Here is a 115,323-nt window from a genome sequence, read left to right as displayed (position 1 = left end):
GATTCCGTGCTTGTGTGAGTGAGTCAGGTGTGGATTCGCTTTGCATTGATCTAGTCAATTAGTGGCTGTTCGTTCGTTCGATTGTAAATAACATGATATGCAAATCGCAGTCTAAATTAAAATGTATAACAGAATATTATTAAATGTCTATATAAATTCCGCTCGACTTGTCAGACTGTCTGTTCTGTGTGGGTGGGGTCTAAGTCTTACCTAAGCCCCTCCCTTACCTTAGATATGAATATTGGCGGATCAATTAATATACATACTACCATTTGCTTGTTACAAGTACGATTCACCCGGAGAACTTTATCTACATATCGAATGAGAATCCACTGAAGTATACATACAGAATTTTCGAGACCCAATTGCGCATTCGCCATTTATTTACCACCCACTGCTGCTCCTTGGGGGTGTGGCGGAATTATTCAAACGCATAATTGACTTCTTAATTTCCCGACTACAAAATTCTCCCGCTGAAAAGTTTCCTTTGCTAATGCGGTGTCAATGAGTAGAATCTACAACTTTGTTTTGCTGCACCACCCAATCTGAATTTAACTTTGCATAGTATTGCATGCTTTCAGAGCACACTAAAGCAGAGCAGCGACTTAAACTGGTTTCATCTCTCATATTTTCACCAATTAGTGATCTTAATTAAATAAAGCAGCAAGAGACATCAGTCCAGGCTGAGACCTGAGACTCCATTTAATTGGCCCCGCTGTCCAATCTGAATGGGACTCGCTATCGATTTGTGAATTATAATTAAGCCGTGAGTTCACTAGATGTGTTGTGTTCGATTCAATTTTAATTAATTTGTTGGTTTTTTTCGTAGATCGGTGAAGATGTCGGGATTAGACTAAAGGGGAAGTACATTTTCCATTGAATTATTATTTTGCCAAGCACAGCGTGCGAGTCTCAGGCTGATGCTGAGGCAGCGGCAGACTGATGACGATGATCGTTGCTGTTGATGAACAATTATTTTATTGATGAACTTAAAAATGCCAAAAAAGTGACAAAACGACAGATAGAAACGTAACATTGACGTCTCTAGACATTCTCATCGGAGTAGGACATGTACAGGAAGTAGTCCTTGTCGCGGTGCTCCTGGTAGAGCGATCCCATGGTGGCCGATGTCGGGGGAATCACGTTGTTCACAAAGAAGAAGAGAGCAGCGTCGGGGCTCAGCTTGATACGTTTGCGAATGAGAAAGTAGAACTGTCCCACAGTCAGGTCAGCAGGCACCAGGTACTTCTTCTTGTCCAGATCTGGGTGGCGCGTCTTGGGGGCCTTCTCCACGATGACGGGAACACGGTCAGGATAGCGGCGACGGACCTTGTCACCCTCGTTGCGGCGCTTCTCGAAGGTGTGATCCTTCTGGTACTGAAAGTTCATGTCCATTTTGCAAGAATGTATTCGAAACGACGACGGATTGCGTTCAAAATGGAGATTAAAATTTTTGTTTAGGATTTGGCTGGGCTATTTTAGAGGCTTGTTGGTGAATGACTAGATTCTTACAAATACATATGTACACGGCTAGTTATCTGGGTAGCACTTCTATGTCAAGGCCTACTTCTATTTCTACATTTACTTCAGCCTTGACAGGAGGCAGTGACCGCAGGGCAACAAGTGGGGTGGGGCCATAAAAGCGAAAGCTTTCACCCACAAATCCAACACACACAAACGCACAGATATGCACAGACACGAACATAACATACACGCACCGTACCCGAAGCTAAAACAAACACCTTTGGGGTTCCGTTACGTTACGGCTCTTATGAAGCTCTCATTTTGCGATTGCTGCTGAAGCAGTTCGGTTCGTGTCGTTTCGTGTCGTTTCGTTTCGTTTCATTTCGTCTCATTTCGTCTGTGCTTAACCTGGCTTCCGGTTTGGAAGCAACGCTAATATTCCATTGGTGTAGCTCGGCTCGGGGCTTCAACAGGTGCACAAGAGTCGCGTTCTGCCAGCGGGATAGGAAAGCTAGTGAAATTGCGGTCCTTTAAATCTACGAGCATCTCCATGATTACCCGCTTAATTTGAAAGTAATTTAATTGCTGAGCATCTGAGGAATTCTTTGTGCAATGAATTGTTTACACCCAGCAAAATAAACGAAGCTGCGAGTGGATTCAGGGGAAAGTGTGTGTTAAACATTACCAAGCAACCGCCTGACCAGATTAACTGAAAAAAAGTGTTTTCAATACCATTACGACGGAAAGGCATCATAATTCTATATTTAATCGCCCATGTGATGGTGCGCGTCATATCAGTGGAATAATTTATTACAGAATCCAGCGCCGCCTTTCATTCATAGGGCAGAGCGGAAATTGTGAGGTGAGTGCGTGTGTGCATCGCATCGTATCCATATTATAATCAAACATTATTTTTGCTCTCTATATAGTTCATACCATACTCCCCGTACTCGTACTGCTAATATTGGTATTAATCTCATGGGTGTGAAATTCAGCACACATTGTGTTTCGTAATCTCGAAAGTGTAATCGGTGCTGTCATTCAGTAATGATGCTTAATGCACTAACAAATTGTTAGCACATGACTCTGAAGTTTGATTTGTGTTCATACATTTACATATACTTGTATATCAGATATATCAGAGAGGAGAGAAGAATTTATCTTAGTTATTGCACTATCACTTGGGTACACATGATATCCATATGACTACTTTCATAATAATCGGATAATAACTAGTGTCATTATGTTGAGCAATCAATGAACCATATGTAAGAGCTGGCAATCCGATTAAGTTAAAGGAACAACCTCTCTAGGGACACAAATAAAGTTTACAGCCACTGTGGGGGCACTCAAGTGTTGGACTTTTAATTTGATTTATGAAGAATATTCTAGTGAGAGCTCCACTCTGGCTGTACTCCAGCTTTGATCAACGCTCCGCTCCACAAATTGTTACTAACTTGTTTTATAATGCTATCATTGCCGCAATTAACAATAATTTGTCAAAAATGACACCAGAAAGACTGCAGAGGCGGCGAAACAAAGCGACCCGACCTTCCAGTCTGGTCTGCTGCTGCGGACATCAGAACTGTGCTCATTTATGCATGAATGTTATGGGAAACAGTTGCTGCCACCTAATTGGATGAGCTTTGATGGGTCCATTCGTTGTGCCCCATTAAAGGATGCAGGCAACCAATTAAACAAATTGCTTCCATCGAATATCAAAGAGAAATCGTCGAAGGATTGGCTGCATTCGTTTCAGATAGATTCGATTGATACTTCGTACTCATACTCGAACTGCTAACTATTCATTCGCGCGTTGATTTTGAAGCAAACAATCAAGAGCAGAGCTGCCAATCAAATGAAATATTGTGTAAATAATTTACTTAGCTCATTTTCTATCTCTTGAACAAACTTTTGCATACTCGAATAATTTTATTATCGGTCTGTAAACTGATTGCGTCATTGGCACAAAAACTAAACTTGGAAGCGGAGCAGCCGCAGCAGCAGCAGCACGTGCAAGAGTTTTGGCAGTTGCCATTCTGATCTCCCTGTATCTACGGTCTACGTATCCGAGAATCGAACTTGGTTCATGGTGGTTTGCACATTCCGCTGGAAGGTCGCCGGTCTAAAGGTGCTAATTAATTTCTTAATTATTCCCTTTATTGATTGCATGCTCAGTTCCATGGGGAATGGGGACTGGGGAATGGGTCCCTATTCGGTAGCTAGCATTGTGCATTTTTTACCCACCAAATAAGACAATAAAGGTAAAGCTGGAGCTGGAGCTGTAGCTGGAGCACATGCGAGAACAAATATTTGTTAATTAAAAGGTAGATTCATGGCGCACACACCTGTCGGCAGGCCTTTGAGCTGCAGATAAGCGTATAGAATTATAGAAATAGTTTGGTATAACCAGAGAATAGCGTACGAGATTGTACTCTCGGCCAATCTCTGTTTATTGACCACTAATTACGCGCAACTGAAACTGAATGTTTCAATTAGTGGGGCCTTTCGGAATAAATATATGTACATACATACATGCATATGTGCATACATATGTACATATCTATGTACATATACTCGGTGTAACCGCGAAACGTGATGGAGCAGAGCAGAGCAGAGCGGAACGATCCGATTGTACCTACATTGTGTCTAAAAATGAAATGCAATGGGTTAAATATGAATTTTATGTCGGTGATAACATATGTTAATTAAAAGTGCCCACTCGGTCTCCTTCGGTGTTTGCTTTGTTTCTGTTGGCCTCTTCTCTTTGGCTCAGTGCCAGTGTCCTCTCGAGGCTTCACTGTACGAGTACGAGAATAGTCTCTCCCAATGGATTGCTTAAGAAATTTGCTGCGAACATTTTTCAGCTGAGTGGCTGATTTCGGTTTTGTTTGTCATCTCTCCGCCTTTGAAAATCAATCGAACACGCGTCCGCGCCGCACAACGTGAGCGACCAATTCACATGTTGGCAAAATATCTGCGGATCTGCGGTTCCGTCGATCGAATCGGACTGGATGGTATTTATCTTTATCATTCGCCTATTCTTCTCTTCGCGCAGCTTGATGACTTTATTATGCACTCCGTGACGTAGAACTGACTCTCTTATCCACACTCCTCCCTCACAGCTTACCACAAGATGAGCAAACGGAATCATTCCAATTAGAGAGGAGTACGAGTCAATGACAGATTGAGACAGCGAGGAAGCCATGCGGCTCCCATTACGCTCTTAGGATCTGACGGAAGCGACTACTTACAAAAACATGCCGAGGACGTGCCCGTCAATTGAACTACTCTTCCTGCTGCTGCTCCTGCTGCTGGCATTGCTCTGTGGCCAACATCACCCATACGCCCTGGAGGTGGAGGGGCCCCAAGAGAGCAACTGCCACGACAGCCACAACGGTTTCGATATCTATCCCAATCCCAACGCCAACGCCAACGCCAATCCAAATATCAATCCCAATCCAACTTTGATGCCAGCGACCCTGACACTGACACTTTCGCCCTCGCCCTGGAAGTGTTGCTGCTGGAATGCATCTAATCAAGTAAGTGTTTGATGTACGCAATGTAGACAAGAGTGCCCTATATTTGTTTACACAATAAACGTGGACAAACGTGGCTCCTGACGACACGCCACTCGACTCTAAGCTCTGAAAAGCTCAACAACTTTCGCATCATCGGAACTTAAGTGGCCAAGTGCCTGCGAATATTGAATTAATCAACTCTCTCCTTTTCCACAGAGCGAAGAGGTTGAATGTCGCTGCGAGGGAGAGGACCTCACTCGTGTTCCCCAGACGCTGAAGCTCCCCATCCAGCGGCTAACTATTGCGTCTACGGGCCTGCCGCGCCTCCGTTCCACGGGACTGAAGGTTTATGCCCCCACACTACTTGATGTGTGAGTATCTATCCAGGAAGGGACATCTGTGTATCCATCTAACTGCCTAACCAATTTCTACTATATACTGTGTGTCCTTTGTCTCCGGAACAGAGCCTTCACCGACTGTCTGCAGCTGGAATTGATACAGAACAGCGCTTTCGCTAACTTAACGCTACTGCGAACAATGTAAGGCTTGATTGTAATTGTCATGAGTGGGAGCATCAATCAACTGGGGCCAGAGGAAGGCCATTCATTATACAGATACAATATATTATGCTATACTTACAGCTACATTTCGAATGCACCCAAACTGTCCTTCCTGTCTAGGGACGTATTTGCTGGCATTTCGGACACAGTTGAAATAATGTAAGCCATCTGAAATTATCAAATATCTCATTGGGAATCATCCAACACGCACATGATAGATATGTACATACATGCTCGTAAATAGAATCAAGTCTGAGTCATTGGGGTGTGAGGTGTGAGCAGAAAGAAGAGAGTGTTTAGGATATTTCTGGTATGCCTTGAATGTAATTAGAGCCAAAACAATTGTTCTACTTGTTGCTCCTTCATCCAAGGAAATGGTTTAATGTTGGGGAATTCCTGTAGGAGGAGGAGGGGGAGTGCTAAAACAACTACGTATACAAAAAGAAAATAAAAAAAGGGGAAACTGTTCAAGTGCATATCTTTGTTATCCGCTATCTATAACTGCGTGTCTTTATATACATACATACACAATACTCGTACACACACACACACACACACTCAAAGCTAATGCCTGGAGCAGAGTGCTATATACAATATACAATGCAGATGCGATGCGATGTCAATAAATAAGCACGCTGAGAGGTGAAAGTTGTTGTACGCGAGGGGTGGGAGGGAGCTTAAAGTTTACCTGGAAAATGGCAAATCGTGGGCGAATGGCAAACTTGCATTAGGGGTCGCAAGTGAAACATTATTACAAATTTCATTCCTCTCTTCCCCACCGCAGACGCATCATAAACAGCGGGCTAACCAGCGTTCCGGACTTGAGTCACCTGCCGCCGTATAACATTTTGCAAATGATGTGAGTAGCCGCAGCCCTCGGTGGGTAATTAACTCTAAAGCTTATGCTTTTCGCTCGTATCTTTCTCGCAGAGATCTCGATAATAATCAAATCACTCGAATAGATACTAAATCCATAAAAGTAAAGACTGCCCAATTGTATGTATTGCCCCATTACCACGAATTATCCAAGTGATCTCTTTAGGAATGTAATCTTTATAGCATTTTGGCAAACAATGACATACGCTACGTTGATGATTCGGCTTTCTTTGGCTCAAAGATAGCCAAGCTGTGAGTATAACTAGAAGCCCACTTGATGGGATACTGAATAATGGATCGGGTGTGATTTTTATAGCTCTCTGCAGGATAACCGAAAGCTCAGCGAACTGCATCCGAATGCATTCCATGGCATTATAGACATAACAGAACTGTAAGCAGAGTCTTTTTACAGGCATTTACGGATATATGTATGTACATACCTATAATCAATATAATCCTTTCTTAGCGATCTCTCTAGTACTGCGCTTGTGGGCCTGCCATCAGCTGGACTCCAGACCATCGAAGCATTGTACATCCAGAACACGCACACTCTGAAGACGATACCCTCCATATACAACTTTCGGGTATGCCAAGGGCTTTCATTCCCCATTGCTAATCCGTAGCATTACATTTTTACTGTTTTCTATTTCAGAATCTGCAGCGGGCATACCTCACCCACTCGTTCCACTGCTGCGCCTTCCAGTTCCCTTCGCGGCACGATCCAGAGCGACACGCCCAGCGTTTGCGGGAGATTGAGAAGAGGCGGGAGCTGTGCAACAGCGAGCGCATAGCTGACTCAGACAAAACCGAAAAGGCGGTGACGGATGCGGCCCCTAGCCTCTACGCTTCCTTCGACTACATGGCGGATACGACCATCAACCTGGGCCAATTCCACGAGCAGATCACCATTAATCCGGACGATGGACAGTCGGCCGAGTACTGTGGAAATTTCACATTCAGGTGAGTTATTGCTGATCTTTGTGGTCCAATAGCTAACTACATTCGCAGGAAACCTAATGTGGAGTGCTATCCCATGCCCAACGCTCTGAATCCTTGCGAGGATGTGATGGGCTATCAGTGGCTGAGGATCTCTGTTTGGATAGTGGTCGCCCTAGCGGTCGTGGGCAACGTGGCGGTGCTGACAGTAATACTATCGATTAGGTAAGAGTTACGTTACACAATTTGCAGCAGCAGAAGAATGGTGTGCTAATCTCGAACCCCATTGCTATCGCCTATTGCTATTCAGGCCCGAGTCGGCGTCGGTTCCGCGCTTTCTCATGTGCCACCTGGCCTTTGCTGACCTCTGCTTGGGCCTCTACCTGCTGCTGGTTGCTTCCATCGATGCCCATTCCATGGGGGAGTTCTTTAACTATGCCTACGACTGGCAATACGGTAGGTTGGTTGGTTTGAGGCCACGGATTTGTTTTCGACTCTGTTCTCTAATTCTAATTTGCATTCCTCTCTCTCTCTCTCTCTCTCTTCTACCAGGGGTGGGCTGCAAAGTAGCCGGATTCCTCACGGTATTCGCAAGCCATTTGTCGGTATTCACACTGACCGTGATTACTATCGAGCGCTGGCTGGCGATTACACAGGCCATGCACCTGAACCACCGCATCAAGTTGCGCCCGGCGGCGATAATCATGCTGGCCGGCTGGATTTACTCCGTGCTAATGTCCTCGCTGCCTTTGTTTGGCATCAGCAATTATTCATCGACCAGGTGAGCGCGCAGCAGGGAGGTTCATTCTATCAGCATCAACTGAATCCTCTTGCGTTTGCAGCATCTGTTTGCCGATGGAAAACCGCGACGGATACGACACTGCCTACCTTATTGCCATTCTTGGGTGCAACGGCGTGGCCTTCTCCATCATAGCCGTGTGCTACGCTCAGATCTATCTCTCGCTAGGCCGCGAGACGCGTCACGCCCGCCAGAAGAACCCCGGAGAGATGAGCGTCGCTAAGAAGATGGCACTGCTAGTGAGTGAATGGGGATAATAATAGATGGCGAAGCTCTACTTTATCGCATTCTAGGTCTTTACCAACTTTGCCTGCTGGTCCCCCATTGCTTTCTTTGGCCTCACCGCCCTGGGTGGCTATCCGCTGATAAATGTAACAAAATCCAAGATATTACTGGTATTCTTCTATCCCCTGAACTCGTGTGCGGATCCCTATCTGTATGCCATACTAACGTCGCAGTATCGCCAGGATCTGTTCACACTGTTGTCGAAGTGAGTAATGGGGATGGCTTGCTCATTCCTGTAGGTATCTATCATTCATCGGGAATTCCCATTGCAGATTAGGTTTCTGCCGGCAGAGCGCTTTAAAGTACAAGCACAGCTCCTCCACCCACGCCACCTCGCGCTTCACCATCCACGGATCCATCCAGCGGCACGGATCACTCACCTGCAAGATGCAGCCGGTGCTGGGCGTGGAGACACAGAGCATGCTGAAGAGCAGCGAGGATTACGTTTAAACTGAAGCTTATGTATTCTGAATACAATTCTCTTCTACCTGTTGTGATATATGTATACATTTAATTGTAATTTTTTATTTACGCTCTCTCCATACTAATTACATATGCTACATTAAGTTTTTGTTATCTGTGCCAGTGCATCACATTATTGCAATTGTTCTACCCACTAGGATTGTTCTTTAAGGTTCCTTCTACAGTTACGCCTAAGACGACGAGTATTTCAAAAGATTTCAATGAATTAAACTTTAAATATACACAACAAGAATCGTATGACGGCTCCTGCCACAGAGCCACTGAGTTTCCTTTCATTATAGTATAGTAAATTCCTTTTTATACTAGCGCGCCAACAAATATATATTTCAACAGGTCCCAGTATTTATCTATATATGTAGCTACAAACCGTCAATCAAAGCTTGGGAGAGACAAAATTAAATCGACTCTTGGGATCGTTTTAAAAAAAATCTCCAAACTGGGCCTGGCCAAAAATCGAATGGCCATTGTGTCCGACCACAATAAATCGAATTTGGATGCCCTAAGGTCGGCTACACAGGAGTACCCAGTTATTTGGGATATCTTCCACCAGCGTAATGTTGCAGCATTACACCTGAACACCGACGCAACGGTACAGAAACTGTACGAGCAACATTGGGCGGAAGTATTTTTAAATACGCCGACCGACTCGGGAAATAGGAACGAAGTGAAGGCCATCCGGAAGATGGTGGTCTCAACGCCAAACAGTTTCCCGAAAAGGCACATGAACGAAATTATGTTGTACACAACTACGCTGGCTGACCAAATGGCAGAGCTTAAAAGTGATCAATTATACTACGTCACCCGCATTGTTGCTATTTTCTTCATCCGGCCAGGCTTGTCGGTCGCACAGGGCCCACAGCTTGTTCCTGGTACTGGGCTGACGTACCTCCAGACATGCCTGCAGGAGCAATTTTAGCAAAATTTGCAGGAGTGTTTATGCTGGAAGACGTTAGGTAGTACCTCATACAAATAAATGAATGCAAAAATAGATAGATAAGTTTTTTTTATTGGTTATTGAATGGTTACTCCTCGTCCTCAGCGCGGGCCACCTGCAAAGCCCAACGCTCATAAGCCACAACTGGCTTATCATCGGCAGGTACAGCAGGAGCAGCAGGGACGGCAGGCTAGCTAACAGCGGGCTGTTCCTAGCCAAGAGAAATAACATGTGTAGCGTCATAACAGGAGGCAACAAATGATTTCACCGCAATCTTTCACCACAATCATGCACCACGCTATGGCAAATAGGTGGGTGTGTGTCTGGTAGGCAGGTTGGTAAGAAAATGCATATTCTGCAAATGATGCTCAAATTATAAAGCAACAACATGCTGACAATATAGCATACCAGCTGGTGGCGCTTGTAGAGATTCGCCTCATATATGGTCTTTTCACTCGTCTGTTTCCAGTTGCCGGCATATCGTGGCGTTCCTAATTTTGTGGCGCGCCATATTAAAATCATTCCATTTGGTTTGCACTTGTGCCCTTAGCTCACCTGGCAGAAATAAAGAAATATAATAAATATAAACAGTAAAGCGTCGCGTCGGTAGTGCAGTTTTTGCAGCCCTATCTATGCTATCGATACGAACACAATACTATCGATTGTTGTACGTTTACGTCCAGTTTAGGTCCTTACCAATCCTTATCAGAAGCTATAGTTATAGATATAGTCTAGCTATAACTATCTCATCTCATGAGATCCATCTCAATTGCAATTTATATAAATTTAAATTATAAATTTATATCGATACTATCGTTTCGGCAACGATCCAGCCCTAGTGAAAGATCCGTTATAATATGTGGTGGCAGCCCGCCGCCACTGGTTACGACCATGTTGAGCGTGACCATGATTACACTCCGGTGCCAGTCACCGTATTCAAGAATGTAAGTAGCGACGACGACTTCGATGTGACGTCGAGCAGTGGAGATTCGGATGAGGCCGACCACAGTCCACAGTCCACAGCCCGTCCACAGTGACGACGGTTATAACCGTGTACTGCAACCTCCTAAACAGTGGAAATGCGGGCCATGTGCTGCTAAAAAAGAAGCGCAAAAACGTAAAGCTCAAAGCGACCCAACAGAGGAAGCTCATAACGCTTGTGGGATAGTACATTTTAAATAATAACATTCACATGACGGTGGGAGACGCCAGATATTTAGAAGGCAACATGCGAAGGGTTTTTCCCCTGGAGCAAGAGGAAAAGTGGTGTGATAACTAGTTCACCAACAGGAAAACAAGAGAGAAAATGGGAGAGAACAAGAAGGACAAGGCCGCCGATATCTTAAACACCAAAAGCTGGGAAAGCTGCGTCGCGCCTGCCACGAGAACGATACTCGCTTCGTCGAGTACCGCCCAGAGACGGACAGTTGGGTGTTTTGTGTGAAGCACTTTCCAAGTACGGCCTGGACGAGGACGAGCGGCACAAGATGACGTTGCGGCTTAGCGTGTATCCGAGGATATCCGTCACAAGGTTCCGCGGCCGGTTCCTCGGCCAGTGACGCATCCGCGCGCGCACGCTCTTCTTCTTCGCCAATTCGTCCTTTTTCGGTATTTTTATGCGGCCCTGGTTTGGTATTTGCTGATTATCTGGTCATACTTCTTGAGAAGATACCGAAAAATGCTAGTAGTTCCAGTTCCAGGTCAATCAGTAGTTCCAGTTCATCAGTAGTTTTCAGTTCCAGTTCCGGTATTTTCAAGAGTGCCTGGGCACACTCTGCCCTTAAAAGATACAAAAAACAAAATTACCCTAAGGCTACCTGTGCCGCGTCGAACGTACTTTTTTGTCGTCGCTATCGCAACTAAAATGCAACGTCCTGCGATTATCTGTGCTGTTTTCTATATTTTACTGAAATGTACGCTCTGTTACAAGGAAATACCCGGATTGAGTGGCAAGATGTTCCCGAAGACTGCCACTTTCCACTTTCCAGAGTACGCCTACAAGGAAACTAGTAAGAATGTAAGTACCGTCAGTTCACAAGGTTATTGATTTTTCCCGGGGCTGAATCGTTCACGTATTTCTTAAACAGGAAATAACCTACCACGAACAGGAGGTGGCCTGCGAGCAGCACACGCAGTGCGTAAATCTCAACGTGGACGTGTCCAAGATAAACTGCATAAGGCGCTGCATATCGCCATCCTGCTACCAGGATATATATGCCTTCAACGAGGTGAGTGGAATAACCAGAGGACTCGTTTTCGGAACTCTAATCCCCATTGTGTTTTTGCTTTAGCTGGAGGAGGGTGAAATCGATGTGAGACTGAACTCCTTCAAAGGGTGTGTCATCCAGAGAATGTAGCAAAAGTCCCCGCTCCTGCACCATCTATATCTCACGGATTACCTGCAGGAGATGCAATGGAAGATCACCGAATACCTTCGCCAGTGGATTCGCCTTGCCTAACCCTCTAGCCATTGCCTTAAGTACTCAGAACGAGTAGTCAAAGGAATAACAGATAACGGACTGCCATATGAATACCATTAATATGAATTAATAAACTATTTTGTCATGTCAATATGAAGTAATTCAAAGGGTTCCTTAACTTCGCTTGAATGCGGAACGTAGTTCCAATTCAATTACACAATTGTTGTGCGGAAACAACACACAGAACAGCTACAAAAGAAAGAAATTTAGTTTACGACCCTCTCTCGTCCGCCTATGACAGCAATTGGAATTGGCTTCTTTCCTTCCCGTTGCCTGCTCCTCCCTCTTCCCTCTTCCTTTCAGATCAATCAAGCGAAATCAAGCGTGTTGTATAAATATCTACGTAACACACACCGATACTACACCCACCCATACGCTTACGCATATTTGTGCTAGTGCGGCGCTTAAATTTAGTTCGGTAATTAAAAGCCAAATGCTCATAAAACGAAAATTTATTAGCATTGTCGGGGAGTAGAGTAAAGTAAGTATGTCCTAGTGAGTGAGGGAGTAGTGAGTGTTTGTTCGGCACACAAGCTATGTCAGCTTGGATGTGGATAGGGGATTGGATAGCGGATATGCCCGATGTGCGTGTGTGCCACAATTGCATATGGGAGGAGCAGTTGGCGGAGTCATAGTCGGAGTGGGTGTTGAAATCCCTATGGATTTTTAATGTACTTAATGTGAGTGACAGCTCGGGAATGGGCACGATCGATTTTCGCGTACACTCGTCACGTCCCTCTCCCTTCCCCTCTGAAACACCGACACCCCATCAAATGAATGTCAACTGAAATCCCCATACACTCCCACGCACTCAGCCGTTATCAATTACAGTAAACCCATTTATTTCCATCTGCATATGCAAGCCTATGCCACCATCAACCCACTCCACTCCATAACACTACACACCACATCTCTCCTTCTCCTACGTATTCCAAGCTCATTCTTAATTCCATCGAGCGTCGCATCCTTTAGAATCCGCCGGCAAACACAAAGTAGATTCATAATTAATACATTGGCAAAGAGTGATAAAGAAAGAGAAACGAAATTAACGTGGCTTCTATTCGTACAGTGATCCCTCTTCTGTTTACACAGCACCAAGAACTTGAACCATGAACCATGACCCAAAGCACGGAACGCACACGAACGGCAGACAGTGGGCAGAGAGGTAGAGGGACAGAGTGCGAGTGGCAAGCGTTTGGAAAATTAGCCAAATGCGTTATTTGGCCGACAAGCAGCTCGTTCAGTCGCTCACGGGACGTCCTGGCGTTTGGCCGCAGAAAGAAATCAGCTCAGCCCCAGAACGGCACGGAATAGACCTCCGAGAACTGCGTGGGAAGTGTTATGTTACCCAAAAATTTGAATTTAAAAAGGATTTTCAAGAAAAATAACCATAACCATGTTCCATTAGAGCTGATTTAATGGTTAGTTCTGAACTGAACGATGTTCTTATTGCCTTCCGAAACAACATCTGGACATAATCAACTGATAAATTTATCAATTAACTTGTCTGCTATCAGTCGCGGCCAAGAGCTAATGAGATTGTGTGTGTCTGTGCGCGTATTTTGGTGCAACAAGTCTGTGTGTCTAATCAAATAAATATGCCAGTTAATTGGGAAATGGAATGCATATTAATAAGTGCCCTGGGACTTGGACCTCCGCCTTCGCTTCATAAACTTCTGTGGGTGCTTCGCCAGCTGTTGTCCCTCCACTCCAGTCCACCTTTACCTCCCGTCTTAATAGGGCATAACCCTGCTTGATGCCGAATTTTGATGAATCATAGCGAGAACCCGTGTGTCTAATAGTTTCGTTTATGTTTGTACTTAATCCCCGGGCACCGGCACTTTGATTATTCAGTTTTACTCATCTTTACCATACCTTACCGCGTGTTCTATCCAATATTATCCTATCTTTTTTTCCCTCTCAGCCCACTCTCGTAATCATTTTATATCAGAATTTTCCAAATATTTTCCAAACAAAACCTGGCAATGTGCGCGCCTAAATAAAACAGCAGCATCAAAAATAATAAAAAAAAAACACAAAAAATGTTAAATTCGAAAAGTAAAGAATGAAAAGTAGCTAAGGAATTTTTTCGATGCCGCCCTGTGTCGGTGGTTTTGTTGCTATTTGTGTACTTTAATCGACAACACAAATGAAAAACAATAAAAAAAACTAAGAAACAGCGAAACCGAATCTTGGGATGCCCTTGGGGATGCATCGATCCATTGCAGACTCAGATGACTTTAAGGCTGAAAGACTGATGAAAGCCGACGGATGACTTGTAATCCTGATCCAGAACATATATACATATGTATGTACTTCCTTCAGTGCAATTAAAACTTTCCTCGAACTTGATAGTACCCTCGGCAAGGGTATACAAATATTGCGCATACGCTACATTGACTATTCCGCTCAGCAGAGGGAGAATCATCTCAGGTTGGACACCCCAACAGCCGACAGCCGACAGCCGACAGCCGACAGCCAACTGTCAGTTTGCAATCAACGCGTGCCAGTGGCAGCTGTGCGTGTGCATAAGATACTTGTACATTTCGGGCGGCATAGGCCCATAACACCAATCGCCCAGTTCCGATACGATCCGTGACATATAAGCATCGATATCGATGGAAACATTAGTTGGCAGCATTACCAATAGTTTCCCTACTGGGTGTGTGTGATTTGCAGGTTTGAAGAAATCAATTGTGCAGTGGCCCAGAGATTAATTACTTAACTATGTATTTAAAAGCATCCATACGATACATGGCTGCCTCTACGACTCAATGTGAGAGATATTTGAGTGAAATATATCTGAGAAGTGTTTGGGAGACATTCGAGAGCAATGCAGCGCAACCAGTTTGTGTTTATCTACGGGGTGTGGAAGACCATAACTCATATGTATGTATGTCGGATCTGTTATACCCATGTACATACATTATACCCATAGTGTCATCCGATCGAAGATTTTTCTCGGGGTAGTCTGCCGCCAAATGCACAATAAAACAACCAATTCGTAGGAATTCCTCTGGATATGGCTCCATTTGTTTAATTTATTTATTGCCAAACGCTCTCTCGGGTACATTTTGAATAAACAAAAGAATAGAAACAGATTTTCGGCCGAATTCACAATTGCAATCGGAATCCGAATCGAAATGTAATGGGAATATTAATTGGGGATCATTTAAATATTTTTTCGGGCCGTGCATGTTCCGCTGCATAATTTATGGACGCTAATTACTTTGTTTCGTGTGCTGTCCAAGGCCAATTACGCTTACTTATTGCAATTTATGTGGCCACAGTCCGGCCGTAATTGGAAATTGTGTAAGGCAGTCGTCGCCGGTTCCACACTGAGAAACAGAAGTGTTCTAAGTTGACAGCCAGCAAAGCGTCTTTAAAATGATCGGATAATCAGAAATTTCCGATACCATCTTGAACATATATTCCAAGCTCATATTGAATCGAATCGAGATGATGTTGGATGCTCTATCATCTGGCCGATTTTCCGAATAATTCTGCAACTTTTACTAGCTGGAGTTTTTTCCTCAGTGTACTGTTTGAATGCATTTCTGGTGCGGTCTCTCACTAGTCTGGCGTTTTTCTAACGACGCCACGGAGTCGGACCCAGCCCAGTTTGTGTTGGCAGTTCATTAAGTGAACCTTTCCCCACGCAGAATCAAATGGTAGATGTCCAATACGTACACCTTGGCCACAAAGCAGCGACAGACAGAGGGACAGTACAGTCTAGTCCTCCAGCCAGCCAGTCAGCCAGTCGGCAGGCAGAACCATGACCATGCCACTGAACAGTAGCACCGCAAGCTACTTGCCAAGTGAAACTGCCGACCCGCATCAGCCTCATCATCATCAGCAGACCATGCTACTCTATTCCGGATTCCTGTCCTCGGCGCTGTCCGGCGTCACAGAGGACTCCACTGTCAGCATGAGTACGAGTAATAGTCTGCTGCTCATTCAGACGACAACCAGTGCAACATCAGAAGCAGCAGGATTGGGATCAGCAGCCACATCCACGCTCAGGGCTACAGCAGCGGCAGCGGTGCTGGGAGTGCCTTCGGTGAATTCGTATTTGGTGAGCATGGCCTGGCCCAAGTCCCTGGCTGTGGCCCTGTTCCTAGTGCTTATCCTCGTCACAGTGGTGGGCAACACGCTCGTCATACTCGCCGTGATGACAACCCGCCGGCTGCGCACGGTCACCAACTGCTTCGTGATGAACCTTGCCATAACGGACTGGCTGGTGGGCACCTGTGTGATGCCTCCATCGGTCATACTCTACATAACAGGTGGGTGAGCCTAATTAGCACTTTCCCTTTGACAGTCAGGATTTAAGGCACTTCTTAAGCAAATCGCTTGCTGACAAAGAATCTAGTTCAACAAATATTTACTCCGCAGGCACCTGGCGCTTCGGATGGATACTGTGCGATGTATGGATCTCCCTGGACATTCTCCTCTGCACCGGCTCCATTCTTAGCCTGTGCGCAATCAGCCTGGACAGGTGAGTGTTTGGGGGTGTTCAGAGAGCTAATTTCTTAATTTGTCGTTGATGTCATAGTCCTAGCCATAGTTGAAAATATATCCAAAGACAAAGACAGAGCCAAAGCCAAAGCCAAATCCAAAGCCATGGCCCAAAGCTATCGCTGTGGGATGGTAGACAAGGTGCAAAAACAGTGCAAAATAATTTATTTGTTGACGTTTTTATTGCCCCATGACTGTTGCCAGTGCCACGCCAGCAGCATACCCTTTGAATGTCCTCCGACACCACAATGGATGAGCAGCAAGGATTGGGTGGGGCTGTTCACAGTACACTGTCCACAGTCCACAATCCGTAGTCCATCGTCCGTTGCTTTTGTTGGAAGTTTCAATTACATTTTAATGGCATTTCCAAGTTTTGTGTGGTGCTCTCTCTGTTCTCCGCCCTGCTCCTCTGACTTGGGCCAGGAGATGGTGGCGATGGCTCACGACCTGAGCGTTGGTCCTTGCCTGAGCTGTGGCTTTATGAACAATATGTCTGTTTGGCTTTTGTTTTTTGTTTATTGTATTTTTCTCCATTTCCTCCATTTGCCGTGCGTTTATTGCCGGGCTCTCTTTCAGGTATCTGGCCGTCACACAACCCTTGACGTACTCGAAGAAGCGACGCTCCAAGCGCCTGGCCCTGCTCATGATACTGGTCGTGTGGATAACGGCCCTGTCAATCACATGTCCCCCGTATTTGGGCTGGTAAGTAATGCCCCAACGATCCCCAATGCTCTTTTTTATGGCCTGCCTCCTCCGTCGATGATGCCTCCACTGATACCTCCACTGGCTAATGGTATGGATAGATAATGGCCAACAAAGGGCCCGTTCCAGTGCCCTCCGAAATATGTACATGCGCTTATTTATACACAGACAATTTTCCAGCTGCGCCTAAAACATTACGTAATTGCTTCAGCTGTTGTATTGGTTTGTTGTTCTGTTGGTCTTCTTGCACCCATTACATTGAAGTTTTAATGAGTTGTTAATGACTTTGACTACCGCACGCCGCACTTGCCGTAGCATTTACTGGTGCACATGTACACATATGTACACTCGTATGCTGCATACCCTGAGGCGTCCAAAATTAACCAAAACACATACATACATATATATATGTACATACATACATATATGTACATACGGGTATGTTCTTTCCGTTCCTTATTCCACTGCAGTTACACATTAAAGCCAGCGGATTAGAAAAATTCTTCAAATTTAACTGGGGAAAAAGTGCAATTATAATCAGCGACAGCAGGATGCCACAGCATCACTTGGAGAAATAGTTTCGGACAGAAGTACTGTACATATGTATATGAAATGAAAGCAGAATGGGTACAAGTATATTCTTAATCTGCATCAAAATGCAACAGAAACATAATCAAAGATGAGATTAAAGCTGCTTTTTGCATATGATATAAGTAGCAATAGTTCTGCTTGTCCTATAATCAATTTACAATCAAATACGAGTATGTGGTGTCCTTTCCTCTTTGCTTTGTACACCCTTCCCAACATCCCAACACTACTGCCTTTTGGTTGATCTAATTTATCAGGGTATCCACAGGGTATCCACTTTCGTCAGCTGTTCATTTGCTTTCTATGGTTGGCTTTCTTGGGAATTGATTCAAAAGTTAGTTCAGATTTGTGTGGGCTCAATGACCATCACGAGGAGATGTTCGTGCATAAATAAAAGGGGTTCCGAAAGGGAATCCGAGCGAGAGCGAAAAATCCACGACTGGCCTTGGCCTTAAATTCAAATTTCAAAGTCCCCGGACCCTCAGGGACCTCAACCACATCCCCATACACCATACGCATCTACATTTAAATCCAAACTACAGCTACTGACTACTGAATACAGCCAAATATCCAATTCAAACTGGAATTCAATTTTCCATTCGCAGGTACGAGGCGGGCAGGCACCAGGAGGATTATGTGGACTGTCGCTACAACCAGAACAAGGGATACGTGGTCTTCTCGGCCATGGGATCGTTCTTCATCCCCCTGACAGTGATGCTATATGTCTACGTCAAGATTGGTTATGTGCTCACCTCGCGCCGACAGCGCATTGTGCGCGATGCGGTAAGCTGTCTCCAATCTCTTCCGAAATGTGTCATGAAATTTATCAAGCCCCACCATCAGACCATCTAACCGCCTGACAAACTTTCACCACTTTTCCACACAAACACAGAACTCGGAGCGCACAGCGGACTGTGACGTGGATGGCGACAACTTCATCTCCGAGTCGGAGCACTATCACTGCACGCCCACCAAATGGCTGCCGCACCGGAAGTCCCGCTGGAGGTTCAACTCGTTGCACGAACAGACAGGCTCCACCGCCACCAGCGCCGGAAAACAGTCACTCAAGTGCTCAAAGTGCCAGGAGAAGACTGGACAAGTGCCGGACAAAACGCTGACCTTCAAGCACCAGCCCACGTTCTACGAACTAGTGGAGGTCTCTCGGCTATCCTCACTCATCCACTGCTCGGCAATTAGCTGCAAGTACGGCGGCCCCTGCATTCACTCCACGCCCTCGGGGCTGCACTACACGGGCAGCCAGGCCTCCTTCTCGGAAACCTGCATGGGTGCCGCATCCAATCTGGCCGCCGAGTCGCCATCCGACTCCAAGTCACAGCAGCAGCAGTTTGACGGGGACTCTAAGGTCGGCTCTCAGGCGGCTCTGCAGAAGAGAGTCTTCGACATGCAGCACCATAACCACGGCCAGCACAACCCCCACCGGATGCCGATGCGAGTGTCGACCACGAAACGTGATAGTACAAAGACCGCCAAGACCCTGACGATTGTAATGGGCGGTCTAATTGCTTGCTGGCTGCCCTTCTTTGTCTATTACCTGCTGATACCCTTCCTGCCCCGCCCGGCGGTGCTCGAGGACCTCATGTTCGGCTTCACCTGGGTGGGCTGGGTAAATTGTGCCATCAACCCCTTCATCTACGCCTTCTACAATCCCGACTTTCGCACTGCCTTCTGGCGCCTCACCTGCCGACCCATCTGCAAGCCGAAGCGTCCTCCCAATCATCTTGCCATGTTCCGTGGCTAAGTTTATCTGCATCCCAGGATACCTTTAGAGCAGTATCCTGATAATTGTGCCATAATCTGAGACACCCTCCCAACACCAAGCGTGGTTCAGGTTCAGAGAGAAGGAAAGAGTTGAGCTGGATGTCGCCATGTGCCATAGCTTTCAGTGTGCACTAGGCTTTAATTCCTTCAACGTTATTGTTCTAGTCGGGAGGATACTTACTCTAAGGAGGTTCCCAGAAAGTCTCTCTAAACTACTTTTGGAGAGTATCGTAGCATAATTAATTAAAGGCAGTATGCATAGTGTATCAGCTATCTTCTTTTAGTCTTAGCTGATTCATTTTCTGAGCCACTCGAGCAGATGCAATTTGATCCCAGTTAAGATTTTCTACTAAGTCAGATTCCATCATACATGAGAGTGAGTATGTCATAAATATATAAATGTGTGTGCAGTGTGAGTGGAAAAACAAACCGAACCAAATGACAAATTATAGTATTTGCAGGGTCTTTGTTGCCTGACATCAACTGTTGACTGTCTGTATATCTGGCAGCTGATGATGGTGCCGTATCCTTTGTTGTGTGTCCAGTGTGTGAGTGTGTGGTCTTGTCCAGCTATGTGACTGGGTTCAGTAGCTGCCAACGACATATGTGGCGTATCCTTTGTAGGCCCGTCCGTCCCTGCACGGCCCTTCGGGCACTGACAGAGTCTGGCCAACCCATTTAATGTTTGAGCAATTGTCCAGAGGAGCACTGAAAGTGAAACTGAAACAGGATTTGAAGCTGCAATTGTGCTCGAAGAGATTTTGAAGTGGGCACACATAAAAAAAGAATAAAAGAAAAACTTTTTTCCTCACTCTAGAATTAGGAAGCACGTTTTAGGCCCCACTAAAGTCACTAGACACTTTGTGTACATATTTGTATTATGTATAAGTCGGGTTTATATTTTCATTGTCGCGTCATTCACCGCTTGCTTCGGCCATTTTGTTCGAGCTCAGCGCTAATAGCGAATCACTCTGCGACAATACTCGTAGTTGTGTGGGCAAACGCAACTGTTCTCTCTCTCCCCCACTCAATAGACAAACAACAAAAACCACTGTAAATTGACCAAGAAGATGATAATACAAGAAGGAGAGAAGTACAATGGCAACAGTGATAATACACTGAGAACAATCCCATGGGCGATGCGAAATACACTGGGAATAATATCATAATCCGCCATACATATACATACATACATATAGATATATCGTACAAAGCTGTATTATATTACACTTCTTATATTTATAAATTTTCACTTGGAATGGATCTCTTTAAGACAGGAAGTTCTTGCAATAAAAGTTAAGTTCAACTCAAAGGAAAGTCAAAGTCTTCTTCAGCCAAAAGAATATTGTAATGTGTTCTATACTGCATTGAGATGTTTTCGTGGAATGGCTATCTGTGGGGACCAGGGCCTGCCCTCCCAATATCTTCTTGCAATAAAAGTTGAGTTCAACTCGAGGAAAAGTCCTGTTCTGCAGAGAGTGCCATGGAGCCGTGGAGCCGTGGAGCAGTGCAGTTTCCTCGCAGCCTTGGCATATTTTTTTTGTGATTTATGATTGGAAGTGGTAACCCACCCAGTGGCCGCCACTAAGTTGTTTACCGCAACGAGGACGGAAGCAAAAGAAACGCTGAATCAGACGGCACCCACAACGGTCGCGACTAGGACTGGGATTACATTACGGCTCGGCAGCACAGAGGCTCTCCGGCGGTTTTGACTTCATCTCCGTCTCCGGCTCCGGTTCCAGCTGGGGGCTGCGTGGCGATACATTAATTTAGCTGGAAATAAGGCGTGAAAAAAGATGCGGTCATCATAATTACGAGCCCACAAACAACGGTGGGGGAGGAGCTGCCACACACAAAGGCGCAGAAAGGGGAGCTGCTGCCAAACACACATGCGATTCACACAGAGTGGCATGCATATAGGAGTAAGTACAAGTACATATGTAAGTATGTATGTAAGTGTGACAGTGTGGCAGTTTGTGGCAGTTTGTGGCAGGTGGAGCATGGGGGCTCTTTCTCTCTAATGAATTGCAACACATTTCGCTGTCACATTTCACTTTCGAGTCGAGCTCAGCGGAAACAGAAACAGGGGCAGCCACAGAAGCGGCCTCGTCTCCCTAATGCCCCATGTCAACAAGTCAGCGGCCTCTGAGAACCCATTGGAATCCCTCAACTGTCCTGAAATTTGGGGTTTTTTCGAGGGCGGTTGATATCGCATAATGTGTTAAATTAAATGGCTGCGCAAGAATGGAAGCGGGCCTGGGTTTCTCCTATTTTTAGCCAGGTGCCGACAGGCACGTTGGCCAAATATTTTCGGTTATGTCATCGCAACAGTTGAAAAGAGGCTCTACTGCACTGCCAACAAGCAACAAAAACAACATCGATATTTTCAAGCATTTAACAAGTGCTCGGGACAGGAAAAGTTTCCCAATGACAAATGCTTCTTGAATGTTTTTCGAATGAACTTTTGTTTTACCCGTATTTTCCGCTCCCTTTGTTTTTGTCCTCGCCTTGGTGAATGATAGGGGAGGGGGGGGGGGGGGCCCCACTTGAGTGCTCGATTCCTCATTCTCTCTCGCTCGCTGTGTGGGGCACTCCCCCAAATCTCTTTGGCTGCAGAGGGGATTCGATCAATTAATGTAATCCAAGTTGGGCTTGGGCTCAATTAGAGTCTTAAAACTCCATTTAGAGGATACTCTGTTGAAATTTGTTCTCGTTTTGTTTCTCCCGGGATGTGGGAAGCAGCTCCAATGAAATATTCATACGGCGACAGGACAGCAGAAGGAGAGAGCAAGCTGAAAGCGGTCCATATTTATGGTTATTTTTCGCAACAAACACAACTTTGCTTTCCAACCGTTCGCTGGGTTTCCTTTTCTTTTTTGTGGGTGCTCCCTTGGATTTTCCGCTGGTTAAATATAAATACACAAGAGTACATGTACATATGTATATGTATGTATATGTACATATATCCTGCAGTTGGCTGTGAATTCAATTTTGAAGCTGATCAATAATTCACGCCCAACAAACGCACTAACCATTGTTCATGGTCCTCCGACTGCGACTAAAATCCTTAAATAACAAAGATCTCTATCCGGGGAGAGTTGTCTTTTCGATTTGTCTATTTATTTGGTTGTTTCGTTTCACAAAAAAATGATGTTGTGTACACATATGTAACTATTAATATATATGCAGATTATGCGGATTATGTATATGATATTACTCGTACTCGTACACCCAGCAGATGAGAGATTGCATATGGCGAATGGCGAATAGCGAATGGCGGATGGTGTTGCTCCTGTGTTTGCTTTAGTCAAAAGTTTAAAAATTCTTTCATACGGAGTCTCTCATCCTCTCACGGTTAGGCCTGACATGGAAGCTGAAATTTGGGATTCAGAATTTTGATTGAGGATTGAGGCGGGGGCGATGATGGTATTGACAAGGGAAGAGTTGAGAAATGATATGCTGCTACGTGTATATGCTTATGAGGCTTCTTTCTGACTTAATCTCTACGTCGTAGCATTGCCTGATTACGTTTATGAGTTCACACCAAGCGAGTGAGTGAGGGACGATGGAGATGGGAATGGGAATGGGAATGTAAATGAAAATGGAAGTGAGGAGGACGGTGTTAAAGGTAGATTGCTTGGTAAAACACTTTAAATTGTGCTACTTGTGCTTGGCTCTACGGTTGGCTAAGCTGTGGGTTGATGGCCTGAATAAATTATGCCTAAATTATATAGTATTCTCTCATACATACACACACTCACACACATCCCTCATACATGCATGAACACACACAAACACACTCACTTTAAGGCTAAGGAAAAACTCTTGAAGTTCTAACTGACTCCAACTATAAACTAAATCACAGTAACTCTCTTTTAACTGGCTGATTAAAGCTAATTCTCGACTGGAATGCCCACTGAATGCGGCCCGGACTCTGCTCCACTGCTCCACTGCTCTCTCTACTGTAAATCAGGACGGGTACTTTCTACTATCTCTTGGATTTATGGTGCACCGATATCAGCTATGACAGAGATACAGAGAGAGGTCGTCTCTCTGATATATTCTGGCACTAAATTCGAGTCTGATAGGGTGGAGCTGCCTCATAAATACATCACGCACTTGTCTTGGCAAAGAGAATGCACAATTCGTCCGGACAGGTGTCGGGGTCACCAAAAGGTGACCCACCCCAGGGCACGTTCCACGCACGCACGCAGCCCTCAGAGCAAGTCTGACTGAAAAGCTGAATATTAGAGTGGGAATGTTACGTATAGTAGAGATGTGTGCGCAATTTCGGTGAACCATGTAACCAAGTTTCCTCATCCATCTAAACTGTCTATGCCGTTGGCTCCAGACACTGCCACTGCCACGTTGTTGCATGTTTGAGGGAGCGTGGAGCGGAAAAGTCATGCGGAAATTACTAAATCGATACGTGCTTCCACGTATCAGATTTTCATCCGGGTCTCCGACCGTCCTCTCGTAGGGAAAGCGACTGCAAAAATGCCTTTAAATCATGTGCAACAGTGGAACCATATTTAAACGTGTATGTACAGACAACTGGCCGTAGAAACGTACAAAGGCCAACATATATATTTCCTGCCTCGGGACCTTGGAACCTAGACACCAAGACCTCCCTTCGAGTCCGAGCCAAATCCAGTGGCATCCACGCTTTGCAGTCGAATGATCTAGAATGAAAACGAACCCTGACGGCGAGGGGAAATGCAAATAAATTATACAACAAACTGAAGAACAATTACACATCCGGGGGGGTAAAGATGATGAGGGTTTGCTCAAGGTGCAATTAGGGACCACACCTAAAAGTTGATGAATAAGTTAATCATATGTTGTGCAGTGGCAATTTGTTCAGGGCATGAGTATGGGTTGTCAAGGGACAAGGTATATGGGACTGGGGACTCTCTAGCGCCTGATGGACATCGTGTTGGTGGGGAACTGCGGCTTCTGGCCGGAGCTGAAGAAGCGCTTGCAGGTGAGGCGCCAGAAGGCAGCGCGGAAATCGACGCTGTAGAAGGCGTAGATGAACGGATTGATGGCACTGTTGAACCATCCCAGCCAGGTGAGGGCCTTGGCCAGCATTTGGCTGGCCTGGTGCTCCGCCAGAAACGGAGTGATTAGATAGTTGATGAAGAACGGCAGCCAGCAGGCTATGAATCCACCCACCACGATGCTTAGGGTCTGCGTCGTCTTGGTCTCCTTCTTCAGCGACGTAATGCGATTCGACAGGGATTTGCTGTTGGTGATGGTGCTGCTGCTGCTGGGATTCGGGTTGGCTGGGATTGTTGTGGTCACACCCGGGCCCTGGTGATGTTGATGCTGGTGTAGCTGGTGGTGATGGTGGTGATGGTGGCCACGCAGTCGATCTCGCTCCCTCTCCTGTGTGCCCAAGCCCAGGTGCGAGTGACGAAAGCTGTGGGCTCTAGCCTGCGGCTGGGATTGGGATGGAGCCTGCGCCTGCCATTGTGTGTCCAGGAGGCCGCTGCCCGGCCCGATGCCACTTGTCATTGTGGTGATGGTTGTCGATGCGGTCGATGTGCGCTTCAGGGACGAGGGCCGTGTCAGCTCGTAGCATCCATTCTTCACCCCACTGGATGCAGCACCTCCACCACCGGAGGGCAGTGCGAGCAACGACTGGCAGTGAATACCTCCAGCCACAGATCCTGCTGCTACGCCAGTTCCTGCTCCTACTCCTGCTCCTGCTGGGGCCACGCCAGGCTGCTCGCTGTCGCCTAGCATCATCTCGTGCAGCTCCTTGGCAATTGTCTGGTTGGAGAAGGTGCGGGACGTCGCCTGCCGCTGCCGATGGCCCGCCGAGCTGTGCTCCTGCTCTGACAGCTCGTTCTCCACATCCGCTGCCGTGTAGCGCTTGAATTTCTAGACACGCAAAGTGCACGGAGGGAAGAAGTCAGTGGATAATAAATAACTAAAATGGTGCCAAGTGCAGTTAAAGTTTGTCTTTTGGAAAAAAGGGAACAGCAAACCGCAGGTTGGCTACAAATCCAGCTCTAACATTTCCTGAGAGAAAAACTACATGAAATACGAGTACGAGTACTTCTCTTTAAAGGCACACACGTATCGACAGAGGACGGACAGATGTACATGGCTTCTGCATGGGAGAGTCGGCAAAAAAATGGACTACGGGTGAGGACTGTTGGCGGACGATTAGCACCCGTATGGCGAAAGCTTAAATACCCTTGCGTAGCTCGTTTTCAGCGGATATACTTGCCTAAGCGCCTCACTTGACAGTTTGCCAAAAAACCTTTAAAGGTAAACGAATATAAAGTTCACTTTAAGCCGGATGTACGGACAGAAGTGCATGGCTCGTCTGCATGGCAGAGACGCATTATGTTGGCCCCTGAATGGGAATGGAAAATGGCAGAACAGAAATCCTGTATAAATCTGTTTAACCGATTGATATGTACTTGTATGCAGAATCTAATCCAAGCGTGTTCAAGGCTAATAAATTTCAGCTCGTTGGTTTTCGAACTTAGAGAATGCCCCACGCTTAAAGCCCCACCACACACCACAGCCCATATACACATAGGGATATGACTCGGATCGACAGAAAGGGGGAAAGGACAGCGCTGCATGCTGCATGCCCGGTGCTGGGTCTGGCATGGTATTTAAATCTGTGTAAGCTCCTAGCGTATAGGAATTATGAAACAAACGTGCCGCAGTTTGCCCTGTACGTGGAGTGAGGCTCCAGGATGCGGCGGGACTTAATAGTAGGAGAACAGATGACTTTCGAGCAGCAGTTGCAGTTACAGCAGCTACAGCTGCTGCTGCAGTATTTTGTTGGTTTTGTGTTTGTGTGGGTGTGTGTGTGTAGGTTTGTGTTTGGTAGAGGGACTCACCTTGTTGTGAACACTTATGTCGGTCATATTGTCGTGCCTCGATGCAATGACACAGGAAATTCTTGCATACACATAAATCATAACTGCCATCGGTATGAAGAAGGATCCCATCGCCGAGAAGATGACGTAGCCCTCGTTTTGGTTGTAGCGGCACTCCCGGAGGTCTCGCCGCCCCGGCTCGTACCTGGAGGGAAACGAAACAGAAGGAGCAGAAGGGTGGTGAAATTTGCAGAATACAATTAATTACAAGAAAGTCAGCTAATGCGAGTTGCAGGAAGTTCTCAATTATTAGCCTGCCCGACTGCCTCCCCGACAGACACAGTTTCCGACCAATTATACCCGTTTGTTCAGTCTGGAGTAGAGTCTCAGCTCTCAGGAGAGAGCGAGAGAGAGAGAGAGAGAGAGAGAGAGGTCAGGGTGAATTTGCATACTCACCATCCAAGGATGGGGGGACAGGTGATAGCCAGGGCCAGCAGCCAGACGATTAGGATCATTATGAGGGCCAATCGTTTCGAGCGCCGTTTCCGCGAATACGTGAGCGGCCTGGTGACGGCCAAATATCTGACGAATAGATTTACAGGTTCAGGGAAATATGATTATTGGGGCTATTATTATTTTGCACACCTACAATGCTTGACACGTACCTGTCCACGCTGATGGCGCACAGACTGAGGATGGAGGCAGTGCAGAGAAGCACGTCCAGGGAAATCCAAATGTCGCACAGCACCCACCCGAGTTGCCATGAGCCTGCAATCGAAATTCAAAATTAAAAAACTTCACCAGCAACTTAAAACTCCAAAGTCCGGTCCGAAGTCCGGTCCAATTTTATTAGCAGCACTCAACGCAACGCAAAAGCTTTCTCGGTGGACCATGGCAAATGCCCCACCTAAGGCCAATTAAACAAGCAAAGCCCTCAAAATATTTGGCAACGCTTTGTGGGCTCCACTCCACTGGACCCGGACTGGAGCCCAGATGTCCCTCGGACGGAGCTTGGCATAGAATTTGTGGGCACTTTCAGTAGTTCCTTGGCTCTAGCCTGTTAACCGATTAATTTTTTAATCAAGGACCCCGCACTGGTCTCCCGGCACAAAATGTAAACTTGTTTTTCTGCCAATCAAGGAACTCTGCGGTGGAGCTAAGGGAGGAGCTACCTCATTAGGCGTCCAGTACGGAAATTGCTTGGGGCACTGCTCTCTAAAATGACAGAGGTGAATGCTCCTACTACTCGAATAATTTTGAGATGCAGTTTGCAAGTTCAATTTGTTGTTTGCTGAAGCCGGACCGGAACTTGAGTGCACTTTCAGGGAAAGTAATCAGAGTAGCAACGAAAAGAAGGAAATAAATATAATGGAACCTTAAGAGAGTCTGAGAAATGTTCAACCGAAAAGTTTGAATACTGCCTGTGCTTTTAGAGCAAGAGAATATGCTGTAGGAACTATGGCCAGATGAAACTGATACCAAATATAATATTCGAGCATACATATTCATAGGAATGCTTATGGATCACTTGTGTACATAATTATCCAATCGTATTAAATAAACAACCAGGAAAGGTGGGGTATCCACAAATCGAGACAGAAATTCGATGAGGTTTGACCGTATCCCCCTCCCCACGCTAAACTATATAGAGCACAGATGATTATGAGAAACTTTCGGCATGCCGCAGCCTTTAAAGCATGCCATGCCCCAAACATCGGCTGAGGAATGTCTCCCCTTTTATGTTATTGTTGTTGTTCTTTTTGTTCGTTTTTTTGTTCGTTGGTTGGGTATTTTATTTGCGGCTAAGGAAATTGCAGGAAAGCGAAGGCAAAAAAATGAAAGAAATTCTTTCGGTTCAAAGAATACAAATCCATAAGGCAAGAGAGATACATATACTCGTATTCCAGCTTGGAGCATTTACATAAATATGCGGTGAGATAGAGATGGGTCCTGCGGCCACTCCTACTCCCAGTCCCAGTCCCAGTCCTGTTCCTTTTCTTATTCCCGTTCGTGTTCTTTTGTTAAATTAGCGTGGAAAGGTGAAAGGGGGGTGGGCAGGTGGATGAGGGGCATGTGCACGGGGGTCTATCCGAAAAGCTTTTGTTGGAAATTTTTTTGGAAGATTTGTCGGAATGGCATTTTCGTCTTCTAATCACGCGAAAAGCCGTCAAAATGTTGCCTACTTTCCAGCAAGGACTTTAAGAAAATGGGTGGTTGGGTTGGTGGGGGGGGGGGCCAGAAGGAAGACTTACCGGTGAGATGGACTGCCACGGCGGGTGGCATCACGAAGATGCCCACAAGGAGGTCGGCCACGGCCAGACTCATCACGAAGCAATTGGTGATGGTGCGCAGGCGACGAGTTGTCAATATGGCCAATATGACCAGAGTGTTGCCGATGACGGTTACCACGATGAATGTTGCAAAGACTGCAATCAGGCAGATGCCCTGCCAGGACAGGACGAGATCATAGAAGTGCGCCCACTCGGCGGCCGCCGCTGACTCGTTGTAGTAATTGAATGTGGTCACGGCTGCGGTGGGGCCCGACTCGGTAAATGCCACCACCCCATCGCCCTCATTAGAGGTCTCATTTGCGGCACTCTGCGGCAGGACGACATTCAATCCCGGGACAGTTCCTGTTCCAGCTCCCGCTCCTGTGCCCGCTGCCATGCCTGCGGTGCCATTCCCTTTCGCTGTGCTAAGCAGGTCCTCGTAAACGATGGAAATGTTCTCTTGAAGGCCCAGCCCCATGCCCAGTCCTAGGGAAGAGGCAGCCACATACATGAGCGACGGATAAATGGCGCTTAAATTATTCAGCTGCAAGTTGACAGCCATAGATCTGCTTCTGCTTATACTGCTGCTGCTGCTCCTGGAGTTGTTACTCTCGTAGCTCGTAGCTCTTGTGGACATCCCCTAAGCCTCTAGACGGGGGACGGGACACACGCTCTGTCGAAGCCTAAATGGAACTGCCCAACTGGTGTCATTGTATCGAATTGCTCTTTGATGGCTTGTCCAGGGGCCCGTCCGTCCGTCGCTCCGTCGCTCCGTCGCTCCGTCGGTCTTCGTGGCCAGCTGCAATCAAACGAAAGTGCGGAATCGGTTGCGGATTATTTACACTTAATACTGGCACGTATCTTGTGGCATACACTATCCGACGGAGAGTAGATTCATTCAACACAAAACTGCCGCCCATTCATCGCTGGAAACTTTTCCACTATCCACACGTGCTCTCACTCTCACTCTCACTCTCCCACACCCTGCCGATAAGATTGATAATCGCTCCTAAAACTTTATTAGATAGATTTCCCCCACAAATTATGATGAGGAAGAGCGCTGGCTGTGTGAGTGAGTGTGTCGACTGCCGCGAATGAGTGTTGACTGAATGAACAAAGTGGGTGCCAGACCTAGACCGCCCGGCAAGGGTTCGACGGTTCTTGGCACTTCTGTTGACAATAAGCATTAAATTAAGCATTATTTATTCAGCGCCCGATAGTGTGCGTTCTGGTGCTGATTGCAGAATGTATATTATACATACATACATACATACATACATACATACACGCATATCTGGATGGGATGGGTGTGAGGGTGCGATAACCAAATTAAAATTCGCTACATACATACATACATGCATATATACATATATACATAAAATATCGCTACAGACAAAGTGGCGGTGGTGCAAGAACAAGAATCCAGCTCCAGCATAAAGGAAATTATGGTGTTTTCGAGCAGAATTTTCATAGGGGAATTTTTTAGAGTTAACCGTGAAAGGGTATCCCCGAGTTTGTTTGCGGCTCTAAACGGAATACGCCCCGCCCCGTAAAAGAGCTTATCGCTCACATGATATCAATCTAGACAATAGGGCCTCCATGGAAGGCGAGGGAACTTTTACTCTTTTATGCTGCAGTTTATGTATAAATATTTAGACAGCCTCATGACGTCGTACTCAAAGTGGAAGCGATAAATTGGACAGATATGGGGACAGGGCCTACGGCAGTTCGTCCGTCAGCAGTAAGTCAATGCCAAGGTCCGAATATCGATCAGCCGAAAGAAATGTGTCATCCCATCTGATAACGCGCTCTTTCCTCAATCCTAATTGAGGTATATGTATAATTATAAATATATCCGAGTATGGGAATGGGTATGGGTATAGGTATAGCAAATGGAATTTCGAGTGTGCAGTTGGATGGAACCCGCTGCAAAATCGAATGATACCAAAAATAGATTTATGAACACATTCCCCCACATTTGAAAGGGGTATTGGCCGCCTGGCGAATCTGACCGCGATAAGTTCTGGCGTTTTTATGGCCACTTTGATTGATAATCCGATTCGCAACTCAATTGTAAAGTTCACATATAAATTGGGGTGGGATGGGAGGCTCTGGCTCTAATACCGAGCCAAGTTCCCTAACAATAGAGGCAATCAGGCCGAAAGGGAGCCAAACATTACTTCTTTCTTGGGGTTAAGAACTGTTGAGGATAGTGTCAGGAACTAACTTATTTTTTCAAAGCATGCAAATTGAGTTGGGTTGGCAGGTCCATCACTTGTTTGCTTTACACTTTGCATTTCTTATTTGTATTATTCCCCTACTTCTACTTTTACGTTCCGATCGGGGCTGTTGAAGAATGGAATTATATTATTAGGTTTCCTTTGCTGAGCTAAAATCTCTATTAGCTGGAACAGATCGGGGATTTATTTAAACACATGTTTCTGTGTCATCAATCAAGTTCCTTGGCCCAGCACAGCACTCATCTCTGAGCATATCGGAACCTACATAAATTCATGGTACATATATACATTAATATCTACCATACAGCATTGATTTATTCACACTCCAAGTTCAGCCCAGCAAATAAACAATGGTGAGTGATCTGAACATACTCGCACATACATACATACATATGTATGGATGCTGTATACGCCGCTCTTCAGGGCATTTCTGTTAGAGATTTTCCAGCGTTTTAGCCTCTTTGACAGCTGGCGGCCTTCACCTTATTCCGCTTTAATTGACCAAGCCCCATTTCATTTGCAATATTAAGAGATTTCCGACTGTCCCAGCCACCAAATGGCATTCAGAGTGATATAATTGCCAGGGCAGGGCCAGACTTCAGAAAGCCATACAAAAATATATATATTTTTGGCTTTTCCGAATGTTTGGATTCTATTTTTTACACTTCCATCTACACCTCTAAAAAGAAGTAGGGGAAAACTGCTGAATTCTATCAAAATGCAGTACCCGCCTTCCGTCCCGTCCCCCACTCTTCTGGCAGCCTTAATTGTTTGGCCGAGCATTTGTTGCAATTTTCGTTGGCGTATATGTACGATATGCAATTCTCAAATATTATTTCTCTGGCAGTCATGTATTTTTAGCTCCTCCCCTGCCCGTCCCCTTGGTCCTTTGGTCATGCTCTGATCTCTCCACCCAACTGCAAAGGAGACAGTGCCACACACTGGTGTCCCTGACGTCAATGTCGCAGGGCCAGCCACAGTTTTATTCCTACTTATAACTTGCTATTTATTGTGCTGCCAGACACTTATTCTTCCCTCTTTATTTGGCAGTCCAATCGCGGTGTTTTGCGTGAAAGCATTTTGCCATTACTCCCACCTGATCTATGTAAATGTCCCTCCCAGCCAGTCCTCTGCCCTCTGCAGACCCATATAACCACTTGAATTGAGGCCAACTGTCAGGAAAGATAGGGTCCTAAAGAGGGTCCTGAAGAGACTTCCCTCTGTTTACTTACTTAATGCAATCGCTGTGTGCTGTGTGCTGTCTGCTGTCTGCTGTCGGGGTGTGCTGTTCTCCGCTCCTCTTCGCGCTTACATCCCAACACTCGGCATTGTTTTATTGACACAAAGTTATATATTATAATTATTATTACTGTTTTTCCCCCTTCACACAGCACTGTCTCCGCAGCACTTCACTCAACCCACTGAAGTGGCCAGAACGTTGTTTAATTTCAAACTTGGTCGAGTGCCCTACAAGTGGATGAGGAGACGGGGCGGGTACCCAGCAGCTGATTCACTTTCAAAATATATTCATAGTATTTAAGCGACCCATACGAATGCTCTTCCCGCACAAATTCAAATTAACGTTATCGTACGGACAGCGGTAAGCCCGCTGGCTGATCAATCGCTCACGGACGACTGTGATAATGGTGAGGAAAAGCACGTTGTTGGGCTCCTGGGACTGGGTTCGACTACGACGTGACCGCCTCGGTTCAGCGCTTCATGGAAACTGAATCGAATCGGCAAACTCGGCCAAGTGCCGCGCCGTACTGTGCCGCTGTGAATGCTCGGATGTTCGTGTCGTGCAGTCCGTCCCCATCTATCAGTGGGGTTGGTTCCAGTGAACTGTGGATCCCAATCCTGTTGGCATTTGTGTCCGAAGCAAATGGAGGACGGAGCACACAATATTTAAACAATTGTGCAAACATTCGAAATTTGAATATTCAAAGCGTACTTAATTCCCAAGAAAATGTTTAATTAGGCCTAAAATGGTGTGATATCCCGTACAAAGGAGACAGTGAACTCCTCTCCTCTACATTGATAAGAAAATTGCGGAGAACAGACTTTACGAAAATTTCCAAATGAATACATACTCGTAAATGTATTCGCGAGTACTCAGGAAATCTAATTTAAGACTTTTATGGGAGCCTTATAGACATAGTAATAGCTGCCGCGTGCACATGCTTATCCATATCTACTGTATATGTATGTCTGTATATCTGTGTATATTTGACCCACTGTTTGTACATTTTATACATTGCCATGCAGATGCGTCTTCTCTTTCCTATGGCTCTCATAATGAGTAGTGTCAACAGCTGCCTGCCCCAGCACTCGCTTCTGGCTCGCTGTTTCTGCTGTTGCTGCTGTTACTTCTGGATGTTGTTGTATTTGATTGCGTTCCACAGGTTCATTTTGAATTCAAGGTAAATGCTTCACAAGCTCCACCGACCAGCCGACCCGACCGCCGGCTCCCGCTCCCGCCCCCGCTATGGAAGGTAAACAAAGGCATGCGCCCTGACGTCAAGCCGAGGCAACCGGAACAAGCCGCAACGTCACAGCCAAGCGAAACGAAGTTAAACCAGAGCTTGGAACATGCCTAGCAAGAGCGCCTATATCTGATTATAAATGAGAAAGGCTTTAAATCGATCTATCTGAAATTGAAAATACAAAAAAAATCGGTTTTACCCGTTTGCAGTTACATTTTCCCCATCATTTGACACTTTTCTGACTGCGCTACTTTGCGGCTGCGGCTGTTGAAAAATAAAGCAAACTTCTGGGCTGCACTGGAAATTCCGCCACTTAAGTAATATCTCTCCCTTAATCGCTCCATCTAGCCACATTTAACCTCCTTAACTGCTCCTAACAGATTGACTTTGCGACTTGGCTGGCTGTGGTGCACAGTTGGACATCACTTAGATTGATTAAATGCGAGAAATCAGTGCGGTTCCGGCTACGTGACGTCTGTGGGATGATGGCTCAGCATAATTGGTGTCTATGCAAAAGAATTTATCCTGAAAGGGTAAAGGGTAAGGAGCAAAGGTAAAGGGATCACAGCGTGGGCGAAGTATCAGGGGCCGGGGGAAAAAAAACCATTTCTAGTTTTGGGGAAAAGTTTTGCAACATCATTTAATTATCAAATGCACGTACATAAGTGAGTTCTGCAGTGACAGGAAGGTCGTCACCCAGTTTCCCTTCGCATTTCCTATGCCCTGCACCCATCCGGGCAGGACAACTTCAAGGCAGCGTGCAAAAGTTTCTTCCGTCTCAAGTTCTGGGGAAAAATGAAAGAAAAAAACATTTCCATTTCTATGCAGCCCCGGCCACACTACACAGCTACAGCTAAATTGAGTTTAACAATTTGTCTTAGTGGCACTTGCAATGGATTCAGTAATTGCCTGACAAATCGCTTCCCTACTTGTTGTGGTGCATGCCACACGCACACACGCACACACACACACACACACACACACACACACATCCGCACGCACTCCAATAAACAGCATCCTGCACTCCGTATTCCGTATCGAGGGGAAGTCACAGGACACGACAATTTGTCGCCAAATGTCCTGGCCCCATGTGTTCTCTCCAGCGTCATAAACTTTTAATTTCGCCCGCATAATTATTCTGGGGAAATGGAAGCCCTATCCCTATGCCAACCAGTAGCCCCATCTCGACTTGGTTTTAATTGATAGGTGAATGAACCCGCTGCGTCCCTAATGCACCGCCTGGAAAGGGACTCAAGCTATTAATAATTTTAATCAATAAGTGTAATTTTATTCGAGTGAACTGAAGGCAGCGTGAATAGAGCTGCGGAGTGCGGACTACATGCGGTTGCCAGGCATACTAACAGACATATTTTATACTCGACTTTAGCTATTTTCGCTTCACGTTTTTGTCCTCTAAAGCATCCTGCGCCTGCCATTGTCCGCTTAGCAGATTAATAGGGCATTAATTGGTTAAACAAGTTAACAACTGGCCAAAATGCATTGCTCTCGTCGAATGGTAAAAATGGCAATTTAGACGCTGACCATAAATGTGCGGAAGCCCCCAAACAAATGGTTCTAGTTCCCCAGCCTCAGTCCCTCACCTCGTCCATCTGATGTGTCCCACGCACAGCGACCGCAAAAGCCACACAAATACTAAATGCGTGGACCACGGAAAAGCACAAAACTGAAAAACATTATTGGATATTATGCGGAAACCCGGAAACAGGGCAGGGAACAAGGGCAATAAATGGATACAACCATACACACAGGGATTTATAAGCGAACTCGTATGAACACGGATGGATAACACGACACGATTTTTCCTCGAGGAACCAAGGCGACTATTTCTGATAGATTTGGGGCTTTGAAATTGTTTGAATTTTTAAAAATTCTTTAAAGTTCTGCCGTAGGAAAAAAAAACCATAATTCAATCAAAAAATTTAAATCCACAACTCTATCAGAAAAAAACGGTTTGGTTCCTTTAGGAAAAACAAATTTCGACTTTGTCGAGTAGTGTAATATATTTGTAAATTAAAAAAAAAACGAGTGCTGCAACGGTACTCAGTAAACGTGGGCTTTAAAATAAAAACGAATCTACTGACCATCCTTTAGAGGTATCAGGGGGCAGGTGGTAGGTTGCAGGTGGCATTTGGTAAGCACTTCTGATTAAAGACATGATACTCGTACTCATTGCACGAGCAACATGATCTGGGAATTGTTCGACCTGCAACAACCCATCTACTAGTATGTGTGCTACTTGAGCACTGTGCCTGCTGGTAAAATACCACGGGTGGCAGCCATAAATAATGCCACATGAAGTTTAAAATGCAATAATGAAATTTATTAAGAACTTATGCGGAGTTAAAACACCAAAGACCAGCACCGACCTTCGGTCCAGACAGATTGCGGAGGACAGGTCGGTAACGGTGGAGCAGGGAGAGGTGCAGGGGCAGGGCAGCACCTCGCAGTGCAAGGGAATCGCAATCATGGGGAGAGCAGAAATCCAGATACTCTAGCGAATCAGTAAGTCCTTAAGTTGGCTAAAAGTTTCAGCGAAAGTTGGCAACTTTTGCTGGGTGGAGCTCTTCCCCGCGGGTGCTGACTGCCTCCGTATTGGACGTGGCAAGGCGTAACATTCCGAGCATATGGAAGGGTATTATGCCGGCGCGTGCAATGTAATTTACGCAGCATGTTGCCACACACATGTGGCCAAGCGTATCGGGACGGGAAAGGACATGGCAGAGCAGGCTGAACTTGGTACAGGCATAAAGGCTCGGCTCTTCTATCTGACCAGCCTGCCTTCGGCCTCCGGCTGACTCCTGCTCCGTTTGCAGCTTCTCGGCCTTCCCCTGCTTCAACTTCATGGACCAGCCAGCACTTGCGTAAATGCCTTATGACAAAAGTTTTTCCACTTTGTTGTTATTTGCCTGTTTTAAAAGTCCAAAATAATTGAGTTTTTCGCATAATTTGCTTGATTTTATTTTACTTACAGAGGGACAGACGCCGCAAAGGTAAACAAACAATCAATAGTCTAGTGTAGGCCCCCCTCACTCCACACAGCCTCCCTATTTCTCTGCAGGATTATCGTAATCCAAATCGGATGGTCAGGGGTTTGCTCGGTTTTGACAAACACTAATTAAAATGAATTATTCAATGTTCGTGGGAGGATACGAAAGGCACGGCACGAGCACTGCAGCGAAATTGCAGAGATTTGGGTAAATCAATTAAAATGCACAGAATGGATATGGAGAATAGGTGGGCGCCCTGTTAGACAAATGCAGAGTCGCAACAGCATAAATCCATTTATAATTAATTTTTACAAATGAATGCAATAATTAAATATGCGCGCATCTGCATCAATATACAGACCCACAAAAAGACAACCATATGGGCGGCAGAGCAATTAAATGATTAATTATATATAAGCCTGAATCTATGGGATTTTCAATTGGATCTAACAAAAATGAGCAGAATACTAAACCAGCAACTAAATGCTTAGTTTATTCTCTCGCTTTAACAAAGTTAGCAACCGTTTTAAGGAATCCACAGAAGGCATTAAGGCTTACTTTTTAGGACCTCCGTTTTGAGTATGCAAAATCCCGTCAGAGAATCCTCATACGCAACACTTCCGCTTGCGGCACTAGTTCCGTTCCGCTTGTCACGAGGAAGCAAAATCAAGAGAGAGAGAGAGAGAGATTTGGGCTTAAAGAGTTCAGTTTATTACAGGTGATACAAACATATAATACATGTCTATGAATTTCATAAGTTTATGTATGTATAGTATGTATATATATTTTATTCTTTAACACATTTACAAGATAATTTATTGAACCTTACAATGCAGCTTGGCAAAGGGGGAATTATTGTTTTACATTCTATTATTACAGCTCATTGTGGGGGAGTTTCTTTCACTCATCTGATGCTTCTTTCTGTTCCTTTGCTTTTGCATCTTCTCCTGATTCTGATCCTTCTTTCGACAAGCAACATCTTGAGTATATGTAATATGTATACACGTTATATGCATATATGTATATATATATATGTATATATCTTTAACACCTTGGTATTTATAGAGGTAGGATAACAATTGTCAGATGTTCATTGATTATGATGGAAGGCATTTAATGCACTTCCATAGGATGCGGTTTCTTTTCCACTCAAATAACAGATGAAACCGTTCTCGGTGGTGGTGGTTCGGTGTGGCTTAGTGTGGTTTCTAGTGTGGTTTTTTTGTGGTCTGTGGTTGTGGTTGTGGTTGTAGTATAGAAATTGCTTAGCATACACTTGAAATACTGCACTGAACAATGATTTATGCTATAATAACCAACCAGATCTAACATAGCAATATATTCATACTTAAATTAATACAATTTGCCACCTTAGGCCATTGAGCGATGCGACCCTTATACACTGATGGGTGCTTTGGGGTTTCGCATGGATTTCTTGGGGGTTTACTTACGAATAGTATTCAATTATTGAGAAAAATATACAAGTATGCATAAATATGTATGTATGTGTATATCGGTGTGTTTCTGTATATTTGTGTGTGCGCGTAGCGTGTAATGATTTGTACATGCCCAAAAAACTCTACGAGTAGCAAAAACTATTGAATATCACTCGTATGTATGTTAAAATTTGCAATTTTCAGATTCAAAATTCAATTCAATTCACTTGCATGAAATATACATATGTAGGTTTTACAATAAACTTTATAAACGCCATTTAATTATATCATTTGTCAATACATATATTAATATTTAAATATTATATGTATATGTATGTATATGTATATCTGTAAAATAGGGAGCTACGATTTTTACAAGCCTATCCGCGGGGTACATGCTCATGGCACATTCCCGTGAGTGTTCTCTAAGTAGATTATAAATTCGATTAATGCGCTTGGATTCGGGGCAGGGCAGGGATGATCGAAACTCTCGTACACTCTACATTCAGGTAAATTATTATTGCATTAAATATATAAGGTATATTTGTTTATCTTTACACATTACGTTAGACCTGTATTCAATTCAAACAAACTTAGAACGAACGCTTAAATCTTGAATAGGATATACAGATACGAGTACTCGTACATATTAGCCATACAAAAATATCTATCGTACTTTGCTGTGGAGCTGTGTCGTGTCTCCTTCTTGATCTGTGATGCTTGCCCCTGCTCTGTGCGATCTGTATGTACATTGAAAGTGGCATGAGACGTCTATAGTTTTGGCACTAGTCCTGTGGCTAGTCACGGGAATTGGGTTTATAGTTTATACATTATACATAATCTCTGTTTTGATTAGAGGCTGAACGTATTTAGTCATTCAGTATTGAGTTTCAAATATACACAGTTCGAGCATCAATCAGTCCCCTAATTTTCCCTACTAATTTTCAGCTTAGCAGCTGCTGTAGATCGATCTCTCTCTGTAAATCTCATCGTCATAAAAACCGCTGCAGTATGTACTCTACTCTACGCGCCAGGAACTGATTTCTGATCCTTGATCTCAGTTATTGTTTTTCCAGCGCGAAAGCAAAAGCCTCCAGCGATTTTTACGCCTTCTGCTTCAAATTTGCCATATCAATAAATGGTTGGTGCTGTCCTCGCGTCCGGCGATCTCACTGAGGGAGTTGGCGCCCGAGTTGCGGAAATCCTCGTAGCCATCGCCACCGGAAATGATCAATGTGTTGTTGTTCTCTGACTTGGATTTGGAGTGCTTTATGGAGCTGCAAGGGAGAAAGAGCTGATCAAATTTCTCTATTACAGTTCAGTCATTGTTTCCACTCACCCCTGCTTGGAGTACTCATCGCTGGTGGAACCGCTTGCCTCACGGGATCCTGTCGTCCCCTCCAGACCGGTCGTCTCCACAAATGTGAGGAACCGCACATGGCCGGTGTGGCCGTGGGGAATGCCTGTTGGCGCAATATTGACAGCGCCCTTCTCGTAGCCCAGGGCCGGGATGGTCAGGAGGACGCCCGCACTAGTGCCAATCCAGATGAGATCCTTGCAGCACAACAGCGAAGTCACACGCAAGCAGGCGGCTTTGTGTTGCCTGATGATCTCGTCGCAGTTGGAAAGCATCTTGTTCACGGCGGGCGCGAGGTTCACTTCGGTGACTAGCTGGTGGCTGTTCAGGAGAGTGGTTTGATTTAGTAGCGATACTGATGCATGATGCATTTGAGCTCCACTTACGTATTGGAATGGAAACATTTAATGTGTGCTGAGTTCTGGATGGATATCCAGACAAAGTTGCTTGCGACTGTCATGTTTGTAATCGGCTTCGAATCCGATGATATTTGTATCTGATGGATAACCTGCAGAGGAGGGAGAAAATCTTAGTACGATCCAGCTATATTTTGGGAAACTTTAATACCGTTAGAGTCTCCACATCTAAGACCTTGATGATGCCCTGAATGGAGCACCAAAGCCTGCCGTTGACATTCAGTAACTTGGTCACAGGACTGGTGACGGTGCCAATGGACAGGCAATGCGATGAGCACGTATTCCATGAGGTGGCTGAAGAGAACGCCAAATGAAAATATATGTAGCTGGCGATCTGAATCTCTCCACTTACCTCCATCTCTCAGGTAAACACAAATATCGCCATTTGCCAACGACACAAACACACGATTGTCAAGGTACCTGTCGGGGCATTCAAGGAGAAGGGAGATTTAGTATCCCTCACGGATTTTCGATGCTGATTCAATGCATGACTTACAATATGGAATAGACGGCCGAATGGTGCTCGATCTTGATGCGGTTCTTCTTAATTCGAATATTGTCAGTGCTATTGTAGACATGGATGCAGCCGTCCTCGGTACCGATCCACATGGTTGATTGATTGCTCTCGCCCTCCTCAGGATTCGAGTCCTGCAAAAGGAACTCAGAATAAGGTACAAGGATCCCAGGGTGAAAATGAGAGAGGTCTCACCTGATGGCCATGATATCCGGCATGCAGTGAAGGGGCGGGACTAGGCACACGCTCCACCATAGCCGCAGATCCAGCTCCTGTGCTGCCGCTGGCAACGTTGAGCGAGGCGGAGGCGGAGGCAGCGGCGGCTTCCGTCTCATCGTCGCTGGAGCTCAGATTCAGCTCCAGCTGAGTATCACTGCTGTTGGCAGCCACCGGGACACCGTCGCCAGCCACTGGCGTGGGCGTTGGTGTCTTTTTCTTCTCGGGCGTGGCCGTTGCCGAGGAGCCAGTCTGAAAGCTGGGGGAGATGCTCTTGCGGTAGTCGCGCAGCTGCTGTGTGTAACTCTGACTGGGTTGCGGCTGCTGGGAGCTGTTCCGCGGCTTATCCTTATCCTCCTGGCTACCGGGAACGGCTCCGCCGGGCTGCTCCCCACTGCTGTTGCGACTCGAGGAAGAGGAGCTGTATGCCGGCACAGAGGCCACGCACAAGATGCGTGCATTGCAGACGCCATTGCAGCTGGTAACATTCGGCTCTGGATGCAGCGACATGATGCACACCTGGCCCACATAGCCGTCGCTGTTGCACACCCACACATCCCGGTTCTCGCTCAGTGTGGCCGCCGCACAGGTGAACTGTAGGCCGGCGCGGGTCTTCCGTATTGGTATGGAGGTAAGGAACTCGGGTATGGGATGTCGCTCCAAAGTGGCAGCTGGAATGAGAGACTTGGGATTAGCTAATCAGTGTTCCCTTAGATGATGATGGAGTGCTTACCCAGCTTCTGCTTGGCCTCGTTGAAGGTCTCCTCCCAAGCCGTGCGTTTCTCCGTCTTGGTGAAGACCACCGTCAACTTCTGGTTGCCATTTCTACGGAGAATCAAACACACAATTAAAGACCCGCACAGGTGCTGGGGGCGATAACCCAGATATGACACCTTGACACTTACGGTGAACTGACTGTCAGTTCCAGCATGTTGAGCTGGGTGTCGTTCGTCTGGCGCTCGGAGAGCTGCCGCTGGACATCGCGATGGAGCTCTCGGATGACGTCCTCCAGATACTGGTGTGGGTACCTCAAGGAGGCGGTAATGTCGCTGATCTGCTGTAGCTTGCCGCAGTCGTCGGCCAGGCTCTCAATTTCACTGACGATGCGCTTGATGTTCTCGTCCTTGGCTGTGGGAAAAGAAGAAGGATCAGCGTGGTCAGTGTTTCGCGCATGGAGTGTACTCACGCTTAACAATCTCCAGACAGTCCAGCGAGATTTTGGTGAGACACTTGTACTTGTTGGTCTCCAGCGTGGTAGCAACGGTGCCCGGGCAGATGCTGCTGCTGGGCTTGCGGATGGTGCCGCTTCGTTTCTTGATGCTTGTAAGGACGAGCAGGTCGTTAAACAGAAAAAAGCCCCGATCCTTGCGTGCCCCCGCACCCGAGGGCATCGACACGAGATCGAACAGAAGGAACTGCCGCTCAGGCGCTGTCAGATCGGTAATGCCCTCGATCACGCCCTCCAGCTCGCGCAGAGTCGCCTCTCGCTGCCCGTTCTCCATGATCTCTCGCTCCTTGCAGTTGATGTGCACTAGAATGTCGTGTACCAGCTTTAGAACGTCCTGCAGGTGCTTCTGATCGGGATGATCGTGATCCGTGTGCTTGATCAGCCGCTGGAACAGAAGCTCGTAACTGGAACAGTATTAGAGAGAGATCTCTTCCGTTTGCCTTAGGGGAAATCTTACTTGGGAAACTTTTGTACTGGTTTGATCAGCAGGTTGTCGAGGGTGAGTTTTCCCTTGTGCTCCCGAGAGGTGGACTCCAGGAACTTAGCAAACGATGGTCGCTGGTGTTTCATCGAACGTATGGCATTCTTGGCACGATTGCAGTTGTTCACAAAGGATGTGTAGACCTCAAGAACCTCCAGCTTTGAGAACTGTAACGAAAGAAAGAACGAAATAATTGCAGGGAGTTAGAGTTATCTTTGAGCTGGTTGTACCGTATCCATGAAGGCATCGCCCACTTTCTGCTGAACATCCCAGTCATCCAAGCGGTGCTTTAGATCTCCCAAGAACTTTTCGTGTATCTCGAGGATGTCCGGGACCATAAAAAATATCTCGTCCACGGTGCGGGTGTCAATCATGCCCGCGTGTTCGGGTGCCTTGAGCACTTTTAGATATTTAAGAACAACAGTCTGCAGGGACTCCACATAGGACTGCTCGTTCCGGTAGATCTCTTGGACAACATACGTGCGTGTGTCCTGCAAAGAAATGAAAAGAGAGTGGGTTCTTAGGGTTTCTTCTTTCGGGGAATGTGGGGATTCAGTGAGTTGGGTTGGTTAATCTCGACCAGACTTACACCTTCATAGCCGCCCAGATTCCATTTACTACTCATATCGAACTGTGCCCGCCGCTCGGAGTCGTCCTCCGAGTCGGAACAGGTAATCGAAGTCATTTTCTTGAGCCTGTCGCATTTGTCGCTATGATAGCCTGCTCCTGCACCTGAGGCAGCTCCTCCACTCCCACCAGCAGCAGTTCCGAATCCCGCCTTGCTGAGGCGAGCCACCGTTGTGGTGGCCATGGAGACCGCTTGGGAGACGCTGCTGCTGTTGCTGAGGCTGATGTTGAGGCTGCTGTTGCTGTTGCTGTGGGAGTTGCCTTGGGAGCCGCCGGTCTGGGCTAGCTGCGACTGGCTTTGAGGCAGCAGGGCGGCGGCGGCCACAGAGTTCGAGGGAGCGGTCAGGGTAGCTTGGAGATCCAACAGACTGAGACGAAGATTCTCGCGGTTGTGCGACATTCTCGGAATGCTTGTTTAATTGAATGTTCTGAGTGGTTCACCGAACTGTTTCTGTTTCACTGTACCGAAGCACTCTGCATTCTGTTTTTTTTTTTGGGGAAAGGAAGGAGGTGACACAAGCAACCGGTGACACGTCTGCTCTAGCTGCGCTGTTTCATTTCACTGCTGCAACGAGTGCAACAAGCCAAATGCAACATGCAACATTCCCACGCAGGAAACAGTCTTCCTCCTTGGCTGCGTAGCCGTCGTGTGGGAGAACGAGAGAACCCACTTGCCCACGTCCCAGCCTGCCAGACTGCCAGACGAATTGGTGGAAAGAGTCACGAGGCCCCGGCCCCCCCGTTCACTCAGCCTTGAGCCCAGCCCTCCTTCGTGCTGGATACTGCGCCTGTCCATGCCTCATGGCCCATGGTCTGTGTGTGTCTGCTTTTGTGTGGTTTGATAATGACACTGACCGTGTTTTTGTTAGTGTGGTTGTTGTCGTTGTGCATGTGCGCCACATGTACGAGTAGGTCTGAGTGAAGGCCAATAATGACACAACAACAAGACCATCTGGGAAAAGGGAAGGCGTGGGCCAGGTGCACTTGGTGCCAGTCACAGCTTAGGAGTTTGTTAAGTGCTATTTTCAGCACTGTTCTGTTCTTTTCTGTTCTGTACGGGTTTGGCTTTGTGAATCACAGTTACTGATGGAATAGGCATCGAACTGATTGATTACACATATGTAAATATACATATGCATATATGTATATAAAGAGAGCTACCACTGCTGTACTATGAACTGGGAGGAGGCAGTTGAACAGCATACATTTGTGCGCAGTTAGGAAACAGTTGCGTTGCAGTGACTGCCCTACTCCCACATAGTACATAGTACATGTATGTACATATGTTCCACAGATTCCATTTTACAGTTCACACCCACATACACACACATACAGAGGGGGGGGGGGGACAGGTAATTGATTCGCTCTTTCCTTTCCTTAATCTCCACATCCATACACTCCACCTCACATTCCCTCCTGCTGAGAGTGCGGTTCCATTACAGTGGGATAAGTTTTGAGAGTTTATATTTGCACTGACAGATACACACCTACACATAGGTATGGATTGCCGTAATGCGGCGCAACAAGAGGTTGGCCTTGTGCAGTCAGGTACACAGATACACACACGCACACAAGCACAGACAGATTCTCGGATATACAGCAAAAAGAGAAGAAAATTTGATTCGTATGAAAATGAAAAGTGAATTTTCTTTTGATTTTGCTTATGCTTTTCCGTTTCCTTTTTGTTTTCTTTTAGCTGCACAGCACGGATTTTTTTCAAAGGTTTGATGGATGTCTCCAGACTAGACATTTAATATCCCACGCACTACCTATGTTTGCAAAAACGAATTTTCTCTATATTTTGTACTCTCTTTAAATTGAATTTCGTGTGATTTGATTATTTTTGGTGCGCCATTGGATTTGTTGCTGCCACAAAATAAACTAACAAACGAAACATGAACAATTCCGCCACACAATGGTCGTAGAAAAGCAAATAAGAATTAAAACGCGCACAGTGGACGAACGCTTCGGTGGTCGGCTGATTGTGCTTATGCTGCTACTGCGCGGGAGAGAGAAGAGCACAATGGGTGTATGGTCTGTATGGACAGCGAACAGGAGTGCGCGCCGCCACTCGACTCGCTGAAAACATTCCATTGTGCCATATACACACTTAATTTCCATTTTTCATATTCCAAGCAACACTGAAAACCCAGCAGCAGCAGCAGCAGCCGCCCTGCCACCCACTGTACACACACACACACACATTTGTGTGTGGTTGGGAAAAAAGAGTTTCGTAGTAAAATTTGGATTTGTGTAGCCAAACATTAATTATCCATGTGAATGGTGCAGCGCGGCAGCAGGAAACTAGCCCATAAACATAGTTCCCCCCCCAAACCCGCGCCATACTCAGCTGTTGGGGTGGTACACCGTTGGAATGCCCACAGCAAGGTAGATTAAACAGAAGGAGCGGAGGTCTCAGAGCGACAGTCCGACTGTGACTGCAAATGTGAGAGAGGGAATATATGCCAGCCTTACCTTCCATCTGTCATACCTTACTCGTGCCTCTCAGAGAGTGGCCAGGTGCAGGAGAGAGGAAGAGAGCGATTCCCCGAGAGTTATGTTATATTTGCATGCGACAAGTGTCTGAACAGGAAAGTCGGTTGTACTCTGAACTTATGTACATATGTATGTATTTTAAAACTTTTACAGCACTTGAAACTTTCAACAGCCGTCATGGCTGCCTTCTGAGGCTCATAAAACGCGGACTGTTGAATTTATATGTATAGTGGGTATGACTAATCCAAAAGTTGGGAACTACTTTAGTTCAGTCATCGCTCAATGGCACTTTGCTGCGATTGTAAAACTGTAAAAAAAGTCTGCTCCACAACCACTGTGCCTGGAACGGAATTCTCCTAACACACTAACACACATTTCCAATGCCCAGCGTTGTTTTTCTATTCCTGGCGCCTGCGTACTGGACTTCACATTGCCTCCTCTGCAGGCGTTGCTGCCGCTGCCGCTGTCGCTGCCACTGCCATCGTCTCTGCTCACACCCACGCCGCGACGCTATGCACTTCCACTTTGAAAGCAAAACAAAAGCACAGACGAATGTGTGTGTGTGTGTGTGTGTATACAACAAATCAGCAAGAAAACAACGGTGATCGCAGCGACAGAAACTGCGTTTGAACTCGAAAGCAGCAAAAATGGGAAAGAGAACAGAGAAATCGACGTGTGCAGACATGCTCTAACATGTCTAATCACGCACTTAGGATTCAAGCGAGGCGTTGGAAATCCGCTTAAATAACAGTAGTATACATAATAGCGCAATGAGGAGAAGACCAGCAGTAATTATGTACATATGTATGTAACTTATTTATCTGACTGGAACTGGAATTTTTGGGAATAACCATTCTCCAACAAATAAATAATTTTCCAATAAATGATAGCTCTAATCTAAACTCACCGCAATTGTTTTCTGGCGCTGCTCGGATAGCATATTTTCGCTGGAGCCTTTTAAAAGTTCCGCCAGCAGAGCTGGCGTTGGCTTCAAGTCCAGCGTTGGACCCGCCGCAGCAGGAGCCGTCTTTGTTTTGCCACTGGAATTGGCATCCAGGGGTCTTTTGGCCGTATGATGATGACTATGTCCGTGACCGTGACTGTGACCGTGGCCGTGATGTTGATGCTGGCTGGGCCGCTCCGTACTCATGGACTGGCTACGCTTGCTGTGGTGCGTCTTAGGGGCCGGCGCCTCGGACGCGGCTCGCTTCATGTGGTGCACCAACTCCGCTTCCCCTAGGTTCTTGGCGGATACGGAGATTGGGGCAGCGGAGGCAATTCCCTTGCTGGTGTGTTCCAGCTGCGAAGGGGTGGACGCGGCCCGGGCATGCGAGGGCACTGGAAGATACGTGCTCGTCTTTCGCACCCGCATCGAGTTGGAATACTGCGGCATATTGGGGCGGGAGGAACCACTCGACACACCAACGGGGCCAGAAACACCAGCAGCTCCTCGCAGATGCAAGCTGAAAGAGTAGAAAGCAGGTGAGTTTCATCCGGCAGCGCGAATATGCTAATCACAGCTCATGTACCTGTCTGTTTCACGCAGCTCCTCGAGGATCTCCTCAAAGTGCATCCGGTTGGGCTTCTTCATCTCCGCTTCGAGCATTTGGCCGTAGGGTCCGCGCAGAGGGCGCTTCGAGAATCGCTTGTAGTCGTAGTCACCGGAGGAGGGAGTGGGACTGGAAGTGATGCGATCCCTGGCTATGCGGTCGCACTCATTGTCGGAGATGGAATCGTTGCGTAGGAAGCTGAGACTCTTGCTGGAGGCGTCGTCCTTCTCCTCGCTACTATGGCAGCTAAAGTTGCTTAGCAATTGCGATTTGTCGCGCGACCCGCTGCCCCAGTATGGGGCACTCTTCTCCAGCTCGGGCGTGTTTAGTTCGAAGGAATAGGAGCTGATGGGGCTGCTGATGTAGATTTGCGAGGAGTGGGCGTCCGGCGATTCGGGCTTAATGGCATTGAGGTTGGTCACACTGATGTCTAATGCTAATCCGCGATGGGTGACTGCCTCTGGCGGTGCCTGCCAGTCGGCGTTGTCGATATACATGCCCTTCCGCTTGGTGGAGTTATCCAAATGCCGCCTCTGACGCTCGTCCGTGCTGTGCCGGGGAGTGGCTACGGTCTCCAGTGAGCTGCGCAGTTCAGGGCTGGACAGATCCAGGTCTTCGTGGCTGTACTGCTTGCAGTGCTGTGGCTGCTCTTGCGTGGGATTCCTGGCAGTCGTCGCAAGCTCTACTTGAGGGGCATCGTCTATTCTGGCAACTCCATCGCCCTCTTCCGAGGAGCGGCTCACCGATATGGTAGGGACCAGGTCGCTCCTTACGGCGGTGGTAAGCGTAGACTCTGTCTGTGACACCTTGCACGCCGCGTGCGAAATTGGGGGCAGAATGGTCTCCGGGACCACTTCCACCCACTCCTGGGCGGGCGTCTCCAGCCACTCCTGTGCAGCGCACTCGTACACGGGCACGGGGATCTCGCATGTAGTGGCCGTCTGCAGGAAGTTGTCTGGCGGAGACTCTAGTGGCAGCTGCTCCTCCATCAGCGTGGCCAGATTGGGGGCACTTCCGCCTGTGGAGGGGGGAGGCGTGACCTCCAGAGGCTGCACAATGATGGGCACGATCTCCTCTCTGATGAGGCAGTCGCTCTCCGACTGAATAGTGTCCGTCAGGGATTCCATGGTGGCATGGGCGGCTATCACGCTGCTGGCGGTGGCCGGTGCTGGGAACAGTATCCCCGAACTGCTGCCAGAGACCTCTGTGCTAAAAATGTCCTCCTCCTGGATGGAGTCGTGGTCCAGTGACTTCTCCTGTCCGTAATTTAGGTTGATGCTCAGCTCTGTCTTCTTTAGAGGAATGTGCACCCAACCCGGACCCGTGTCTGGAGCCGACTCCTCCCTCTCCCTGGAATGCGTTGGACTGGGGCTGGGCTCTTCGATGGCCTTGTCACGCCTCAGGCGATCCCTCAGGGCGCTTAGCGTGGACTTGCAGTCGATTTGCGAGAACGAAACGGAGCGAAACGGAATTCCCTTTGGTGCATACGAACCGATCATGGTCCGCGGCTCCGGTCTCGATGCTTGCGGCGTACTCTCGCTACTGCTTCGCGTTGAAGCATCTACGCATCTCCCGACAGGTCGCTGCTGCGGCTGCTGCTGAGTATGACGCTGCTGCTGCTGCTTCTGCTGCTGCGTCGATGGAGGCGGAGATTTGGACTTCTCACGGTTGCTTAACATGAAGGCCTCCAGGTTGGAGAGACTTGTGTTGGGTTTGAGTGAGGCAAAGAGGCGGGCGGCAGTGCTGATACTGCCGCCCCTTGCGTTGGCATCGCTGCTGCTTTCAGATGTCTGACTGGCACCCGTGTCCTGGCGCTCCAGGTAGGTGCCACGCGGTTTTCGCGGTGGCGGCACTGGCGGTGGTGGCGGCGGCGGTGTGGGCGTGGAGGAGGCTCTGGAGCTGCTTCCCCCTGTGCCTCTTAGCAGCTCCGTCAGTTCCTTGAGGCGCTCGGAACGCTCTGAAGTCTTGCACTGCTTCTCCGGCCCTGCTGCTGCGGCGATGGCAGATGGGGAGGATTTGCGACCGAATCCCAGGCGCTGTATCCGGTCTAGGGTATTACGTCGTTTCTCCATTGTGTGCTGCAGGAATTAAATGAGTTAAATATTCATTATTCACCATCGGATTCACTCTTCCCCCCCTCTGGGTGTGTGTCTTTTTATGGACTAGCTGTGGGCGTACTTCCATCCCCCCATACCCTCCCGAAATTAAAAACAAACAAAACTCAACACGATTCGAGCGAGGCGAACAAATTGAGTCAACGCTGCGTATGTGTAATATGGGATCAATATAGTTAGACATAATCAGCATTCCTAATTACATGGGATGGAATGGAAGATGGGCATGCATTATACTCTATGCATTCTAGTTTCGTTATATTAGGCGCCTCACCCCTACCCTGCCGCACAGCGTCGTTAAATTCACTGCACAATGACACACATACCACACCATAGCGATCCCATCCACAACCCAGAGAACAGAACCCCCAAATATCGGGAGAGGAGCGGAACGAAGACCATGCACACACAATGTAAGACAAGTCATAGAGCAGCAGCAACAGTTCTATAGCGCTCTATATATAAAGCAGAAGCAGAATCTTGTATACATACGCATACAGTGATATTTTTAGTATAAACAACAGATCTCTCGAAAATATAAAAGTACGTATTCCTCATACATATATCTATATGTATTTGGATATATATATATGTAAGATTATGTATATATATATATATATATATATATACAGACAGAATATACAGAACATAAAAGAGATCGTTGGCTGCGAATGGGAAAAATGAATGAGCGGAGCGGACAGACAAACTTACAATCCACTTAAAAAAAACTATGGGGGAGATCTTTAGCTAATCGTAGCTAATATATAAAAATCAATAAATTATATCATTGTTCCAACTTCTTAAGAATATCTCCATAAAATAAAATAATATTGGCCGTAACGGAAACTATGGGAGATTTATAAAATATGTATCTATAATATCTAAGCAAGCTGTGCAGAATGATCCTCCTTCAAATGAAACACACTTCCCCATTCATTTTTTCCAGTGCACACATTAAAAGATTCACACAAATAACACAAAAGTAGAGCAATACCAGCAAAGATATCTCTCTCGAACAATACTTTCTCTCCCTCTCTCTCTTTATCTGTCTGAACGAACACAAATGCAACCATAAATCCGTAATTCTCTCGATCTCTCCGACTTTGAGTACAAGAACGTGCGTTTCAGGTGGTACCAAGGCATCATCGGTCTCATCCATCCATCCCTACATACCTCCATCCGTATACGAGGCGTTCTCTATTGGAGCGAACTTTTCCCTCAATTGAACGAAAAGCGGCCATATATAAAGTATGGGATCAATAAAAGTTGATCAAAAACAAAAGGTTTATCGCCGAAAATTGCACGCCCTGACAGTTCCGCTGATGAATGGTTTGCCATCGAGGTTAAAGAACATACATGGATATGTACATATGTACATATATACAAATACTAGGTATATATTGTACACTTGTTTATCTGCCAATTTAGTGTGTTTTTGTTTTATTGATTCATTAATTTCTTTCATACTCATATCCAATATTATATTGCTTCACTTTGCTGTAACTCTTGTTCGATCGTATCCCATTCGTTATTGTCTATGTCTATGACATGTCATGCCAACCATCCCTCACCTCACTCCAATCATTAATGTGCAGAACTTACCCTGTTCTCCGTGTTGAAAGAAGAGCACAGATAATCCACATGGGGATTACAATTGCAGGGAAGGAGTAGATTATTCGACTTGAATTTGATTTCGTTTGGATTGTGGTTCTGTTCCGAGGTTGATGTGTTCGCTGGATTCACTGGTTGAGTTCTGGCACTGCATCCTCGATTATGCAAACTTTGTTCAGTAGTCAGTCCCGAGAGATCTGGATACGGATCGGAGACAACTTGGAGTTCTCTGTACTGCTGTAGGTTGGGATGCTCTCCTGTCCTAGGCAATCGAGATTCACTTAGCGACTTTTGGCGCACACCGTTCGCCCGTTGGCGGCTCTGCTCTATGGCCACTTCCACTTCCGGTTCCGAGTCGAAGGTCAGACGTCCGTGGCGATCGTAGACTAGCGATCGCGGAGGACCCCCACTCGAACCGAACTTACAGTTGTAGTTGTTGTTGTTCCCCTCGAAGTCGTACGGCGGAAAGCCCTTGCGGATGCAGCAATTGACATGTGGCGACCTAGTCGCCGGATAAATTCGTGTTGGACAGACTAAGCGGCGGGTCTTCAGAGCGGGCTCATCGCTTCTGTTCGTCGAGTCCAGGCAGACGCGTGGCTTGGGCGGTACAGGCGGAGGACACCTTGGCTCTGGCTGCTGATAGTTCCGATAGCTAACTGTCGCCGAGGAGTTGTAGTGCTGCAGTGCCGGGTAGGGTCCAAGAAGCTGTAGTTGCTGCTGCTGCTGCTCTTGTGACGGTTTTTTGTCAATTGTATAACAACAAATTGCCGCTGACTCGTCGCTGATTTCAGATGACGCGTCTCCCGCTGCTGTTATTGTTGCTGTTGCTGTTGCTGGTGTTGACTTTTCCGTTTTTGTAGCTGATGTATTTGGCTCCCGATTTTCTATTTCTATAACCGGCCGACGCGCAGCGTCATCGTCACCGTCAACGGCATCAACATCATCATTATAATAATCATCATCATTACGACTATGAGCATCGACTAATACGCGCCTTTTGGAATCTACCTCCTCCCCGTGGAAGACAAAGCGGAACGACGACAAATCGGACACTGAATCGCAGTCCCCCAACGGCAGACCCTGGGGCAGCGGCAGACGATCCGTGGCGCTGCCAACTTGTTGATGCCTCTCCCCGCAGCAATTCTCGCACAAAATCCGTGAGCTTTTCGGCGGCAACAGCTTTTGCTCTTGCAGCTGTTGCTGCGGATGCTGCTTCTGTTTCGGCTTCGGCGTTTGGTCAAAGTATTTGGCAATGGGATCGTACTCCTTCTCATTGTTGTTGTTGTTGCTAAGTTGCTGATAGGAGAGCTGTGGCCTGGCCCTGGACTCCTGCCCATGAGTGATCATTGTTGATGTTCGATGTTGTCGGGGCAGCTCCTCATTCCATGACAACTTCTTGTAGCCACGTCCACGCACTCCTCGCTCTCCCAGCTGAGGTGTGGCAGGCAGGGAACTGGAGAGCTTCAGTGGGGCCAGATGGGATACGCGTTGATCAGCTGAAAAGGGGAGAGGCAATTCTGTATCTGGGGCTTCATTTGAGGTAAGGATATATTTCCTACCAGAAATTGTGGCTTCTCCTTCGAGATTATTTATTTCACTGTCGACAGTCCGACTCGAGTGCCGCATGCAGCAGCAGTAGTTGAGGCGACTGTTCCTTGGTCTTCTCCTTAACACGGTGTTACCTTCTTCGGATGATAGCGAGAAAGTGATGGGATCTGTCCTTAGGTCTCTGTTTCTGACCCTGAAAGCGCAAGTGGAGCAGTTAGATTGGGAGTTGCAAAGTCAAGTGGATAATTGGATAAATGGAAGAGGAAAACATGTTATTACTCGTAAATTAAATATATAAGGCAACACAGGAAATTAGTTTGTTCAGGCAATGGTCGGAAATGGCCTGATATAGTCACGCGTAATACAATTACAGGGTGCATGCAGCAAGAGTTCGCCCAAAAGCATGCAACGAAAGTAACGTAAAAAAGACATGCAGATTATCATCTTATAATGATATTTATCAGCCATGCTAATACTCGTTCATTCCATTACTTTTATACCTATTCCAAGTGCTTCCATTCCCAGCTATCCCACAAGCTATCGTTTTCATTGGGAGACTCTCGTATTTCGTTGGTTTGGGGATCGTATCGTATTTAATGCATCCGTGCATCGGCATTGTCCTGCCCATCGGAGGATCTATTAATAGGGAACTAATGTACACACATATGTATCTCTGGGTATAGCTGCAAAAAGGATTCAAGTGTACTGCAATCTCATGAGTCCCGATTTGGTCGATTCTACGTGCCGCAAAGTTCAGTGCCTCAAAAATAAAGCACAACGCCCGTCTATTTTTAGACAGTGCGACGCATTCTTCATTTTTAAGCGTTCGGGAGAGTACAGTACAGAGCGTTACGGAAATAAAAATTTAAGGCGAGAGGCACAATTTCATGGAACGGCATCAAATCCATTGCAAAAGATATTTTACTCCTTCATCGTTTAAGATTCCCCTTCAGGGTATCGCTCTTTTGTCGCCTTTCGATTTCCTCAAACGAAAAACCCCCGAGTGTTACGCATGCGGATTTTTAGCAGAGCGTTGCAGAGCCATGACCATGACAGTCCCATCCCAGCTCCCCTTCTTAACTTTCCTCCTCTCTCCCTTTTTTATCTTTGAGTGTCATTAAATATGTTTGGTTAGTTTCTCTACCTTTTTTTTGCAGTGCATCCACTGCAATCCCCATTGTCTTTCGGGGTTCGGTTGCATTTCTTTGCGGGGCTTTGTTTCAGAGGAAGACTTTTTCGTTGAGGCTGAGGCTGAGCTGAGCTGAGTTTTTTGTATCCGTTGAGCACAGCTTGCTTTCTTATAAGCTTAATTGATGTTGAACAAACAGCAGAGCATGTTGCAAGCACTACTCGAAGACATCTCCAAGTAGCCGGACTACTTGTCGTCGGGCTTTTCTTTAAGCGAACAAAAACGACTGACAAGAGTTTGGGACGCTCCTACGTTCATTGAGGAAGTTTATCAGGAGGACTTTGACTCGTGGTATTGCTGGTAGTTGGGGGCCGAAATATACTATGCGAGTCTCCTCGGATCATCGGATCAGTCTTTATCAATCGAACTATATTATCAGTAGCTATTATTATCAATATTACTAATAGTGTTCGAGAAACAGAAGGAAATCATTTCGTGGGAAGTCCCGCATCCGCATCTGCCCCCAAAATATCATTCCGCAAGCACACCAAAAATATATAAAGATACTTTTGAGTGAAAGATGCTCATGGCGAAACAATTGCAGTGTCGTGTACGGACAATGCGTAACGAAAGCATAAGGAAAACCAAAATTTATCGCATATTAAAGAAAGACAAACTTTTCTTTCTTAAGAATACTTTTTTGCCATGAAACGGACTGTAGATGGCACATCTATGTGTATATGTGTCCCGTGGGCTTGTGTGTACATTGAATTTTGTGTAAAGAATTTTTTAGCTGAGATTTCTCGAGATACAAATGTATCTTTTGCGGCGTAATCATTCAGGAATGCAGCGCCACAGATACACACATCCATACGCATCTATAAATACCCGACCAGATCTAAATGTCTAAACAAAGCTCTCGTTATCATCCAGCCGAAGTTGCACTTGTCTACACCAACAGCAGATGCAGATACAGATACAGATGCATTTATATCTGTATCTGTATCTGTATCGGGTAATTAGAAACTACTCAAGGTCAGCGCAGACGGGACGGGAGGGGCAACAGCTGCTTCGAGTTAGTATCACATTTAGATGGAGGCAAATCTTTGCAGCTTTCCGACTTAAGCATATAACTGTCATACTCCCAGAGACCACAGACCAGAGCTTCTGGATAAATACATATACGAGTGTGTACATTTTTTTTCGAGTGTTTGCCCGTGGAATACCATCGCAGATCAGATAAGCCCGCGACAGATAAAGATCAGGCGGCCTGGCAAAACAAACGTCAGCAGTCAGCAATCAGCATTCAGAGACCCATTTTGAGATAAACAAGTTGTAAGTAAGACTTACTCCAAAAAGAGAAAATATTCGAAGATTTAATATACGTACAAGATGTAAGCTCCGAGAAAATCCACAAATTGATTCCCTTGCAGAAATAGCCAAGATGAAAGAGCTCCAAAAATAAGTTCTACATTTGCAACAACAATGAATGAATAGTTGGCATTCCGTCTACAGATACAATAATCCTCCTTTGATATGTTTATATGAAAGAAAGAGACTCTTGATACGAGTATAAGCACATAACGAGTATTAATAGAACAAACAGAAATTCAATTAAATTCCTACTCTGCCTGAATCTATACGGAGAGGACCATTAAAAAACCATAAAAGTTTTGACATGTTGCGAACATTTTGCTGTCAGCTGCAGAAGCCTCTCCGCCACTTCCAATTTCATCTCCATATCCATGCCTCATCCTCATCCTCATCTCCATCGCCCAGTGCCCCATCTCTGAGCAATAATAACAATTAAGCCTGACAACGCGCTATGCCCCATGCTGGCTATGGTCCCGAGGTAACACCTATTTTTTCTCTCCTTTTTTTTTGTAACTATTTCACAGTTGAAGCCTCCGCTTTGGCCTGCCCTCTGCTTGTGCCACTTTGACTGACAAGTGACAGCCCCCTACCGCATGCCCCGTGCTGCAAGTTCCCTCATTGATCCAATCCCCCATCTGCTCGGGCATGTAAAACTTCTTTGTTATGGACTTTATGATTAATCTGCGCAGCGTTTCAATGGCACATCAGCAACAGCGCCTGCATCCAACACTCAGCATGACAGCGGCAGGGGGACGGGATCGGATCCTCCGGCTGGAGATGTGTTCGTATGATGGGACTAGGAGCAGACACATTCAGACCCCTTCAGCACCTCCAGAGGGAATTTCTCTTTATAGTAGGCAAGGGCGGCACCTGAACTTGAATTGAAATCAAGAGTGGGCCCAAACAAAACAAAAAACAAAAAGATATTCCAAATCGAATAGACACTCGTATGCCATACTCGTACATGCCTGCCATAGGAAAGGTCTCCTCTTTCTTTCGTGTTATTAACTAGCTTGAAATAGTATCTCACAGTTCAAGTTCAGGTTGGTTTAAGCAGGCAGAATCACTTAGAGACATCCGACACTTCCATTCAGAATTCGAATGAGAGTCTATGGGGAGATTCCACGGCATGTGGCACTGGCCAAGCCCCAATCGAAAAGGTAAGTGCGAAGCACCTGTGAAAACCACAGAAAGGTAACCAACACCTCGAGGCAAAGCCGGCGATCGTTGGCCATAGATATATATTAATAGATAGAGAGAGAGAGAGAGAGAGAGAGAGAGAGAGAGGAGAGGGAGACTTTATACTAGATTGTGAAGCACAGGCGCGTAATTCCAGATGCATTCAGCATTCAGTTGGGAACGATTAAGAATATACTGAACCTGGAGAAACACTCGAATTATATCAGTGAGTCAGTGCGGTGCACAGATCGACATTTCACTTTTGGTTTTCGATTGGGCACGGGCACCCAGAGCTAAGAGCTTACTTTCACGAGCATCTGACCCTGTAGTTCACTTCGCTGAACTCCGAACTGCAAAACTTAATGTAGAAGCGATGCAGATACAAATGGGAGAGGAGTGGAGTGGAGTGATCTGCAGTGCACAACATTCAATTAGTACATATTAAATTTGTTTGCGTCTTGTTGTTGGTTTCTCTTTCAACAGAGGTTTTTTCTGAGGTTTTCGGTCTTCAGTTTTTCAGTTTTCAGTTTTTCAGCATTTCAGACTGGCCGAACCGAACAATGAAGCGGAACTTAACTCGATTTAAGTTTTTATGAGCCGCATTTTGTAGTTTGTATCTGGTGCCTTGTATCAGCGGCAGACAGCGATAAATTGTGTTATGAAAGTGCAGTTTAGTGCCGTGTGCCGTGCAGGAAGACCCGACCCCGTCAAGAGTCAAAGTTGAGCCCGCAACAACAGCCGCCGATTGTTACATCGATTTGGGGATAAATTTCCGACAATCAGCAGATTCAGCAGATTGAAGATCGGGGCCAAGGAACAGGAACAGCAACAACCACAACTTTCATAATGCTTTCAGCTAAATGGTTCTTTATTTAATCAAATCGGAGACGAATCGGAGGAGGATATCTTTTTGGGGATCAGGTTAGAATTTATTTATTTAGGTTGTATTATGTACTTATGTTTCAGGAAATAAATACGCTTTTGCTGTTCTGTGTGAAGAGCTCACCGAAAACGCATACGTATGAATGTGCATTTCCTTAGCCCATTTTCAGTTTCCCTATTCCAGATGCCCGATTACCCCACCACATAATATGAAAGTTATTCTCATTTCGCTTTGATTTATTTCAATTATGTAAACTCCGTTTCCACGATGATATATGCAAAGAGTTGTTCCCATCAAAGTTCGATCATCGTCGTTTCCTAATTTTCGGTTTCCCTGTGCACTCCACACCACACCAAACTCCACTCTCTCTCTCTCTCTGTCCTCCTCTCAGGCCGCCCCAAATGCTTCATTTGCTGCTCGAACTAAATGCATGCAAAGATGCAGATGGATAGCATTTTGGGGCGGAGTGGGCGTGGTTTCAGCTAACTACTGACGAGGTCGTGAGTATCACTCAAATTGCCTTGCCGCATTCATCATCTTGAAGCGGTCTGGTCTCCCGGAGCCACCAGACCAGGCACCAGTAACATGTGAATTGCCAAAAAGAGAAGAAACGATTGGAGCTGTTAGTTTAGTCGGCTGAAGGCGTGTCCAGCGATGAAGCGCTGAACTCTTTTGGCAGAGACGACGTCGTTATATATGTATGTATGAGGCTCTGTAATGGCCATGGGCTCCGTCTCCCGAACTGCAGACTACTGCAGAGCCCAGATCAGACCACACTTGTTCCAGCGACAGTTTTAGACTTTCTCACCTCGCCTCGGGAAGTGCCGGGAAGACTCTTGAGGCACAGTCGCAGTGCCAGTGCCAGTGCCAGTGCCCAGACCCACAGCTAGGCAATAAAAGTTCATGCAGAGTGTTAAACTAACATGGAGCTGTAGGGTGGGGCGGCAGGAGTCGGAGTCGAAGTTGGAGTCGGCCAGTCTGCAGCAGGCTGAGCTGAGCTTTTCATTACTTTATTTTCGACTCTAAGCTCAATCTGAATCTGTCTTGCCAATATAACAACGGCTAAAACAGCATCATGGCTCCAACGACGGCAAAACTGCGGACTGCCAGCGCTGCTCGTTTAAATGCGGCGTCGCAATCGCATTCGTTGTTTTGAAATCCAAAACAGACAGACAGAAAGAAAACAAGAAATAAGTATATTACTAAAGATAACAAAGAGAGCGAGCACAACGAATTCTCGGTGCCCTTTTGGGGGTAGCTACGAGCTATGTATGTATGTATGTACATAAATATTTAGTACATATACTAAAATTGCTAGCATCTTATTTCAATTTTAGTTTTGGGGACTGCTATGGTGAGGAGACATTTTAGAGAGTATTTGAAAGTGTTCGAGTTCTAGCAGAGTGACAATAGTTGCCAGGCACACTCTTTGAGGAGTACTACTCACCTCACAGCAGAAGGGGGCAACGAGGACGCGAGTGGGGAAAAAAGGAAAACAGAAATCGTTTTTTGCGCAATCCGAACAAATCTGATAAGCAGTTAGAGAGCATTAGAGACCAGGCCAGCACACCACACACACACACACACACACACACATACAGAGCCAAGACAAGACGGAACCCCTGCATCAATCCCAGTCCCAGCATCAGCGTAAAGCCAGAGCCAGAGCTGGAGCTAGAGCCCCAGTCAAAATCCCCCCACTGGCCCGGGACCGGGGCTAACTTTTGAGTGTGGCTGGCAGCTTAGCCTCAGAGTCACCGTCTCAGTCTTGGGTCTTGGGTCTTGGTCTGAGTGTCGGTCTCCGTCTCCACAGCCACAGCCATTGCCTGCCGGTCCGGTCCGGTCCCCATCTTTGCCCGAACTCACTGTGCCCCACCGGTCCCATTGATGCTCGAAAGCGCTGTCGCAGAGAGTCGCGACGTAACATGCAACATTACATGCCTATAATTTGTTTTCACACAGCAGGACGTTTTCACTCCATAAGACATCAGAAAGAGGTCTTAAATGGTCACATTACTGCCATTTCCAACAGCGTTCAAATGGCACCAGGCTCAGCCTCAGCCGCAGCCTCTTCCACTGGACTCTGCCCCTGGACTGTGTCTCTGACGCTTCTGCCTGTCTGGCTATCTGCCTGCCTGTCGTGTGCCTTCGGGCAGATCTATGCAACGCCTTTGGCCAATGCAATAATGTTTGCTAACTGTTATTTAATATAGTCATTATTTGACTACAACTTGTCCCACAAAGCAAATGGCACTCGATTCGACTTTGACTTCGGCTCGTTCCCAGTCCCCAATTTTCCAACGCATCTCCGTTGTTTGTCTAACTTTGGTAGACCAGACACCCAGCCCCATGAGAAATATGGTAAATGGAGATTGGACTGGGAGGGGAAGGGAGCAAGGAGGAGTGGAGTCTGGTGAATTCCTCTCACCTCAATGCACAAGTCGAATGATCGAATGCACAAGTGCTGGAGATGATCAGCGAGAGCATCTGCTCTCCGTATCCCACCCTCCCCTCCCCCCCCTCCCCCTCACCAAACTGTTCGAGTATCTGCGGCTAAGCCCCAATTTGGATTATTTGCAGACATTAAGTAGAGCCGCAGTCTCCGCAATCTCCTCTTTGCAGTTGGAGCTGCTACAGGAATTAAGCCTGCGCGAATGAAGAGTTAAAAATATCCCCAGGCCTGGCGCGCGTCTCGTTTTTGTCGCTGGAGCGCCTAGATCCAGTGGGAGCGATAAAGGTGCAGCTGTTGGCTGACCGCCAGTGAATGTGGATGGGGCACAGGGAGCACATCTCTACATAATTCAATTGAGTGGCAGCGCCAGTCGGAAGGGAGAAGACATTTACATTTACATATGAATACACCGCCGAGTGTCCTTTACCGTTGCACAGCAGACAGCAATAACAATATAATAGTAATAAAAGTTAAAGCCAGACAAAACAAAAGGCAAAAGAGCTCCCACTGCGGCCCACACTAAACAAGTTAACATCGAAGCGGGCCAAAAAGCAGCAGCAGCAGGCAGCAGCAGTCAACACCAACAATAAAACCCGAGAGGGAAAACAAGCTCTGCTCTGTGGGTAGAAGCTTTTGACACCCTACCCTTGCCCTAATACATATACTCGCATATTAAATGAATATCCAACACTTGATAAATGTTCCCTTACCTAGAAAAAAGGAAGCAAATAAAAGAAAGTACGGTTGGAAAATCTTCAGATTTATTAATCTTATAAAGATCAGGAACATGTCCATACTTAATGTGTCCAAAGATGCTGGTCAAAATCTTACAACTCTCCGGAAAGAGCATAACAAAACAAAACGTAGATCGGCGAAGAGAGGAGACAGCCAAGAGAGGGAGAAGAAGAGTGGCACAAACCAAAACACAACACAAAAAAGTATCTTCAAAATACACATACGAGTGTGCTGCTGTCTTTTATGGCATATCTTTTACTTATTTGCCCGCACTTAAGCATCGCACATACGGACAGTGCGCTATCGGAGAGCTGCTGCCTTTTTTCCTTCTTTCTGATATTTCGTGTTTTATTTTTATTTTCGTAAATGAAATGAAATCGAAATACGAAATATGGGTCGGCGCGCAGTCTCAGCCCTCCTCTTGCTAGGGGCCCATGTCCCCCCGTCCACCTTTGTGAAAGAGTGAACTCAAAACACAAGCCTTCTCCCCATAAGAGATCCCCAGAGCAATATTATTGGCACGAATTATTAACCTTTTTTAGGTGGTGCCGCGGTGCACTTTAAGCCCACATCTCGAGCGAGAAATTGGCCCAAAAATATACATAAATATGTACATACGTATGTATGTACGATATGTACATCTGGGGAATGATTGCGCTTCGTTACAATTGGAACGTGAGTCCATGTCGGCTACACATTCATATTCATGTGTTTATAATTTCAAAGAACTTTCACGGCAGTGGGTTAACTTAATCATACATTAATGAGGCGGCACAGATCTACGTACTTTGCAAGTGTACTCCTATTCGGAGCCTGACCTTGCCCACGGGCGGAGACGTGTTTGGCGTCTGCTACTTAAGGGCTATTTTTCACCTCCTCTACCGTACCGTAGCTGATTATACGGGGTTTACACACAGCACACAAATTATAATTAATCCCGCTTGATCCGCTGTTACATTCACTGCCAACTCTCTACGTATCTGTATCGCGGGAAACGTTCGTTCACGTTATCACCTTACACCTCCGAATCTGGCCAAGAGCAAAAACAAAATGAAGATCGCGCGCGCCACCAGGTGCCAGTGCTGCCGATGCTATTTTCTGCTACTATTTTTCCCGCGCTAGGGATTTTTGGGCCTAATGTATAGTGTGACCGCTAACGGTATGTTATACACTTTTCGGTATATTTTGTGCAGCCACTCTAATCCCGTTTTGTTATTTCTTAATTGAAGTTAATTTTGTTTAAAAACAAGTAAGCTACGTCCACGCCCCACGCCCTAGAAAGTGTGTGTAATTAGTCGAAGGCTACTCTAGATTGGCTTATCAACGAAAAACTGGTGAATAGTTGGAGTTTGGAGTTGGTTTTCATTGACCAAAATATATGGGCGTTGACGCTGATGGCAGCGCGTCACAGGCCCAAATGAATTAAACAAACATGTTTCACACACAGCCTTTTGACCCATTACTCTTGTGATCTGTTCTGTGATTGTAGAAACATGGTGGTGCTGAGCTCCTGCTGGTCCCCCATTATATGGTCCGACAATGTCCGTACGGGCAGCTACGCTGTGGCCGCTTACACGGCCGCGCTCTCGGTGGTGATGATCACGATTATCGCTTACATGCTTGCGGGCGGCGAGTCGGCCCAGCTATATTCGCCACTCTTCGAGACGGATATCAAGAGCTCGATGCCCATAGCAGGCGGCTTCTTCATCATATACTTTCTCCTGATAATTTTTGCCTCCTATCTGGTGTACTTTGGGATTAAGATCAGGTGCCATAAGCTAATGGAGTTATTGTGTTGTTAGTGTTGCTATTATAAATTTCCCTCCTCAGCACTCGCGGCTGGCTGCTGCCCTGGCTTGGTCTCGTGGGCCTAGCCATTCTCTTCCAGTTTTGCTGGAGTCTGTGGCTCATCGGTGGCTACTATATTTATGTAAGTAGGAAAAGACACCCGGACAAAGCTTATTCTGTATTTAATGTTTTCTATCCCCACTCCCACAGCTGGAGCAAACCTTTTCGGCTCTGCTTAACTTCGTCTGGATGGCCTACAATGTGAGTACTTGCATGAAAAATGCCCTCATCAGTATCTTATCCACTCTTCTGTAATTCCTTAGATATACTGCTGGCTGGTTGTGTTCTCTCAGTACCAGATCTTCCTACAAATCCAGAATCCAAACATTGAGCTGCTGATGCCATGATGAAGTCTAAAACTAGGGTCGAATAAATTTTAGAATACTTAGACTTGACATGCAACAAAAGTCCGTCCAGAGACAGTTTTGTAATAAGAGTACATACATTTCCATTGCACACCAAGATGCCTACCAAATAGTTTTATATACAATAATATATATTTTACACCTTTATACACATCCATTATATACCTAATACCTATTATATGAACCGAATGCCTTAGTCTGCTTTTTGACCATTAAAAACAATTATTTGTAAAGACATCTACATCTACTGCGTGTTTGTACTTGGAGCGCATCCCCGAAGCCATCGAGAGATGTGGATATCAGCAGCCGCAAAGTAAGTTACATCTGTGTACGCATTAAATATATATGTATTTATATTTAGAGAAAGTTACAATTTGTACAGAAACTTTTAATCAAACAGACGACTAAAACAGACCCCGTAAAGCAGGGGGCAGATCTGATCGGCTTTTTGGGTGTGAGTGTGCGACAAAGCAATGTGAAGGCCAGGCCATCGAACCAAACTAGGTTCGAGTGGGATCGAGGAGGGTTTTCAAAACACTAAATATACATTATGGTAAGTTCTTAGGGTCGAATAATATACAGAGCGCAGCGCCAAGTACTGCTGTACTACCGCCTGGTGTTGGACACAGGAAAATGGTACAGGTATGGTGTTGGGTTGCGTTGCTTGGTTGCTTGCGAACTATTCCTAGGTCTTCTCCTCCTTCTCCTTGTTGTACCGCTCGAGCTCCTTGAGGAACTGGGCCTTCGGCTTCATCACATTGGGTCGCTCGCCACGGCAGTTGGGACAGAACCACTTGCCCTTTGGCTTCAGCACCAGGGACACGCACGAAAAGTGGAACCACTCGATGGGGCACAGGTCGTTGTCGCAGAGAATCATCTCGCCAAAAGAGATCTGCAATAGAAATAGGGTTAGATCATTCGTTCTGGATTTCATCTCACCCACTCCACTCACCTGGTTGCAGACGCAATAGGTCGGCTCATCCGGATCAATGGTCTCCGGCGGCGGCGTCTCCTCGCGTGCATTCGCTGTTGTGTTCGAAGCGCCCGCGCCGCGTACCTTGCGTTTCTTCTTTTTGCCCGAATTGTTGCCGCCTCCTCCTCCTCCTCCGCCACCACCACCTCCAGCCCCGGTTCCTCCTCCTCCGCTGCTCGTTCCAGCGGATCCACTGGCCAGGCTACCGCTCGAAGTTCCTTGCAGGTTCCCCTTGCGCTGACTGGCCCCAGCACTCCCCATGGAGCCCTTGCGTTCCCCGTTGCCACTGCCACTGCCAGCAGCCTCATTAGCTGAGTTCGATTCGTTGCCACCCATCTCCAGGGTGCTGCCGTTGACCAGGCTCTCGTTGCGGCGCCGGGAGCGTTTGTTGCCCCCTCTCTGCAAATCAACGCCGCCGCCGCTGGCGCCCAAATTACCATTGGAGCCGTGGCCACCGTTGCTGACACCGTGGCTGGAGCGCTCAGAGTTCGGTGTGGAGCCACCGCCATTGCCAGAGATGATGGTCCCCGGATTAGACACGCCAACGACGCCGACATACACGGGCAGTCCGTACTCATCCTTCACTGTAAATCCGCCCACACTTCCTCCCAGGCCGTTTCCATTCAACCCACTGCTGCTAGCGGCGCCTCCGCCCACCGTGTTCGCCTGGTCCTGCATCGGGCTGTGTAATCTCTGCAGCTTTGTAGCCGGGCAGTCGTCGAGCAGCGTGTAGCGGTCGCGCTCCTCCTTCAGGTCCAGGTTCTGCTGGTTTGTGTCCAGCTGCCGCAGCTTGCCGTCGATAATCTCCTGCATGTGGCCGACAATCTGCATCTTTTCGTCCCCCAGCTCCTGCGCCTGGATGAGGCATTGGTGCATTCGGTTGATGCTGCGCGACCGTCGACTGGAGTCGGTCGAGTTTTGCAGCGTCAGATACAGGTCATAGTAGTGGTCCACGTCGCGTATCAGCCCTGCGAATAGTGCCAACAGATCAAATCAATTCATGCTGCATTTGAGAAAGAGTTTGCTCGAATAGCCCACCTCGGTACTGGACATCGATGTCCCTGATGCGGGAGAGCTGCCGCTGCACGTCGTCCGGCAGATTCTCCACGGAATCAATGTAGTTGTCCACATAGGTGGCCGAATTGATGGCCTCCGACTCGGATGCAATTGGATTTATCATGTTAAGGTTCGATGCGCGTCAGTTCGGCTGCTGTCGCTGCCACATCGAGTGACCAGGAGCTGGAATCTGTCGAATCGGTGCGCCAGAGGGACTGGACTGCAAAAGATCTGCTGTGCTGTGTTTCTTTTTCGCTAGTCGCTAGTTTTTAAGATAATTTTTGTATGGCGTTTCGAGTCCACTTGCGACTGTACTTGTGTGCGTGTGTATGTGTGCGTAGGTACATATATATGCATATATTCGCCGTTGTCCAGCACTGATTTTTCATACGATAGTATCAATATTAATTGTTTGGTGTTTTGGAGCACTGTGTGTGTAGAAAGAGAAAAAGTATAGTTACCATGTAAAAATGGACATTTTTGCTGACCTTCTTTGCTTGAAGCTTAAGTCCGAACTAGCTAGTAATATTATTATACTTTTCAAAATGACCGCCAAACTCCATTTAGCGCACAAAAAATACTGCAATTTTTCGCTCTCAAATCGTGGTGGTTTTTCAAAATTGGTTCTCTTTTCCGTGGTGAAGAGAGCGTATTCGTGGTGACTTACCCCTAATTTTCGTGGTGTGAGCCACATGTATCTTACGGGAACGCGTAGGAACGTATATACATCGTTGAGACGTTCCATACGCGTTCCCGTAAGATACATTTGATTTGTATGGGAAAAATTTCAGCAACATGGGGAAATGAATTAGCAGCACTGTTGTGCAACTTTGGCACGGAATGAGCAACAATCTGCATACCTTGGGAAAATGGATATTATGGACTTGAGATATTGTTTGTAATTTCAGGCTCCAATTAATGCAGAAACTACTCAGTCTCTGTTCTAAAGATTTTAACAAAGTTTTGCAGCTCACGACTACCAATAATAGGTATCAGAACCGGGATAAATGTATTTATAACACACAAACATGTGCATTAATATGTAAAAAACATGTCAATCTAGGATAAAATCATAAATAATGTTTCAATGGAGCTTGGAACAAAACATTTAACACCAATTAAAAGAAATAAGGTATACAAAAGTACATACGCATAGAAGATACTTGGTTGACCAGCAACACTGACGTAACATTTAGTCAACATTTAAGTTGTATGCTTTGGCCGTTTTTGTTTGAACCCTAATATGTAAGCAATCCAATGAAAAAGAGTACTAAAAACTAACCAATCCTGAACAAAATTTATGTATCTATCGGATAAAATTATTTGTTTACGGCTGAGAGGGCCAACTATCTAGTAATATTAAACTGAATATAAAAATTGACGAATTTCATATCACAAAATATCACGGTATGGCAGCCCGCAGCAACTACGAATTGCACGAGTCTGGCAGCGCCACAAAACGACGACAAATTCGTTTTATGCTGTTTTTGTTTGAACCTTAATATGTAAATAATCCAATAAAAAGGACTTCTGAAAACTTGCCAATCTCTTAAAAAATTTATGTATCTATCGGATAAAATTATTTGTTTAGGGCTGAGAGTCCCAGCTAGCTGGTAATATTAAACGGAATATTAAAATTGATGAATATGATTTTCCTCGGTATGTTTAAGGTATATAATGAAAATGACGTTTCTGAGGTTCCAGTCACACTCGAAAAAACAAATCAAGTGAAATATTTATTTTTCCAAATATTAAGACACATTTCAAATTGACCGCCAAACTCAATTTAGCGCACAAAAAATACTGACATTTTTCGCTCTCAATTCGTGGAGAGTTTGCAAAAGTCGCTCTCAATTCGTGGAGAGTTTGCAAAATTTGCTCTCAATTCGTGGAGAGTGCTCTCTTTTCAGTGGAGAATAGAGTGTTTTTGTGGAGACTTTCCCCTCATTTTCGTGGTGTGGCAGCATGTTGCTGAAATTTTTCCCATACAAAATCAAATGTATCTTACGGGAACGCGTATGGAATAAAGATTCATTGTTGCGTCATTCCATACGCGTTCCCGTATGATACATTTGATTTGTATGGGAAAAATTTCAGCAACATGGGGAAATGAATTAGCAGCATTGCTGTGCAACTTTGGCACGGAATGAGCAACAATCTGCATACCTTGGGAAAATGGATATTATGGACTTGAGGTATTGTTTGTAATTTCAGGCTCCAATTAATGCAGAAACTACTCAGTCTCTTTTTTCAAGATATTAACGAAATTTGGCAGCTCACGGGTTCCAATAATAGGTATCAGAACCGGGATAAATGAATTTATAAAACACAAAACATTTGCATTAATAGGTGAAAAACATCTGAATCTAAGAAAAACACAATATTAATGTTTCAATGCAGCTTGGAACAACAAATTTCACATTAATTAAAGGAAATAGGGTATACAAAGGTCCATACGCATGCAGATACTTGGTTGACTAGCAACAATGACGGAATGTGACCGGAGTTCACACTCACGTTTTATGCTTTGGCCGTTTTTCTTTGAACCTTTTTATGTAAACAATGCAATGAAAAGGAGCTCTGAAAACTAGCCAATCCCGAACAAAATTTATTGAGGAATTGAATAAAATTTATTATTAAGGGAGGAATGGGCTAACTAGCTAGTAATATTATACCGAATATCAAAATCGAGGAATATCAATGCATATTGTCAAGACCGTCAGTATATTTGCGGTATATTTTGAAAATCACATAGTATATTTCGGTATATTTCTGACGGTCAGGCGGTATATTTGGCCGATAAGTCCGCGGTCACACTGATCACAACGAAACCACGGCCGCCCGCGTTTTGTCCACTTTTCTTGCGTTTCTCGTTGCATTTTGTTGTGTGTTTAGATTAAATCGTGTTCGTTCGTGACTATAAATTTGAGCAGTAATTCAGGAGCCCACAGATCAAACGCAGCAAGATGATTTCCAATTACGATATCAGCGACAACAAGTCCAGCAGCAAGTAAGTTTCCAAGGGACAAAATTTGCCGGCATTTTCAAATGATGCGGCTGTGTGCGTGTGGTGTGGGCTAAATGACGAGTGTATGAGTGTAATGTAGGCGTAGGGCGCACACATTCAAACAATTGCCTGTCACTGGTATTGGTGGTTCTTTGGTAAATTTGCAATAAAACGTTTATCGCCTTCATTTTTTGCACTCTTTCGGTTTCTTTTGGCTTTGCTGCTTCCCATTTAACTCTTATTCCGGCATTTCCGTTCCGAATCTCTGGCTATGCTTTCGATTCGTATTTCATTTACCACTATATTGATATTTCGCTTTTGGCGCTTCGGGAGCTGTTAAATGGAATCAGGCTATAAAATTATTGTTGTGGACGCGTTTCCTGGCGCCCTCTCCCCCTGGAAACGCCCTTAACAACCGATATTTGATATACGCCCGCCGTCAGCCATCAATGCACCATGGGATGGGATCCAGCTGCAGCCGGAATTCAACATTTTACCATTTTGAACGGCAGTAGTACAGTGGTGGTTCTAGTTAAGTGCACAGTGCACACCCCACACACATGTGACTGTCGGGGCAAGGCCAGCAAGTGTGCCAGTTTGCATTTACCCTGTGAACATCTTGAACCCTCCCCTATGGTCCGGTGCCTCTTCTTCTCGCTTTGTGTTTTTGTACCGTTTGATAAGTTTTATAACACAGTTAAGGCTCTCTTGATCGGACAGCGCTCCTCTGGCGTACCCGAAAATACTAGAACAACATGCTGAAAATCGCTCTTTCTGGGCATCTCCCTCTGCCTGTATGGAGTGCACTGGAACATTCTTCAGTGTCTCCTCCAATAGAGCCGCCACTGTAACTGTTTGTGATTTAAATGGCGCGCTGCCTTTTGTTTTTCGGAAGCACTTCATATAAGACGTCTATAAGTGGCACCAGCAGCAGCAATCCTGAGTCATGCTGGAACTATTCTTCTGCAGCTGTTTGGATTCGCACTTGATTATTACCATCATCATCATTATTATTATGGCTGCTTTTCGATGGCTGATGAGTAATTGCAGATCCTACGTGCTGGGTGGGGGGTTTCTTATACAGTGTCGGGCTGCGACTATGTGTCCACTGGCGCACTCTCTCTCCCGGACTGCAGCGACGACCCCAAATCGTATAATTACCGTGCATATACCTATGTTCGGGGCGATGGGGATACGTTTTATCCATAATGTCGTCACGTGCCGCACTCTGCTGCTGGCGCACTCTAGGTGTTGTTTCTGTTTCTATATGCTATATTTAACAAGTCACGCGATCTGAGTGCATCGGAGTTTGAGGCTGACGCCGAGGCAAGTGCATTGAACTCTGTACATTGCATGTTCGTTCGGTTTTTCTGTTTCTGTTGTTGGCCATAAAACTAAATGTCGATTTTGATTGCCTTAGCCTGGCCTGAATTGCTATGTGGCTATGGCTATGGCTTTGAGGATGGGTCTGGGCCTAGCCTATTTAGTATGAGTCAATGGATGGATCTAATTCGCCGCCAATGAATGGTGCGATGGATGGTAGAACCTCTGGAGAAAGCCGCTGATGCAGGCGGCAGCAGGCCGCACCCAAAATGCAGACAGACGAGCCCATATTAATCCGCTGCTGCTACTCGCGATAGAGAGATGAAGGGCCAGAACAGGACAGAACAAAACAGAACAGGAGGAGGAGTTATTCCCTGAGTTGACGGCTGACGCATGCAGCCAGCCCACACACGATAAGCAACCCTCCAACCGACGATACACCGATACACAGAGGCCATAGTAGGAAACACTATCTGTCAAATGTGTCGCTCTACTCCACCTCCACCTCTTCCTCCTCGTCCAGATGTCAGGTCAAATGCATTCCATGCCTGGATGCAAGGGTGGGCTTTTTGTGCCTAAATTATAGAAGCCCTAAAGAGCCACGTTTCCTGCATGTATGGATCTACATATCTCTTGGGCTTCCACTTCGCGTGAGTCATACGCCAAGGCACTGACCGTCCGATTGGTTAATGATTAATGGAGTGCATTTGAAACGGTGTAGAAGAAATGGAAATTGGGTCTTAATACGGATTTGGAAGGAGGATTTGGAAGGAGTCAAAGAATAAATGTATCTTTATTCAATCAATAATTTCTTTGACTTTACCTTAACTTTGTTTACCTTTACGGCACGGCGGGGGGAGGAATATGACTTTATTGTGTAATCTTCATTCAACTAAAGTTCCCCTCTACTAATTCCCATCTCATTGTAGGTATGTTTCCGGTTTACTGTCATTACTCGAATACCTATTTGGGGAGGGACAAGAGTTCCACTACATCAATGCCTTCATGGGTTAGCGTTGGCTGTGGATCGGCTGTGGCCGTATAAGCAAATCTCAAGGCTGTCTGCGGGCAAATGCAAAACGCTTCGTTGAGCAGCAATATCTGTATCTGTATATCGTTGGCTTTGGGTCAGCATCTGTTTATGAAGTAAGCCCGAAATCAAATGCCCCATTGAGTGACAATTTTGGTAATATTTTCTCCATAATTGGACATGCAACAGACACATACGCAGAAACTCACTGGGTTCTCACTTCTCACTTTTTTTGAATTCACTTTCGGTAATTGTTAAGTAATTTTATTAGCGGCCCCGGCTCGTCGGACCATTTGCCACCTTATAAGGCTGCTTGTTTGATTACCCGTTTCGCGATATGCATACTCTTTTTGCATACTCGTACTCGTATTTATCTCCCCGTCAGTTTTCCCATTTGTAGAACAATCTTTCCACAGTCCCCACTAATCCCCGCTCGATCGGATCTGCGCCTCTGGCTCTGGCTCTATGGATCTGATCTGCTGTTGCTGCTGCATGGGCGATTACCATTATGGTCTATTGCCACACGCCCACCCTCTCTGTGTCTCTCTCTCTTTTCACATTCTGAAGCCGTAGCTGTGGATTTATGGCTGAGACGCAGCCTTGGCTCCGACTTCAAGACAGAGAGCGAGCGAGCGAGCGAGAGATCCCTGAACTCTGGGCGTAAATTGCTGACTCAGAGCCAGAGCACGGAAACGAGAGCTGATGGAAAACTGAATTTTCTCTCCTCTGATTCTTTGTTCGTGAATCGCGCACAAGTTAATATTTTGCCAGCAGCTGGCTCTCCATCGCTTGAGCTCCCCAAGCCACCACAGCCGGGTTAAATGGATTGCTCCCACTGGTGCAGCCATATTTTATAGGTACATATTTGCATTGATTGTGAGACAGCACAGACGAGCCACAGAGGAGGAACTTGGAACGTAGGCCTCCATTATCCATATCCATAATCATCTTACAGGCTTGACACGTTCTCTGCCTCTCGTTGCTGATTTCTTTGTGGGATTCGCAGGGACTGAACAGGGCGTGTCCCCACACTGTGTGTTCCTTTGTGTTCTGTCTCCATCCCATGACAATGCACTCGACTCGGTGCCGTGAATCACTGATGAGTGTCGCCGTCGTCGCCTCAGCCTGTAGTTATGCCTACGATTAGCGCGCTACCTGAATTGCGATTTACCCGTAGGAGAATGTTTCTCTCACACCCATCACCTAATCCCAGACGGTTGTCTGACTTTTGGACCTTGAAATCCGCCCCCCCTCAGACCTTAGACGAACACCCCCCTTTTGGTGGTGGCCTCTCTGGGTAGGTAATTTCCAAGGACAGAGTCCACTGTCTGTCTGGATTACAAGGGTTGCTGTTGCTGCATTTGAAAGTGCACTGCCTAGAGCGTATCTAGAGCAGGAGCCGGGACTTATTTGTGAAAGTGAAAGCCCTGCAGGGGCTTCTCCGTCTGCTGCAACAACCACCACCAACAGAAGTACCTTCTTCTGAGGGTTGATTTTGATTTGAGCATGCATTGCAATTCCCCTCATAATTTTGGAGAAATTAAAACAATTTAGGATTTGGCATGTTCTCGTCGTGGCAGACTCTGGCATTCTGCGGTTCTTTGAGTGCGGGATGCATCTGTCCTGGTGATGCAGTGGGCAGAAGACGATTGTGTGACGAATCAGAGCTGAACGCTATATCATTTACTCTCTTCTGTTCGTTATACTTTAATGTCTGAATATTTTAGCTTCTTTTGTTTGAGTTATTTTACGATTGCTCTCCAGTTGGTCACTCGAATATCATTCATAATAACCCAGATATCTCTGGACAAAGAAACTCTGGAAACACACCCAGAGATCGGAGAAACATCTGTCTGGAGCTGAATTAATTTACTCTTTAATTAGTGGAGCATTCCCCCATAAGTTCTTTCCGAATTGCATAGCGAAAGGAAAAGACAAGAACTGGAAACTGGAAATGCTATTTATCGAGGAGTCAATGGCCCCAATCTGGGTTACTTTCGATGCAAATTGTGTTCCCGCCCTTTGAAATCATATTGGTTTGAAAATATCATTTTTAATGTAAATAAATAATGCCAACCCTCTGCTCTGGGACAAGGTTTCCGAGCATAGAAGTTCCCATTGAAATGTGATAATATAAGTAAATTCTAAATTCTTGGAATTGGATGCCATATTTTATATTCCATCTATATATGTATCTCGTATCTTTGCGTTCGTATTTATTATGCATATTTTTTATATCGGCGGTGTCTAGAGCCAACAAATATTCAAAAGTAAACATCAAAGCGAAAGCTTAAAGACGATTTCTGGGGACTGTGAACACCGATTCGCGTTAGACAGATGTTTTCGTGTGTTATTTGAGACTGTATTACTTAAGAGGATGATACATCATCATATATTCTCAGTGCACAAATATGTGCAGATATTTAGCTGCTGAGATATCATTAAACATACAAAAACTGCCCTCTTTTGCAAAGCTTGTAGTGAAATGGGGCTTGGATCTGGCTGCTGGCTGCTGTTCCGCTGTCCATCAGCTGCACTAAGTTTAAGCAAAGTCCATTGACTACTGCTCGATGACGATGATGACAAGAGAAGTTTTGCGACTTGCCCCAAAAGTTCGTTCACTCTTGACACTGAAACGGAAGGGAGTTCGCAGAAGAGAAGAGAAGCAGAATCGAGAGATTATTCTCACATTGAAACCGATAGATAGCTTCTGAAAGATGACAGCTCATCCTCATGCTCACCTTTGTGCCCCGTCATGTTCATGATGATGCTGCCATCAACAGGTTCTTCCTTGCCTGGAGAATGGACATGGCGATGCTTATGCGTTGGCTTCCTCTCCATCTAAATCCCAGGAAAGGGATCCGCTCAGGGGCTCAAGAAAAGGCGACTGGGTCGACGTCTCGACTGCCGTTGAATGCGCTGCTGTTGAAGCTGAATCAGACACATGTCCAGAAACAGGTTCTTTTTCGCTTCGAGATCCCATCCCGTCGGCGCTTTCTTCCGTTCCGCCATACTCTCTGTTGTTGTTTGTTCTTCGCTCAGCGGCGGAATGCAGGAGAATTCTGCGAGAAACCGGCTGCAGCAGGTGCCCCTCCCCTACCCCCCTATCTTATTTTTAACGGAAATTAATTCCTGTAACAATTTTCCATCTGCATATTGGTGGAAATTGAATTGGAGTAAGACAATCGGAAACATGCGGGCATTTATTGGATTTTCAGGGAGAATTTCCAATTGAAATAGATATCATTATCCAATCCCCAAGCCGAAAATTCGTAAGCCTTTGTTTGGAACCCCTACTCGTACTCTTACAAGCGGATGAATGGAAGGGGGACCCCCTCTCTACGATTCTCCGTTCTGTTTGATTATTATTATCGTTCCGTTTGCCGTCTCGGAATGGAATGGGCGCAAACACACATCACATGCGGATGCAAACACAGTGAGGAGTCGATAGCGGCGGCTGGCGGCAATAAAGATAACAATTATTCTGATTTCAGATGCCGCCTAAATATTTGAAATAAACACAGCCTGCAGATGCAGCCATTTGTATGTTAAGGGTCGAATTAGCGATAAGAAAAGTGATAAGAGAAGCTATCTCTTGAGAGAAGAAGATTTTTATCAGGCAGCGAGCATGTATAGCGGTCAAAGCGCCGTTTTTTAAGAATCCAAATACTTAAAGAAACGAAATTCTAACGAAATGATGTCATATTAAATGACATTTTTTGCAATATTTATTTTGCAGCTTGGCAACATGACGCTATTACAGATACGCGACTACGGAAAATGTACACTAGCGACATCTGCTGTGTCTATGTGGGCAACTGTTCAGCTGTTCGCATGTCTGGCAGCACTGTTTGCTAGTTGCTTAGAGCGAACGATAGGTGGCGCGGCGCGGTTAATTCTGGAATGTCTGGCATCTTTCTAGTTTTTTCTTTGATGAATTGTTGGCTGGCTGTCACTGTCCAATATGCCACCAAAACCAAAAAATTTATGTGCAATTGGGGAATATCGTGGCCAAAAAGATTAATCCAGCGATAGGCATCTTGCAGAAGCTCCAGGTGGGGTGAATTTGATTGATTGATTGATGGGTGTGGAAATGATTGACTGCCCAGAGAATTGCATTTGCATTTTGTATGGCCGTTTAGCTAATAAGGAATGTCATGTCTGCTGTGTCCCACTTTGAAAATGGGACTTTCTTTGAAATCTTGATACAATGGGTGATTCCCCATACAATTTCGATGAAAAATGGGGAATCTCCCTTCGAGATGTACTCTTCATAGATGGCAGATGAAAGGTTTCATATGCTTAAGATTTTATCAAGACTTAAATATTGTATATTCATTATATTATGATCTAACATTAACTCTCCAACTCTCTTCTCATATCCATTCCCTATTTATCATGGTTTGGGAACAAGAGATGTGGCATGTTGCGCCTCACAGTTCGTGCCTCTTTTGCACTGTGGTTGGCGTTGTGTGGCTGCGGTTGTGTGGCTGTGGCTGCATTATCTGCACACTAAAATCGGCGTAAATAATTACCATCGTTTGAGCGCGGGCTCTGCGCCGTCTTTCAGCTGCCGACCCGTTGAGCGAGCTTTTCTTTCCACAGCGAAAATGATTCGCATCTAAAGAAAAAGAAGAGGAGGAATAGGACGAAGTGGCAGCAGAATGAAAGAAAATAAAAGAAAAGAACGGGAATTCCTAATTTAATAGTAATCATAATGAATGGAATGCATTTGATTCTCCAGCTAGCTCCTCTCCCTACTTCCAGGCTAAAGTGGAGCAAACTTTGGTCGAAAGAAGAGAGAGATATCAATCCCCTTAAGCTTAGAACCCCTCTCAAATACTATACCTACATACATATATACATATATATATATGTATTATCATCTAGCGTTAATGCTCCGTTGGCATGCCGCAAGATCTGCCGTGCAGATGAAGATCAGGCTGAAGATTGGGATTTGAGACGACGACGAGGCTGAATGCCACACATCATCATCCATGATCACAGCAGAAAGATGCGTAGTAGAACCAGTTGGTGGCGGGAGAGACAGCCCAGCCGCGTGAAGCATTTTATATAACATTTGATTTGGTTTCCAAGAATTTCAATTAGCTGGGAAATGGGCAATGGATGCACACAGCCCCAACAACATAGCCACTACTCATTCATCAGCTCCGCTGGGATTATCTAAGATCTGTTTTCCAGCTTAGAGGAAAGCGTATTCTCTCCAACACTCGACTTGCATTCGGCTTAGCTCTTGGCTTCTCTTGGATCTTTGGATCTTGGACTAAGCTGCAACGACAGCTGCTGCATTTCTTCGCTTCGCTTCGCCTTGCCTTTGGTTGCACGTACGAGTACCCACAAATTGTGAAAAGTGCTGACAGACAGTCGACACTCTGTTCGTTCCATGAGCATTGCCCCTCCCCGTTTTACGGCTTCTTAAACTGTGTTAACGCTCTGGACGGAAATATTAGTCAGCGACGGCAATCTGAGTTTCCCAGAAAAACAGAAAAAAAAATTCGTTGACATTGGGTCTGAGAAGATCTCCGCTTGTATAATCTAAAGCAATCAATCAAAACGATTGGGAACTGCTTCTTCTCACTTTTTGAGTATCCATCTCCAAAAGGGGAAATATCGGTTCTTACTTTGGTTTTTAATTAACCAGAGAGTGTAACAAATCAAACTTCGGCTCCAAGCTCTGCCTTTCACTCGATAAACAAACAATAATTCAGCTGTGCCTCTATGCCTCTCGTTGCGCTCAATGGGTTTATGTGCAAACTTTTCACTTCACAGATCGGCTGAAGGGGAGAGAAACTGTAGCTGAAACAAAAAAACAAAATCGAAGTCGAATATAAAGCCATAGACAAAGCCAAAACCGATCAAAGCCCAAATTGATTCCCCATTTTGGCTCTCGACTTTGTGGCTAATGGCTAAGCAAACAGCCAGCCAGAGTCCGGAGTCTGAATCACGCACTGCACTTGACCATTATCGTCCAATATGGATCCAAGAGGAGGAGGCGGTGAGAAGGAGTTACATTCCACGTTGCAATACACCCCAGACATGCGATCATCGGGGAATAGTTGGCCCGTCCATTGGCTTTTTCTCTCTCTCTCTCTATTGTTGATATTTGAATATACGTATCTCTGGGATACAAGATTTCCAATTCCTCCTCCTCCCAATCATAACTGCCTGTAATTACACGATGGGAATCTAGTTGAAATCCCAATTTGGTGCACACTCTGATGGAATTGTTTTGGGGCCGAGACATATGGTCGAGTGCAACCCACGTGAACCCATGGAATTTAATAGAGACGTTTATAGAGATGTTGCTCCGCAAAGTCATCAAATTCATTATCCACATTGGAAGCGAACAATTGTTTTTATTTCGTTTTAATTTGTTGATTTAAAGTTGATTCCATCTAATTGAAAACAGTTCTAGAGACCTTGCCTTGGGCTCTGCTTCTAAACTGTCGACCTTTTTTCTCCCTCTCTTTATATCCACGTAATTTGGAAAAGTTTGTGCACTTTTTCTTTGCCTTGTGCTTGGATTTCTGTGTGTATGCTGAAAAATGTCAAGGAAAATGCAGCACTGCAGTGGCTGTGGCAAGAAAGGGAAAGAAAGGGCAGGGAAGACAAGGGAGGAGTTGGCAGAGAAAGTTTGTTTCAACCGATTACACGATAACTATCAAAGTTCTATGCAATCGATAGTCATTCTTTCTAAAGAAATTAGTGCATTTAAAGGAAGGGGTGGTTCTGTGAAAGGGTGGAGACCCCTAAGCGGTACACCATGGCATTCTCTGGTCAAGTGGTCTGGTCGTCTGGTCTGCTGCTGCCCATCTGCTCATCGCTCGAGACCATTAAAGATGCCACTCTTTAGCTTCCTTATGGGCTCTGGGCAGAGATCAAGTGCCAGACATTTTATTGGCCAGACATGAGAGAGTTTAATGTCTGTCTGTATGCATTTGCATACATACATGTATCTTTATCTTTAGCTTTTTGCCTCACCAGAGATGTGTTCCATATTGTAGAGCAAATATTTTGCAACATTTCCTTTGCTTTAAGATTGTTTTTTGTATAAACAAAAGTGGACCTCACGCATTTTAGAAATACTAAAGACCGACAGCAGATCGGGAACGGAGCTGGGAAATAATCGCACTGGATCACATCTTTCAATGAAAACTTTTCCATCCAATTGTTGTTCGACACGAACTCGAAAGAAAGGGGAGGAAAATAAGGTAGAAGGAAAGAGTAAGAGGAAGGGCAGTGGGAAGGGAGGGGAGATGCAGTGCCACAAAGAAGTTAAAAAGTTAAAAGTCAAAAGAAATTAAAGCATTAATTTAACGCCAGCTTTGCTTAGGGAAAGAGATGGAAAAGTGATAGAAGAGAGAGCACTGTGTATGTGTATGGGGGTCTGGTAATTGTTACCTTACCATCACCCATTCCCCTTACCTGTGCCCCTTAATGTTGCACACACACACACATGCCCCAAGCAGCAGACAATGCATTCGAGGAAGTTGCTCGTCGTTCGCGCCCTATTGTGGGGCCAATCTTCAAAAGACAATTTCAGGCATTGAACAACATTGAAGCTTGGACTTGAGCCCAGATTTTGGGACGCTTGAGGCGGCGGCTTACAACGGTATTAAATGCTTTTAAACATGTGATTACATACGTATACGGGTGCGTGTGATGAAAAGAGAGAGAGAGAGAGAAAGGGAAAGTGTTTCTCATTACATTCCGTGTTCTACTCTGGGGAAAAAAGAGCATCGCATCTCTCTCTCTCTTCGTCTCTCTGAAAGAAATGATGAAGATGGAGATTGATTAAACTGTTTTTCATGATGCATTTCCCTTGATCATTTTCCTGTCTCGATTTTCTGTTGATTTAGTTTCGTGGCCCCTGGGCCGAGGCCGTGGCCGAGGCTAATGCCTTAATCATATGATAAACCCTGTCCGAAAAATAAAAAAAGAAAAAGATTAATTTCCCAGCAGCAGCAGTAGTCGTAGTCGCCGTAGTAGTCTCAGCAGCGGGAAGGAAAGCTAAAGTAAGTTGTTGGCTAAACTAAATGTGGCATGGGGCACCACTCACCTTTCTGACCGAAAGTAGCATTTTGATGGTTTGTGCTTCTGTTGCTCCTCTTTCTCCCCTACTTTCCTGCTCTGTCCGTTTGCACTGCACGTTTTCCTAATTACTCCATTTAATCTCTGCTTTAAAGACTGCTTTTCTGCTGGTCAGTCAATGGCCTGCCTGCCGCAGAGAAAACTGAATATTCATATGGGGAGTACGCCATACTCCACACTCCGCACTCCACTGGTCGCTATAATTTTCGGTTGGGGATAAGCAGCGTATACGTAAAAAGCGAACTCTTAGTGATTTCATAGACGGTTAAATAGAAAAAATATGGCAATATGGGTTAATATTCTTTGTTGAGAGACAGAGAGAGAGAGAGAGAGAGAGAGGCTTTCTAGCAATCTGCTCTCCCTCTCACAGCTGCTTTGATCAATTAATCTAAAAGAGAATTAACTAATAGAGAATATATATATGTAGATCCGAACCCGTGGGTCGCTTCTGCTCTCTCTCGTTCTCATTCTCTTCCTTCAATTTTCCTTGCCTACTCACTTGTCTGTCAGATTATAATCTTTGATTGTATGGTGGGCTTAAAGCTCTTTATTGCTCTCCTTTTTCTCCCTCACCTGCTTTTGTTCTTATCTCGTATACAGTCCCAGTCCCAGATTTTAGCCATCAGTACGCGTAATAAAAGTGAGTTTGATGCCCATATATTTATAATTAACCAAAGTTGCTCATAAATATGGCAATGGAAAATGCATTTCCGAATGTCACAAATGTCACAATTCCACTTTGGTATTTTCCATATGTTGAGCACGTACGATACGATACGTACGGGAGGGAGGGAGGTAGACCATTGCATGGAACTGCCGTTAGTTGGTTGGTAATTATGCAGAGGGCTGGTGGCTCCGGAAATTTCACTTTATGCAGTGAAATTATTTATTGACTTAAATATTCGCAGTATTTGCTGTTACACGGTGCATCGTTGGGGGGTTTTTTCGTTGTGGCTTTCGCAGGCAAAGTATTGGCTCGAAGAGTAAGTGTCAATGCGCTTGGTTTACAATCACATTATAAGGTTTGCTGCCTTGCTGCCGCGTCACTTCAATTGTCAGATGCCGCAGCCCACGTACGTACCCCTCCTCCACTCCACTCCAGTGTGCCCACTCCAGTGTGTGTGCTGCATTGATGTTTTAACTAGTCAACGGCCACATGCCACAAGCCAGAAGAAAGGGAAGGAGCAGCAGCAGACGCTTTCGATGAGATTAGACACACACCACACGCCAATACACTCGAAAGGCACAGAATAATGGACAGGAGAGGAGAGTGTGGTGCTCGAATGCATGTTCCATTGCACTCTACACTCCAACTCAGAAAAGAGGCGACACACTCAGCCTTTGGACTATGGGCAATGCCAACTGGAACTGGAAGAATAAACGTTTCTAGTCGATGCTGTGCCCATAGTGCAGTACTACGCGGACCCATACCAAAGATATGGGTGGTGGAAGCCCAGGGAGGAGAGTAGGAGTACACTAGGTCTTCCCGCCTATTTTTACCCGCATGGAGTGGGATTGTGGTTGCCACGTTGGTGCAAGGTGCTGACACAAGAGGGGGGACACTGGGGACAGGGCTGGGGAACTGTGGGATGGAGGAGCAAGTGGCATTGCTTGGTGGTGTCAGGTTACAGCCGTTGCATCCACTAGGCCAGACTCGGAGTCGACGGCCAGTCAACTATTCCTCTGGTTTTCCCTACCAAAAAAGCTAAAAATAACCTCCATTACCCCCGTCCGTCGTCGGTCGGTGCTTTCTGGCTTCGCTTCCTGTTCTGCTGTGTGGCAGAGATCTGTGCCAAATGTTGTGTTCCAAGAAACGAAGAAAACGAAGTATGCAAATACATATACATATATTTTGCATTTGGATTCTGCTGCTGCTTGCAACGGCCTCATTAGTGGCAAGACACTTGGAATTAGAGTTTTCTGGCCCTGCCCGTGCCCCTCGATCCTCGGTGATGATGAAAGTGATTTATGTCCGGCAAAAACAAGCATCTTGGGTACTGGTGTTACAGCTGCTACTGCTGCTGCATGAAGTAAAGGAGATGAGGTGGTGGAAAACAATTGAATAGGAACCCTGAAGTTCGCTAGACCTGAACCATTTTTGCTGCTGCTTGAGTTTTTCTCCACATTTTTTGCCAGTGGAAAAGCTGAACTGAAGCATATCTGCGCATATTTTCGAGCGGGTATATGTGTACATATATGCATGTATGGATGTACATACTCGTAAAACGAGGCGAAATGTTAATCCCGCAAGTGTTTAAGAGCGGCGGCTCTTGGGGCTGGCTACATTTTATTTGGAGTTTAAGCATTGAGTTCTTCTTCTGTGACCTACAACAGCAGTGTGGGGAAGTGAGGTGTGGTGTGTGGTGAAAAGAGTTGCAGTGCGCAAAGAGAAGGAGAGAGAGAGAGCCAACTCCAATCAGCTGTAGTTTGTTTTTGTTTTGATGAGCCACATGCATGGGGCTGGCGCGCAAGGTGTGTTAATACCGGGTGAGGAATTTCCAGAGGCCGCTCTGGAGAGCTCCACACACTCCTCACAGTTCGTATCGAGCTGCCTCATCTTCAACTTGATATACTCTGCGCTGGAGCTGGGAGCTGGCGCTGCCTCTCTCTGTATTTCTTGTGCGCTCTCTCGGAGCAAGAGTTGAGTTTCGGCCGCTTGGTCGTTGTTTTTGGATCGATAAAACTCTGCTGCGGCCTCTGCTGCTGTGGTATAAAAAGCTTTTCACTTTTCCGAATGCACTTTAAATCGTAAACTAAGACCGAAACGTTCACATCAGCAGCAGAAATCAAATCGCCGTGAATCTGAAATCGAACACATTTGCAGTTCCGCATATCCTTCGAACCGAAAATTTGTTGTTTCCGTGACGCGCGTTGTGTGTTTCCAAAGTTGGAGCATACTTTGTTAGTGAAGAAAAGTGTGCCCCTGCAACAGGAAGGGAGGGGTAGACTGGGGAAAAATGTTGCAACATTCTGCTGTGTCCTGCTGCTGAATCATCTTATCTAACCTCCGATTCGTCTTCCGCTCTCTGTTTCGTTCACCTGGTCCTGCCTCACGCTCTTTTTGGGTGCTGCTGCGTCTGTGCACAGACTCCTTGCTCATTCCTTCAGTCAGTCCTACGTGATACGCGATTTTATTGATTTGACGCACTGGCACTGGCAGCATCCCCATGAGTGCATGAGTCATCGCTGCAACATTTTTCCCCTCCCCCCACACCCACAACGCAGCATCTCTCTAACCAGAAGGGTCCTCCCTTGTTCGTTTAGATTTTTTGTGTTGCACAAAAAAAAGAGTAGTTGCAAGCGTAGCTCTTCTGGAAAAAAGAATACAACTTTTTAATTCTCTCTCCGCCCACCTACACCTACATTTAATCAGCAATGGCCGCTTATGCTGCATTCAAACACGTCGAGCTTTACAACGTGGGCAAAGCCAAGAAAAGGTAAGAGAAGAGAGCTTTCGTCAATGCATAATACCGTTGTCCTATGTACATACAGACGTATGTTTGTATATTGTTTGCCCAAAGTGCACTTTGACTTAAACCTGATTGCAGAAATCTTCCATCATCATCCTTCTCATCATTGTTTAAGTCGCATCTCGCGGTCCAAGCAAACCATACACACACAGATACGCACATCTGTATGTGTGCATATGAATATGCATGTATGTATCTGTCTCTGTGTGCCTCTGAGATTAATTTAGCGTGCATTCACCTCTTGCTAAGTAACTAACCAGCAAACAACAGTAACAATAACAACAGCACGGACGGGCTGGCGTATGTGTAATCCGTGAAGAACCACTTTTGCAAGCGGCGCCTACTTCCCACCACCCAAGTACTACCCATTTACCCAGCCGCCACCCAACTACTGAGCCACCGACCAGCTGGTGGCGGTCTTTGGATGTCCCATTGATTTTCCTCCTTTACCGCATTTGCCACTTGCCGCCACCTAAAAAATAGCAAACTGCCACACGCCTCTTCCCTTGTGCCACAAAAGTTAAAGTGGCCAGCATTCTTTTGGGATACCTATAAGGGGCAGGGTATAACATGGCTGCCCAGAAGTTGGAAGCACTCGAAAGAAAGCATACAATGAAAGCTCTTTCTTCAGGTTTCACAGAAACTTCAGAAATTGTAAAAAAAAAAAAAATAAAAGTACGAGGAGGAGAGAACTCTATGGGGCCTTCTGGTCAGAAATACTTGAATTTACTTTCAGAATTAGTCAAAAATATTTTAACATGGCTTTTCAAAGGGTATTCCATGCTTCGGCTGGCACTGTAGGTGAGCGCACCTTTCTTTTTTGTAGGTTTCGGTCTTTCCTTTGTTTTAGCATGCAATTCTTTGACCAAGCCCCTTCCCGTGGCACCACCCATCCACCCATAACTGGAGGAATGGCGGATGACTGGAAGAGGAGGTGTGCCGCCTATGGGTATTACCTTTAGACCATTACCTTTAGACTGGCAACAAAAATCGTTACCAAAATGCCTCTTTGCTTATGTCCGATGTTCCGCTTGCTACCGTTCCCTGCTCGTTTCCTGCTGTTCGTTCTCTGTCCGTTCGCTCTACTGTCAGCTGCCCGTTGTCCGTGTTCGACTGTCCGTACATTGAACTCTCTATTTTGCAGGCAGGCCCGTCGTTTAGAGATTAGTGTTGGTCTCTAAATAATTTTCCGTGTTCATATGGATGTATGCCATGTGCATTAAAAACAATTTGCTAGAGACGTTTCGTTTTATGGTCCATGGAAATGTGTTAATCATTGTCACTGATTGCGATTGCGTCTCTTTGATTTTCCATGACTGACTTTCCCGCTGTGTGGAAAATGATTAATATGCTCTTTTCCTTCTTTCTTTCCATCCATCCATTCATCCATTCAACGAGATTTGTTTCCTTCTTTCGACCTATTATATTGTAAACAAATCAAATTAAATTCCAAAGGTGCGACTGCATGCAGGCTTGCATTGGGAATTGAAGATTGAATTGTCTCCCGGATTGGGCCCTCCTTTGTTTGTCTGTGGGGTGTGGGGTTGTGTAAGTGGCGGAAATCATGACAGTTTATTCATTGGTTTATGGCATTGTCTATGCAGCTATAATTATACGCTTGAATTCCTTTTTACAATATACAGTATCATGTTGATATTAATTATTTTACGGCGCCCACGAAGGTAACCCCATTCTTCGAAGAAGAAATTTAACAAAAAAATCACAAGTACATGCCACAAAAATTATATATACTTCTGTACATACATATACGTATTTATATGTACATATGTATGTTTAATAAATGTGCTTTCTTCGTTGCTACGTCAACATTTATGTATGTAAATATTTGCAAAAGTAATTTATATGAGAGGTATAGTCAACCAATTTTCGTGGGGCATGCTCCCTCCCTCATGACCCATTGACGGAGGCCAAAAAAAGGAAATCAAAGAAATATCAGTTGTTGGTGTTTTGCCTGCGTCAATGTAATTCCTGTTGACACGGAAATAAGTTTGGAAGTGGAGTTCCCTTAGCAACGTTAAATATATAAAAATATATATGTTATTTCCATTTAGATACAGATACAGTGCCTCCTGGTGCCTGGTGCCCATCGATAGAACGAATGGAAGAGGATTTTTATCGGGAGGAGCAATCCCCATCGTATTAGTGGAGGGCGGGGGGGGATGGAATATATTAGAAAGTCCTTTCGCTTTCGCATAGCCATAGCTTCTCCCGTTGCAAATAAATCAATACAAATTTATTAATTACATATTTAAAAGAAAGACAGACAACTTTCGCTGCTGCAATTCTGGCAATGGATATGGATATGGGCTCTACAATTTACGGAGCCAAAGACAGCGCCAGCGACACCGCCAATCCCACAGCTTATGCATACGCATATACATAATAATAAAAGTGCCACAAAGCTACATACAACCACAAACAACATGAATGTGGCAGTGGCTGTTGCTGTGGCTGGGGCTGCTGCAACTTTTCCTCTCGATCGCACACTTTCCTTTGCAACAGCGCTAATCGATAATTATTCATCAGGCACTATCGATAATTGACAATCTAGCGGTGGCTTAGAGAAGCATATTTCCACCAGATGGAAACTCTGCAGCTCCAACTCTGCGTCCAATTATGAATTTTCATCAGATTCCCATTGCACGGAAAGGGGGATTCCATTAATCAAACACCTCACTGATACACGCACCTCCTATGCAGCAGGCAGGAACACCCGCTGTGGCATCTTCAGAGCAGCGTCACGCTCCTCCCTCCTGCTGACAGAGCACATGGAAAATTTCATAGAAATAAGTGACCAGAAACTGGTGCCTGACGGGGAAGGATGAAGTTGGCATTCAAATTGGAGTTGAATGATGGCTTTCTTCCTCTGGGAAGTGCAAGAGGTAGTTCCCCGGTAGAATCGAAAGGTTATAATAGTTGGGGTCTTACATTGGAATTGGATACGGGTTAATCTTAGGACAACTATAATCCTAAACAGAGATTCCACAAGGCAAAATCTTATCTACTGAATCTTTTCTATGGAATGATTATAGATCTTCATTATAGGAACCACTTTGATTGATTCCTCTGTGGATTAGCCTCACCCCCCTCTCAAGCCATATCTATCTATCATATCTATGGCCTTTCTCTATATAAATAGTATATCAATGATGATTCATCCTAATGCCACAGATGATTAGTTTTCTAGAAAGAGATTTTCAGTCGTGGAAATTTAACGGTAAACAAACCGCGCTTGAGCGATCGCCTGCCACTGCTCCCCCCTCCCTGCAGCATGCCGCATGCCCCATGCTTTCGGGGGAAAGTACGAGTATTGTAGCAGATTCTTTAATATACAATATTTCTGCTCTTTTGTTTGCTTTGCTTTTGAAAGCAGCAACAATTATAATGGATTGGTAGACTAATCAACGTTTTTCGGTAAATCACAAAAATAGGAATGGGAGGGAAAGACAATAATCACAACATCATCACACAGCAACAATAGAGGAAAACCGCACACAATTTTCGTGCTTCAGTTGGATTTTCATTAAGTTTTTGGTCTGTGTGTCTGTGTGTTTGCGGTTGCACGAAGCTCTGTCTGCAGAGTAGGTACTGCAGTGGACTCTGGACACGTTTCCGATGAAACAAAAGGAATCAGCAGAGTGGCTGGCAGCGATGCGCTCGGCTCGGCTAGCACTGCTGCGGCATATTGAGCCATGAAGCCGAACAAGCCCCAAACTAAATGATAATAAACGAGCAGCAAACAAAAGAGAAGTAGAAATACTCTATAGAGATGGAGAGCCACAGTAAAACAGAGAGAGAAACACTAAACAATTACCCGGACATCTGGATGGAGCAGCAGCAGGGCAGAGTGAATACCGAATCAAGTGGAACAACCTACTGGACAGTGGATCCAACTGCTGCCTCTGATGTACTACAGGTGCAGTGCAGCATGACGCTGCTGTTGCTGCTGTTGCTGCCTTGCCTCATGGTTTATGGACCAATCATAAAAGCTAAAGTCTCCCCGCCTCGATGGACTGACAGTTAATTGTGGATTTTTATTGCATGATTGGTCAGAGGAGACGAGCATTCCATTCCCAGTGAAAATCTTTCAGTGGTGACCCTTTCATGCTAGGGAAAACCCACGAAAAGACTACTTGCAACCTTTCTCTCTGTAGCATACACAAAATGAATCACAAGTCCCACAGTTGGCACACAGTCCAAACAAAGTCATAAAAATCAATTGCAATTAATCAAGTTGCATGTGTTTTTCCCCTGTTGCACCTCAACAGCGGCAACTTCATTATAAAACGACATGAGGCATCCGCCCAGCCTCCGAGAGACATGCCTCTGTCTGCGGCTCTGGCACTCCTCTCGCTGCTTTGGTCCGGCATTAGCCAAAAAACAAATTAGCTTTTTGGTCGCCAGACCTCCCTCTATCCACCATCCAATTTCTTCAGAGACTTGGCTTCTCTTGTCTTTTCTTCGCTCGAAGCAGAAGCCCTAGTTGACAGAGAGAGAGACGGATTGGACGGAGATTTTCATTATGAAATTGAAACTTTTGTAACCGATGGAATCTCCGAGACATAAGCTTCTTATTGCGGGCACTTTTCTCCAAATGCAGTTCCAATCCGTGTACTTGCTTGCTTTCCCACAAGCTGTCAATACACAAAAAAGTTTAAGTATTCCAACCGCTTTTCACAGTGAAATGGGACAAGAAGTATAAGAAGAGAAGAGAGGGTATCTTTGGATTTCCACTTTTACTCGTGTGTGTGCATTTTTGACATTTGGTTAATTAGAAAACTGTCGTAATGAATTTTCGTCGCTGACGTCTTTGAAGATGGAGAGATGACTAGGAGGAGGCGACTGTAAGAGAAAGACACCGATGTACGGGGTAGTCTTTAATGGAATTAAGAGAAGGAATCGGTGGGACGATCCTCGAGTAAAAATTATTCGAATCTTGTATACAAACGAATGTATTGGGGGGCATCGCATCTGAAGAATCGGGCAAAAAAAAGGTCGATAGAAAGTTCATAAAATTTCATAACGTTTTTTTTTTTTGTGTAATAATAAAATTGAGTGTCGAAAAATGTGGAAATATGTCGAACTAAGACTTGGGTACCGCCCCTTGGAGTAATAATTAATTGTTTGAAAGGCGTTTGGGAAAGCAACCGATAGATGTCTAGAGATGGATGTGTGTGTGTGTGAAATCAATTATCACAGCAGTTAAGGAAGGAAAGGAAAGAGAAAAAATACCCTAAAGCCGTGTCGAAGCAGAAGAAGTGGCAGAGAGAAGAGAGAAGGCCGCCACCAAACTGTGAAACTAAACTAAGAGTATAACTAAAACTAAATCAGAGCGACAACTATCACTTTGAGTCGAGTATTTTCTGCGGGAATATGCATCGAAACCCCGAACAACTTTTACTCGAAAAGGTTGTTTTCAAATTCACTCCCAGCTGCTTGCAACATTACCTACCTTTCGCCTAGCCTCAGTGCCTCAGTTCCTCAGCCTGCGGTCCACCTCTTTCTCCTCCTGTTGTCGATATTCATTAATTTTTGTCATCACCAAACCCCAGACAAAGCCACAGGATAGGCCACTCTTCGGACTACTCTTCCACTTGGGAGCCAGAGCCACCTGCACTCCCAGGCACGGCGCGACACGGCACTCGGCCTCGGAGGCCTCCACCTGGCTAGCGGTCAGGTTTTGTCGCAGTGCCCCCCAGGCGCTTTGTATGTGTGTGTGTGTGTGTGTGTGTGAAAGGTTTTTCTCAGTTAAGATCACTTGGGTAAGGCATACAGGATGTTTTTCCATTCGATTCAGTTCGATTTGACTCATATTTCAATTTGAAGGAAAATGAATAGGTTGCCAGGGAAAGTTCATTCAAAAACAACTAAAGCAGCAAGTGGGCTTAAAAAGAAGAATTAACCCATGGGGTTGTATGGATTGGACACACTCCCTAGGGAGAAGCCAAAGAAAGAAAATAGTATTCGGAAGCCAGACACACAAAAACTATGAAATGTTTGAGTATTCTCCATCTGGGAGGGGTTATAAGAAGTGCCACAAAGAAGGAGGGAGTCAAGTGGATTGAACTTTGCGTCACTGGTGAATTGGTGAAGACGCACTCTGTCCATAGTGTATAGTTGAGGGTGAATAGCCATGAACCATAACTCAGTTATGTTGTTGTAGGCCATTAGGATAGTCAGCATATCTCTGACAGCGGCATATAATGGCAATAGCCTGATCATGGTGCACTGGGGCATTGGGCATAAGGCATGCCGACCCGACGCATGTGGCAACTTTCGCTTTCCACTCGATCGGGCCGCCACAAAAGACACCACCGGGTCGCCGTAAAGTACTAGTACAATGCACAAGCCGCATAAGCATGTTGCATGAGAGTGTGGAGTCTCTGGTCGCGCGGTGGTTTAACTGTTTAAATAATTATTACTTGTTCATCACTTGCGCAAAAATTGCCCGTTTACCGTTGCTCTGTTAGTTTTTCTCTGCCCAAAAAAGAAAATAATGAAAACAAGTCTTTGTCTGACAAGAGGTGTTCACGCTCCGCTGCCAGTCCTAACAAGCCTTTTGAAGACATTTTATTAAGAACACTGGGAGGATGGGAGGGGTGGCAGGGAGGGCGCAAAGAGAATAGAGTAGAGTGGAGTAGAGTGTGTGTGTGTGTGGCGACAGTTGTGATCTCAATTACCCCATACACCAACTCAAGCCGAACTCTGCTGCTCTGCTACTCTGCTACTGATTTCCCCCCACACCACACCTCCCTCACCCAAACACAAAGGTTTATTAAATGGATGGGGGTGATACCGATCTGTATGTGCAAAGGTCCTGCACAGGTCGCTTTCACGCGCTCCCATTTCTTCCCATTATCATGCATACCCCTTGCTTTCAATACACCTCGTAGCCACCATCCTCTCACCACCCTTTCTTTACTCTCTTTCTTCATAAGCAGTTCTCACACTTTAAAAGCTCTGCTGCTGCGACACCAAACCAAACACTTAACGGTTATTTTGCCTTTGCCTTTGCGGCTTGCGCTTTGACGCTTTGTCATGTTTAGCACTCCCTCCCTCCCTCTTCCTCTTTCTCTCCCGCTTCCACTTCTTTTGCGGGAAGAGAAAACAATGAGGAATAAGCATAGCAGTGGCTGTATAATTAATTAGGCGCAGGCCCCGACCCGACGCCATGCTTTCTTCCGGCAGGGCCCAGCAATTGGGTTGCACTTTTTCCACCAGGCAGGAAGAGGCGGTCGCGACCATCTTCTCCGCTTGGAAAGCTTTCCAGTAAATTATACTTTATACTCTTCCAATCAAACTTCACATATTTGTATTTGCAATATGTTTCTGCATCAATCATGGATTGGATCATTTTATTGAATTACCATCACTTAATCATAGCCACATCTTCAGGGTCTTCAGGGGTATCTTTAGCTTTCTTTCGTGCTCATTTTCGGAATTATGGACCTACTATTACATTGTTGCTTGATTGTTACATTTCTTCCATTCGCCGCCAGCTTATTCGCCTTCTTACGACGGACGATCCCTAAGCATCGGCGTAAGCTGCAGTGATCGACAGTAATTACGATGCAATTTTGGTTAATTACCTCCTAAGACGAACAAACGTTACTCTCACTTTCCTGCGCAGGTCAGAGGAGGAGGAGTGCTGGTGTGCTGGTCAGTGGTGTGTGCGGATGGATGGTCCATAAAAACGCAATCTTTTTAGCTTACTGAAAGCTCCGATGATTTGATTGACGCCTCGAGGAAGGCGGCGTAGCACCGGCACTGCAGTAATCGGGGTATGCGACGACTGACCAAGCAAATGTTGACAAGTGAATGGTCTTTGGCTTTCAGTGCCAGAGGGGGCATGCCACAGCAGTCGGTAGTAGCATCTACAGTCAGTCTTGACTGCTGCTGAGGCAGAGTTTAATTGACGTCTTATGCTGCTGGCCTGGCGGCTGGAAAAATGCATTCACAGAAACCATTCACAGATACATACATACAATATCGTACAGATATGTATCCCCGCCACAACTACACGCCATAGTGAGGCGCACAACGGTAAAAGCACGTTAGGCACGCTCGCGCGATTAACAATTTCATTCACCATGTGCCCTTAACAGATACGTATCAGACGTATCATTTTTACCACAAAAATCATTGCAATTGGATAATTATTACCTATCTATTTTTATATTTGGTAACTGAATTTTAAATCCAACAATTTACTTAAATATCCATCTTTAATAACAACTAATAAATTGAAAGCTTGTTGGGGAAAGTCAAAAGCTGTCTTACATCTCTGATCAGCACTGTTTCTGGGTTTTGGGATTGGGCCCCGTGGCGGGGACCACAGCTAATAGAGGGTCTCCTCGAATAGAGGGGCTCGAATTGTGAATGCCACAAAGCATAACATTTTGGCCAGCCTTTTGTCTTAATTGCGATGCAGCTTGTAACAGCGAGAGGGAGAGATGCATCTTGGCGTGACTTCTAATGCCCATTGAGTGCTCATCCAGCCACATCAGCAACAGCTCTCCAGCTGCTATACTAGATGTCGGTTAGACACAGACATTAAGTGCAATGCGCAGATCCCCTAACTCTCTTCTCATCTTATAGTTTTCCACTGCCTGAAAGCAGAGAGCGTGGAAATATGTGCACTTTATGCGCTGTGGCACAAAAATTGCCGAGCTCTTGCAAATACCCAAAGAATGTGTTTATAATTGATGCATTTTTCTTTTTATCTATTTTCCAGGGTGCTGAGGCCTCCAGGCGGCGGTTCCAGCGACATATTCGGCTCGGATATGCCCCAGACCCCCAGGAACGTGAAGAACCGCATGGTGTCCAACATATTCTCCGTCGAGAAGGATAATAGCGTGAAGAATACCGGTAAGCAGATGGAAGATGGAACGCCCAGTTTACTCGAGATCCCCAGTTTCCCAATGCATAGATATAGATATGTGTTCCCCACCCCCACCCATGTTGAGTTTCCCGAAAAAGCTTATTTATTTGTGCTTTCCCTTTGCGTTTTGTGCTGGGGGAATCCAATTCCCTAGGTGATGCTTATTGAAATGTCTATCGTTTTCTTGTTCTCGTTCTCCCCTCTCCTTCTTTTCCTCCCCGCTCTACTGTTTTCTCTTTTTTCTTTTCTACGTATCTTTGCAGTACGACAAGGAGCTCACAGATTCTATTTCATTGGTACTTGATACTCGTATATCTTGTTTGTTGTATGAATTCATTTATTCCTGTTCTGTTGTTGTTCATTTCGTGGCTAATTTCGTGTTCCCTAAATGCAAGTTCCGCCGTTGGATCACCACCTATAAACCCCACCACTCCAGCACTCCATCACTGACCCACCTGTCCATGATCCATAATCCACAATCCCCAAATGGAGAGATCATCTCCGAAACACTGCAAACCAGTTTCCCACACTCGACCACACGCCACCTCCTCCTCCCATCTTGTGATGACATTTTGAATGCATTCAGATACTAGAGGCGGAGCACAAAGAGCACTCAAGGCAATCCATTCACTCCACTCCACTCAATCCACTCACCCACTGATCCACTGTTGTCCACTCTCGTACCTCCCGTACCTGTTTCTCTGTTCTCTGTTTCTAGAACAATAACCAACGATCTTTACTGCTCGAAGAAAGCACTAACCACCAACAACAATCCACTAATTTCAATATCTTTTGTTTCTTTTGGTTTTACTCCTTCCGTTGGTTTTTTCCGTTTGATGATGGTGATGTACAATAGGTGATAATCCGCGTCGCGGTCAGAAGACTGTCGACTCACACAATCGACTCTTTGGGGAGCCCATGCGTCCCATCACACCTGGCAAGAACCACATGAAGAGCAGCATTCCCTTTGGCCAGAACACAGAGACAGCCGCTGCCCAGAAGCTGCTTACCAATGGCAGCAGCACCACCAACGGTGCCACCACCAATGGCCACTACAATGGAAAGAGCGGATCCGTGTCCTCGGCCTCGTCGTCAGTCTCGTCCTCGACCGAGAACCTCAAGATGAACAGTGGCTCCCGATCAGGTAATTCACTTTAAGGATAAAATCCAACAAATAAACGTAGAAAAGTAGTCACTGAGATTAAAGTTTTGCATGTCAAAAGTTTGAGCCTACATTTGTAGGTGTTTGGGTTCAGTCTCACACGAGACAACGAAGTGGAGTCATCGCTCTGATTATTTGGTTATTTTGTTGTGTGAAAAAAGTGTGTGAAATATATAAGTAAAAATTCTGATTTATATTTTCTTAAACGTTTCGGGACTTTTTACGTCTGGCACACGAAATAAAAAATAAATTCCCGCATCGAATCGAATCTCTGGTCGGTTGTCGTTTATACGGGCTTCTAACAACAGTCTTCATCCGCAATATGAGCAGTGAGTATCAGTACCAGTACCAGAACCAGTAGTAGTGTCCTGTCCTGTCCTGCCTGCATCCTTCATCCCCCTTCATTCGCCTGCCATTAGGAGCTGAAGATATCGGAGAATCGAAATTAATTAAAAGCGATACAGAGTGTCCCCTGACACCGGTAGCAAGTAACACACGGGTTGCTGCACCAGCCAAAATCCTTGGCATCGACCAGCCGTGCCTGGACCTCGAAGTGGGTGACGTGCCAAAAGACAACGAGATCTTCACGGAGTCTGGAAAGCACGACGTCCGCATGCAATCGCGTCAAGACTCTGCAAGCAACGTAGAGCAGCCACACTCTCTGGACAAGATGCACAGCGAACCAGATCTCAAGGAGCCCCTGTCCCTCTGTCCGGACACTGTGAAGGAGGTGCATGATCCGTGCAACTCACGCAATCCCATCACTGGTTTGGGCCTTAACGGGGATGGAGTGGGTGGCCTCAAGCCCGTGAAGCAGAAGATTCGAGGTTGAGCTCCTACACCTACACCTTACACCTTACACCTTACCCCTTTACTCCACCTGAGCGATCTCTGGAGGTTCGGATCTCTTGGGAGGAGTATCCTTCAAAGATCGCCTTAGCTTATACAAGTAGATTGAAAATGTGCTTAGCCATAGGTTCAACTCAGTCTACACTAAAATCTCCCATTTTAAGGCTCTACTAATTCCCATTCATTTTTTTCTCTATTCAACAGAGGGAAATCCCGTCACCGGCGAGGGATACAGGCCCGGCGGAACGGACTTCATTCAGGCCGCCGGCTCGACCAATGGCGGCAGCGTCGGCAACGGTGGCAACAGTGGCAACGGTGGCAACAATGGCAACGGTGGCAATTCGGTGGTCAACAAGAACCGTGTGCCTCCGGGCGGCTACTCGTCGGGACTCTGGTAATTGAAAGGGACGCTGCCCAAGTCCCAGTATAAGCGAGCGACATGGGGCAACAATACAACCAACACCAAGACGAGAAACAAGCGACAACAAAACACACAGTTCTACTACCCACTACCCCCTTACATGATATATACGAATAACCAATCAACCCAAACCATTGCAAAACAGTGCAGAATCACACATGGAGCATAGACAACTAGCCACACTAGCATCAGCAGAAATCAGGCATCAACAAGCTGGAATTGAAGGTCTGGTAGCAGACGGCAGACAGCAGAATAGAAAACCAAAACGAACACAAATATTTGCTCAAATCGCTCAGCACTGCGAAGAACAACACCCTCAATTGAAGAGAGGGTTTGAGAGCTGAAATTCATCAAAACACACAGCACACACCTAACCAGCCGGCACTTTTGCATTACTCCACATAAAAGTGAATTCTATTTTGAATTTCGTGTACCAGATGAGCCCTGCTCTGCAATGGAAAAATCCTCCTGGATTCGGGGTGATGGGGACTCCAATCGAACACGTGCGCCGATACGTGGGACACTCTTAATTATAGTTGCATCAATGTAATACACGCCGCGACACATCTAAAACATTATATTTATACCAAGCGACTCACCATCACCCCCTCACACCCATACACCCAATACATACTCGTACATAATATACATTACATACATATTACATATGTAATTTAACGGTACGCCTGCACGTACTAATGTGCACGTACTAATTAAGTGTAAAAATACAAACAAATGCGAACCCGAATATTTGTTCAATAAAAATCTTTTCGTACATAATGTGCATTGCACAAGTTGCATTTCATATAACTTTTTGAATATGGGCGGGCAGCGATGGATCCGATCAAAATTTTCAGGATCTCGATATGCCTGTATTGAATGCCAAAATATGTCAAAAATACGAAACATTTAAATTGAGGGGGAATTATTGACCTGGTCAATATACTATATATATATATATATATAAAGATTAAAGAGTAAGTACTTATATAGTTTCCTCATGTCCCAGCCGAAACAGAGCTCCCATATTCGCAAACCGCTTTAAATGCTGCTGGTACGGTAGAGAAACGCTCTCTCAAATCGTGGTGATCAATATAAGACAAATTCAATATTTATGGTTCAAAGTAGCTTGGAACAACAAATTTAATATTAATTATAGGTAATAAAGTATACAAATATCCATACATAGCAGCAACTTGGTTGACCAGCAACAATGACGTCACATTACGGTACACACTTTCGTTTTATGCTTTGGCCATTTATGTTTGAACCTTATGTAAGCAATCCAATAAAATGGAGTTCTGAAAACTAGCCAATCTATAAAATTGATTGATGAATTGGATAAAATTATTTTCTCAGCGCTGAGAGGGCTAACTAGCTAGTAATATTAAACCGAATATCAAAATCGAGGATTATTAACGCATCTTGTCGTGTCCCTCAGTATATTTAAGGTATATTTAAAAAATCATATGGTATATTTCCGAGGGTCTGACAGATAAATGGACGGTCACACTGTTGCGGCCCTGCCGCAAACAAAAAAATGGCTGTGATTTTTGCACGACTGGACACAAATTTTGAATTTTTGCAATATAAAAAGTGAAATGCAATCACACCAAGTGCCAAGTGCGCGACTGCGAAGATGTTGATGTTACGGGGGCTTCGGTAGACTTCAAAGCAGCAGCCAACATCGGCGTAGGACACGAAAATTAGTTCCCCCCAACCTCTCGCACACGAACACACACACGCACTCAGCACACACAAACTCGCAGACAGTTGTTATTGGCAGACCAGACAGACAACAAGCCTTCCAAACATAATATGGAAGGAATGGACCTTTGGACATCCATGTTCTCGGCAGACTTTGAGGAGGGCGAGGAGGAGATCGAGCATTATGCGAATGAAAACGGCCTGGACAGCAATCCTGCCGGCGACGGTGATGACATTCTGCCCGAGGATGATGATAATGATGCGGAAGACGTTGAGGAGGAGGAGGAGGAGCCAACTGGCCGGGGTAATGGAAAGACAAAAGAGCCCGATTTAGATGATGATGCCATATTTGATTTCGATCTGGAGCCGATTGTAAGTATTGGCGAGCCACAGCCCCCTCCACTGCTGGCGCCTACTGGTCCAGTTGGCTCACCAGTGCGTCCCATGCTTCGCCACTCAATGCAGGCCAGGCAGGGCCGGCCTAAGGAGGTGTGTCTGACGGGAGGGCTCACGCGGCCCACCACCTCGCAGATCAATGCAACCGATGCGAACGGGATTCCCATAAACTATGAGCTGGGCGTCATCTATATCTGCCCCGCATGCGGAGCAGAATTCCGGCAGCAGGATCTCTGGAAACGGCACATGAACCAAATGCACCAGTTCAACACGCGGCGTGGCCTTAACTTCATGGCCATGGACAAGCTCTATCATCGGTGCCTGGAGTGTAACAAGCGCATCGCCATGCACAGCCGGGAGAACCTGCTGAAGCACAAGTTCACCCACTTGCCGTTTAGGTGCACCAAGTGCTACATCTGCAAGCGGGAGTACAAATACAGGTGAGTAGGACACTCGAGAGAACCTCAAGGGATGCCTACTTATGCTGAAACCCTTTGCAGACAAGACCTGATGGTTCACCTGAGGATGGTCCATTGCGACGAAGTGGTGGCCATGATGCGGGAGGGCTTCAACTTGGCGGGACGCAAGACGCGGGTACGGGAGCCGCGCACAGAGCAAATGCAGCGCATGGATCCGTTCCCAGAGAAGGACAATGAGCAAAACGATCTTCTCGAGCCGGAGACTGAGACTATGCCACCCATGCTGGAGGAGGAAGCTCCGCAGAGGCGTCGGAAAAAGCGCTACCAAGGAGGTCCCTCTGGCGACGGAGGTGCGGATCTTTGCGAGGATTACATCCACTACATGTGCCCCGATTGCGGCACTGAGTGCGACACCCACGCCCAGTGGAGTCAACACATTGAATTTGTCCACGACTACGTCAGCCGCAGGGGTCTCAACTTCATCAGCGTGGACATGCAGATGCAGTGCCTCGAATGCAAGAAGGTGAGTGCGTGGTACAGGATATTCCTCCTCCCATACCGATTGGTGAATCAACTGAATCTGTTGATGTAGATTATGGCTGGATATTTATCTATCGAACCATACGGTTTGATTTCTAATCTCATTCATTCTGTAGATTGTCATCCCCAACACCATTAAGACGCTGCGGGCCCACAAGTTCACGCATCTGCCGCAGCCCGAGTGGCTGCGCTGCAAGCTGTGCTATAAGGGCTACACGGAACACCACGAGCTGGTCAGTCATCTGCTGAAGCAACACCACCTAGAGTCGCTCATGCCAGAGGAGTCGCCGGATCCATCACCCGTCAAAAGGACAGATGGTGGAGGCGACGACTGGGAGGACAATGTAAACGGCAGCGTCCTCGATGACGTTTCGCCGCACTTTGAGGATGTACCCCGACGGGGAGGACGCATCGGGAGCGATGACATGTACGAGCCACACATCGACTACCTATGTCCGCAGTGCGGCAAGGAGTTCATCGAGAAGAAGCACTGGCGCACCCATGTGGTGCAGGTGCATGGCATGAACGATGTGACAAAGCTCAACTTTGCGATAATCAACGATCGCCAGCTGAAGTGCACGGAGTGCTCCAAAATCATAACGAACGCCTACGGCATACAGAATGCCCAGCAGCACAGGATCACGCACCTTCCATTCAAGGCATACGCCAGGTGTCGCAAGTGCCACAAGTCTTACACAGATCGCAAGGGTCTGGTCAAGCATCTGGCCACCTACCATCGTGTGGGCTACGTTCCGCACAAAAATTTCAAAATGGCCGGACGAGGAGCCCGGCTGTTTGTGTCGCCCAAGCAGCAGCGCAAACAGATTGTGACCCTGGGAAAAGAGACTTACGAGATAATCTTCCTTGATGAAGAGCAGACGCACTCAAGTGTCGACGAGGAGAACGACTTTGGAGAGCAGATGCAGATGGCGGATGAGGAGGACTTGCCCACTGTCAGTACCGACTTGCCGCCGCCCAATCCGAATCGCTACAAGTGCGTTGAGTGCGGAACATTATTCCCCACTCAAGTGGCTCTCAAGTTGCACATCAGTGAGGCACATACACATGCGTTGCGGGATCCCCCTCAGTACGGGGGATCGAAGAAGTTGGACAAATCCCAGGGCAAAGAGGAGGCATCCAAGAAGAGGAGATTAGGAGCGGGATCAGCAGCAGCATTAATACCATCACCATCAGCGGCCACAAGTAGCCCATCGCCGGGCACGGTAGAGCAGAACTACATATTCCTGTGCCCCTCGTGCGGCGAGGAGTACAAGACACAGTTCGAGTGGCGCCGTCACATCAACGAGGCCCACAACTTCGACAAACGGCAGTATCTGAATATGCGGCAGCTGGACAAGTACCGCTACCAGTGCACCCAGTGCAACGACATTGTGTGCAACTCCAAGTTGAAGGGCCTGCAGGACCACCATTTTCGGCATCTGCCCTTCCGCCTGTACCTCAAGTGCCTCGTGTGCGGCACCTGCTATAACCACAAGCCCAACATAGCCGCCCATCTGAGGACGCGGCACAACATCTACGAGCGCGAAACGCCATGGCGGGAGCTGCAAACCAAGCCCCAGTACTCGTATGTTCAGTCCAAGGAGAAAGACAGGGGTACGGTCGCCAAAAGCAGGCCACAATCACCCTCGCCCGCAGTTGTCGCCTCTTCCTCCGGCTCCAGCGCCAGCAGTCGCCCGCTCTGGCCGCAGTCCGAGAAGCGTCCCACTCGGCCGGCCGGACTTAACACCCTGGAGGACAGCATCTCATACCACAATGCGGTGGACATGGACTTCATCACCTACTACTGCCCCAAGTGCAACAAGAATTTCGACTCTCATGCCTTCTGGCGCAAGCACATCGTGGAGCATCACAACTTCAACAGTCGCGAGGGCCTAAACTTCCGGCAGATCGACATCCACCACTACTTGTGCCTGGAGTGCTACAAGCGTGTCACCGTCACTCATACCAAGGGCGCCATCGGGCAGCTCCAGTCGCACAAGTTCCGCCACCTGCCGTACCGCTCCTTCAAGTGTCTCACCTGCAACGGAGAGTTTGTCCGCAAGCAGATGTTCTTCAAGCATCTTAATCGGGACACCAATCGGTGCGACAACAAGCCCAGCGCCGAAAAGGTGTTTGATGACGAGGATCAGGAAACGGGTGGCGTTGCCTCCGCCGAAGATGAAGACGTAGAAGCATCAGCCTATCGGCTAATGTGCCCCCAGTGCGGCGACGACTTCACCACCAGCAGCCAGGCGGCATGGCGCAACCACCTTAACGTTGCCCACGGCCTGGGCAAGCAGCCTCTGCATATTCGGAAGGTGGGCGAGGGGCTCTACCGCTGCTACGACTGCGACGAGGAGTTGGCTACGAAGAGCAAGGGTGTCCTGCAGCAGCACCGCTTCAAGCATATGCCCCATGCAGCCTACATTCATTGCCAACTTTGCGAGAGCGGGGCGGATGAGAAGGCGGCTGAAGTGCACAGCATGCAGGAGTTACATCATCACATCCGCGAGCACCATCCTGCCGTGGAAGAGAGTGACGAGAGGCTGCAGAAGGTGCGCCAACTCATAGACGAGGAGGGGACCGACGAGGACAGTGAGACACCAGCAAACAGCGACAATGGATCTGGCTCGACGGCAAACAATGGTCCGTATATGCCGCTACCGCCGCATTTACTGGATGAGGATGATGATTTGGATTTTGAGGATCAATATCTGCTGGGATAGGGTGCATCACTCACAACCACACCTGCCAACAAATCCCACTGTCCCCAAAAACGTGATCTTCCAGTGGTCAACCGAATAATCGAGTCTCTGAAGGACAGCTGTTTCATGAGATTAAGCAAAGTATTCTTAGACATTACCCAATAGACACCGTCTAACACCTAGCTCCACTCATACTCATAGTTTAGTTTTAAGTTTTAAGAAACCCACTCACTTAAGTAGTTGTAAATCCTGAAACCTATTTATTTCAATGACATTTTCAAGACTAAAATAATTTAACTACATACATATGTACATATTTATACGCTTCCGTGTCCACGCTCTCTGGACTGATCAGGAATTAGTCAGAAAAAAGCGTTTCCAATGCATACCACACGCTCCCTCTGAGTAAACTCTTTGTTTTAATAATGTTAATAAATACGCCATTCACTTCGAGAACTAATCGACTTACATATGTATCTATACATGGTAAGGGCCCTAAAGTAGATGATTTTATTTGAAAGTACATCGATTTCTGTCCAAACATCCCGAACTTTTGACTGCAAAAAAAGTGAAAGCACTATCACTGGGCATCTGTCGATAAGAATCGTTTTTTCATGACCGTTCATGTTAGAATCGCTATTTCTCGGCTATATAACGCCAAGTTGGAGCTTGTATTTGTGCAGCTATTAAACTGGCAATATGGGCGTGGTATAAATCCTTTTGGTCTGAAAAGTATCCTTAGTCGTTGTACCCGAAGTTTTACAAGAAAAATGCATTATCTTTGAAAATTGTGTTAGGGTTTATATATATATTTTGTTATATGTATTAGTCGTACAATTTAATTTAAATTTTGCCTAAACCTCCCACAAGCCGCAGCAGGCTGCGGCTGCTGGAATGTGGAGCTGCAACGTATTCTCGTAGGTAAATATTAACATTCACCTCTACTCCTGCACTTGATTCTTTCGCGAAGGGTAAACACACTGGTCATACATATGTGGACCATTATCTTTGCGTTGCTACGGTCAGCTGCCTGGGAAACTGTGGTGACTGTGTCTCGTGGGTGACGATTATAATACGATATGTACGGGGTCCTCAAAATGAGCTCTAACGCTAATAATAATAAATAGTAATAATATATACTTTTGAAAAGCATAAACAATTGCACACTCGTAAAATTTGCAACTAAATGATAATAATACGAATACCAAAAAAGATACGAATTAACAAATTGGCTTAAAATTAGACAAACTGATTGCATGGAATGATGTCTCCGTAATTGACCGACATCCTGGTCAATCTCCGGCCACTTCTCCATCACTCCCCTCTCTCAATTATCTACATCTACTTTGTGCACGACGCTCTTCCTATTCGACATTAGATGTAAAAAATCCATGCATAATATGCATTGTGTGTGTTTAGTAACAATTTGTTGCTGCCCATTGCTGTAGTAATAGTTGTGGTGATTATTATTCTAGGTGCTTGCTTGGCCCCGTGATCCTGACACCTCACAGCGTTGGCATGTTGCGCCGACCGTTGCTGGGCCCCGAATCGTTCGCTATCCCATCCTGCTGGGCCTTCTGCTTGGCCCGGCGCGCCTTCTGCCGCGTGTGCTCTATTTGAAAGTCTTCCACGCGCAGGTTGAGTCGCATCATGTTGTTGATGATGAACTCCTCCTCCAGGATTTGTTCCGGCGGGGAGCGCATCACAGCCAGGGTCTCGCAGAGGCCAGTGCAGGTCTTGCGCACCTTGTGCCGACTAAGCGAGGCGCCGATTATGACCAGGGCTACCTTGAAGATTACCCGAATGCCCTCGGCCAGAAAGCAGTCCCACACGCGCAGCAGCGTCTCCCAAGGCAGGGTGCGAGTCATGCCACAGAGAAACCAGTCGGTCATGTAAAGCAGCGGCTCTACTTTGTGCTTCTGCAGATGGCGATACACGGGCGGGCATGTCTTCTTCAGCAGACCCTCCAGTATGCCCGCATCGTTCTGTATAACCTCCAGGCCAGGTATGAAGTAATCCTGCAGGTAACTGCAACCGCAAGGAACATCAGTTAATATAGATAAAATCTTTGAATGGTGTTTGGATTGACTTACACATCACACACGCTCACAAACACCCAAAAGGCGTCCTCTGCTGGCAGGTGCATCAATAGGAAAGCAGCTATCGGTGCCTGCGCTTGACAAAATCCAACCTTAGGGTTGTATATCGAGTAGGCCTTCAGAACGTTGAAGAGCTCTATTTGACCGACCTTCTGTTCATCGAGAAACATTTCGTGGAAGGGAAACTGACGGTGTTTGTCCTTCTTGATCTCCTCAATGGTCGCCGGGTTGCCGGGCTTCTCCAGCAGCTCTTCGTAGACATTTGGATTCTTCTTTTTGAGGAGATATGCTCCGGATAAATAGAACCAGGCCTTGGGCCTCACGGACTTGGGTATGCCCTTGCGACATCGATCACGAATCTGCAGAAAAAATATAGCCACTTAATAGTATTATGAGGAGTAAGGAGGAGGATCTTTCTCACCTTTTTGTAGTTCTTCGACATGTAGACGGACCAATTGTCGATCATGTACAGCCATTTTTTCTCGCGAGCTATGATCTGGGCCTTGGAAAGGGGCTCTTGGGGTTTATCTGTGCGCTGGAAGCCGCCGTAGAAGCCATTGCGATCCGGGCAGCTGGAGACGGTCGAGCACAGTGAGATGGTATCCAGTGAGCGCGGTGCTGTGGCCATCGCCAACGCCAACTCTCCTGTCGCAGCGACAACAAACTGAAGGCACAGAAAGTACGAGTATTACATCAAAGTACGCTCAATAAATGAATCTACAACCATTCCATCAAGTATGCAAACTCAAAGCGAGAGGGACAGATAGAGCCACTAGTAATTTGCATTACGTTATTATTTTTATTGTGCCCATAAGTACTCGCGACTGGGATGATAAAAAAATGCGCAATTAAGTGCTCAACGGCCCCCCACTGCTCTGCGCCTCTTCTCTGAATGAAATTACTCATTTCCATTTCCATGCTCGACAGAATTTGGGCAATCTTGGTCGTCCCACTCTTATCACAGCATTATCATTAGATTGTGGAAACTCAAGGAGGTTCCATTGAGAGAAGTCCGTGAAATACTCGTCACACCTTGGCATCCTTCTGGATCTGCTCCAAGCAGTCGATGCTGTGGCGGAAGTGCGAAAAAAATAGGGAAGGCATAGCCAACAGCCAGCCGAGGAACCGACTATGCGGAAAAAAAGTGCCTGAACACTGGTTTATAGGAGCTGCAAGTGCCCATCTCTTGGATAAACAGCTGTTAATTGGTTACTTAATCGAACAATTACTCAGCCACTTGCTGAAGTGTTCCCGATGCCAAAGTGAAAGCGCTGCGCAGAAAGGGAATCGGATTGCCTGCCCCTGGTCCCCTGCCGGATGCACGGCCCTGTATAATGAGAGAATTGCAAGTGCAGCAACTGCAAGTAATTGAGGCAACTGTGCCGTGCCTGCACAGCGCCTCACTCGGATAAACAGCTGGGGGGCAAAAAGCGAACGAAAGATCGGAGAAAATCAGAATGTAAAGAAAATTAGTTACTTTTCTGCTGTTTGCTGCGACGACCGACCTCGGGCAACGGAATTAGAACCTTATCTGCGGACAGCGGGGCGAGTCATAAAGCATGATCGCATTCAGCACAAGCAAACTGAAAAGGTTCCTCACCGCGCGATCACAAAACGTCACAACGCCTCTGGGCCATGCCCACCTGAACGTGTTAGCCACCCACCATTACAGCTTTTCGGTTTCTTCGCACTGGCTTCCAGTCTCCCCAAAATCAAATAACATGAGGTATTCCACATTTTTGGTCTCTACTCTTCATCTCACCCAGGTGTGGTGTGTCAACAGAACATATGTACTGTACATATATGTAACCATTGCGAGAGCGACAGACACATTACTTTGATTTTGCCTACGCGCACCGAAAACAAGTGTCTCTGTGTGCGGAGGAGCCCCCTCATAGACACATGCTACGCGCTACCATGATTCTCCGTTTAACTGTGTGTGCAGCACAATTGTTATTATTAACCAACGCCTCCCGTCCGCCCCCACATACGTCGCATAAACTGTTCGCCTCACCTTTTGCTATGCTGTTCTCGTGCTGCTGCTCCTGTGTCGTGGAATGCGCAATATGTTATGGTTTCCGCGTAGCTTTCTTTTCATAAAGCAGCGTTGCACTTTCGGTTTTGGGTTCGCGTACACTTTGTGCCCGCACAATGTGTAGTATAGGAAATTGTTATTATTAACTAACGCCTCCCAGCCGCCCCCTTGTTAGTGTGACCGCAGATTTATCAATAAAATATACAGCCTGACAATAAGAAATTTACCGTAATATACCTTGTAATTTTCACAATATACCGTAAATATACCAAAGAATATGGGCCCACACAATCATCGATTGCAATATCCATTCTTCCGATGTTTATGTTCGGATTAAGATTTCCTAATTACTGGAGGCCTTTTAAAATTTGAAAAAACACTTATTGGGAATTCACAAGTTGAATGCAAACGGACTGAAATTTTCAAAATAAAAAAATGAGCTCATTTTGCAGCGCAAAAATGTGTAGATATTTAGAGTGACCGCGTGAAGAAAAACTAATTTTATTTCCATATAAATACCAGCCTGGCAGAGTGCTCGCTAGGCGGAAAGATTTAAATGTTGTTTAACTTGATGCGGCGCATTTGAATGCGTGGGAAGCTGGGAGATCCACTTGTTGGCCACCTTCGAGTGCGCCAGGCGCCACAGCTGCAGCCACAGAAACGGGAATACCTGTACCACGGCAAGGGCCGCGACGCTGCTGCCGATTTTCCGCCCGGAACCGTGATTGACGACGCACAACAGGAGCCCAACGGACATGGTGCTACACATGAACATCAGCCAGGCAAAGATCTGGCGTTCCTGGGACCACAAATCTTTATACGCCCCTCCCAGGATGCAGACAATGAGGAGCCAGGGCAGCAGCATCTTCAACGTCAGCACCAGGCCACTCGTCCAGAGATTGTAGCCGAAACAGGTTTCGTTCAGGATCGAGACAAAGTCCACAACCAATGCAGGAATGCTGCCAGTCACGAAGATGGAGTACCAGCTGTATATCAGTATGTGCAGGGCAGCCGTCTTTGCTGGGATGCATTGGTCGTCGGTGCTCCTCAGTCTCAGTCCCAATTGCAGTTCCATCGCAAGCATCTGGATAACCAGCGACTCGTAAGCTGTGCAAGTCAGTGTGTATAGCGTGCTTAGGTTGAAGACGATCAGCTCTGTGATCTGGAGACTTCGCCGTTGAAAATATGCGATATAGAAGAAGAACACCCACGACGCCAAAACCATCAGGCAGGGCACCGGAGCAGCTGCAACATGGACGAAGGCGGCCAGCAGTATTGCGCCATTAATCAGCCACGTTATCAAACCAGGACAGACTCCAAAGGCTAAGGGGCGCACAAGTGTAAGCGGAATGCTGATCAGTAGAATGTTGCGTTGCGAGCAGCCAATGGATTCGGGAAGAACGGAGATGTATGCGAGTACTAGGAGCAGCAGCAGCCACAGGTAGAACTGAGACCCGCGCACTCGAAAGGCCCCTCGAGTGCTGTAGCAAGCGAAGCCCAAGTATCCCAGAGCCATGATGTATCGTCGAAAGAAGCCACCGAGGCTGATCTGTGCAAGCACCAGAGGCCACATCAAGTCGCTACAGGATACCACGTTGCTACTACTCTTCAGAGCTCTCAGTGCCAAGACCCACACCAGGGAAGGCAGCAGAAAAACGGCCTGCACCAGCAAGGGGACTCTTTGGAGGCACATGAGGGCCACGAGAAAGAGCGTGACCGCGCGAGAGATGATGGTGGATCCCCACAGGCAGTCGGATAATTCTTCCGAGATCTCACCAGTGTCGGCCGACTCTCCAGGCCGCTCCAAATGACAGCGCAAGCAGTAGACCCATCCAAGCAACGCACTGGAGGCGGAAACCAAAAGGACGATGCGATAGTAATCCATGAAGTAGTTGATGCACTGATCAAACACGGGCATGTAGTTGCTGGTGTACTCCAGCAAGGCCTTAAAGCGCTGCTGCTGTTTCAGTGCGAGACTCGACTTCACGAAGCTATCCATCAGCTTGGAGTTTAGCCAGTGCGCTGGCATGGCTCGGGAGAAGAGTCCAGACTTATGGCGCTCGGACAGGTGTCGCGCTTGTGCCAGCACCTGGAGGGCGTTGGTGCGCATGGCATTGGCCTCATAGCGGCTGCTAGTCCTGAGGAGCCCGCTTGGAAGATTTCCACGATTGTTTGCCGGCGGTGGCAAGCCCAGAAGTGCACTCATCAGAGGTGTCAGCTGAATGGGATTTAGCACATGCAGCGGCAGCTTCATCTTCTGGGCATTGGCTTCGAAGCTGCGGCCTCGAATGGTCGTAAAATGATTAACGCCAGAGCCCCAGAGGAAAAAGGGAGCCTGCACAAGTTTGTTGCTTTTGTTTGAACATCCTAAGGAGGCAAGGATGTAGGCGAGGCAAATGTAAGATCTTGGCGGAGGTCTCACCATATGTGGATTGTGGAAACCCAAAGTCGGAGGTAAGCAGATAGGCTGTTCGTTCGTCTGGAAAGGAGTCTTCAAAGCGACTGTACATTTTCCACACATTGATATCCGTGAACTTTAGATTGCCAGACGTGACACGTGCACCCCTGGCATCTTCTCCCGACATCAGATGCACGAAGAAGAGAAGTCCAGTGCGCTCCTGCAACTCCTGGGATTCGCTCAATAGAAACGTCTCCACGGCCCGACTGACCGATTCCTCCATCTCGAAGCTGTTCTTCCGTAGGCCTGGAGTGATTTCGTTACTTGGAACTGTGACTGTGTCGATGTCTGGAAAGCGTTGCTGCATATGGGCCGTGGTCCAGGCATAGCTGTGGCTGCTGCGATTGAAGATCGAGTCGAATGGGGCCAAACTCCGCAACCAGTTGTGAACAGCCGATGCCGCATCCTCATAGAAGCCCGAGAAAAGGGCCACGTAGGAGGAGAACTGCGAATCGATGGGCGCCGCGGGGTGACATATCCCCACAAGACCCTTTTTGAGGAACAGTTGTCGCAGCAGTGCCCAGTTGTTGCAGTAGTCCTCGAAGAAGGTATTGGCACGCAGACCGTCCTTGACGAAAACCACCAGACGATCGGCCGGCACTCGCTCCGTGAGCGGCTCCACCTGCTGCGGCTCGAGGACTCCGACATCCGTCATCCGAAAGTACACCACGTAGACGGATGCAAAGAGGAGCAGCTGCACCAGCGAGTAACTGTAGTACGAACGAAACATTTTCTCACTTTCCTACTTGAGAATTTGTTCTCTCCCATTAAACATCAAATGCCACATATATTCCACATATGCCACATGCTACTGTCATCTGCATATCATTTGCTATCAGAGCAGGCCTTTAATTTCGTGTTGAGACTTTCCGGTAGGTCGAAAATGTATCTCGTCCTACTTCAAATCCCACTTTCAATAATTGGAAATATAATTTTTCTGCTGTATCGTCGTGTGGCATTTCGACTGCTCGGGACACTAAAGACACGCGTGGAAATGTGGAAAGTGCAGGCTGTGGTGGTGCAGCTCCTGCTGCTCGGCTGCCTGCTGCGAATCTACTTCGAGGGAAGTCTGCTGTCCAACTCCAACCGAGAGCCCCAGCAGACGCCTTGGGAATCGGGAATCGCTCCGCCGGCGAATCGTCTGGTGGTTTTCCTCACCGATGGCCTGAGCGCCGAGACGTTCTTTGCCAATAACTGCAGCTCCGTGCCGCATCTGCGGGAGGTGTTCGTGAAGCAAGGCCTCGTTGGAATATCCCGAGGCAGTGTGCCCACCCTCGTACGCTCTGGACAGATTGGTATTTTTGGTGGCTTCTTCGAGAGTCCACTGCTGCTCCGCACTGGATTCCAATGGAATTCGCCGACACTGGACACGTTCTTCAATCACAGCAAGACTGTCCTGGGCTGGATAGAACGCCAGACGAATGTCTACACAAAGACCTTGACGCGCGGAATGTTTCAGGACCACACCGCAGGTCCCAAGCCAAGGGATCCTTGGGTGCTCCGTCAGCTTCGCTCGTACCTGGCAATCAATGAAACAGTCGACCAATTGCGGAGTAAGACTTCCCTGATACTCTTCGTATATCTGGGAAATATTGCTGCCGAGGGCCCCTTGAGCAAGCGGTATCAGGAGAGGCTCTATTCTGCACAACGCGGTATCCGAGAAGCCTATGACCTGATCGAGAGCGCCTTCAAGGACAGCCGCACTGCATACCTGATGACGTCGAGCCATGGGATAAGCCAGATGGGTGGGTATTACGAGCCTACGAGTCTCTCTTTCTGTTGAAATTATATCGAGTTTGGTTGTTCCCTATCAGGCTCCAATGTCGCCGGATCCAGGGATGAAACCGAAACGCCGTTCTTCCTCTGGGGCTCCGGTGTTCCCCAAATGGCACACAATGTGGCACACAACGAGGGCCTGCAACTGCAGCGGCCCCTCATGGAACTGCAGCAGATCCAACTGGCGCCCATCATCTCTGCGTTGATTGGGGAACCTCCGCCAGCAAAGAATTTGGGCAGGCTGCCATTGGGATTCTTGTACGTGTCCATGGAGCAGGAAGCGCAGGCGACTTACTTGAATGCGCTTCAACTGCTGGCCCAGGCGCAGCTCCTGATGCGGCAGCATGAGCGCGGTTTCTTTCACAAGTTCCTGCCGCAGTTCAGAGATCTTGACCAAAGCCTTATCGAGAGCTACCGCCTTCAAATGGACCGACAGCTGCAGATGGGCGCATCGCAGGAGACACTGCAGACGATCGAGAAGGCTGCGACACTGGCACAGGAGAGCCTCAAGTACTATCATAGCTACTATCGCATTCCGCTGCTGATCGCCACGATGGCTGGACTCCTGGGGTGGATATACTGTCTGTTGGTCCAAGTGTCGCAACAGTCCGGGAACTCCAGTGAGCCAGCAGAGAGCGTGGAATTTATCTCGTGGACGACTATAATGATGGGGGCAATGGGTGTGGTTTTAAGCGTGGTGATCCTCCTGCAGAAGGTGCCCTTCCTGACGGGCTTCTGCATTTTGCTGCCCATCTACATCTGGTGCATGGCACTGGCCGCACGATCAGCGCAGGGCACAAGCATCCGCTACGGTCTGCTGCACCTCAAATGGATCCTCGTCTCCATTGTGTGCTTCATCGTCCCCATTTTCCGGAGGGGCTTCCTCTGCCTTCTCTATGTGGGTATCGTGTGTTTCTACAATCGTCGCCACTTCAAGAAGTTGTCTCCGCGATTCTTGGCATGGCTGGGATTGGTTTGCTGCCTCAGCGTCCTTCTGTTCTGCCTGCAGTGCCCATCGACCCTCTCGCTGACAATCGAATATGGAATGTATCTCCAGGGAGCGAGCATGGCTCTGGCGATTCTACGTCCCCTGATCTTCGGCGAGAAGCATGGCGCAGCAGTGTGGATCATCAACGCGGGCGTATTGCTGATCGGTGGCTATGGAATGTATCTAAGGGAGACCGGAGAGACAGTGCCGCTCCTTTTGCACACCGTTTGCTGGACATATCTCCTGTATGCCTTTGGATCGGTGCCGTACGGCAAGAGATTGACTCCGAAACGCCGCCTTGAGCGAATCTGCTTCAACCTGACGATCCTACATACGCTTCTCAGCGATTCGTTTGCCTCGCTCTTCGTCCAGGCGCTGATCATCGAGTACCAGATGGGGATTGAAGTTTATCTAGAGACGAAGCAGCCTCGCAATGCACTGGAACAGATGGCAGATGAGAATGAGGACCAGAACGAGCCGAAGATTGTGTGCCCAAAGGAGAACTTGGCTCGCGCCTACTACTTTTCCATCTCTACTCTACTGTACTTTCTCCTCGCGCTGCTCGGCACCGGCCACTGGATTACCAGCTTCACCTTCGCCCCCTCCACTGCGCGACTCTTCGCGAAGGATTGCTGCTATGGCTTCACGGCTTTCTTTGTCCTATTGAAGATCTACATCCCATCCATCATCATCTTGTCCAGCATGTGTGCGCGCAGCCAATACGCACGCAAGAACATCCGCTCAATCTTCATCTGCCTGATCCTCACATGCAACGCCGGATTGTGTCTATTCCTGTTTGTCAACCATGGTCGCTTCTGGCCAGCGGCTCATCCTTCTGTAGTGCATGTCGTCCTGATCAATATTGCTGTCGTCTTTCTACTTGTGTGCGCCTGTTTGGCGGGTGTTTTCTTCCGAGGATCTCTCCAGGTGAGATCTACCTCTACGTCCACCTCATCCTCAAAGTGGAACGAAGAGCGTTCGTCTCAGAGCGATCCCCAAACCAATGTTTAATACTGCAACTCAATCACTTGAACCTTGAACTAAATTAAATGTGTGCGACTCTTGTGTGAGACACTTCATATATGTACGTATTTTTGGTAGTTTATACTCGTATGCAGTGCAGTGAGAATGTGTTATCCTGTCCAAAGTAAGATAATACTTTAAGTAGAGTAGCAACTAAGTTAAATGCAGCTGCGGCAGATCGTGCAGAGCCCGATGTCCGTCGGCAGTGTAGCGGCGATTAATGTGGGATGGTGCCGTCGTTGTAGGACAGCCGGAACGAAGCATTGATTAGCAAGGATTTGTCCGTTCTTGTGCGTCCTACTATGCCCACATCTTGTCCTTAATCTTTGGTATAGATACCTTCAGTCGACAATGAACGACTGGACTGGCCAACAGTCTGCGTTGGCCCTGACACTGAGGCCCCCTAATGGAAACGCACGCCTAGTAACTAAAACTTATTGTATGCTTAAAGCTAATCGAGGGTCTATTCCGACTTAGGTTTCTGTGACTGCAGATGGGCCTGCAATAGAGGGAAAATATAATACAGTCAGAAGAAGGACTCACCAATACTCAAAACTATTCAGCACTCACCTTTTCAGCGACCTTTAAGAGGCCATCGAAGCTGCTCTGGCCACCTTCCAGGACCATGCCATGGAAAATCTTTGAGGCGCTGCCGGTCAAGAGCTCATATGGAGACCCAAACTCCACCACCTGTCCAGAATCCATCACTAGGACCCGATCCGAGTCCATGATTGTGTTCAGACGATGGGCAATCGTCAGCACTGTGCAATTCTTGAACTTGTTGCGAATGGTGGCCTGGATGAGGGCATCTGTCTGCGGATCCACATTGGCCGTGGCCTCATCCATCACTAGGATGCGGTTCTCGCGTAGAATGGCACGCGCCAGGCAGACCAGCTGCCGCTGGCCCACACTGAAGTTGGAGCCGCCCTCGGAAATCTTGCTCGACAGGCCACTTGGCAGCTCGGCGACGACCTCTTTGAGCTTCACTTCCTCCAGGGACTCCCACAGCTTGGCATCGCTGTACTCCTCAAAGGGATCCAGGTTGTAGCGCATAGATCCAGAGAAGAGCACCGGCTCCTGAGGAATAATGGAGATCTTGCTGCGCAGATCGTGCAGCCCCAGATCGTTGGTGTCGCGCCTGTCAATCACAATGGATCCCTCGTTGTAGGAGAGTCGGAACAGGGCATTGATCAGCGAGGATTTGCCCGCGCCAGTGCGTCCCACAATGCCGACCTTCTCGCAGGCCTGAATGGCAATGTTCAGGGATCGCAGAACATATTTGGCGGGCTTGTCGGGGAAGTACTTCAGCGAGAGATCATCGAAAATGATCCTGCCCTCCTCTGGCCAATCTTTTGGCGGCTTCTTGTCCGGTTTCGACTCAAAGTCACCCTCCGGCTCGATCTCGTCGTACTCCACCACCCGCTCCACCGCGGTCATTGTGTTTTCCAGCTCCGCGGACTGGCGCATGCCCCACTGCACCATGCCTGTCATGCCCATCGCTTGGGTAATGGCCAGACCGACCTCGCCAGAGCTCTCTGGGGGATTGACGAAGTAATTCAGAATTATGATAACGATGTAGAGGGTGCAAAATAGGTCGAGGTAGTAGCCAAAGGCCCGATTCGTGGCCAGGAAAGCGTAGTACCCGGAGCTATGCAGATCCTGCAGATTGTCGAACTCAGCGATGAGCGCCTTTTGCGCCCCTAACGCCCGGATGGTGGGCAGTCCACTGATGGTGGCCCCCAGGTGGGAATATATCGGGGACCTGGCCACCGCCTCGAGCCGCTTCACATCGCGTGATGTCTTCAGGTAGAACTCGCGTATGTAGTAGAACACAATCGCCAGAATGAGCGTGAGGATTAGGTAGTACGGATTCGTGATGCAAATGACTATGATTATGCCGGCGAGAGTGAGAAAAACCTGCACTACATCCAGCATTACGCTGGGCAGCAGCTCATCCAGCTGCCCCAGATCTTTGGAGAAGCGATTGAGGATGCGGCCGGAGGGATTCGTATTGAAGAAGTACATGGCCGCCCGCGTGATGCCGCGGTACATGGCATTGTGGAGGGTTGTGGAGCTGCGCATCGCCATCTTGTAGAAGAGTATCGTCCGCACGAGGGTGAAGACCACGACGGCCACATTCAAGGCGGCAAAGTAGTACATGTCCGCCGGATCCGAGCTCATCTCTGCCTTGTTACTGTTTTTGTCGACCCTGCAAAATAAAGAAGGCAAAGATGAATTAGAGAACTCCGATGGTATTGCGATGGAACTTACCAATAGGAGAGGAAGATGTCCGCCGCAGAGCAAAGGATCTGCGTGGCCAGGCAGAGGAACAGCATGAAGGAGAGCATAAACCAGCTACTGCCCGCCGACAGATACTCCTTGTAGAGCCCCGTGCCGATCTTGCCCTCTACGCGCGTCTCCTGCATTTGCAGCGCCGCCTCCTGGGCCATCGACTCGGCCATGGAGCTGAGCGAAGTGAAGCTATTGTTGCGGCTGGTGGGGCGACTGATCTTGCTGCTGCCACGCCTGCTTAGCGAGGGCACGCTGAGGCGATCCATCTGGTCGCACATGGCCACCTCCAGCTCATCCATGGCATCGTCCACATTATTGGGATTGGTCAGGAGCTTGGCAAAGTCCAGGCCGCTGCGCTTCATCGTAGAGTAGGTGCCCATGGCGCTGATGCGTCCCTTCTCCATGATCACAATGAGGTCCGCGTGCTCCAGGAAATGCAGCTGGTGCGTGACGAGGATCACCAGTTCGCTCCGCAGGTACCCGCGCATGCACTGTTCGAAGAGGTGGCGCCCCACGTGCGTGTCCACTGCGCTGAGGGGATCGTCCAGCAGATAGATGTCTGCCCTGCGATACACTGCTCGGGCGAGGCTGATACGCGCCTTCTGTCCGCCGGAGAGCGAAGCTCCTCTCTCGCCAACAATCGTCTTGTCACCGTAGGGCAGCAGCTCGAAATCCCGCTCTAGGGCGCACTTCTTGACGACAGTGCGGTAGCGATGCTTGTCCCACTCCAAGCCGAAGAGTATGTTCTGGCGTACAGTGCCCGTAAAGAGCCACGGCTCCTGCGCGGCGTATGAGTAGCTTCCGTGCACCCCTAGGCTGCCGTTCTCAGCGGGAAGCTCTCCAAGCACCGCCTGAATCAAGCTGGATTTACCAGCGCCCACTGGTCCTATCACGGCCACCAGCTTGCGGCGTCCGAGCTGCAGATTGATGTCTTCAAGCGTGGGCTCTGCGCTCTGGCTCTCCCACCTGGCAGTGAACCCGTTAAAGTCGAGCAGTTTCTCCGCCAGGCCATTGCTTTTCGGGCTGTCACCGGCTGTCACGGGCTCCTCCTTTTGAATCATTGACTTGTCGCGCACTTGCGTCTCCGAATGATGCATGAACGTCTCCAGGCGGCGGATGGAGACGAGGAGCTCCGCAAACTGCGAGATTCCCTGCGGGAAGAACATCGTCACGGATCGACGCAAGATGTTGTAGAAGGCGGTGACAAAGAAGGCCTTCTCGGCTGTCAGGACTTGACCCAGGAGGACGTAGGCTATGAGGCTGGTGGAGATGAAGATGCGCGACAGGAACATGGCGAAGGAGATAAGAATGCCGCGAATATAGTTGACCTGCTTGATGCATTGCATCTCCTTGAAGCGCGTGAGCTCCACCAGCTTCCCGAACGGCTTCTCCCAGGCATACATTTTGATCACCTGAATGCCCGAGATAATCTCGTTCATCATCCGCACACGCTCGTCCGTCCGTAGGGCAGTCATCAGTCGGAGGACGCTCGTCCGCTTTCCTAGGTAGGATTGAAAGGGCAGAAAGAGGAGCATCACGGCCACGCCAAACAACGAGGATACTCCAATCTGCAGAAAAATAGGAGAGGGAAAAAATTAGAAAATATCTTTAGTCTTTCCTCTTTCCTCTTTCCTCTACTTGCCTCAATGTACATGAGATATGTGACGACTATAAGCTCCAGTGGAGCCACCCAGAGGTAATGTACGTTGATAAGGACCATGTCGAAGCGTCCAACATCGTTGGACAGCAGATTAACCACCTGCCCCACCGTCGTGTCCCCCAGGGCAGTGCGACTGAGACGGAGCGACTTCCGATAGATAAGACTGCTCAGAGCTGAAAGTAAGAGATGTTTCCCCGGCACCCCGTAAGCAATGAGACATGAAGTATTCCCCCCAGTAAGTGGACTCACCAATGCGCATCTTCATACCCAGATGCAGGAGGCCAAGCATATAGGGATGCCCAAAGAACACTGTAAACACGGAGGCAGCAATCAGGCCGGCAGCATAGAGCTGAGCCTTGAAGAGATCTTTATCATCACCGGCAAAGTAGGCCATTATTCCAACCAGACAGATGGGCTGAGTGACCCTGAAAAGAGATGAGAAGAGGGGAGGGGAATTGTGTTATTAGTGCAGTCTTTGGCGGAGCTGAATTTGCCACTTACTTGGTGAGGAATTCCTGGAGGAACAGCAGCACCCCAGTGACCACCAAATGCCATCCAAAGACTCTGGTCATAACGCGTCCCAGGCGGGGATTATCATTTTTGAGCACCTCCTCATCCCAGGCAGCGCACAATCGATCGCCCAATGAATCTAAAAGTAAGGCAGAATAAAATGAACTGTTTTTTCGGAATTTGAAAATCTTTGTATATCTCACCCGACTTGTGCTCCTGGAGGGCCCGATATAGATCCTTTTGCTCCAGGGTCTTTTTCCGGCCCTTGAAGAGAACGGGCATGGCAAAGCTTCATCCCACAGAGAAATCCGATTAGGGTTTTTTTATGGGGAGTAGAACAAGATCACAGACCACAGTCAGATAGATAGATATCCAAGAGCCAAAGATAGCGAAAGAGTTATTGCGGTGTTATGACACACAAGGCTGACATTATTTGAATCTTATCAGAGGGTAATAATGAAAGCCGTTGCTATCCGAGAGATACGCACGGGAACATACATATTTACATATATGTATATACATATGTACATATATTTATATTTCGAGTTATTTTGCTCCCGTTTCCCTCCCACTCTCTCCCTCTGAGTCATACGCAATTTTAGCACAAGAAATTGTGACCCTAATCGGTTAGTTATAATGGGTGTTATAATGGGGTTAGTTCCACCAGAAAAAGAGACAGTGAGAGCGGCTGAGTTCGATGAAGAATGTGTACAGATTTCCATGCCTTGTGCAATGCAAATTAAGCGAGCCATTGAATGAAATAATCATCATGTCAGAGAGTTGTCACGCGGCCAGTTCTATGAGTTCTATGAGAGTCCACATTCCCCAACGCCAACCCCAACCCCAGCCCCACTCAAGTCCCCATTCTCCACTCCCTTGATACTCACCAGAACATCAGCGTTGAGAGGGGATTGGAGGTCTCGCGCGGATTCTCCGGCAGTTCGTTGGCTTTCATCGACTGCATGTTGGATGACGCTCGGTTATTGGAACTTTGTTTGATTTAAATTTGAATAGAATTGCACTTTGTATGGGCTGACGGGCTTTATACTATATTGCCTCGCATTACAATACGGATTTGGTTTGAGCCCCTGGATATCTCGATTGAGATCTAAATTGATTAGTATCCTATCCCGTCAATCTGTATCTCCATGAATCAGCAAAACCATTATGGACACGCGCTTGTCTCTAATTAATAATTAGCTTGACATTAGCAAGCGGAGAGCAGAAACCAGATGGAAATGCGAACGATTTTGATTTAGATCTCCGTTCGGATCGCCGGACTCCGATTTCTATTTGCGTTAAAGGCCGAAACTTTTCCACTCGCACCGCACCTGACTCTTGACATTTGCTTTGATACGCGACGAACCCGTTTCACAGTCCATTCATTCGATGCAGACAGACATGGGCTGGATGGAATCTGTAACTATATCATTTTCAACAGCAATAAGAACACACGTATCACTATAGTACTTCCGAAATAAACAATCGAATCGGAATTTCGTAATCAGTATTTTGATTTTATTGGGTTTCGCCCACACATGGCGCAACGTGTTTCTCCGCTTCGCGTACGCTTCTACGACTGCTACGACTGTTCACGCTCAGACTGTCGACTTCTAACGCTCGCTCTATGCCGTATCGGTCGAACTGTTATGGGCCCCAAAGCTCAGGCCCCACCGTTGCTCTCTCTCTCTCTCTCTCTCTGCTCTGTCCATCTCGCGTTTGTTGTGCCAGGTTAAGATCGCCTCGGATCTCTCTCACTGTGTGGAGCGACTCTCTCTCTGCGCGCCCATAGCTTTCCATTGTGCTGTAAGCAGCTGGTGCCTCGAAAGTGGTATTTTCTTTCTCCACACGTTCTGGTTTCGACTATGGTAGTCAGTTATAAGCAATACACATTTTATCACAGAGATATGTAGTCTGAAAGAACAAAATGTTCTCAGTATTTTTATGTAAGAGGCACACAAAACCACATAAAATCTAAAAGTTATACATATTTTACAACATCAAAGAAAACAAAGACAACAAAATTACAAAAACCCCTTTGAAGCCTTGAAAAGGACCCTAATTTTCATCGTCAAGTTTT

General features: G+C 46.7%; 14 protein-coding genes and 3 long non-coding RNA genes across 38 annotated transcripts; 7 read left to right on the top strand and 10 right to left on the bottom strand.

Annotated features, from left to right (window-relative positions):
- Positions 1 to 961: 961 nt before the first annotated feature.
- Positions 962 to 1,525, bottom strand: LOC111070101 (gamma-aminobutyric acid receptor-associated protein-like 1). The gene has a single exon (XM_022360420.2). The coding sequence runs from the start codon at positions 1,393 to 1,395 to the stop codon at positions 1,045 to 1,047; it is 351 nt and encodes a 116-aa protein (XP_022216112.1). The 5' UTR covers positions 1,396 to 1,525; the 3' UTR covers positions 962 to 1,044.
- Positions 1,526 to 1,809: 284 nt separating this feature from the next.
- LOC111070172 (lutropin-choriogonadotropic hormone receptor) lies at positions 1,810 to 9,154 on the top strand. 2 transcript variants are annotated; one of them, XM_022360537.2, is made up of 17 exons: positions 1,810 to 2,326; positions 4,590 to 5,006; positions 5,202 to 5,356; positions 5,450 to 5,524; positions 5,627 to 5,704; positions 6,330 to 6,404; positions 6,476 to 6,541; positions 6,605 to 6,673; positions 6,738 to 6,812; positions 6,888 to 7,005; positions 7,074 to 7,381; positions 7,430 to 7,582; positions 7,668 to 7,813; positions 7,910 to 8,138; positions 8,200 to 8,395; positions 8,450 to 8,646; positions 8,719 to 9,154. In XM_022360537.2, the coding sequence occupies exons 2-17, from the start codon at positions 4,725 to 4,727 to the stop codon at positions 8,894 to 8,896; spliced, it is 2,400 nt and encodes a 799-aa protein (XP_022216229.2). In that variant the 5' UTR covers positions 1,810 to 2,326; positions 4,590 to 4,724; the 3' UTR covers positions 8,897 to 9,154. The 2 variants fall into 2 exon arrangements, with proteins under 2 accessions (XP_022216229.2, XP_022216228.2); XM_022360536.2 differs by having other exon boundaries at positions 8,714 to 9,154.
- A 763-nt stretch (positions 9,155 to 9,917) lies between these two features.
- Positions 9,918 to 10,510, bottom strand: LOC111070171. Its single transcript, XR_002607324.2, has 3 exons — positions 10,414 to 10,510; positions 10,267 to 10,349; positions 9,918 to 10,213 (listed from the first exon to the last, which is right to left on the bottom strand). It is a non-coding gene; the product is annotated as an uncharacterized LOC111070171 (long non-coding RNA).
- A 1,102-nt stretch (positions 10,511 to 11,612) lies between these two features.
- On the top strand, positions 11,613 to 12,432 carry LOC111070099. Its single transcript, XM_022360419.2, has 3 exons — positions 11,613 to 11,875; positions 11,946 to 12,086; positions 12,150 to 12,432. The coding sequence occupies exons 1-3, from the start codon at positions 11,723 to 11,725 to the stop codon at positions 12,213 to 12,215; spliced, it is 360 nt and encodes a 119-aa protein (XP_022216111.2). The 5' UTR covers positions 11,613 to 11,722; the 3' UTR covers positions 12,216 to 12,432.
- A 1,156-nt stretch (positions 12,433 to 13,588) lies between these two features.
- LOC111070093 (5-hydroxytryptamine receptor 1A) lies at positions 13,589 to 20,948 on the top strand. Of its 6 annotated transcripts, XR_002607316.2 has the most exons (8): positions 14,263 to 15,017; positions 15,079 to 15,227; positions 16,001 to 16,624; positions 16,734 to 16,836; positions 17,433 to 17,558; positions 18,752 to 18,929; positions 19,039 to 20,301; positions 20,378 to 20,948. XR_002607316.2 is itself a non-coding variant. In XM_041595056.1 (7 exons), exons 3-7 carry the CDS (start codon positions 16,114 to 16,116, stop codon positions 19,903 to 19,905), a joined length of 1,785 nt encoding a protein of 594 aa, XP_041450990.1. In that variant the 5' UTR covers positions 14,263 to 15,017; positions 15,079 to 15,227; positions 16,001 to 16,113; the 3' UTR covers positions 19,906 to 20,948. The 6 variants fall into 6 exon arrangements, 5 of the variants coding, with proteins under 5 accessions (XP_022216100.1, XP_041450990.1, XP_022216101.1 ...); XM_041595056.1 differs by having other exon boundaries at positions 19,039 to 20,948; XM_022360409.2 differs by lacking the exon at positions 20,378 to 20,948 and having other exon boundaries at positions 18,990 to 19,077.
- A 172-nt stretch (positions 20,949 to 21,120) lies between these two features.
- Positions 21,121 to 29,814, bottom strand: LOC111070092 (octopamine receptor). 2 transcript variants are annotated; one of them, XM_022360402.2, is made up of 5 exons: positions 29,023 to 29,814; positions 27,436 to 27,538; positions 27,227 to 27,352; positions 26,792 to 26,975; positions 21,121 to 21,698 (listed from the first exon to the last, which is right to left on the bottom strand). In XM_022360402.2, the coding sequence occupies exons 1-5, from the start codon at positions 29,675 to 29,677 to the stop codon at positions 21,690 to 21,692; spliced, it is 1,077 nt and encodes a 358-aa protein (XP_022216094.1). In that variant the 5' UTR covers positions 29,678 to 29,814; the 3' UTR covers positions 21,121 to 21,689. The 2 variants fall into 2 exon arrangements, with proteins under 2 accessions (XP_022216094.1, XP_022216093.2); XM_022360401.2 differs by lacking the exon at positions 21,121 to 21,698 and adding an exon at positions 23,019 to 25,811.
- An 8,192-nt stretch (positions 29,815 to 38,006) lies between these two features.
- LOC111069997 (rho guanine nucleotide exchange factor 17) lies at positions 38,007 to 61,145 on the bottom strand. Of its 5 annotated transcripts, none has more exons than XM_022360280.2 (18): positions 60,905 to 61,145; positions 52,858 to 53,001; positions 52,377 to 52,558; positions 50,809 to 52,313; positions 47,072 to 49,170; positions 46,450 to 47,005; positions 42,650 to 42,910; positions 42,396 to 42,586; positions 41,897 to 42,342; positions 41,616 to 41,838; positions 41,444 to 41,535; positions 40,690 to 41,381; positions 40,477 to 40,628; positions 40,333 to 40,400; positions 40,132 to 40,274; positions 39,951 to 40,072; positions 39,547 to 39,885; positions 38,007 to 39,484 (listed from the first exon to the last, which is right to left on the bottom strand). In XM_022360280.2, exons 3-18 carry the CDS (start codon positions 52,441 to 52,443, stop codon positions 39,325 to 39,327), a joined length of 7,116 nt encoding a protein of 2,371 aa, XP_022215972.2. In that variant the 5' UTR covers positions 52,444 to 52,558; positions 52,858 to 53,001; positions 60,905 to 61,145; the 3' UTR covers positions 38,007 to 39,324. The 5 variants fall into 5 exon arrangements, with proteins under 5 accessions (XP_022215972.2, XP_022215970.2, XP_022215971.2 ...); XM_022360278.2 differs by having other exon boundaries at positions 52,866 to 53,001; XM_022360279.2 differs by lacking the exon at positions 52,858 to 53,001.
- Positions 61,146 to 61,323: 178 nt separating this feature from the next.
- LOC111069905 lies at positions 61,324 to 62,571 on the top strand. The gene is made up of 5 exons (XM_022360124.2): positions 61,324 to 61,451; positions 61,607 to 61,885; positions 61,948 to 62,047; positions 62,116 to 62,166; positions 62,229 to 62,571. The coding sequence occupies exons 2-5, from the start codon at positions 61,611 to 61,613 to the stop codon at positions 62,310 to 62,312; spliced, it is 510 nt and encodes a 169-aa protein (XP_022215816.2). The 5' UTR covers positions 61,324 to 61,451; positions 61,607 to 61,610; the 3' UTR covers positions 62,313 to 62,571.
- On the bottom strand, positions 62,516 to 64,697 carry LOC111069902 (inhibitor of growth protein 3). The gene is made up of 3 exons (XM_022360111.2): positions 64,342 to 64,697; positions 63,283 to 64,271; positions 62,516 to 63,222 (listed from the first exon to the last, which is right to left on the bottom strand). Exons 1-3 carry the CDS (start codon positions 64,481 to 64,483, stop codon positions 63,016 to 63,018), a joined length of 1,338 nt encoding a protein of 445 aa, XP_022215803.2. The 5' UTR covers positions 64,484 to 64,697; the 3' UTR covers positions 62,516 to 63,015.
- Positions 64,698 to 67,185: 2,488 nt separating this feature from the next.
- Positions 67,186 to 93,415, top strand: LOC111069904 (microtubule-associated protein Jupiter). 11 transcript variants are annotated; one of them, XM_022360113.2, is made up of 8 exons: positions 80,584 to 80,732; positions 81,205 to 81,268; positions 90,057 to 90,190; positions 90,467 to 90,499; positions 91,060 to 91,347; positions 91,674 to 91,694; positions 91,785 to 92,192; positions 92,419 to 93,415. In XM_022360113.2, exons 2-8 carry the CDS (start codon positions 81,207 to 81,209, stop codon positions 92,610 to 92,612), a joined length of 1,140 nt encoding a protein of 379 aa, XP_022215805.1. In that variant the 5' UTR covers positions 80,584 to 80,732; positions 81,205 to 81,206; the 3' UTR covers positions 92,613 to 93,415. The 11 variants fall into 11 exon arrangements, with proteins under 11 accessions (XP_022215806.1, XP_022215812.1, XP_022215814.1 ...); XM_022360112.2 differs by having other exon boundaries at positions 81,096 to 81,268; XM_022360114.2 differs by lacking the exons at positions 80,584 to 80,732; positions 81,205 to 81,268 and adding an exon at positions 67,186 to 67,369.
- LOC111069906 lies at positions 71,757 to 72,754 on the bottom strand. The gene is made up of 2 exons (XR_002607304.2): positions 72,461 to 72,754; positions 71,757 to 72,349 (listed from the first exon to the last, which is right to left on the bottom strand). It is a non-coding gene; the product is annotated as an uncharacterized LOC111069906 (long non-coding RNA).
- Positions 82,017 to 87,085, bottom strand: LOC111069908. Its single transcript, XR_002607305.2, has 3 exons — positions 86,775 to 87,085; positions 82,299 to 82,830; positions 82,017 to 82,244 (listed from the first exon to the last, which is right to left on the bottom strand). It is a non-coding gene; the product is annotated as an uncharacterized LOC111069908 (long non-coding RNA).
- A 726-nt stretch (positions 93,416 to 94,141) lies between the features above and the next one.
- On the top strand, positions 94,142 to 98,855 carry LOC111069995 (zinc finger protein Xfin). The gene is made up of 3 exons (XM_022360276.2): positions 94,142 to 95,178; positions 95,239 to 95,680; positions 95,814 to 98,855. Exons 1-3 carry the CDS (start codon positions 94,454 to 94,456, stop codon positions 98,421 to 98,423), a joined length of 3,777 nt encoding a protein of 1,258 aa, XP_022215968.2. The 5' UTR covers positions 94,142 to 94,453; the 3' UTR covers positions 98,424 to 98,855.
- A 333-nt stretch (positions 98,856 to 99,188) lies between these two features.
- On the bottom strand, positions 99,189 to 102,713 carry LOC111069996 (TBC1 domain family member whacked). Its single transcript, XM_022360277.2, has 4 exons — positions 102,516 to 102,713; positions 100,923 to 101,165; positions 100,496 to 100,860; positions 99,189 to 100,430 (listed from the first exon to the last, which is right to left on the bottom strand). Exons 2-4 carry the CDS (start codon positions 101,127 to 101,129, stop codon positions 99,908 to 99,910), a joined length of 1,095 nt encoding a protein of 364 aa, XP_022215969.1. The 5' UTR covers positions 101,130 to 101,165; positions 102,516 to 102,713; the 3' UTR covers positions 99,189 to 99,907.
- Positions 102,714 to 103,011: 298 nt separating this feature from the next.
- Positions 103,012 to 105,795, bottom strand: LOC111069961 (GPI ethanolamine phosphate transferase 1). Its single transcript, XM_022360232.2, has 2 exons — positions 104,959 to 105,795; positions 103,012 to 104,903 (listed from the first exon to the last, which is right to left on the bottom strand). The coding sequence occupies exons 1-2, from the start codon at positions 105,722 to 105,724 to the stop codon at positions 103,075 to 103,077; spliced, it is 2,595 nt and encodes an 864-aa protein (XP_022215924.2). The 5' UTR covers positions 105,725 to 105,795; the 3' UTR covers positions 103,012 to 103,074.
- A 43-nt stretch (positions 105,796 to 105,838) lies between these two features.
- LOC111069960 (GPI ethanolamine phosphate transferase 1) lies at positions 105,839 to 108,769 on the top strand. Its single transcript, XM_022360231.2, has 2 exons — positions 105,839 to 106,739; positions 106,809 to 108,769. The coding sequence occupies exons 1-2, from the start codon at positions 105,878 to 105,880 to the stop codon at positions 108,767 to 108,769; spliced, it is 2,823 nt and encodes a 940-aa protein (XP_022215923.2). The 5' UTR covers positions 105,839 to 105,877.
- Positions 108,736 to 114,702, bottom strand: LOC111069959 (probable multidrug resistance-associated protein lethal(2)03659). The gene is made up of 8 exons (XM_022360230.2): positions 114,131 to 114,702; positions 113,447 to 113,532; positions 113,235 to 113,382; positions 112,983 to 113,158; positions 112,716 to 112,906; positions 111,053 to 112,641; positions 109,352 to 110,990; positions 108,736 to 109,280 (listed from the first exon to the last, which is right to left on the bottom strand). Exons 1-8 carry the CDS (start codon positions 114,205 to 114,207, stop codon positions 109,245 to 109,247), a joined length of 3,942 nt encoding a protein of 1,313 aa, XP_022215922.2. The 5' UTR covers positions 114,208 to 114,702; the 3' UTR covers positions 108,736 to 109,244.
- Positions 114,703 to 115,323: the final 621 nt, after the last annotated feature.

Source organism: Drosophila obscura, unplaced genomic scaffold (assembly GCF_018151105.1).
Source record: "Drosophila obscura isolate BZ-5 IFL unplaced genomic scaffold, ASM1815110v1 contig_4, whole genome shotgun sequence".
NCBI classification, from domain to species: domain Eukaryota; kingdom Metazoa; phylum Arthropoda; class Insecta; order Diptera; family Drosophilidae; genus Drosophila; species Drosophila obscura.
The sequence above is the reverse complement of the archived record's forward strand: the minus strand, read 5'-3'. Positions and strand labels throughout refer to the sequence as shown.

Bases quoted from the DNA above. Each gene is read 5' to 3' on its own strand.
- LOC111070101 (XM_022360420.2), bottom strand. From the start codon at position 1,395: ATGGACATGAACTTTCAGTACCAGAAGGATCACACCTTCGAGAAGCGC.
- LOC111070172 (XM_022360537.2), top strand. From the start codon at position 4,725: ATGCCGAGGACGTGCCCGTCAATTGAACTACTCTTCCTGCTGCTGCTC. The intron at 5,007-5,201 runs GTAAGTGTTTGA...CCTTTTCCACAG, and splicing joins GCTGGAATGCATCTAATCAA to AGCGAAGAGGTTGAATGTCG. The intron at 7,382-7,429 runs GTGAGTTATTGC...CTACATTCGCAG, and splicing joins TGTGGAAATTTCACATTCAG to GAAACCTAATGTGGAGTGCT.
- LOC111070099 (XM_022360419.2), top strand. From the start codon at position 11,723: ATGCAACGTCCTGCGATTATCTGTGCTGTTTTCTATATTTTACTGAAA. The intron at 11,876-11,945 runs GTAAGTACCGTC...TTTCTTAAACAG, and splicing joins ACAAGGAAACTAGTAAGAAT to GAAATAACCTACCACGAACA. The intron at 12,087-12,149 runs GTGAGTGGAATA...TTTTTGCTTTAG, and splicing joins ATATATATGCCTTCAACGAG to CTGGAGGAGGGTGAAATCGA.
- LOC111070093 (XM_022360408.2), top strand. From the start codon at position 16,114: ATGACCATGCCACTGAACAGTAGCACCGCAAGCTACTTGCCAAGTGAA. The intron at 16,625-16,733 runs GTGGGTGAGCCT...TTTACTCCGCAG, and splicing joins GGTCATACTCTACATAACAG to GCACCTGGCGCTTCGGATGG. The intron at 17,559-18,751 runs GTAAGTAATGCC...TTCCATTCGCAG, and splicing joins TGTCCCCCGTATTTGGGCTG to GTACGAGGCGGGCAGGCACC.
- LOC111070092 (XM_022360401.2), bottom strand. From the start codon at position 29,677: ATGTCCACAAGAGCTACGAGCTACGAGAGTAACAACTCCAGGAGCAGC. The intron at 27,353-27,435 runs GTACGTGTCAAG...TCTATTCGTCAG, and splicing joins TGCGCCATCAGCGTGGACAG to ATATTTGGCCGTCACCAGGC. The intron at 25,812-26,791 runs GTGAGTCCCTCT...TTGCGTGTCTAG, and splicing joins ACATAAGTGTTCACAACAAG to AAATTCAAGCGCTACACGGC.
- LOC111069997 (XM_022360278.2), bottom strand. From the start codon at position 52,993: ATGGGCAGGACAATGCCGATGCACGGATGCATTAAATACGATACGATC. The intron at 40,073-40,131 runs GTATTAAAGTTT...CCTCCTCTGCAG, and splicing joins TAGATGTGGAGACTCTAACG to GTTATCCATCAGATACAAAT. The intron at 39,485-39,546 runs GTGAGTGGAAAC...TCTCCCTTGCAG, and splicing joins GATGAGTACTCCAAGCAGGG to CTCCATAAAGCACTCCAAAT.
- LOC111069905 (XM_022360124.2), top strand. From the start codon at position 61,611: ATGGTGGTGCTGAGCTCCTGCTGGTCCCCCATTATATGGTCCGACAAT. The intron at 61,886-61,947 runs GTGCCATAAGCT...TTCCCTCCTCAG, and splicing joins TACTTTGGGATTAAGATCAG to CACTCGCGGCTGGCTGCTGC. The intron at 62,048-62,115 runs GTAAGTAGGAAA...CCACTCCCACAG, and splicing joins TCGGTGGCTACTATATTTAT to CTGGAGCAAACCTTTTCGGC.
- LOC111069902 (XM_022360111.2), bottom strand. From the start codon at position 64,483: ATGATAAATCCAATTGCATCCGAGTCGGAGGCCATCAATTCGGCCACC. The intron at 64,272-64,341 runs GTGGGCTATTCG...CACTATTCGCAG, and splicing joins CATCGATGTCCAGTACCGAG to GGCTGATACGCGACGTGGAC. The intron at 63,223-63,282 runs GTGAGTGGAGTG...TTTCTATTGCAG, and splicing joins CCTATTGCGTCTGCAACCAG to ATCTCTTTTGGCGAGATGAT.
- LOC111069904 (XM_022360113.2), top strand. From the start codon at position 81,207: ATGGCCGCTTATGCTGCATTCAAACACGTCGAGCTTTACAACGTGGGC. The intron at 90,500-91,059 runs GTACTTGATACT...GATGTACAATAG, and splicing joins TCACAGATTCTATTTCATTG to GTGATAATCCGCGTCGCGGT. The intron at 91,695-91,784 runs GTGAGTATCAGT...GCCTGCCATTAG, and splicing joins CTTCATCCGCAATATGAGCA to GAGCTGAAGATATCGGAGAA.
- LOC111069995 (XM_022360276.2), top strand. From the start codon at position 94,454: ATGGAAGGAATGGACCTTTGGACATCCATGTTCTCGGCAGACTTTGAG. The intron at 95,179-95,238 runs GTGAGTAGGACA...AACCCTTTGCAG, and splicing joins AAGCGGGAGTACAAATACAG to ACAAGACCTGATGGTTCACC. The intron at 95,681-95,813 runs GTGAGTGCGTGG...TTCATTCTGTAG, and splicing joins AGTGCCTCGAATGCAAGAAG to ATTGTCATCCCCAACACCAT.
- LOC111069996 (XM_022360277.2), bottom strand. From the start codon at position 101,129: ATGGCCACAGCACCGCGCTCACTGGATACCATCTCACTGTGCTCGACC. The intron at 100,861-100,922 runs GTGAGAAAGATC...TTTTTTCTGCAG, and splicing joins TGTCGAAGAACTACAAAAAG to ATTCGTGATCGATGTCGCAA. The intron at 100,431-100,495 runs GTAAGTCAATCC...TTGCGGTTGCAG, and splicing joins TTTGTGAGCGTGTGTGATGT to TTACCTGCAGGATTACTTCA.
- LOC111069961 (XM_022360232.2), bottom strand. From the start codon at position 105,724: ATGTTTCGTTCGTACTACAGTTACTCGCTGGTGCAGCTGCTCCTCTTT. The intron at 104,904-104,958 runs GTGAGACCTCCG...TTGCCTCCTTAG, and splicing joins GTTTCCACAATCCACATATG to GATGTTCAAACAAAAGCAAC.
- LOC111069960 (XM_022360231.2), top strand. From the start codon at position 105,878: ATGTATCTCGTCCTACTTCAAATCCCACTTTCAATAATTGGAAATATA. The intron at 106,740-106,808 runs GTGGGTATTACG...GTTCCCTATCAG, and splicing joins CCATGGGATAAGCCAGATGG to GCTCCAATGTCGCCGGATCC.
- LOC111069959 (XM_022360230.2), bottom strand. From the start codon at position 114,207: ATGCAGTCGATGAAAGCCAACGAACTGCCGGAGAATCCGCGCGAGACC. The intron at 113,533-114,130 runs GTGAGTATCAAG...TGTGGGATGAAG, and splicing joins CTCTCAACGCTGATGTTCTG to CTTTGCCATGCCCGTTCTCT. The intron at 112,642-112,715 runs GCAAGTAGAGGA...ATTTTTCTGCAG, and splicing joins CATATCTCATGTACATTGAG to ATTGGAGTATCCTCGTTGTT.